This window comes from Beta vulgaris, chromosome 3, assembly GCF_026745355.1.
Source record: "Beta vulgaris subsp. vulgaris cultivar EL10 chromosome 3, EL10.2, whole genome shotgun sequence".
In the NCBI taxonomy this organism is placed as follows: domain Eukaryota; kingdom Viridiplantae; phylum Streptophyta; class Magnoliopsida; order Caryophyllales; family Amaranthaceae; genus Beta; species Beta vulgaris.
In genome coordinates this window covers 51,895,443-52,002,726 of record NC_079204.1, presented here as the reverse complement: position 1 = coordinate 52,002,726, position 107,284 = coordinate 51,895,443, and the positions used below count along the sequence as shown (strand labels likewise).

At 35.4% G+C, this 107,284-nt stretch overlaps 6 protein-coding genes, 6 non-coding genes and 1 pseudogene across 19 annotated transcripts; 7 read left to right on the top strand and 6 right to left on the bottom strand.

Moving 5' to 3' along the window:
• Positions 1–13,721: 13,721 nt before the first annotated feature.
• Positions 13,722–21,312, top strand: LOC104889428 (hypothetical protein). The gene is made up of 14 exons (XM_010674647.4): positions 13,722–13,872; positions 14,000–14,107; positions 14,205–14,246; positions 14,339–14,421; positions 15,971–16,068; positions 16,303–16,354; positions 16,811–16,903; positions 17,299–17,409; positions 17,726–18,011; positions 18,590–19,008; positions 19,270–19,379; positions 19,821–19,879; positions 20,017–20,204; positions 20,833–21,312. The coding sequence occupies exons 1-14, from the start codon at positions 13,821–13,823 to the stop codon at positions 21,019–21,021; spliced, it is 1,890 nt and encodes a 629-aa protein (XP_010672949.2). The 5' UTR covers positions 13,722–13,820; the 3' UTR covers positions 21,022–21,312.
• Positions 21,313–22,556: 1,244 nt separating this feature from the next.
• Positions 22,557–25,884, top strand: LOC130590847 (uncharacterized). Its single transcript, XM_057393426.1, has 3 exons — positions 22,557–22,601; positions 22,858–24,219; positions 25,057–25,884. Exons 1-3 carry the CDS (start codon positions 22,557–22,559, stop codon positions 25,882–25,884), a joined length of 2,235 nt encoding a protein of 744 aa, XP_057249409.1.
• A 140-nt stretch (positions 25,885–26,024) lies between these two features.
• LOC130590846 (uncharacterized mitochondrial protein AtMg00810-like) lies at positions 26,025–26,690 on the top strand. The gene has a single exon (XM_057393425.1). The coding sequence runs from the start codon at positions 26,025–26,027 to the stop codon at positions 26,688–26,690; it is 666 nt and encodes a 221-aa protein (XP_057249408.1).
• A 943-nt stretch (positions 26,691–27,633) lies between these two features.
• On the top strand, positions 27,634–34,644 carry LOC104889427 (peptide chain release factor PrfB3, chloroplastic). Of its 2 annotated transcripts, XM_010674646.4 has the most exons (6): positions 27,634–27,893; positions 29,218–29,435; positions 30,069–30,269; positions 31,549–31,758; positions 32,378–32,552; positions 34,252–34,644. In XM_010674646.4, the coding sequence occupies exons 1-6, from the start codon at positions 27,716–27,718 to the stop codon at positions 34,539–34,541; spliced, it is 1,272 nt and encodes a 423-aa protein (XP_010672948.2). In that variant the 5' UTR covers positions 27,634–27,715; the 3' UTR covers positions 34,542–34,644. The 2 variants fall into 2 exon arrangements, with proteins under 2 accessions (XP_010672948.2, XP_048497599.1); XM_048641642.2 differs by lacking the exon at positions 30,069–30,269.
• Positions 34,645–49,164: 14,520 nt separating this feature from the next.
• Positions 49,165–49,324, top strand: LOC125496132 (U1 spliceosomal RNA). Its single transcript, XR_007272834.1, has one exon. It is a non-coding gene; the product is annotated as a U1 spliceosomal RNA (small nuclear RNA).
• Positions 49,325–50,556: 1,232 nt separating this feature from the next.
• LOC125496190 (U11 spliceosomal RNA) lies at positions 50,557–50,686 on the bottom strand. Its single transcript, XR_007272890.1, has one exon. It is a non-coding gene; the product is annotated as a U11 spliceosomal RNA (small nuclear RNA).
• Positions 50,687–51,746: 1,060 nt separating this feature from the next.
• TRNAS-AGA (transfer RNA serine (anticodon AGA)) lies at positions 51,747–51,828 on the bottom strand. The gene has a single exon. It is a non-coding gene; the product is annotated as a tRNA-Ser (tRNA).
• A 277-nt stretch (positions 51,829–52,105) lies between these two features.
• On the bottom strand, positions 52,106–52,220 carry LOC125496176 (U5 spliceosomal RNA). The gene has a single exon (XR_007272876.1). It is a non-coding gene; the product is annotated as a U5 spliceosomal RNA (small nuclear RNA).
• A 440-nt stretch (positions 52,221–52,660) lies between these two features.
• LOC125496154 (U4 spliceosomal RNA) lies at positions 52,661–52,814 on the bottom strand. The gene has a single exon (XR_007272857.1). It is a non-coding gene; the product is annotated as a U4 spliceosomal RNA (small nuclear RNA).
• Positions 52,815–57,422: 4,608 nt separating this feature from the next.
• On the bottom strand, positions 57,423–57,539 carry LOC125496165 (U5 spliceosomal RNA). Its single transcript, XR_007272867.1, has one exon. It is a non-coding gene; the product is annotated as a U5 spliceosomal RNA (small nuclear RNA).
• Positions 57,540–61,386: 3,847 nt separating this feature from the next.
• On the top strand, positions 61,387–84,475 carry LOC104889423 (folylpolyglutamate synthase). Of its 7 annotated transcripts, XR_008968512.1 has the most exons (19): positions 61,387–61,542; positions 62,065–62,227; positions 63,688–63,899; positions 65,577–65,642; positions 66,489–66,598; positions 67,467–67,527; positions 69,128–69,211; positions 69,974–70,030; positions 70,667–70,727; positions 73,188–73,234; positions 73,377–73,454; positions 74,369–74,527; positions 75,045–75,362; positions 75,517–75,595; positions 76,171–76,326; positions 76,686–76,858; positions 77,894–78,048; positions 83,345–83,401; positions 84,258–84,475. XR_008968512.1 is itself a non-coding variant. In XM_010674642.4 (17 exons), the coding sequence occupies exons 2-17, from the start codon at positions 62,077–62,079 to the stop codon at positions 77,951–77,953; spliced, it is 1,872 nt and encodes a 623-aa protein (XP_010672944.2). In that variant the 5' UTR covers positions 61,387–61,542; positions 62,065–62,076; the 3' UTR covers positions 77,954–80,447. The 7 variants fall into 7 exon arrangements, 4 of the variants coding, with proteins under 4 accessions (XP_010672944.2, XP_010672946.2, XP_019104235.2 ...); XR_007272815.2 differs by lacking the exon at positions 83,345–83,401 and having other exon boundaries at positions 84,248–84,475; XR_007272814.2 differs by lacking the exon at positions 84,258–84,475 and having other exon boundaries at positions 83,345–83,417.
• A 4,676-nt stretch (positions 84,476–89,151) lies between these two features.
• Positions 89,152–93,841, top strand: LOC104889422 (glycosyltransferase-like At2g41451). The gene is made up of 11 exons (XM_010674641.4): positions 89,152–89,700; positions 91,305–91,454; positions 91,562–91,614; positions 91,755–91,863; positions 91,956–92,090; positions 92,202–92,246; positions 92,342–92,529; positions 92,641–92,782; positions 92,862–92,908; positions 93,028–93,115; positions 93,405–93,841. Exons 1-11 carry the CDS (start codon positions 89,359–89,361, stop codon positions 93,657–93,659), a joined length of 1,554 nt encoding a protein of 517 aa, XP_010672943.2. The 5' UTR covers positions 89,152–89,358; the 3' UTR covers positions 93,660–93,841.
• A 490-nt stretch (positions 93,842–94,331) lies between these two features.
• LOC130590845 (protein JINGUBANG-like) lies at positions 94,332–96,774 on the bottom strand (annotated as a pseudogene).
• Between the last annotated feature and the right edge of the window lie 10,510 nt (positions 96,775–107,284).

Here is a 107,284-nt window from a genome sequence, read left to right as displayed (position 1 = left end):
TGCATGAAGACATTACAATTCTTACCATTTACGTTGACGACATCCTCATCACTGGGAACAATCCACAAGAAATTCAACACCTCAAAACTTTCATGGCTAACGCCTTCAGCATTAAAAACCTTGGCAAGGCCCGGTTTTTTCTCGGCTTTGAACTTGTATACCTTCCCGATGGGATTTCTTTAACCCAATACAAATTCACCCATGATCTTCTCTCTACTTTTCCAACTACCAATTTCAAACGAGCCTTGACTCCCCTCCCTCTCAATTTAAAACTAAGCCGTGACGATGGGGAACTTTTACCAGATGCCACCCCCTACCGAAGTCTAATTGGCAAATTAAACTTTCTCACCCATACTCGCCCCGACATCTCATATGCCGTTCAAACCTTAAGCCAATTTATGCAGAACCCCGCACCACCCACCTCCAAGCTCTCCATCATGTCTTAGCATACATCAATCACACAAAGGGGCAGGGGATCCTCCTTCAAGCCACTCCCACTCTCACCCTTCAAGCATTCTCTGATTCTGATTGGGGAAGCTGCCCCGATACCCGCAAGTCTCTCACTGGTTATGTCCTTCTTCTTGGTTTATCTCCCATTAGTTGGAAATCAAAAAAGCAAAGTACAATTTCCAAATCTTCATCGGAGGCAGAGTATCGTGCCATGGCACAGGCAGCCGCAGAGGTCACATGGGTTGTTCGTCTGTTGGACGAAATGGGTGTTGCCTACCTCCAGCCAGTCACTCTTCACTGCGACAATCAGTCGGCAATTCACATTGGTAAAAACCCGGTCTTTCACGAACGCACAAAGCACATCGACATCGATTGCCACTTCACTCGTGAAAAAGTTCTTGAAGGATTAATCCAATTGACATACTTACCTACTCAATCTCAGTTAGCCGATATCTTCACTAAAATTTTACCATCTTCCCAATTCCAGATGTTGATGTCCAAGCTGGGGATGGTCGACTTTCCTCTCCCACCTCAGCTTGAGGGGGGGGGGGGGTAAAAGAGGTTGTGCGCTTATTATGCCCATGTGCCGTGAGTTTTATGTATATAGTTTTTTGGTTGTACATTGTATTGGGCTCCTTTCTCCAGCCCACATTATTTTATTATTAACCTAGATAGGTCCTCTCATCTTTGTATATATATAGTTATTAGGCGCAGCTTTCTTTTCCTACGTTATAAAATACAGCAATGTCATCTTCCTGTCAATATATCCAAAAGGCAAACATCTTTGCACCCATATCAATGTCTTACTTTTCACCATTGGTAAGATAAATCACCTTTTGTCACAAAACTTTCAGTTCGAAAAACAGAGGAGAGAGAGAGGTAGGAGTTGTGCGAAAACAGGGGAGTTTATGGGGTGGTTTTGGAGGCGGTTTTCCGACGAAGACAATGGAATGGTGGTGGTTTGAGGGAAGTAAACATGGCTATTTATAGCCATGGTTGTGCTCCAATTGTGCCCAGATTGAATTGATGAAATTGAATTACAAAAATGGGTTATTGGGTGATTTTGGTTGAGAAATGAATTTTTATTTGAAGTTGGATTTTTGTTGTGCAAGAAAATCCATATTGAGTTTATAATCCTTTATTGGATCTTTTGTGAGGAAGAAATCCATGGGTGGGTTTTTGTTTGTGAAAAAAAAACTGAGATGGAGCTAAGGAGAAAATAACTTACTGTTTCTGTTTTTCAATTTCTCCATTTTCTTTTTCTTTTCCTTTTTATTTTTCTTTTCTCTTTTTCTTTTCCTTTTTATGCCATCAATTTGTTTAGTAATTAATTTGTTATTTATTTGTTTTCTTACTTTAACTAATGAAATCATCTAACATAACTTATTATTAAAGAAAATTTTTTGCCACTAATTATTATTATTTAATTTAAGAAGTTTAAATTTTCGAGATATTACACATCTAGATTGGTCAATTACCGTTAAGATTTAGAATATAGGAAAACTTCTCTAATAATTTTATTAAACGGTAGATACTAGATAATATTTAGACAACCTAATATTAAGAAATCATATTGAACTAGAATTCCTAACTTTGTAGATAAAAATACTTACTGAACTAACTGAATTAAACTTTTTATTAACATAATATTTCAATACTCCTATTCGAGTTGTAGCATGAATATAACAAATGCGTAACCAGCGAAGTAGAAAAGCAAACTGAAGGCTGTCTAAGACTTTTGTCAAAATATGTACTAACTGATGGCATGTAGGAACATAGAAAGTAGACAAATTATCAAAACTTAATTCATCACGAATAAAATGGCAATCTACCTCAATAAGTCAATATGCTTCGTACGATCATGAAAAACTGGATTCTTTAAAATAAGAATAGCAGATTGACTATCTGAATACAAACGCATAGGCTTAGGATGCAAAACACCGAGAGAAGACAACAAATACTTCAATCACTTTAACTCACAAGTAGTAATAGTTATAACCCTATACTCTCAGCATGAACGAGCTACAATAGGTTGTTTCTTAGTCTTCTAGTAGACAAGAGAACAACCCAAGAACACCAAATAACTAGTAACAGAGCGTCGAGTCAAAGGAAAAGCAGCCCAATCACTATCATAAAAACCAGTAAGTTGCATATTACCTAGAGGACGCAACATAATACTCTGACCAGGACTCCTTATAGATAACGCAAAACACAAAGAGCAGCATCCCAATGACAAATCTGTGGTGCAACAAGAAATTGAGATAAAGTATGGACAACATAGCTTAACTCAAGACAAGTAATTGACAGATAGAATAGACGTCCAACTTTGCGCCTATATCCGTCAGGATGACCGATGATCATATGGCGAGCCTTCAGCGGAAGCGGGGTGATGATTCTGCTCCATAGGCGTGTCAATGGGTTTACAACCTAACATGCCTACTTCTGTTAACACATCCAACGAATATTGGCGTTGTGTCAAAAAAAAAAATACCATCCTTGCTCCTAGTAACCTCAATGCCTAAGAAATATTTCAATATACCCATATCCTTCATATGGAAACATGAACTCAAATGTTTCTTAAAGCGAACAAGAGCATCATGAGATGAGCCTGCAATAATCAAATCATCAATGTAAACAAGAACATGAAGAGCAACATGTCGCTGAATGTAATTGAACAAAGAATAATTTGAAGCAAATTGCTTAATACCATAAGATTTAATGCTTGAGATAACTTTGCAAACGACTATATATCGATCGAGGTACCTATTTCAAACCATACAATGATTTTCTTAACCTGCAAATCTTTCTTAGAGGAGCATCATGACACATAGGAGGACTTTCATATAAACTTTTTCATGCAAATCAACATGTAAGAGAGAATTATTAACATCCATCTAATGTAATTCCCAATTAAGAGATACAACAACAACTAAAAATATAGTGTCCATTTTTGCAAGTTGCAACAGGAGCAAACGTCTCATTATAATCAACACCTTCTATCGGACGATTGCCATGCACAACTAATCTACCTTTTAACTTTCAACCGCTCCAGTTGAAGTGTATTTTATACAATACACCCAACCACTACTAATAGCTTTCTTGCCTGGAGGTAGACCCTCCAAACTCCAAGTCCACTGCGCTCAAGAGCCGCAAGCTCCTCCTCCATCACCTTGCACCAACCAGGATGTTTCACGGCTTCCTGAAAACTTTGAGACTTCCTTCCTTTAGTAGCAGCTGCTTTGAAAACCTCTATGTTTGACTGGAAAAATTATTAAAATCAACATAACAAGTTATATCAAAGGGCGTACCTAAAGATACTGGATTACTGAACTCTTTATTAACATAATATTTCAATAATTACTAGTACTAATCATTATCTTTATGTTAAAATCAAAGAGGTGGATGGAATGTGTAGCAGAAATAATTTGGAAAAATGGATCAGAATACCCCCAACTTTGGCCCGTCCGCTTTTAATACCCCCAATTATGAGTTATTTTTAAATACCCCCAACTATTGAGGAGGTCCGCCAAAAATGCACCCAGATGACTTGTAACCTGTTAACAAGGTAATTTTTTTATCTCTCTTTTATTTTTAATTTCTACTCCTACCCACCACCACTTCAACCACCCTCTCCCCCCACCCCAGCCCCTCCCTCTCCCCTTCCCGGCTGCAAACCCTCATGCCAGCCCAACCATCCTCCCCACTCCCACCACCCAGAACCCCCACTCCCATCCCCTAGCAGTCCCCCCACTTCCTCCACCCCTACACCCCCTACCCACTCCCAACCACAGCATACCCCAATCCCCACCCCCACAGTAGCAGCCCCACTGCCTTAACACCCTTCGGAACCCCCCTCCCCTAACCCCCGTCGAAATCTCCCTCTCCTCCCCCTCGATTTTCGCGGCAAATGCCTCCCCCTCGATTTTCTGTTGTTTTGTGGGAGTTGTGGTGTGTGTGCGGGTCGCCGTCGAGCTGGGGGTCGACTGTGGGCCTCTCTGTTTTCTTATTATTATTTTTTTTCTCGGTTTGTTTTGTGGCGATGGATTTCGTGGGTCACAGCACAAAATTGCGAGGCTTGGCAGTAAGTTTCAATGGCGGACGAATCCGACCTCCGGTCGGTTGGTCTTTTTTTTGTCTTTTTTTTTTCGTCGCTGGTAGGGATGAAGTGCAGAAGGTAGAAGACTGCGTCTTCTTTTTCTTTTGTTTTCGTTGTTGGGCTTCGTTGAGTACAGGCCGAACTGCGATGGGTTGGCATTTGTTGGACATGAACTGCGAAGGGGTGGCAGTTTCCACTGCCTTTGTGGCTGCTTTGCTCTCTCTCCCTTTTTTTTTTAATTATGGGGGCCACTGGGGGTAGGGGGGCTGGGGCGTGGGAAGGGTGGTAGAGGGGGTGAGGGAAGGTGGCAGTGGGTGGTGGGATGGGTATAGGAGAAAGATGGCCAGAGGAGCTGAGGGTGGGGGGTAGGAGTTTAGATTTACAGGTTCATCCGGTCATAACAGGTAAATGGAGCATTTTTGGCGGACCTCCTCAATAGTTGGGGGTATTTAAAAATAACTCATAGTTGGGGGTATTAAAAGCGGACGGGCCAAAGTTGGGGGTATTCTGATCCATTTTTCCTAGTCCCCACTAATAAATCTAACCATGTGACACAGTAGTGATCTCTTGATATATATATATATATATATATATATATATATAATATATATATATATTATATATTATATATATATATATATATACAGGGCTGTTCCTGATAATTTTTGGGCCCTAGGCGGATCTAAAAATAAAGTCCCCTATATGAGTCCATCCTAATATTTTATAGGTCATATAATTAAAATCTTTGTACCTAAAACTATAATCTATATTTTGTTAATGATACCAATAAAAAATAAGCACATAATATTATTAAAAATTGCACAAAAATAGCACAAATTTCACTAAATGTTCAAAAAAGTGTATCAATTTTTATTTAATTGGTCATAGTTAATTTCTTTTTTTGGGCCCCACACGATCGTGGCCCTGGGCGGTGGCACTCCTTTCCTACCCTCAGAACCGGCCCTGTATATATATATATATAGAAGTGAGTTCATATGAGAAAGCATACTTATATGAGAAATGAGAATGAATTTTACACGCTATAACTCTTATGAATAAGTGATGTAACTCTAATGAAAAAGTGATGTAACTCCAAAAACAAAATATTTGGAAAAAAAATTCAAAAAAAACACAACAAATTTTGAATTCAAATTTTTTAGAGGGATATAACTCTAATGAATAAGTGTTGTAACTCTAAACCAATCGTGTGGTTGAGATTCATTCCCATTTCTCATGTAATGAGCATTCTCATGTGATCTTTTTTTTTTTTTTTGACGGGAAAACACCACACACCTAAGCATTCATTGAAATCATATCAGAAAGTACATAAGTCCAAACCTCGTTTGGAACCTCTTCAATCCATACTCTCAACTCCCTAAAAGTTCTACTCATCTGGGCTAGCTGATGAGCTACCCGATTTCCTTCCCTGCGTACATGATTAAAGGCTAGAGACACATTTGAGCTACGAAAAAGTAAAATATCCTTTACAATGAGACTAAAACCAGAATTCTCTAGCAACCCTTTTTTCAAATGCGTAATGAGCTTTAGACAATCACTCTCTAGCACTATGTTACGAAGCCCCGCTTCCACGGCCACCTTCACAGCATGACGTGCCGCCATTGCTTCTGCAACATCTGTATCACAGCCTCCCTCATACACGTCACAGGTAGCTAACATCACCTCCCCCATTTCATCTCGAACAATCCCTCCAAAGCCAAGAGTCCCATCTCCATAAACAGCCGCGTCCGAATTGATTTTAAAAGTACCCGACGTCGGAGCTTGCCATATTTTTTGCCCCCCACCAGCTGCAGGAGGCACTTCCTTTGGCTCGTCCCTTGCCGCTTGATATTCATTCACAAGATTTACAGCTTTCTCGATCACCGACAAGGCATCCATTTTGCGATTTTCAAAAATCCAGGCATTCCTTCTCAACCAGATGCCCCACATCAGACTCCATAGCAAGCCCCACCACATCTCATCATCGACATTCCTCGAAACATGCCTCACCCATTCCAACATAGAGCCGTTGAAATCTGCTGCTACAGACAGCCGTAGCGGAGAATGCCTCCACACCCTCTGGGTTTCCGGACACCTAAGCATCGCATGACTAATAGATTCCTCTTCTTCCCCACACATGGGGCATAGGCAATCCATCACACATCCTCGGCTTCGCAGGGCTACCCGCATTGGAAGACCGTTGTGCATCACCTTCCAACCAAAAAGTCTGATTTTTGTGGGAAGATTTGCCTTCCAGATCTTGCGCCACACTATCTGATTAGAGTCTTCAGACGAAGTAGCTCTTTCTACATTCCTGGCCTTCAATGCCACAAAGTATGCACTACGAACCGAAAACTCTCCATTTTTCGAGTGGTGCCATGTCCACTTATCTTCACTGTTATTATGTGGGATCGGTATTTTCAGTATTTCCTCAACTTCCCAGGTGGACAGCCACTTTTTCATCTCATCTTTCTTCCACTGCCCATTTTCTATTATCTCGGCCACCACTCTTGGTGCATCATTGTGAGAAGGTGCACCCAATACCCGAAAACGAGGGAGAGTGGGGACCCACGGGTCTGTCCAGAGCTCCGTACTCGCTCCATTTCCTACCACCTTTCGTATGCCCTGCCCTAGCAATTTCCGAGCTGATAGTATAGACTTCCAGGTATAACTCGCTACGGGGTTCTCTTTCGCCTCCATGAATGAAGTTTTCGGGAAATATTTGTTTTTCATTACCTTGGCCACTAATGAATTAGGGTACCTTAGTATTCTCCAGGCTTGTTTTGCAAGCATCGCATTGTTGAAAACTTCTAGGTTTCTCATACCCAGACCACCCTCTTTTTTCGAGGTACATATTTTTTCCCATGAGACCCACGCCATCTTTCGCTCTTCATGTTTTTGCCCCCAAAAAAATCCACGACATAATTTTTCGATCTCATTCAGTATACTCGTTGGGAGCCTAAAGCATTGCATGGCATAAGTGGGTATTGCCTGTGCAATGGCTTTAATAAGCACTTCCCTACCTGCTTGCGATAGGAAACCTTCCTTCCATCCTTTCAATTTTTTGTGAATCCGCTCCTGAATGCTTCTAAAAACCCACTTCTTCGACCCCCCTACAAAAGTAGGGAGACCCAAGTACTTCTCTTGATCTTCAACAGCCTTAAAAGATAACTTCATCTGAAGGGTTTCTTGCTTTTCTTGCTCTACATTTCGGCTAAAAGACACCTCGGATTTTTCCATATTCAGTTTTTGACCGGACGCATTCTCATAAACTGCAAGGATATCAAGAATTTTGTCCACCTCTTCCTCATTGGCCCGCGAAAACAATAAGCTGTCATCAGCAAAAAATAAATGTGAGATCGCATTTACTTTCTTCCCAATTTTTACCCCATGAATTTCTTTTTTCGCTTCAGCATCGCGTAGGAGGGAGGATAGGCCTTCCGCACATATAATGAACAAAAATGGAGACAAAGGATCACCCTGACGCAACCCCCGAGTTGGTTGAAATTTCCGCGAAGGTTGCCCATTCACTAAGATAGAAAAGGAGGTAGACGTAACACAGTTAAGAATTAACTTCACAAATCCCGCCGGGAAACCCAGTTTAATCATCATCTTTTCCAGAAAGCCCCATTCCACTCTATCATAAGCTTTGCTCATATCCAGTTTGAGGCCTAAAAATCCCTCCTTCCCTTTTTTCTTTTGGCGCAGAAAATGAAAACATTCATATGCTATCAAAATGTTGTCTGTAATTAATCTTCCAGGGACAAAACCACTTTGTGACTCATGAATGATAATGGGTAGCACTTTTTTGAGTCTGTTTGCTAAGACTTTTGACACAAGCTTATAAATGACATTGCATAGACTAATAGGCCTATAGTCAGCAGGGGACTCACATACCTTTTTTTTTGGAATGAGGACAATATGAGTCTGATTAAAGACCTTTACATCACCTCCATGATTTAAAATTTCCAGCACTGTTTTCTCTACATCCAACCCAACAATACTCCAAAATTTTTGGTAAAATAACGCACACATACCATCGGGGCCGGGGGCTTTTGTAGGGTGCATTTGCTTTAGGGCTTCATGAATCTCTTCTTTGACTTAAGGCTCCAGGAACATAGCTGCCATATTCGGTGGTACCGTGGCCCTCACTTTGTCGGTAACAGGTGCAATGTCAATTTCAGCATTGGCGCAAAAAAGTTCCTCAAAATGTTGGACGAAAACATCAGCAATTTCGTCCTCCTCATAGAAAGTGTTACCTGCTGCATCGTTTATTTTTCCAATTTGATTTCGCTCACGTCGTTGCTTGGTTTTTGCATGGAAAAATTTTGTATTTTGGTCCCCACTCTTCAGCCATTCTTGTCTACTCCGTTGCTTCCAATAAACTTCTTCGCGTCTCTCCAACTCATCCATCCTACTATCAACCTCTTTCATTGTGGCTATAACTTGTGGTGTCTGCTCTTCTCCCATTAAGGCTCGCATTTGATTTTGGCAAGCGCGCATTTCCTTCGCGAATTCGCCAAAATGACTTTTGCTCCAATCTCGCAGCTTTGAGGTCGTTCTATTCATACAGCTCGCCATATCATGACCCCCTGCCCATGCTTCCTTAATAACATCTTCACACCCTCCTTCATGAGTCCATATCTCCTCGAACCGAAAAATCTTCCTTCGTCGCCTTTCATCATGTGGTCTAACCCGAGTGCGTAAACTGAGTAGGATAGGGAGGTGATCCGATCGACGCTTCTCCAGGTGGGTTACAAAAGAACCACAAAATCGCTCTCGCCATTCCATATTTGCAAGGCATCGGTCTAACCGTTCCTGGATATTTTGTTCTCCTCCTTGGTTATTCGTCCATGTGAAGGGGTGCCCCACATAATGCATATCCTCCAATTTGCAGTGGTCAATAGCTTCTCTAAAAGATGCGGCATCCTCATATCGAAAATCATTACCACCTTGCTTCTCACACGACCACAACATCACATTAAAGTCGCCCCCGCATATCCACGGTCTGCTCTCATTTCTATATAGTGATTTCAGCAAAACCCCCGTTTTGTGTTTGTTCCCTTCCTCAGGCCAACCATATATGCCAGTGAATCTCCATTCCTCCATATCTACACTCTCTATGCTAACGTCTATATGATTTTTTGAGAAGGTATTAACCGTGATGTTCCAATCATCCTTCCACAGCAAAGCCAGGCCTCCCTTTCTCCCACGTCCTTCTCCCTCGCAATCCACCGCAAGCATACCTTTGAAATTTAACTTCCTTTTTATATTCTCCATTTCACCGTGTTTCATTTTTGTCTCCTGCAAAAACACCAAATGGGGGTGTTCATTTATAACCACGCGTCGAAGCGCGTTGGCTGCCGGGATACTCCCCAAACCCCGGCAATTCCATAATAGGATGTGGCTCATTGACAACCGAGGGCCCAGTTTGTGGGGCCCGCCACCTTTAGTTCAGTACTTACATCATTCACCTGCATTGTAGTTGTACCACTCTCAGTGTGTTTCAGTTTCTTCTCCCCTCCCTGAACTTCCCCCACCTCCGTGTCCCCATCTCTCTCTCTTCTCCTATTTCCCGTGTCACTGCCCTTTTTTTTCCCCACCTCGACATGTTTTTTGTTGTATCGTTTCCATGTACGTCCAGTGGGAGGTGCCTGCATGATAATATCACTTCCTTCAACTGTGACACACGTAGCCACCCCTTCATCACCTTCACCTTGAGGCCCTACACTCATCGCCTCTTTCTTGTCGGCTAAAAGAATGCGAGTAGCTGCTTGTTCGATCTGAGGGAACCCCGACTTATGTTTCGGATGCCTTGCATCATTCTCTTGCCCTTCCTCCCACCTCTTATCCGTTTCCGGGTCCTTGTTCTTTTCTCGTATTTCGCAAGAGTGTAATGTGTCAATCACCTCGTCTACTTGTTTACTTGTAACTTGAATTGCTTGGGGTTTTGGTTTTGTGATGAACAGCGATTTTGCGCACCCCTTATTTTTCCCTTTCCCATAACTGTCCTCATACATTTCACTCCGCTTCCATGGGGAAGCTTTTAGCCAGCCCCCGTACTCCATCTCCTGTTCCTCCTCATCACACCTATCATGGCAGTCTTTCACCCCATGCCCCATCCGCCCACAGTGGTAACAGAATATTGGTGGTTTCTCATATTTAACATCAAAGAATTCCTCATCTCCTCCTCTCATCTTCACCTTGACATACTTGAAAAGAGGTTTTCTTACGTCCACCTTGACTCTCAGACGGATGGACTTATCAATCCCCATCGCTCCCGAATTATCCAATTTTATGAAAGTACCCAATTTGTTTCCTATAGCTTCGACATTCGTTAGATTGAATCTGCCCTTGAAGGGGAGGTTATAGACCCGAACCCACATTGGTAGTTCATATAAGTGCATATCAGATGGTCGTTTGTTACCTTCAATGTCGCCAAAGAGTATAGCATGTTTATCAAAGTGCCATGGCTGCCCTTCTATCACCTTTTGTTTATCCCTCCAGTGGTGAAATTGAAAGACGAATGTATTGTCTCCTATATTGTTGATGTCAACTCCATGTTTTGATTGCCATACCGATTTCATTGTCGACATGAAAGCGTTTGCGTTAATGTGTCGTTCAGTCCAGATTCTTCCAACTAATCCTAAGGCCACACGAGCCTCCTCCTCATCCTCCCCATCATCAACCCATTCTACTGCGTCCTCCACTGTTCAAAAAATTGCATTAAAATTTGAATTAAAAATTGCACAAAAATAGCACAAATTTCACTAAATGTTCAAAAAAGTGTATCAATTTTTATTTAATTGGTCATAGTTAATTTCTTTTTTTGGGCCCCACACGATCGTGGGCCCTGGGCGGTGGCACTCCTTTCCTACCCTCAGAACCGGCCCTGTATATATATATATATAGAAGTGAGTTCATATGAGAAAGCATACTTATATGAGAAATGAGAATGAATTTTACACGCTATAACTCTTATGAATAAGTGATGTAACTCTAATGAAAAAGTGATGTAACTCCAAAAACAAAATATTTGGAAAAAAAAATTCAAAAAAAACACAAAAAATTTTGAATTCAAATTTTTTAGAGGGATATAACTCTAATGAATAAGTGTTGTAACTCTAAACCAATCGTGTGGTTGAGATTCATTCCCATTTCTCATGTAATGAGCATTCTCATGTGATCTTGCCTCTATATATATATATATATATATATATATATATATATATATATTATATATATATTCACCTTTTACAATTTGAAGTAACACTAATCCATCACTATGATCGTGTGATCACGTGAGATTCTAGATGAAATGAAATAAACCATTTTTACTGAGTGATCTGAACAGGTAAACACTTGTGTCTTGTTGGTAACTTTCTTTTCGGGGTTAATTGCCGACCATCTTCATGTAGAAAAAAAAAGATCACTAAAATATAGTTTATCTACGTTTGTAAATTAAGGGTAAAGATATATTTTGAATACTATGAATTTAAAAGAATGTATCTGTCACCATCATTTTTATTCATAAATGGATGGAGTAATCAACAAATCAAATCTGAATAAATAAGTTTGTCGTCTTAGATTAATTTTTTAAATGTTTAATCTGTCACTAACTTAGTTCATATTAGAACATAAAACATATTCTAAGCTACATTAATATCTATGAGTGTGTCTTTTGTGTAAGATGTTACATCATAACTTATTGTGTAACATACATAATGAAAATAAACTCCAATAAGAATGACATGGACTTTACAAACAATGACATGAATCATCATGTCATTATGTCATTTATTTCATGTCATTGGAGTTACTTTTACAAAGAAACGATGGTTTGAGCTTTGCTATACCATAATTATGGTATAACAGTTACACCCAAGAATTTAGATATATCTATAGTCTATACTAATATTTATATTATAGATCAATTGAAATGCATGATGTTGTCACATATATATCTCTCTCATGCACATGTCTTTCCTTTCACATGACCGAGCCACTTAAAAAATCGTAGTTCTCATTTGTGTCAGTTAAGATAGTATGAACATTTTACTTTTTAGGAGAAATATGTAATGATTATTAAAAAAAAAATAAGTTCATCTCAACTATATAAATCAAAACAGGTCTATGTGGTGTTTACTTAAATTTACAGTAAACCTCCCTGTATATCCATGATTAATAAATGACAAGGCCAATTATGTCAATTCAATGCCATTGCATCCTATCATGTGTGATTTTTTAAATCCATCGGATATCAATGTGCAATCAAAATTGTATTTATGGAAAATTTCTCACAAATTAAGCAATGACAAAACAACTTGAAATAAAACCTTCAAAGAAGTTTTGGCATAAAGAACAAAATTATCAATCAAACAAAAGAAAAATCTTTCATAAATTTGATTTGACAATATAACTTTACATCTAAATCCGCATTACAATTTTTAAACACAAAATACAATCTTCTTTCGTACTTTCCTATTGAAACAACTTTTTCATCAAGCAATTTTTATATTATGTGTTTATACAACATGATAATTTATTAATAAGTACCAATAATGATTATAAATTACATTCTCTAAAACTACATTTAGATGAAATTCAAGAATAATCACCAAAATAAGCCACGCACTCATCAAGTGCTTTGGAGGCTAGTTATAACTCATCCGGGACATCCTGCCATACCAAAACACTACTTTAAGAAGTTAAGGCACAATATTCCACTAACTATGCCAAAATAATCCACACACACATCACTTGTATTGAAGGCTAGTTACAACTCATCTGAGACATCCTGCCAACAATAACATAAAAAAGCTAAATAAAGCTCCTAAATCTTGTATACGTCAAACTGTATCGATTAATACTTCCTCCGTTTCTTTTTACTCGCTATATTTTCTATTATGGGAAGTTTCACATTACTTGCTACACTTCTTTTTTGGGCAATAAACTCTCTCTATCTCTCTCCTCCCACATGGGTCCCTTTTCTTTTTACTCTCTACCTCTCTCTTCTCCAAAAATTGCCTAGGAGTCCGTGAAATGAGAAGTGTAGCGAGTAAAAAGAAACGGATGAAGTATGAGGATCGAGAGAATTACATATCACCAATGAACGATGGAATTAGGGTATAGCCCACAAGTTATACCCAGACAATGTGCTCAAATGTGGAGACCTTAGGCCCAGCTCTTCAATACGACAAAATTTGGCGCTAAATTATATAAGAAGCTTTCGCTATCTCCAAAACCTTCAACATTTCCAAAAAAAGAAAACTCAAAAATGGCGCGGAAGAAACCCTCATCCTCCATCAATCTCTCTCCTATTCCAATCGGTGAAAATTTCATGCTACACTAAAAACCTAACATTTAATTTACTTCATTTGCTGCAAATTTTAGGGTTTATTACTTCATTTTAATCTTTCTATTTCAAATTTTTTTTTTACTTGGTTTATATTTTAGGGAATTGCGAAGTGTTGGTCGAAGGAACTTCTAAGAGCTTCAAATGCGAACAGAATCAAAATTATTTGCTGATTTCTGCTTCTAAAGGGATTAAAATCAAAATTTCAGGTAAAAAAACTGATAATTTTTGTTCTTTGGTGGAAAAAGTGTTATATTTTCATGATTTAATTGCTTATTTATGTTTGTTGATGAATGATAATTGCAGTGATGGAAAGTGCTAATAAAAGCCAACAATTTGGAGAAATTGGTAATTGAATGATTAACTTAGGGTTTAATTATGAATTCAAATTTTGATTTTATCGTAAGCTTATTCATTTTTGTTGAAATGCTGAGGAAAAGATGAGGGATCTACTTATGTAGATTGTCAATTCTTGGTTATCAATCCTAAAGACGCCGATACTCGTACCAAATCTTTGCTTCAGGTACAGTTTACGTTTTACTTATTCGATTGGCGCGGCTTAATGACAATGTGCTACTTATTCCCTCTCATTTAGGAAGAACGTTAATTTTTTGTGGTACCAAGTCATAATAGTTTGTATTTTTATAGTTTATAATATCAGTACGTTTCAATCCTGAATACTAAAAAAAGTGCATATATCGAAGTAAAATTTGAGAAGTCTGTTGATGGGAGATTGTTTTAGGCTCTGTTTGGTTGGGTGTAAAACATTTTCAGTGTAAAATGACTTTCATGGAAAATCATTTACAAAGGAGAATACAATTCCAAAATTAATTTTCCGTTGTTTGGTTGAATATGAGAAAAATGATGAAACAAAAGGAAATAAAAGGGAAAGTAAGGAGGTAGTGGGAGAAGTGTACAAGAGAGATAAGGAAAAGGAAGGAAAACAATTTTCCCTTCATCTTGGAGGGAAAATGGTTTTCCATCATTAGGAGAGCAATTTTACTCCTAGGGAAAATAGTATGTTTTACGCACTACCAAACGGATGCTTAGTGTAAGCATATAATCTCTATTATATAAGACAACACATGGGGGACACCAAAAAATAGAAAAAAAAAAAGAAAAAAAAATAGAGGATAACTAACTATTTCATTTGAATGAAAAAAAGGGGGGAAAAGTAAGACATTTAAACTAAACATCAGTTTTTTGAGAAAACAAAATGTAAAAACAATTTTTTTACCCAATTAATTTTATTTTCTACTTCATTTGTTATCACACGTTATCGCACGCATTGCGTGCATGTAAGACTAGTAGAAGTATAGAGCAATTTTCACTCATTTTTAGTGTTATGTGAATTGGAACATTGGACGAGTTTGAAATATTTTACTACTCAACTGATTGCAAATTGCTATGCAAGGTCAATGGACTAGCAGAGTACATGGCCTCAAACTAATGTAATACTAAAAGGTTACGTGTCTATGAGAATTGAGACAAGCTAAAGGAAGATTCCGAACACATTCCACTCATTCCAGAACCTTGGTTCGTCATCAGAGCTTGTGTAGTGAAGTATTCACATAAAATTCTTGATGGATGAGAATTAAATGGGAGCGGAGGGTTATGTAGTAATACAATGACTGTTAAAAATGTTGGAGCAAATTGAAAATGATCTTGTTTGAAATTGTTGATGAAGGACCCTGGAGTTACGGGCCACCTGTGGACCTCTGGTCATAGATTAAGTACACTGAAGAATAAAAGTGTACTGCAGGAATTATGTAATACTGTACGGTGTACATCCATTCCAATGATATGAAGGCATCGAATTGCTGATATACAGCTACATCTCTTGAATGATAGAGAGCTTTAGCAGTATCAGATGTATCACCTGTAAATCTTAAAAATATTTCCTGTCATGGCCCTTGTGACCTGTTACGTCGCTATATGCCTGTATCTACTCTTGCTCTGATAGACTGGTGGTATGCTATGCCTAGCGTAACTGGATATGTTGCCTCATGTCATGCAATGTTTATTGCAAGAGATATCCCACCTTGAATGCAAATTCACTCCTTTGTACACAGGAAACGTTAAGCTTATACATGAAAGAGCTGCCTGCCATGAACTATGCTGCTAACACTGGAAAACAATCATCATTTCTTGAAAGATGTATTTCAAGTGGGTATGTTGCTCTTACTATCTCTTATTTTGCTTCTGTTTTTTTTCATCTATCGGCATTACTCCATTGTCATTTTTTTTTTCCGTGTTATATAAATAAATCCAGTTTTTTTAGCTCTTATAACACAATGGGAACTGAATTCACTCTTGGCATGTTGACATGTCTTAGGTGGTTGGTAATAAAGGAACTTTAAGTTTCCTTCTGATGATTAATTGAATTTTACTTGGCCTTTACTAGGAAGTTCTGCACTTTGGTCGTGTGTCAGAAGTGTTCTGAAGACTCGGACCAGGTAAATTGCTCCTACTGGTTTGCCTATGCTGAATATTTCCATCAGAGACGTATGAATCTGTGGCCATAATCCTCCAAGAAGTTGTGTGGTAGTGATGTTTTTCATTTTGCCACTTATGCTTGCAAGCTCACCTAAGTCTTATAATTTCTGGAGAAGGTGTAACAAGTAATGAAGCTAAAACTTCATACCTCAAGGCTCAAGCAATTTAAAACAAGTATATTCTACTAATATTATACCGTATTATTTAGTATACATCTTTGAGTTTCTAACCTTGTGAGTTATAAGGGCTGTTTTCTGTCCTACTCTTCCGGTCATCCTTGAATATATGTTCAATTGATGCAAGGAAAATATCACACTTATCAGCTTGTACTTCTCTTCAAGGGGCTAAAACCTCATAAATGAAAAGGGTAGCGTGACAGAGTTTATTAAATGAGTCATTTTTCTCCACTTTTGCAGGTTATTGCAGCAATCACGTATCAAATTATTCCAACTGATACACAATATGCTGAAATTCCACTAGCTGCTGTTAGTTCATCATATCGGCACAAGGTTGTCACATCCTTTCTTCATTATAGGTGATCTAGAACCAGACAGTATTGTATATTGTGGCTTTTGAAGTTGATGGTTATAATTATGATCTATCATTTCTTTGGAGTTTGGTGTCACCTTCTGGTGTATTTGCTATGATTCCTGTGCATTGCTGCCTTTTGTTGCTTATTTTATTAAAAAGAGTAAGAAAAAGAAAGTACTTGTAAGCTTTGAGGCGAAGGCTATTTTTGCAAGAAACGAAGAGGAACTCAACAAGCTATTCTTTTCCTTTTCTTACAAAAAATTGCTTTATAGTAGTATTATTGCAGTGTCTTCTAGAGTTCTAGTTCAATTTAACTTATATCTATTTGGCCAATTCTACCAATTCCTTGCTTATAATTGAATGATCTCTGTAGGGAGTTGGTCGACTCTTATACATGGAATTAAGAAAGAGATTACAGGATGTGGGCATATCCACAGTTTTGTGTTGGGGAGACAAAGAATCAGAAGGATTTTGGCATAAACAGGTATTTTGTTATTTGTGAATTAATTGTGGATGGCAGAAGCTACTGACAAATCCTATTATTTGTGCTCATGTGACCTTGGTTTGTTTACTAATGGAAACATGTTTTCTATATTCTGGATATTGATTGTCCAACGACACAATTGTCAAATAATTGCAATAGGATCTGTTCTTGTTAGAGTTTTCCATTTTGGTTCTTTAAGCCCAAGTGGCAAAATCAGGAGATGTTTATTCAGCATATCATAAGTTTTTATGAAGTCATTTATCATTATGATCCCTTTTATCTGTGCACTTGTTAAACAATGTAAATATGATTGCAGGCATTTGTATCAATAGCAGAGGTGGATACTAAAGGTAGAGCTCGTAGGCTTCCTATAAGGGCAGATATCCGCCGGGCATTATGCTTTCCTGGTGGTTCAATACTCATGATTTCTCATTTAAATGAGATTCCACATGGTACTGGGGATTGTTCAATTAAGTTGTGCTTGAAATCAGCCATGAAGTCAGTCTCGTCAACTGATAAGTTTTACAGCCTAGCTAGTACCGGGGAGGCTTTTGCTCCAGATTCAGCAACTAGTATTGGCCAAGAAAACCTGAAACTAAATGGTCAGTTTTAGAGAATGTATGGTCTAGGGTCTCTTTACTTCACTTTATTTGTGCTGAACTTCTTATTTTTTCTGAACTTTTCTTTATTTTCTGAAAATAAGCAAAAATATGGTTAAGAGGACAGACCCTTAGTCTAATAATCGCCTATTTCATGAGTAAGGATTCTGGTCTCTCAAATCCAACTAGCATGTTAACGGTAAACACCCCCCTTCCCTTCTCCATGCATGGGAATTTTTTTTTTTTTTGGCTTATTCTTGATGCAGTAACTGTATACTTTATTACTTTAACCATTAGGGAAGACAGAAACCTCGCCTGATGGGTGCATGAAGGTCTTCCCTCCCTCTGATTTACCTATTTTTCCTGACATCAATTATGAACATCTTGATTGGCTTTGTATTATATGAAGTGGAGTAGGATTTAGTTGCTCATGTAAGCTAATACTGTGAAACATTAGGAATTCTTCTGTGATGCAACTCTGCAGAAATATGCAGTAGTATGTTCAGCTTTTCTCACTTCATAAATTTGCCTCCTAGTTACATTTATTCTGTTTCTTTTCTTGTTTTTCATTGGATCATCAGAGATTATGTCAACACAGAGCCACCACCAGTTGGTTGTCCATGAGAAAATGGATGCTGATGCAGTAGGTAATTCAGAATCAATTGAAGTGGTTGCCAAGCAAATATCTTCTACTTATGAGCGAAATACAAAGAGGAGGGTTTGGGAAACTTCCTCATCATCATTGCATTCCAAAAGAGTAAAGGCTGCTCATGTATCTGATCAGTCATGTTCAGATTCTGTATTGGTTCTAGACAAGGAAGACAAAGAAAATTTCCCTTCCGATGGAATACGCTTGGGATTAGAAGAAAACATTTCATCTCAGATTAGCAAGACCGTAGATGCTATATTGTCTGGTGATGAATCTGGGGCAAGAGCAAAAAACTTCAATATCATGTTGATGGATATTGCTGATGGACCTAAAAAAACGTATCTTACAAAGGTGCGCATAGTTTTATGTGAATGACATATTTGAACCTGTTCTTATGTGTCTAAACTCTAAACTAAATGTAAAATCCATCCAGCTGGTGACTTAAATATTCCGAATGCAGACAATTCTTTCCTATCAGGCTATAATACTAAATTGATTTTCATAGAAATGATCTGACTGGTTAAATTGTGGATAATGAATTCTGTATTTTCTGCTCATGGTTATGTCTCTTATGTTGTTAAGTCTAGTTGTGCATTGATGTTATGGGTACAGATAGTAGAAGATCTTGGTGGAGCTGTTGCCGCTGATGGAAGCTTGTGCACACATGTTCTTGCGGTCAATGTCAGAAAAACTTTGAACTTCTGCACTGCTTTATGCTCAGGGTTAGCATGAATAACATAGTTACTTTGGCTTATGATACTCCATCCGGAAAAAAATTACTTGCTATTTGGAAATGTTAATGTCCCTACTCAATCTTGAACATAAATTTGTGTATAATTTATCTGCCATGTTCTCTATAGTAACTTCATTTAGTTTTACTTTAAAATCTAATTTCCATGTGTCTTTTTTTTAATTATACAAGATTATTTCTGATAGATTAGTTTTATCCTCACGTTATTGCTGTTGTTATCAGTTCTTTTATATATTTTGTTATATTCAATGGGGAATGTTTACGAGATAGGTGGAATTATTATTATATCATTATATCAAGGATGTATCTTTTCTCACTTTTTTTTGTTAAGGGGAAGTATCTTTTCTCACATAGATATTAATAATATTAAGGAACCATGTGTTTGAGTTCTACCTTCTTAACTATTTGGCAGGGCTTGGATAATTTCACCTCATTGGCTAAAAGAAAGTTCCAGGAAAGGCAGATTCGTGGGTGAGTAAAATTTCTGATTACCTTGGGCATACATTTTTTATTGTTTCTTTCTACATGAAAGATTGCTTCTAAATGCATGACCATTCCCATGAGCATTTCTCGTGATTTCAAATGGTTGACATGAATTTTTTTTGCAGATGAACTGCCCTTCCTTCTCAAGGATGAGCAATACCAAAAGAAGTTTAGGGTTGATCTAAAAGACACTGTTCTTAGAGCCAGAAGAAATCCTCGAGCTTTGCTCAAAGGATATAATATCTGTCTTACAACTCACGTTCATCCCCATATTGAGATGTTTTCAGCAATCGTCAGATCTGCTGGTGGTGATGTAAGTTTTTTATTAATCAGAGGGTTCATTATTGGTTGTAATGTGTCCTCGTAAAAGTAAGAACATGACAAAGTGTACATTCTCTAGTTGCTTCATTTTCATATGTTGAGTGAAAAACTTAACACAATATTGAAAAGGACATGAACTAGCTAGTAAGGTGATAGTCTTGAAAGGGATGTGTTTGAAAGTTATGCTTAACACAATACAGTTCTCTTTCTTTAGTACAGTGGGTGGAGCAAGGTCAAAGCAGTGGCCCAGAGAGCTCATGTGCCACATTTTAGAAGCATCACCCTATTGAATCCTTGTCTGTAGTTCGTTTTTATTACTTTGCTTAATGCCTAAGTTCAAAGTTTTGGCTGTCTCAGCTACTTGAAATCTTTTCCGTCTGGCAAAGTTTGTTATTTCAGTTTAAAATTTCATCGAAGTGAATTAGAGTTTCGTATTTACTTGTTTCCACTCACTCATCCTTCTCATAGTTTTAGTATTGCACCTTGCATTCAATGAACAATATTTGTTGATTTTAAAACACCCCAATACTGTTGTAGGAAAGCTTTATCTACTTCAGAAGAGAGGAGAAAGTTATATCCTTAATATATCCTTAACAATTGTTTTCATATTCTAAATTCAGGTAAATGTTAGTTTTGGAAAAACAATCGAAAAATCAAGAACAATATTTGTTGCATGTGAAGAAGACATGGAGGAAGCATTGCTAGCTGTGAAAAATGGGGTTCGAACTTTCAGTAGTGAGTGGTTTATGAACTGTATTATGAAACAAGAACTTGATCTGGATGCCCCTCAGTTTGCGGAATCTCTTTGAGACCTCCCAAGTGTTGTTTCAGAAGCATTAGTATTTAGTGCATAGATGTAAATTTATTTATCTATAATTTTGGTATCTATAGCAATTAGAGGAGTTGTAGTTAGCTACTACATGGTGGAATCTGCTGTTCTTTGCTGACACTGCTGAAGGATTGAATTGGATACTTAACGAAAAGAATCAGCACGAGCTTTTTTGCTAGATCATCGAGTGTATGTGTAAGCTAAGTTGGTAATGAAGAACATAAGCAGTGATATGGCCATTTAGAGGATGTTCATATTTTTCGTTTGGTAACTCGTCTTCCTTCAGCTTTTCAAGTGAAGTTTCTATTACTTATGACTGCATTGATTTAGCTTGAACCTATGGCCTTTACCTGTCGCTTGTTTAGACTGTTAGACAAGGGACTTTAGTTGGGGCAAGGAAGCATTTCCATGGCGTTCTCATCTTGTAAGTTGCAAACTTGCAACTGGGGCAAAGAAAATGGCTATGAAAAGGCCCTTGTCTCAAAACTGCATTACACAATAGTAATAGTGTATGGCTTTGGATCCTCTACAGTTCTAAAAAAAACTCTATAAGATAGATAGAGTTTTCGTAAAACTCTAGAGAATCCGGACTCATAATACATCGACTTGTGCTGTTGTGTGTATCCAATTGAATTATGCTTTAAGCACTTTGATAATTCAAAATTAGATATTAGTAATTCTATTGGTATGCTAATTAGAACCTATGGTCTTATTATTTGTCACTGATGTGTCATAATTTTACTAATTGGTAGTTTGGTACTATGATTATGATCTATTGACTACCATATTTTACTAAATATTTGAAATCAAAGCATTAAAGATAAATTTTCTAAGTGGAAGTATACAAAATAAAAAATACTCCTCTATTTCGTTTTAAATGCAACAAAACAATATTTTATCTCACAAATAATATCTCTTTGTTGTATTTAAAACGAAATAGAAGAAGTAGAATATTTTTAAAATCATACTCTTTTGTCCCTTAATTTGTGTGATCATGTCTAAATTTATTAAGATCTGGTTTGGGAATTAATATAGAATACCTAGAAAAGGTGTTTTCGTTTGGTATGAACTTTCTAACGTGTTCAATTCTAATAAGAGAAATAGATAGTTTGTGGAATAAGATGAAGTGAATATAGTTTGTTGGAACTTCTTAATGTACATAATTTGCCAATCAAGTAATAATTTTGTAAATAAAAATGTTATGAGTTTATGTAATAAATAGCTGATGTCATTTACTTTCTGTTATTAGTATTCAGTTGGTTAGTTTGTTATAACTAACTATACTATAAATACATTCCTACTGTAATATTCTGGCAACTTGATAATAACAGAATAGAGGAGATCATTTTCTCTCTCTCTCTCTTCCTTCTTTCATTTCTCTCTATTACAATTCTCATGGTATCAGAGCAGGTTCGTTTCTTAACCTGCATATGAATTCAAGAATGATCTTTGATTGATCAAATTCTGAGATTAAAGAGTGTGAAAGAAGATTCTGGAGATTATTTCTTCTTAACAATGGCAGAAAGTTCTGGAGATAATCCTGTCAATAATGACAGCAATGTAAGTATCAACTATAATGATCCTTTCTACATTTCTAATTCTGATCAGACTATGAACAAGTTAGTTGCAATCAATTTAAATTCAACTAATTTTGTTAGTTGGAAAAGAAATGTAAAACGCGCATTAATTGCGAAGAATAAGCTTGGTTTTCTTGATGGATCAATTACGAAACCTGATAATAAGGATAAGGATTTCAATAGGTGGATTAGATGTGATTATCTCATTACATGTTGGATTATGAATTCTATGGAACCAGGAAATTAGTGAGAATTTTACGTTTGTGGAGAGTTCAATTCAACTATGGAGTGAAGTTTGTGAGAGGTATGGTCAATCCAATGGACCTCAGATTTATCAGTTAAAGAAGGATTTGGAGAAATTGAAGCAAGAAAACATGTCTGTTGTGGTGTATTTTGGCAAAATGAAGCGATTATGGGATGAACTACAGAACTTAAGGAATTTTCCATATTGTAGCTGTGGTGCTATGATTAAATGCAGCTGCAATTTCATGAAGAAGATTGCAAAATTTCAGGCTGAAGAGAAGTTAGTTGAGTTCTTGCTTGGTCTTAATGATGGATATGACAATGTTATTACTAACATTCTGTCAATGGATCCCTTACCTTCCATTAATAGAGCTTTTGCTTTGGCTCAACAAATTGAAAAACAAAAGCAGATTTCTGGAATCAATTATTCTACTCAAGAAGTTAGTGCTCTTGCAGTTCAAAGAAGTTCTGGTGGAAAGCGAGATTGGAAGAAAGAAAAACTGGAGAAGTTAAACTTGTATTGTGATTATTGCAAGGGTAAAGGACACATTAAAGACCAGTGTTTCAAGCTGATTGGATTTCCTGACTGGTATCACAAGAAACCTGGTGGTTTTAATCACAATTCTGGAAAAATGAGTGCTCATGTTGCTACTGAAAATACATTTGAAGAGACTCCTCTTGATTTCTCTGCTGCTGGTCCATCTGTTGCATCAGTCAATCATGTTGATAATGCCATGTTACATTCAATGTTTCAAGATTTTCTGAAAACAATGCAACACAAGCAAGGTGTTGGAGAATCTTCTAACAGCCTTGCATCTTCTGCTCACTTGGCAGGTATATCTCTTAAATCAATATGGATTATTGACTCTGGTGCAACTGACCACATGGTGTATGATGTTAAATTATTTTCTGTCAAGAGAAAACTTGCTAAAGCCATCAAAGTAGGACTACCTGATGGTAGTTATACTTTAGTTTCTGAAATTGGCAATGTAGTGATATGTGCAAATATTACATTGTATGATGTGCTACTTGTGCCTAGTTTTAAACATAACTTGATATCTGTGGGCAAGCTGGCTGATAATAGCAAGATCACAGTTCATTTTACTTGTGATGAATGTGTGTTTGTGAATGCTGATAAGAAAAGGATTCTTCAAGGTATTAAAGTAGGTGGTCTCTATTATCTCAATGTGCTTCTGTCTCCTCAGAATCAGCTTGTTTGTTCTTCTTTCCCAAATATATCTTCATCAATCTCTTCTGACAAATATATTCCACCACATAAAGTCAATTCTACATCTAAACTATCTATTGATATCCTTCATGCTAGACTAGGACATTCTTCTATGTCTAGAATGCAACATGTGAATGCTTCTATTTGCTCACATTCTCCTGATTTCTTTTGTAAATTTGTGTATTTGCCAAGCACCATAAATCACCTTTTCCTAGGAGTATTTCCAAAGCCCCTGATCCTTTTACACTCATCCACATAGACCTTTGGGGTCCTTATAGACTTAAAACACTTCATGGAGCTTCTTATTTCCTCACTATCCTTGATGACTGTAGTAGGACTACTTGGACTTTCCTATTACAAAATAAACAGCAAGTTTATAAAACCATTGCCAACTTCTTATCTCATATTGAAACACAATACAATAAAAAAGTTACAAGCATTAGGTCTGATAATGGCACTGAGATCATACAAGAACAATGTCTTGATCTGTTTTGTAACAAAGGTATTTATCATCAAAGAAGCATTCTTGGTGTCCCCCAACAAAATGGAAGAGTTGAACGAAAACACAAACATCTTCTTGAAGTGGCAAGAGCATTGAAATTTCAAGCTCATTTACCCTCTTGTTTTTGGGGAGAATGTCTCCTCACTGCCACATTTCTTATCAACAAGATCCCTACTCCCATTCTTAATTGGAAAAGTCCTTTTAAATTTTAACTAATCATAAACCAGATTATGACTTTCTTAGAGTCTTTGGATGCCTTTGCTATGCCCATACCACTGATAGAACCAGAGATAAGTTCAGTCCAAGAGCTGTCAAGTGTGTTTTCTTAGGATAGTGTATGACTTAAACACCAAGAAGTGTTTTGTATCTCGTGATGTTCTCTTTCAAGAGAATTCCTTTCCCTTTAAAAATTCATCTTCCTCTTCTAATAGCATTCATCATCTACATACTTCTTCTGGTATCCAGAATCCTATTGATCTATCTGCTCAGCAATCTGTCCCTACTCATACTGTACCTAATCCTATTCTTCATGTTATGTCTCCAGACCTTAGACCTATTCCAAATCCTCCTCCTTCAATTTCCAATACTCCTTCTATCTCTCATTCTTCTACTTCCCCTTCTTCTGAGTCTATTACTACTGCTCATGATCCCACCCTTTCTGAATCTATTACTCATCCAATTTCTACTGATATTCTTCCACATATTAATCCACCTGCTATCAGACATTCTAATAGAGTAACTAAACCTCCTCTCAAACTACAAGATTTTGTTTGTCCTACTATTCCTACTGCTTCTACTTCCAAATTTTTCTCTGCTACCTCTTCTTCTTCTTCTCTTTCTGAACCTACTTCTTATGCTCAAGCTTGTTTGATACCTGAGTGGCAGGATGCCATGGATAAGGAGATACTTGCTTTAGAAAAAAATGATACCTGGTCCTTGACTTCTTTACCAGCAGGAAAGAAAGCCATTGCTTCCAAATGGATTTTTAAAATCAAATTTAATCCTAATGGAACTGTGGAAAGATATAAAGCAAGATTGGTGGCTGTGGGGTATCAACAAGTAGCTGGCAAAGATTATACTCACACATTTTCTCCTGTTGCAAAAATAGCTACAGTCAGAGTTGTTGTCTCTCTTGCTACTGCCAAAGGATGGCCTCTTTGTCAACTTGACATAAATAATGCTTTTTTGCATGGTTTTCTGGAGGAAGAGGTGTTTATGAAACCTCCTTGTGTGGGTATACCAAAGCTAAACCTGGTGATGTCTGCAAGTTCAAAAGGTCTTTATATGGTCTAAAGCAAGCATCTAGGCAGTGGAATAAGGAGTTATGTAAGTTTTTGTCTCTACAAGGTTTTATTCAATCCACCCAAGACTATTCTCTATTCACAAGGAAGAAAGATGGTGAATTTTTTATCACTTTAGTCTATGTAGATGATATGGTCTTAACTGGTACTTGTCAACATTTGCTCAAATCATCTCTTGATAAGGCATTTACAATCAAAGACTTGGGTGCAATGAAGTACTTTATAGGGATTGAAGTTTTCAGGAATACTCATGGAACTTTTCTGAGTCAAAGAAAGTATATTTCTGATATTGTTCAAGAATTTCAGCTTTCTCATGATAAACCTGTCACTACTCCTTTGCCTAAGGGTCTAGGTTTATCCACTGATGTTGGTCAGGTTCTTGAACACCCTGAAAAGTATAGACAGCTTGTGGGTAGATTGCTATACTTGAACATTACAAGACCTGATTTGTCCTATACTACTCAGCACCTAAGTCAGTTCCTTAGCTGTCCAAGGGAACCTCATATGCAAGCAGCACTTCATGTTGTAAAGTATCTTAAAAACACAGTTGATTTAGGCCTATACTATTCTGCTAATTGTGATTTACATCTTCAAGGCTACAGTGATGCTGATTGGAGCTCTTGTGTTTTTAGCTGCAAGTCATTAAGTGCTTATTGCATGTTTTTGGGATCTCATTTGGTTTCTTGGAAAACCAAGAAACAAAAGACTGTGAGTAAATCTTCTGCTGAGGCAGAATATAGGAGCATGTCTAGTGCTGCTTCTGAAATGGTGTGGTTGAGGGTTTACTGCAAGATTTAAATCATCAAGTTCAACTGCCTATTAACTTATTTTGTGATAATACTGCTGCTGAACACATTGCGCAGAATCCAGTGTTCCATGAGGACAAAACACTTGAATAGAGACTGTCATTATGAGAGAACAAGTGGTTTCGGGTTTTCTCCAAACCTCTCATGTTTCAAGCTCTCTTCAGCTAGCAGATATACTTACAAAGCCTCTCTCAGGTCCTCAACATCAGCAACTTTCTTCCAAGCTTGGATTGGTTCATTCTTCCCATTTCCAGCTTGCAGGGGGAATATGAGTTATGTATAAATAGCTGATGTCATTTACTTTCTGTTATTAGTATTCAGTTGGTTAGTTTGTTATAACTAACTATACTATAAATACATTCCTACTGTAATATTCTGGCAACTTGATAATAACAGAATAGAGGAGATCATTTTCTCTCTCTCTTCCTTCTTTCATTTCTCTCTATTACAATTCTCAAATGTCACTATTATCTAGTGGTAAGGGAGGGTTATTGTGTAAATAATTCTAACTAAGCAAGACTTTATTTTTTTCAGCGCGATTTTAGTTTAATTATTTTCCTCTCATAATTTTACTTTGGTTCACCCCACATAGTTTTTTTTACAAAAGAGTTCACCTCTCATAGTTTTATTTCATTTCACTTTAATTTTGTTAAGTAAATATACTAGCTTCGTTTCTTTTTAATAGATATATTTGCACTTTTCACGTATGCTCATGCACTACTTTAAACCTTTATATCTCTAACTTTGTATTTGTAAAAATATAAAAAATCAATATTCTAAAATATATATCGAAATAAATTAAGATCTTATATGATTATATTTTCTCTTAAAGATAAATCAAATAAACAGTGTAAAAAATTAAGAGTGTAACTATTAAAAAGCAACGGAGTAGAGGATAGCCTTGGCTTCCCCTTACGCAGAGACAACCTAAAAAAGACAAAAGCGAAACAAAGTATAGGATTTGGATAAGGAGACGAGTAAACTATAGGTTCCCGTTTGATATGGGGGTCTTCAAAAATGGCGGCAAATGCAAAGCCTCAACCTCTGTCCTTGAGCTCCAAATGGGAATGGAATTGCCAAGCTTCAATCAACAAGATGACCCGAACCCGAACCCAAACCCAAACCCATATCTTCTGCTCCTCACTTCGAGCTTCTCACTCTATGGATGACAACAATAGAGTCTTTAAACAACTCGGTAACCTCCCTTTCTTTCTCTCTTTTATTTTGCTGCTTTATTCTCTTCTTCTTTCAAAGCAATTTCTATTTTGTTTATGTCTTCTTTCTTTAAATTTCTGCTCTTTTTCCCAAATTATCTGTCTATAGGATGAGAATCATACGATGAACATGAAGAACTAGATTATACACATAAAGACTAATACCAATGAACATTTATCAATAGAGATATACATATGTTCATTTCGTTCGTTGGCAATGTACATGTGTTTATTTGGATTGTTATTCATGTACATTTGGCTTTTGGCTTGTTATCCATATATATGTGTGCACGATACTTTACATATAAGCATGTGCACCATCTAGGCGTTGCTCTTTTTTGGTTACTGCAATTTCTAAATTCTACTGTAGTATGCATGTCATATAATTCATGGAGTCAGTTTTTGGCTGGATATACTAAAGTATGACCTTTTGTAGTATGAATTTAAATGGGTTGGCTTTATAATTACACAAAAAAAAAACACATTTATTGGGTGTTTGGTTCAAGCTTTGGAAAGGGAAAGGGAAAGGAAACAGTTACCACCAACAAATGGATTTTTTTTACTTGAGGGGGAAGGAAAAGTAGAGAACTAGGTAAATCCATTACCACTATAAGTAATGGTAATGGATCGAGGAGAGGTTGAACCAAACAAGAAAAAAGGGAATAGGTATTTGATTCCATTTCCTAGAGCCCAAAAATGTTAAACCAAACATGCTCATAGTATCACATGTCCTTAGAAAGAAAAAATTTAAGATTGTATTGTCAAACTTGACAAAAGAATGGATTTCCAAATGTACTCCTAGTTTCCTGCTTTGATGGAGTGAGCGAGAGACGACACGCAGAAGACAACTTGTATAGAAGTTATTTTTGGTCGAATCATGGTAAATCCTTAACTAAAAGAGGTTGGGACTTTTGGACAGTGTTGTAAGCAGGGTGTATAATTTTAGTTGGCCACATACCTACTGCTAATTGGTTGTTGATAGGGAACCCCATCAATGTTTCTATGTGATTGGATATGCCTTGGTGAATATGTGACATAATATGATGATACCAGACCTTGTTCCATTTTTTCTCCAAGAAAGTTCTCCATCAATTCCAGGAGAAAAATTTGGTAAAACGCTGTTAGGCTACTTGACTGTCCAGCAAAATTGCAGGGGGTCGGAGGTAGGGGAGTAGATGAACTGATTACAGTTCTGCTGACTCTTGAGTCTATGATGTCATTTTGCCGTTATGTTCCCGTGTGTTTAGTAGTGTATGCAATTTGCTACCTTTGTCAATGTAATTCAGCAATTGTGTGTTCATTTAGGGATGTTTTCACTGAGAAAGAAAATTGAAGATGCAGTTCTTCGTGGTGAGATGTTGGCACCAACAGTGCTTCATCTTGAAGAAGAGATGCATGTCTGGAGAGAGGAGGAGATGCTTGATTACAACCTATGGGATGATCCTGTAAAATCAAATGAGATGCTTGCGAAATTAGCTGATCGTGCCAAAGTAGTTGATACGCTCAAAGACCTTGCATTTAAGGTTATGATCAACTTGTTATTTTTTAATCTTAACTAAACTATTTGATTAAAGAGTTTTGCATATTGTTTACCACAGATCTCTTCTACAAGAATATTGTGATGATTGAACTCTTGTACCTTTTTTCCATGTTTGAGTTGTTACTTTGAAGTATGCTTCATGATGTGTTCTGAGCGTGACTAATTTTGCAAATGTTTGATGTTTTATACTTCCCCCGTGTGAAATTAGTTGTCACGTTATTCTAGCTCTTCATAATTAAGGATATGATTTGATTTTATACAATAGTTAGCTCTATAATTTAGTTGGGACTTTCCAGGAAATTTAATCTTAATTTAGATGATCACTGTAGTAGAAAAGGTGACAATTTTCTATGGAAATCCTATAATAACATATGTGACAATTAATGTCTAACAGAGGGAATATGATTTATTCAGCTTTTACATGGTAGACCGGTTATAAGAGTTGTAGAAAGTGGCAACGGATTCTGATTCTGATGTTCATCTCTGTCTCGCTGGGTTCACATGATCTCATTTTTTCTTACCTGTGTTTGTTTTTGGAATAATTTCAAGCCTATTGCTTAGCTTCATGCTTGGAATGTTAGACTACAAACTGTCTTATACTAGCTTATTGATTCAGATTGAAGAAGCAAAGCTCATAAAGGAGCTGGCAGAAACTGATGCTGTAAATTTTGGACTCTTTAAACAAGCATATAACGCATCAATTGATATAAGCAAGTTCTTAGATCAATATGAGATGTCCAAGCTTTTGAAAGGTCCTTATGATGTGCATGGAGCATCACTTGTTATTAGAGCTGGAGACAAAGGCATCTATTCAGAGGTTTAGCTTCTTTTATACATGTACTGAAGTATTAGCACTACAATAGCAGCAACAATAGCAGCATGTCTATTAAGTTACCGGGTATACCTAGAGCTAGATGTATCCAAGTCTCTTTTTGTTGTTCATTTGAGGGTAACTTTTGCTCATTTAAGCCATCCGAATGAGAAAAAAATAGCTTTAGGTACACCTAGCTCTAGGTATGCCCCGAAATTCCTAAGAATTTGTACTACAATATAGGATATATACTTAACTAATTTATATCTGCATGATCGCTAGAGTTCAACAGTGATTGGACTAATCAACCTACAACTATCTACTTTTTGTTGGTCGCTAGAGTCTCCTGTTTGCTGTGCAATAATAAGGCTTGATCTTATTTCCGGTAAAAAAAAATTGTGGCTGTTGTCAAGACGGGAGTCTGCATCTCATGTTCATCTTTTGGATTCCGTGCCTCATTATGACAAAAAAATCCTATTGTGCAGTTTATGTGTTGCCGTGAAACTAAAAGTTGCATAAAATATGAATCTAAATCAGGAGTCGTAGTTGACTCCACCTTATAAGATTAAGTTTCAAGAAAAATAACTTCAGACTAGTTCAAATAAGTTCAAGTCATAATTTAATACAAGTTTTGATTAGTTTTGTTAAGTGATTCTTTAGGTAAAAGAACGAAGTTCTGAGTAAGATAGTGGGAATATTTTTCTGGTTGAGATTTATTAATTTTTGCTTGTAGAATCGTATCTTTTAATTCTTAAGACAGATTATATACATTTCAAAACATATATCGACCCGTTTGGTAAGAAGCCATAAAAGGTGAGAATGGTAATGCACTATAGTGTAAATTTGTACTAGAAATCCATTGACATTATCTATGGTAATGCTACTTCATCCCAAGATATCCATTTTCTTCCTAAAATCTCATTAATATCCATTACCACTTGGGAAGGTGGTATTGGGTGCCTGGGTAGTAATGGAAATTTATAAAGGGAAACTCATGTTTTGTGATAACGTTTCATTCCCATGGTCATTAACATGAGAACTTCTTAACAAATTTACACTAAATATCATTAACATTACCACTATTTATGACTACTAACCAAACGGGCCGAATACTTGTCCCTTATTGCACAACTATATAAGACTTTGACTTCCCTTGTGGAATTTGACCGGCTATATGCTTCTTTCAAGTACAGATCAGAGTATCAGACCCTAGCTTAAATTCTCAGGTCTGCATATAATTTCCTTTCTGCTTCTCTTTTATGCATTTACGAGTTTCCAAATACAGATATGGGTTGAACGGCTTCTAAGCATGTATATAAAATGGGCTGAAAAGCAAGGTCACAAAGGGAGAGTACTGGAGAAGTGTTCTGCAAACAGTGGGGGAATCAAGTCTGCCACCATTGAGTTTGAGTTTAAGTATGCTTATGGATTTTTAATCGGAGAAAGAGGCGTTCACCGAATGAGGAGTTCACTTGATGAATCAAGTTTCCAAGAGGTATACATGTCAATCCGTTCTAAGTAAAGGATTGAAGCATTTTTAGGATGGATCTATCCATATTAAAGTAGACGTTATTCCTATTTGCATAACTTCTGGTATCTTCTGTTACTCTCTCTTAATAGTGCTTTTATCATAATGACACGGTTTAATTTCTATAAAAGATGAAATAATACATTGCTTGTTTGTAGCTATTGCTACAAAACAGTCATACTTGTTCTGCTGTAACCTGTAAGTTTAAGATATCTGTTGACTATGACAACAGTTGCGAGTTTGCAACTGTAAACAGACTTGCGACTATGATAGGTTCTGCTTGCTGAAGCCTCTACTCTACTAGACGGCAAGACATGACCACAAGTTAAGATTCTTGTAAGAGAAAAGACAGCTGATAGAAGAAAAGAGGCTACTATAAGAACGGATATGCAATTGGCAGTCATTTCAGGGGGGGGGGGGTATGAGATTACCTTAATTAAGCTTCTATAGTTAAGAGACAACAATTTTCACTTTGTCTAGTTTATAAACTATGTAACTTCATTTTTCTCTGTTATGTTACTAGTGACTTAGTGAGTGTTGACTGAGATTATCGTACATCTCACTGTTTCTTTGTCTTCCTGTGCAGGTTAGTTTAGCAGTTGTAGATGTTATTCCTCTGTTTCTTGAGCCGGTCACGGAATTGCTACTGGACGATAAAGATCTAATCATTTCCTATACATCAAGTGAAAATGATGTTGGGCCAATTGTACCTCTTGTCCACATTAATCACGCTCCTACTGGCATTTGTGTGCAATCCTCAGGTAAGTTATGAGCCTAAGCTGACTTATATATTCATCATTATGAGGGTTTAACGAGTGGCATTACTGGCATGCGTATTCTCTCCCCCTCTTCCCCTTTTCCTTCTATGTGTGCGCTCGTGTGCATCTTTTGAAGACGAAAGCTGGAGTTTAGGTTTTGGTGAGGTAGATAATAGGAAAGAATGACAAGAAGAATGGCTTTACAGCATACAAGAACATGTTTCATCTTCTCTGCAATAAATTCTGCTGACTGAAAACTCCTCCCTGCTACCAAATTAAGACGTATCTATGTAGCAAATGGCAATACATATTACTTTCTCCGTCCCATAACTAAGTTTACATAGCACATAGGACACTAGGAGAGAGAAACACTTGCTAAAAAGGTTATATTAACTTAGTAATTTGGGGACACACAAAATGGTATATGTTTACCTAGCTCGGGGATGGAAGGAGGACAAGGAGTTAACATGGTTGCTAAAGACAACCTCACTTTACTAACATAACCCAGAAAAATACTTAAAATATCCCTCATAATTCCATTCACCATCTACCAATTTCTGACTATTTTCTCCATCTACCATTTCTCTGGCTTTTTTCTAGGGTTGTATCAATTTAATTTCTAAGAATTCATCCATTTTCAAGTGATTTCTACATAACAACACAACAAATTCAGTGATTTATCTTCCTCCCTTTTCCATTTTCGTGGTTTCAAAACAGCAAACAGCAAATTGCGAGTTACAATTTGGAAGAAACTGCGAAAATTATTGAAGGTTCGAATTTACTGTTTCGTGCAATCTGCACGAAATATAATAAACTGTTTCGTTCAATCTGCACGAAAGAGAATAGACTTTTTCGTGCAATCTGCACGAAACAGAATAGACTGTTTTCGTGCAATCTGCAGATTGAACGAAACAGTCTATTATATTTCATGCAGATTGCACGAAATAAGGCAAATCGATGCGTAATAATTTTTTGACAATGCATAATGATGAAAAAAATGAACAACATACATCAGATTGAAATTCGCCTGAGTCAAAATTTTCGTCTATTGAATATCATATTAAAATTTGTGTATTAGGTCTTCTATGAAGTTTTTTCCTCTAACAGTTAGAAGGGAAGAGGAGAGAATATTTGTAGAGAGATTTTTTTAGAAAGAATATGATTATAAGAGTTTTTTGGGCTGCATTAGTAAAGTGAGGCTGCGTTTAGTAACCTCGGAGTTAAACTAAATACCAAGTATTGTGATAAAGCAAAGTGGTGAGGGTTAGAACAAGCATTTTCTGAAGGGAGTTTTGTCCCACATTTCCTTCCTTATATATCTCCACAATCCACACACAATAAGCCTTTGTCAAAAGAACAGAGGGGGCTAGTTATGGATGAGTAGCGGCGTCGTGGATGTGGCCTGCTTTTCTATTATTTTCCACCCAAATCACGCCACAATAATTCAACTTTAGATACTGTGCATGGAAACTTCAACTTTAGGGTAGTGATTTATCATGATGCCACAATATCATCTAGATAAGCTTGTTCTAGTAATTATTGCTATTAGTCATATTTCGGTATTTCCTATAGTGAGATCTGTTGGAATGGCTCAGTATATAGTTCTTGGGTAGATTCTTTTGTGTAATCAAACCTAAGCACATAACCCATGTAAGAAAGTTATAACACCTATTGTTCTTATGAGATTGAGACTCTATTGCAGGAGAGAGGAATAAATTTGCAAACAAGATGAAGGCGCTTAATCGCTTAAAGGCAAAGCTTCTTGTGGTGATGTCTGAGCAAGAAACCAATAGTTTGAGCAGCATTAACAAGGATGCAATTATAGATTTATGGAAGCAAGTTACTCGAAGATACATGTTGCAGCCATATAAGCTAGTTGAAGATGTAAAAACTGGTATTCAAACACCTGACTTAAACTCTGTATTAAATGGAAATATTAACTTGTTCATTACTGCTCATGCAAGTCTAGGACATGCTATTGAGAAAAGTTAATTAAGAGGGACTTTCCTTGATTTTATTGTTTAACTAGTTAATTAAGACGAGTGTAGCTTTAAATTATTATTTTTAGAAAGAAACATTTTCTCCCTTTTCTTAATTTTCTAGTGCGGAAATTACTTTCTTGAAAGTGGTTAAAAAATTAAAGATACAATAGCATGATTGAGAATTGTTTGATTGTCTTTTACTATTTTGAGGAACGTGTCGAGAGAGAATTGGATTTGTTGGTAAACAAGGATCGGTTTTTTTAGCAAGGTACGGAATGTATCGTCAAATATTCAATATGATTTGACGAGATCTAGTTTTGTTCAAGTAACGGATTCTGGCCAATTGAACAGCATACCCATAGAATCTGCAAGGTAGCACCATGTCTGCTATAACTACAAGTCATGCTAATGGAGGACAAAGGATGATTATGTAAAAAATTTATTTTATCTGAGTACCTGTTCTTGAACCCTTGACCACTAAATCTACATGTTATTGTAACAATCTCCATCTGTAACAATCAAGGAAATCGAGTACTATAATGTATAAACCTTCTCCCCTTTTAAAAAAGGGATCATTACAAGTCTTGATCGTATAACCTCAATTATCAAATTAAGACCCATAGATCCAATGCAATCATTTATTATTTTTTTCAAAATCAATATCATAACTCCCTTGAAAAATCAATATAATAACAGGCAATATAAATTCCAAGAATTTAAAATTAAGGACATGACGTTATTGTAGCAACTTCGATTTATAAGCTTCTTTAGTAAAGAGAAGTTCAGTAGGAAAATTAGAGGTTTCAACTCATATTAGAATTTAGAGAATTTGATTAGATAATCTTCTAATCTGAATACTAGGGAGAAAGAGGTTTGAAAATTTTTATTTGGCCCAAAAGCTCTTTTTGGAAAAGCTGGGAGGGAGTTTTTTAATTTAAAAGTTTGGAAACGAGTGGGTAAATTACATTTATGTCCTAAAGTTCTTCAAATTTTCAATTATAAACAATAGAATTACAATAATGAGTTGTGCTCATGTTCTTATTAGTCATTTTATACTACTAAAATAACAATCATCTATCAGCTACTTACCAAACACCTTACGGTCCGTTGGTTAATTTGTTTGGTGGTTATAGTAATGAATTTTAGTGTAAATTTGTTGAATATATTTCCAAGTTAATATCCATGGTAATGAAATTTGATGTGAAAACATAGGATTTCCTTTATAAATTGTCATTACCACTCAATACCACCTTCCCAAGTGGTAATGGATGGTAATGAAATTTTACAAAAAAAATAAATAAATAGGTGTTTTGGGATACAGTAGCATTACCATGGATGTTCACATGGGAATTTCTTCACACATTTACACTAGAAACCATTACCATTTAGTACCACTAATCAAACGGGTCATTGATACAATCAACTAATCAAACCAGCTAATACAATTGACGAACACATATCAGCTATCCGCTAATTGCCAAATAGAGCCATAATTTTTTCTATCACTCCATCAACAATCAGCTAACAACTATCATTTATCCGCTAATTACCAAATAGGACCATAATAAACAAGTTTCTTTTAAATGGTTACACTTTGAGTTTCGACACTATACGCAAATGTATATGAATAAGGAAAAATATAATCATGTGGGATCTCATTTGATTCGTCTCAGTAAATACTTTTAGAATATCAACTTTTCGTAATTTTTACAAATGTATATTTAGAGATATTAATGATCAAATATTTACATTGGCAAACGTAAAAGGGCAAAATGTAATTATTAAAAAGAAATGGAGGTAGTATATGAGAAGAAAAACAATAATAACCTTTCAAAAAATTAATAGCACAATCGCACATGAGTACGTTACTTTATTATTCGTCTCTAAATAATAATAATATTTTTTTTTTACTATGTTTAAGAGCAAATTAGTTTTTGGGCTTCGACGTTGCCTCCTGCTATAGTGTCATTGCATAGTACTCACTCCGTTTCTTTTTAATCTACACACTTTCTTTTTTAGTTCGTTTCTTTTTTAATTTACACACTATTGTTTTTTCTATATTTGGTAACATATCACATCTACTTTTTCCTCTTTTTTCACCTATGTCATTCACTTTTTAATATTTTAACCCACTTTTTTGTTTTTCTCTCACACTTTTTAGTTTTTCTCTCCACCTTTTTCAGTTTCTCTCTTCTACTTTTGTACTTCTTTCTTGATTTTCTCCCAAAGTGAAGTGAGTAAATTAAAATGAAACGAAGGGAGTAGTAGTTAGTAAAAGATTGTTGATGGAGTGATGGAAACAATTAATAGATAAGCTTAAATATAAAGTTTAAGCCTTGTTATATAAATAAGGAAGCTCGAACACTTTCAGGCTTCATGCTTCATGCTTCATTGCTTCAACTCTACAATGTTCGTGAAAAAGTTGTTAATGTTCATTTGTAAGTATGTTCAATGTTCGTGTATAACTCGATTGAAGCTCGTTCAACCTCGAAAAGATATATCTATCTTTTATAATAAATTAGATTTTTTGTTACACAATTATTTGGCCATAGCACTTTTTTATAGAAATATTAGAGAAACTTGAATTAATTTGTTGGGTGTATAACAACTTTTAATATTTTGTCAATGCAAGGCTTGTTTATTTTATCAAGCTCAATTTAAGCTCGTTCACCCTCAAGCTTGAGTTCAAACTGTAAATGCAAACGAGCATGTATATGAACAATAATCCTCGAACAAGCCAAAGCATGAACAAGATTTTTTAAAGCTCATTCATGCTCAAATCAGCTCAAACAATAATAAATTTTATCAAGTTTAGCTTAAACACACTAAAACTCGACTCGTTTGCAGCTATCACTGTCCATTCAAATCTGTACTTTTATGTCATTTTCTCCCGTCTTTGGCCTTTGACAATTAGTGGATAACTATTAGTTGTCGATCAGCTAATTGTATAAGCGGGTTTGATTAACTAATTGTACAAGATTTTTTGGTAAATAGATGATAGCTTATTTAGGTTAGTTTAATATTCCTTGCATCTCAAATTCTCAATATTATCAAGTACCAAAAAAAAGCTCCTATCAGTAGCTTTTTCGAAATTTGAGGTTTAGGTCCAACAAAATCTTCCAAATATGTTTCACTAAACACCAATAATCCTTTAAATTAAGTCAAAACCTCTAATATATACCCAATCTTCTCTATATTTTTATAAGTGGTAATATATACATCGTTGTTGTAACTTGTATGGCCTGTATGTACCAACCCCCTAATAAGTTTTGTCCTCACGAAAGGAACTGGACAACGGGTCGGATAAGAAGAATGTGGAATTGGCAGAATGGATGGGTCATGGTTGGCTAATTACGACTTACGAGCATTGGATCTAGTGGGTTGGATAAGAAGATAAAAAGACATGTTCATCTTGAGAAATGACAGAATTTAATGCAAAGATGTGGGAGCAATGTTTGGGTACCACATTGCAAATTGCAATGACAAAAAAAAAAAAATCATTCTTCCGAAATTTTGAACCGCAAGAAAGTCAACGTTGAAAATCGGCATTAAATAGCTCTCAACAACAAAATGGTAAAAATAAGATACTTTGGGACAACAAATGTTTTATAAGGTAGTTTCTCACAAAACTTAAAAATTAAAGGTAGTTTGGAACAAAAAATCCAAAAATAAATAATACTTATACAAATATGGCCGATAAATAATAACACCCTTATTAGTATGACAGTATCATTAAGAATGTCTTGAATTTATAATTTGGCATTTTGACAACCCAACACAAGTTTTGGACCCTATTTTTGGCAATTTTGTTTAGGTTATTAGAAGGGTACTATATAAACCTTCTAACCATTTTTTTCCTCCATATTTTATACTCTCTCTCCTCAAAGATAATAAAATCACTTTTTCTCTACCTTTAATTTGAACACAGCTAACACATTGGTTATGAACCACGTTAAATCTGTGTGTCAATTGCTCTTTTAATTATTTGTCGTTTATGTACTTTCGTTACAACAATTTGTTGTTGTTGTTGTTGTTGTTGTAACCTATCGAGTAGGGATCTTTCTTATAAGTCAGAGGAAGAATGACGTCAGGAGTTATAGACACATAATCGTGTATCCCTATTAAGTACTCAATTATGAAACATATTGGCGTCCTAACTGGTTTAGTGCAAAGGAAGAGTAATCGAACAAGCTACGTCCAAAAGCATTTCGAAAATATAAATACTATTTATTAAATCTAAGCCCAGTTTTTATAATTCATTGTATTTTTAATATTAATTATTCCCAATAATTAGTTTTTAAAGGATATTTCGAAAATCAGATTTGTATTCCTAAAGATAGCTGATTTCGAATTTCAAAGGCTAGATTTTACCAAAGGATAAAAAATAATCTTAAAATAAATAAATAAAAACAACCACAAAGCTCGTGCGTGCGACGCATTGCATGTGCGTCAAGCGTACACTGTGCACCAGGAGCACAATTTTTGTTTATCTCTTTGATTCGCTTTCGATTTTCTTTGATTATAAATAGTTCGTTTCTTGGAACGACTTAGCTTTTTCGAATGCTTTCCTATGCTTAAACACCTCGGCATCCTTAAAAAATCACACTCAAACTCACATTCAAAGACATTCATACCTTTTAATCCTTATACAAGACCCAGACGACAAAGTTATGATTCATGATGGCCAATTCCAATTAATTTCTTTTTTTTACTAACCATTAGTTGTCACAATGTAGATCTTGAAGGAATTAGCGCGCGCTATATTATATATTCTTCACTTATCTTCTATTCTCCTTATATTTTCTATATTATTCATATTCATATGCATGATTGTAATTTGTATGTTTTAATGTTTTCATCATTTAACATGCTTATTATTGTTAATCAAAGACCTAAAATAAATTTTCAATGCCTAATAAGATCATTGGACAATCTAATTAGGATCCCAGTAATTTGATTGTATAATAATATGTCTTCAAAAAATTAGTCTTTTGTTTGTTTAATGAACCGAAATATATTAATCTTAGATTGCTTTAAAATATTATGTGGTTTATTTGCAAAAATTTTGACATGAATCGATAGCAAGTAGAGACAATCAATGGGCAAATTTGATCCCTGATTTTATTCGTACCCTCATCCCCGAAATCAATCTATGGTTCAATGATCATTAATGGAGTCATGACGGGGAAATCTACATTGGATAAGTCTTTTCCAATATCCAATTAAGTTTATGAGTCTTCCTTCAAAGACTTGTTGGCGTCATCAAAATATTTTTCACTAAAACCTTTACAATGAGGTAATCAAGTATGCGTTCATCCTGCATAGGCAATAAAAACACACCTATAGGAATCCTTTGGAAAATATCGAATTATTGTAAAACAAGGTTAAACTACCCTAAGGTGAAAGCGTGGTCGCTCCTTCGATGCTTAACTCAACATATGTTCAAAGATTAGTTCTAATGAAATCAAGTAGAGAGAGAGAGAGAGATAGAGTGTGTTCATTGTAAATTGTTTGTTGCCCTCATAAATGAGGCTTTGATTCCTATTTATAGCAATCGGAGTTGAAGGCTTCATGTGCTAAAATTATTGAAGGGGCGCGAAATTTTGTGTTAGTGGGCTTGCATCTGGGGACTTGGGCTTCTTTTTGGCCCATGGGTATTTTAGTGCTTTCACTTTGACTATGGGATCAAATGATTTTGGACCCAAAAAATTATTATTATTACTTTCTCTGCTTTTTTTATTTACTATGTCGTACATTTTTATTTTGATAAATCAATAGCCACCAACTTTGACCGGTTATTATGATTTTTTTATAAGTGAAAATATAGTCATGTGTGGTCTTGTTAAATTGTCTCGATATGTAAATTCATAATATCAAATTTTTATAATTTTTTCTTAAAAAGAATAAAAGATATTAAAAGTTAAAAAGGGTCATAAAAATCATAAAAAACAATAATATAACAAATAAATAACCCGAATGGAGTATTATTGAAGAAACAAGAGTACATAACAACGCTTATAACATGTTTTTGTAACAACCCGTGGTTATTGTCAGCTGATTTCACCACAAGTTATCAACAACATGTTAAAACAACAATGCAAGTACAATAATAAAAACAATACGAGTACAAGAACATGACATACATCTTTTTTATTTATCATAATCTCATATCATGTCTTAAACCAACATCATCTCATCTGACATCTACTGTGTAGATAAGATGTTGAAGATGTTTGACATGCACATGATGATGATTCAACTACGCGCACCTACCAAAATAGTCTGAGGTGCATGTGTATGGAGCACAACAAGGAACTCCATCCATTGCAGGACCACACCTGTTATATTGTGGAATACAACGCAGGATGCCATTGTTGTCCTTAGCACCAGCAACAGCTTCAAGGATCATTTGTCCGAGCTGTTGCTGAATTCTTGCCTGTTCAGGGACAGGCTGAATGACTTGAAATTCACGTTGGCGCATAGCCAGGGCCAAAGGAACATTTTCGCGGATAGCCATGGTTGTTGCTACCATCATGAAGGCAGCCATTAACACAACACTCACTCTCACATTCTTTCCCATCTCCATATTTGTTTTCTTTTTTCCTCTCACCAATATAATGCTTACACTTCTAGTGTAGTACCCCCTTTTATAGAGGGTTGCCATGGGAAAGTTGTCTTTTTTTTTTTCATCTGGTTCATCCTTCGGGCTACATCCGAATCAAGGTCAAGTTCGGGATGGGTAGGTTTCATTCCTTTTTCAAGTGTGTCGTCCTACCAAAACCAGTCCCCATCACCACTGGGCCAACACTTAATTGGTAGAAAGTGAGAAAGTATACTCCCATATCCGGTATGGGGAAACTTTTCCCATACCATTTACTTTATATGATTATATATAGTTTAGATATGATTTAATAGCTAACTGATATGATAAGATATTGTTAAGATATAATATAAGATTTCAACTAACAAGCCCACCAAATAATATAATTTTTTACAAAAATTATTAAAAGAGACGGTTTAGTTTTAATATAAAAGTAGACCTAGTTACTAAATGGATTAAACTAGTCATCGAAAGAAATTAACCTATTCACTATTGAGCTAATTCTCTTTTTAATATTGGACTTACCATTGCCTAATTTTAGTTTAGAAGTATGCAGTCTCTTACAAGACAAACTCAATTTTTTAATATTACTTTTGTCATAAAAATTAGATAAATGTCATGGTATTGGCCCATACCGGATATGGGAATATCATTGCTTGTAGAAAGTTGTCATATTAGTAGTAGGTACACACAACAATTAATTGTACGACCTTGATTTCATTGAATGCCTTGAGGCATTTTAGTGTCAACCACACACCAATTTTTTATTGTGAAACTATTGGGTCAAACCGTCTGATCCAATATGTTTCGTCGGACGAAGTCGCGAGAACGGTGCCGCTGCTCCCTCTTCATCTTCCTCCGCCGCTGCTCCTTCTTCATCTTCTTCCTCCGCCACCTTGTTGTGTCGACGGTGGACGTTCAAGAGAGAAAGATCCAACTGGTGGCAGCCATTGTTGTAGAGGAGAGAGAAATGAGTTCCTCCATTCTTGGTTTTTAGTCTCCAAAAATTTACCAGTAGGATTTGAATCTCACAATAACAACACGACAATAGTCGAACCAATCACCCCACCAGAATCACTGAGGTGGATCGAAGAAGATGCAAAGTTGTTAAAGGTGAAGAATGTATTGCTGAATTTAAAGATGGTCCATCTGATAGTGATTCAAGCGCAATCTTGAATAATGATAACAATAGTAGCAACCCAAATGCTTTAAATTCTTCAAATGGGCCAACTTTTCTGAACCAGCAACAACAACAACTACTCATGTTCAATAATTCACCATCTCCTCCATCAATCAATTGTTTCAGCTTTTCTGATTCTAGATCAGACGGCTTAGGAAGCAACCACAATCACAACAACAACAAAGCAGAGGTTAGTGTTACATGAAAGAATAATAAAACTAAGAATCCATGATACTTGATATGGTAAGTCTACTTGAAAAAAATGAAGACTACCTGAAAAAAATAAAGACCAACTGAAACCCAAGTAAGTCTAACTGAAGCACAAGAACCAACTGAAAAAAAAAAAAAGACTAACTGAAAAAAATGAAGACTACCTGAAAAAAAATGAAGACTACCTGGAAAAAATTGAAGACTACCTGAAAAAAAATAAAGACCAACTGAAACCCAAGTAAGTCTAACTGAAGCACAAGAACCAACTGAAAAGAAAAGAAGACTAACAAAAAAAAATGAAGACTACCTGGAAAAAAATGAAGACTACCTGAAAAAAATAAAGACTACCTGAAAAAAATAAAGACCAACTGAAACTCAAGTAAGTCTAACTGAAGCACAAGTACTTATAACTGAAGTGGTCCGACGAGAATATTGTGTCGGACGAGTCCGACACAATACGAACTCTTTTTTATTTTGACGGTAGGTAAAAATACCGAAAAAAAAGCTAGAGAACTAGGGTTATATTTCGTTATCAGAGACGTTTTGATATTTACTAGCTAGATGGTTACATGTCATGAGACTGAAGGTATCGATAAGACGGTACATTTCTCATTAGAAGTCATAAGACAATACATTTTTCTCATTAAAAGCCGACCATAATGTCTTACCGTGTAAAATATAGCTATAAGAATTAAGAAATACTATCTCCGTTTCTTTTTAATTGTTACACTTTTCACATATGCCGATGCACTATTTTGAGCCTTTATATCTCTAATTTTGTATTTGTAAAAATTATAAAAACTACATATTAATAAAATACATACTAATACGAATCTAACAAGATCCCACATGACTATGTTTTTATTCACGTATAAATCACAAACGAGGGTCAAAGTGTAATTTGTGAATAGTGTAAAATGTCAAAGTGTAACAATTAAAAAGAAACGGAGGTATTATGTGGTACGTCGAAGTCACACTAATTGAAGTTTATCACTTTCTTTTTCTTCTTTCTCTCCACCATCTTGTAGATCCTAGACTTTATTTATTGGTATTACTCCCTCCGCTTTTATTTATTTGCTATATTTTGGTTTACACAAGAATTTAGGAGATGTCATTTTCATTTTTTTTTAGTGTACTTTTTGACCCCTTTAGCATTAAATAGGGTGGGGAAAGGGGAAAAAGTAGTACTTTTTGGTGGAAAAATAGGGGAAACAAATATAATATTATTACTTTTTGGTGGGCCAAGTCTCCTAATAAGGAAATGTAGCAAATAAAAAAAACAACCCTTTTTGGAAAATGTAGCAAATAAATAAAAGCAGAGGGAGTAGTTTTAATAACTTAATTAATTTGGTCTTTTTGTTGATGATAAGCCTCAATTTTATATGTTATATATTTAAATATAATATATATTTTAAATGGTGAGTTTTTCCTAGTAAAGGTTAGAGTTCAATCCTTACTCCAAATATCTCTATTATATCTCTATTATATAAGGGAAGGGGGGAGCAATGGTGTCCTCTTTTGAAACGCCTATTCTGCCCCCTTCTCTTTCTAAATTACAAAGGGAATGTCAAAATAAAAATACCGAAAATAAATTTACATCACTCACTCACAAATCACTTAAAAGAAGAAACTTTACAAATCACCCATACAATTGAGAAAATCACGTTATAAAAATCACGCAAATCACTCAAATAATCAGGAAACTTTATTAAAACTTAAAATTAATATACAAACTAAAACTAATAACCTAGAACGTCAATACATACAAAAACATTTACAAAAATTTACTTATAAATCACTATTCTGAAGAATCATTCACAATTAATGGTGGGTCATGATTAAATATATAGAGGTGTATTTGTAGTGAAATCAGAATTTAGAAATTAGACAAGGAAAAAATTAGGATACTTTTTTTATAGTGTTTCCTATATATAATGAAACTTTTACATATATTTGGACGTATTTTTTTCTATTATATAATAGTGATAAATTATCAAGGTAAAAGGTTTATATAATATCATTCAAGAATTAAAGTACAACATATCTCTATTATATAAGGGAAGGGGGAAACTATGGTGTCCCCGAATGAAGAGACTATCTTACCCCCTTTCCATTCTAAATTACAAATTCACTTACAAATTAAAGGGGGCTTCAAATAAAAATATCAAAAATATAATTATAATAATAATCACTCACAAGTCAACTAAAATCATAAAATTGCGTAATTTACGTTATGCAAATCACTAAAATGAGGAAACTTTACAAAAACTTAAAAATTCACTTAACAAACTACAACCTATGAAAAAATTGACTTGAAATCAAAGTGTCTACTTTCTTTAAAATTTATGAAGTATTGTACTTAATTCAAAAATCAACTAAAAAATTATAATATTAGAAATCATAAATAAATTCAGAAAAATTTCTATTTTATTCATAGAATTTAACTTTGAAAAGTAAAAAGAAAAAAAAACAAAAAGAATGGTGAGAGACTTAAGTGACATAAACTAAACCAATCAAATTTTGCAACTAAAAACAATTATAGTTCGTATGTCTAATGTTCAAATTTTGACTCTTATGCCGAAAAAAATTGAGTTTTTGTTCGAAAAAAAAATTCAAGCACGCATCGCGTGCAAAAAATTCTAGTTTGTTTAGGATTAAGGAAGGAAGGGATTGGGGGTTTATGACTTGTAATTAGCATCTGGAGACTAAATGAAAACAATGTACAAGAGAAGTCAAGAAGAATTTTATTACCTATTTTCTAAAAAATAAAATAAAAAAATGCTTATCTTTCCCTTCAAAAAAAAAATGCTTATCTCAACCAGATTTTTTCGTTTTTTTTTTTTGGGTGAACCGATTTTTCGTTAATATACATGTATTTTATTGAGGTCTACATTTATTTATTTGCCTTTTTCAAAAAGTCACTCTCGTTGAAAGCCTTATCAAGACGTATATAACACGTGATATATTTGATAGTTGGGAGTATTTGTTCGGTGGGAACAAATTAATCGCTTCAATTGTGAATTGTGACCGTCATCTTGATCATATTTGTACAAGGCACTACAAGATATTTTAAAAGAAAACAGTGAGTGGCTGAGAGAGTGGTGTTAGGCTGTTCACCAAAAAAAAGAGTGGTGTTTGAATTGTTAGTAACTAGTATCGTTATTCGTACGCGATGTGTGTTTGAACTTTTTTTAAATACAGAAACTCGATTTTTTTGAAATATGTAAAAGTACAAATTTGAACATTAGACATATGAAGTATAATTGTTTTTAGTTACAAAATTTAATTGGTTTAGTCTCTGTCACTTAAAACTCTCACCATTCTTTTTTTTTCTTTTCAAAGTTAAATTCTATGAACTAAATCGAAAATTTATTAAATGTACTTATGATTTCTAATATTATAATTTTTTAGTTGATTTTTGAATTAAGTGCACTACTTCATATATTGTGAAGAAAGTGGATATTTTGATTTCAGGTCAAATTTTTGTGAGTGTGTATTGACGTTGTAGTGTATTGGTTGTAGTTTGTAAGTTAAATTTTTGGTTTTTGTAAAGTTTCCTCATTTGAGTGATTTGTATAATGTAACTAATGCAATTCTATAATTTTATTCTCAGTATTTTTGTCTTAATCCCCCTTTGATTTGTATGTGAATATGTAATTTAGAAAGAAAAAGGGTAAATTTGTGTTCTTAAGACTTTCTAATTCTGTTTTTAAGAGAGACATAGTTCCCTCAAAAATAAAAATAAAGGCATACATTAGATCCATGATTTGTGTTTTTGAAATATGATATTTGTTGACCCAGACAATGCCTTGGATCATTTACCAATGTAAATTTGAAATTTTAAATTAAACACTGGACAAACATGAATAAAAAAAAGAGTTATAGACGTTGGATTATACATATGAAATGATTTTCCCGATTCCTTTTAAGTTTTATACATATAGTAAACAATAATATGAATTATTCATCAATATAACCTCGACTTTAAAATAGTTAAGTGCCACAAGACATATATGAATCGAATTGGGATTTTGATAAAATTATTTAATTTTCCATCCATCCCAATTTATATAGTGATTGGCATTTTGGGTGTCCCAAAATGTTATTCTTGTTTCTCATGTTTCTATGTTCAAAATGGTATTTTATTCCTAAAATACCTCATCAAACAATTGTATTTCTTGTTTCATGCTCATTTTTGAATGCAAAGTTGTAGCCACATCCACGTGACCTATATATTATATTTGTATTTTTCAATGCAAATACTTATCCTTCCCATACATGTATTTATAAATATTTACGGCCCGTTTGGTAGTTAGTCATAAATGGTGGTAATGGGAATGAATTTGTGTGTAAATTTGTGAAAAATATCATTGTCCATTACCATGATAATGCTAATTTATCCTAAAGTGTCCACTTTCCTTCTTGAATTTTCATTCCCATCCAATACCACCTTGTAGGGTGGTAATGAGTGGTAATGAAAATTGCTTCCCCTTGGAGACAAAAACACAAGTTTAGGGGTGAGATTGCTTGTCCATGGAGAAAAAATGCCTCCCCATGGAGATTTTAAGGGTACTTCCCTAATAAAATTACACTTAAAATTCATTCCCATTACCGCAATTTATTAACGACTACCAAACGGACCGTTAAAGCAAATGATAAATTCATATGCAAAATAAAAAAAACACGCATTATAAATTAAGAGATTAAGAATTGGTGGAGTCCAACTTAATATAATTGATTATTTTTATTATTATTTATTTAAGTAATTTATCTGATGGGTAGAGATAGTAATCTCCTAAATTAAGATGGAGGGCTATTAACACTTTGCCTAAATCAATAAGCCCTAAACCCTTTCCATCTTATCCCCTTAGGCCCTCATTCATGTGGGCCCCTCGAGCAACCATAGTGTAGAAGAGTATGACAATGGCCCTGTTTGGCAAATAGAGTTTAGAGTTTAGAGTTTGCTGTTAGAGTTTTAACTTTTTTATTCAGTGGATTTGACTGTGGATTTGACTGCTGTTTATATAAATGTGTTTGGTAACACTTAGCTGTTTGATAAAAGCTGATGAGTATTTTATGATGTAAAATGACAATTATAGACATTGGTCTTTATTATTATTATTAGTTTATCTTTTATCTTTCATTCCCCTTATAACCCACCCCACCACACACCACCTGTATAATATAACTAGAAATCCTTAATAAAAAACTCTATAGAAAATTATTATTACTATTTGTTAAAAACATGTTAGCATATACCTTCATTTCTACATATGTCCAAGGTAATACTCCCTTAAGTAATATCCATAGTGCCACTAAATCATATTTTTCTCCTTAAAAAAGTCACTACACAAACACATTTATATAACTTACACAAACAGTACATAGCATATATTTCATACGAGTTTGTAGAACTAGTACAAATAGATAGATTTATGTAACAATAAGACTACTTGTAGGCCCTTGATAGTTTTTTTTTAAAAAAAATAGGCCATTAATAGTTTTTACATATGTTTAAGAAGTACGTTGTCGTCTTCTACTTCTCAACAAACTAGTAGTAATGTCATCACGAACTTTTGCCATTTCATTAGTACTTAGACGTTGAGCTTCTTGCATAGAACTACCATCAACATCTCGAGATGCTTCGGGTGGAATGAAAGTGGGATCCTCATCTATGATCTTGAATGCCGGATCGGGAACTTTGCTTAATCGTATGTAATTGTGCAATGCAAATGCAGCACAAATTATCCTATTTTGATCTTGGTTTCGGAATTTAGCTTGGATTCAAATGGTTAATGAAGCAGAATCTTACCACAAACACTTGTAACTAACCCCAATACATCCATTCTCTCTCTTCTCTTGGTGGCGTTCATTATTGGGAGAGTCAAATCAATCCTCTTCTACATTTTTTTCTCATTCAGGAACTCAAATGTTCTTATTCCAAATGCTATTATTTTAAAAATCGCCTAATGCAACAAAGTTAAACTCACAAAAACAACTCATAATCCATCAAATTTCCTGATAATTATTCTCTTATTAAGAAAACTCATAATCGACCAAAGTGTAAATTAGACATTAATCAGATGCAAAAGTGACGATTTTGAAGATCAATTAACAGAGAAAACCCAAAAATTAATACAATAATAACTAATAATTAGCAAAAATTCACTAACCTCTTTGAAGATACCTCAAGAATTCACCAAGCTTTTTCAGATCTGATAAGAGGGAAGTAAGGAGAGATAAGGGAAAATGAGGCAGTGGTATTTTTAGGGTTAAGAGTGAGAAAAGAAATGAGGTGTTTTATGGGTAAATATGTCATATTGCAATGTAAATTTCAAACCTCTGTCCAAAACGTTGGATTTTCCAGCTTTTTAGAAATTAGAGTTTTGACCCCAATACTCTATCAAATCAGTCATTTTACCAAACACCCCAAATAGAGTTTTGACCAGTCAAAAACTCTAAAAACACCTCAAACCTCTCATTGCCAAACACAGCCAATATCAACTTAGTAAGCAGATACAAACTGCGAGTGTTAATTTGTTTTTACTATAAAAGAGCTTCACAAACCGTCCCACATCAGAAAAGTGAAACATCATATGAAAAGAAAGTTGTATAAGAATGAGCTGAGTGACTCATAACAACATACTTACCTGGACGGGGTTAATGGGCGATCAAAAAGGCTCATGGCCTAAGATGATGGCTTCCATTGCACTTAGGAAGAGCATCACCTTAAGATCTCCCCAAGTGGGAGAGTCTATGTCATAATTTGTGATAGTGGGGCCTGCGTTCGCGCGGCCCCTATCCAAATCAATTTCAATATTTTTGCAAAATCTTTAAATAGTTGTGAATTTGGAAACTTTGTTTGATTTTAATAATTATGCATAATATACGAAGTATACCAGATATTGGGAGTTTTGGGACATATCACATACATAAAGGGGAGAAGTGAAAAAACGGTGTTTTTCACTCACCTTGATTTTTATGAACCAAAAAAATAGCATAGAAGTGCAAATTAAATTCTCTTTTTTTATTTATTGCTTAGGATAGAGAACGTAGAGTTTTGATATCTATAAGTTATCGATTGATGTGCGTTGAAAGAGTTTGACAAGTGAGTTCAAGTTCAACAATTGGAGTGTATGAGTGGCAGGGGCGGATCTACTAAGTAACAAGAGGTAGCACATGCTACCCCTTAAAAAAAATAAAAAATAGGCTAGGAGAAAAAAAATTAGAACAGAATATATACGAAATCCAACAAGGTATTATTGATGTATCGCTCTTGCCGTGGTGGTAAGTGTAGTATCTTGAAGACAAGGAGTTCTTAGGTTCGAGCCTGTTTAACATTTTGTTTTCTTTTTTCCTTTTTCTTTTTTCCTTTTTTTTTATAAATACATTACACTCTCCTAATTTCGAATAAAAAGGTTCAACCTTTTATAAATCACATATTATAAAGAAAATCTTTTTTGATAAAGTACCCATGTATTTTTCCATTTCCAACGTTATATTTTGAATATTTTTTTCATTTCAAATTGTAGCTTTGATCTTTTTATTCTATATTGTACCTCTCTGTTAAATCAACTTTAAATTTTTTATTAGTTTCTTATTTTTAGTTCTTCAGACTTACATTATACGGGAGAGAAAATTCTTCGGCTTTAAAAGAGTTGTAGAAAGTAGAGTTTTTACGGGAAGAACTCTCTCATAATGTAAGTCTAAAAAATATAGTATTAACGTGAATTATACTCTACTATCATGAACCGTTATTTGGTTAGTTATATTATGCTACCCCTGATTGAAAATCCTGGCTCCACCACTGATGAGTGGGGTATTAAGTTATAATTTCAGTGTGTATATTATAGTTCTCTACCTAAATTTCATTCAGAGTTAAAGATCAATGTTTGACAAGTGAGCTAAACTGCTATAAATTTGGGAACCTGAGCAACTAACAAATAAATGGTTCTATAGATTAAATCTTTAACCTAACATATGGTTGTCATTGTTAGAAGGTTCAAACGTAATCTTCATATCACTATAAATGTGCAGGAGGATCGGCCAAGCAAGCCAATCCTATAGGATTCCACAAATTATGCCGGCCATATGTCTTGATAGCCATACAGCACCCGCCTTATCTCAAGACGAGCGTGGCATAATTAGCCAACCGACCCTTTTAAATTGTAAATAGTAGCAGTTGGTTTTACTTTATAGAAGAGCTGACCAACTTTATCGGAATTCTTTGCCGATGTGGGATGTTTGTTATAAGATGTATGTTTTACTAAATTACTAGTAATGACTTGTTGAGCTTGAAGGGTAATCTTCGTCAACTCGAAAGTGAAAAAGTGAAGGTGTTCAACAAACCATAAACTATGATTCTTTCAAATGTCATGTAATTCTAATGGACATAAGCACACACTACTTTAGTAGATGTGATTACTTGATTATAAACCACATACTTTTAGAAAATATTGAAGATCAGCCGAGCGAGTGAACTCTATAAGAATCTATCTTGTGGTCTATGTTAGTTGTGCATTGTCAAGTCAATCGAATATGATTGTAAATCATTGTGAATTTTATTCATAATGTGATTTTTTACAATGTTTGATGGAATATATAGTAGTTTCTAATTCGATTTAAAGATAAAAATAATTATGACACTCGTAAATATACCTTGTAATAATTCACGGGCAACACGAAATAATATTCCCTGAAGATAGTATAAAAGAGGCAATAGTGTATCGGTTGGAATTATAGAGCAAATGCTCGATATTGATCTGATTTTCGTGTATAATGTAATTTCATCAACAAAATAGGTATGTTTCTTCCTAATATTTCATTAAGTAACATCTATATGGTAATAATTTTGAGATATCAACCCCTGCAAATTCATATTTTAAAATTGCTAGACCTTAATGTAAGATCAGCCAACACCTATAATCCAAAAATTGCCCAATTTACTCCCCTTGTTTAATTATTATTCTAAGTAAGCCTTCTCGTAATTGATATGGAATAGGCCAATGTTGGTTGTACCTCGACTCGAGCAAATAACAGAAGCTACATGTTTCGAAGTGTTAACATTGCGTCTTGTGAGCGAGTAAAGATAGAAAACTGAACATAATAAACATTGAAGTACTGTAGATTTGAGAAAAAAGGCTCAAAGTACATAGTAGAGTAGTTGCTATTCACGTGCATCGGTGCATAGATTGGAGATATGTATAGTTTCAGGAAAAAAAAAACGTGGACGGCAGGATTCGAACCTGCGCGGGCAAAGCCCACATGATTTCTAGTCATGCCCGATAACCACTCCGGCACGTCCACAAGTCATGTTAATGTAATGGCACAGTAACAACTACTCAACTAGTACATAAAACATAAAAAAAATCCATTTTGCAATCCCACACCATCAATCTACATGAGAATTTCTTCTTTTTAAAGGCTAATAATCCAATTTAAGTTTTAATGATCCAGGCATCCAGCTTCACATTAATGTTTTAATTTACTGAATAAAGAAATGGAAAGTCACTAATCTCCAATTATAAGATCAGTACAACAATAGATTAAGGATAATTTAATTTTCTGAACTTATATTAATGGGAGTCCTTTTTGGGAACTCCCTCCAAAAATAAACGTATGCCACTCAATGCAGCGAGCACACGGTATTCTTTAGTAAAAGGCGAAAGAATAGTTCGCTTTGTGCTCACTGCGTGGCTGCGTGAAGATTGATGGTACGAGTCTCACTGCTTTTATAGTGTTTCAGTTGGTCAGTTCTTATAAGTAGTCGATGTGGGACTTATTTACCTCTTTTTTCTTGGCGTTTCTAGTAGTAATAGCATTTCAGCTTCTGGATTAACTCTGATATACTGCTTTCATTTCCACAATTCTAGGAAATTTCTGAGGACATCATATATATCAGAAATTTTAGAATTACAGAAAGATTTACTATTATCAGTTTAAGTAAAAACCATTACCAAATTAATTTCAAAGCTCATCAATAAAAGAATATCATATTTATTTACACCAAAAAATAGCTTATACGCTAATTTAAAGATTAGTTCCTTTCCTTGAACATAAAATATTATCACAGAATATGGGACGTATTATATTTTCTTATATCCCATAGACTTTAGAAATTTTAAACTTTGGATTGTAGGGCTTTACCCTTAAAAAGGGAGCCCTTCCAGAAATTCTCGACGGCCAAGGTCAAGCCCAGGCCGAAGAGGGGGTTTGGAAATAGTTTTCAACCAGCAATTGACGCGCCTCGGTTATTACCTCACTAGCTGCGTCATTGCCCCAAGCGCAAAGATGAGTTTTACATTATAATTTTTGGTTTATATGCTGTCTCATAGGATGTCTACTTCTACAACTACACGATGTGGGACTAGAACAGAACACATCAACCTACTCATTAAACCACTACAAGTCCGCAACAAAGGGATTTGAGGGAAGTGCTATCTCTAACGGCTCGTTTGGTAGTTGGTTATAAATGGTGGTAATGGAAATGAATTTGTGTGTAAATTTGTGAAAAATATCATTGTTCATTACCATGGTAATGCTAATTTATCTTAAAGTGTCCACTTTCCTTCTTGAATTTTCATTCCCATCCAATACCACCTTGTAGGGTGGTAATGAGTGGTAATGAAAATTGCTTCCCCTTGGAGACAAAAACACAAGTTTAAGGGAGAGATTGCTTGTCCATGGAGAAAAAATGCCTCCCCATGGAGATTTTAAGGGTGCTTCCCTAATAAAATTACACATAAAATTCATTCCCATTACCGCAATTTATTAACGACTACCAAACGGGCCGTAAGTGCTCTCAGTAAGAGTACTACCTAGAGTCCAAGACCATCAAAGAAATGGAATAGTGTACTGTCTTTAAGTATGCACAGTTTGAGGGAAATAGGGTATTGTGATTTCCTTGGGAGGGGAAGAATGAAGATAATGACACAGTGAACACAAAGCATAGAAAGAAATATTTTATCAAAAAAAACTTAAAGAGAAATAAATTCAAATTCACTTATTTTTCTAAATATAGATTTGTGATATAGGGAAAAAAAATTATATAATTTAATGCCCTAATTCTCTTTTCTAATTCACACTCTTTTGTACTATTCACATTATAGTAATGTATAAGTCGATTAACCATGTTTATATAAAACATGATGTTTGGCAATAAAAAAATGCTTCAAGGTATAATTATTAATTATGTCACAAATTAGAATCGAGCTTGCAAAAATCACTTTTGCTTCCACTCTAGCAACCCCCCCCCCCCCCAACCATATACTAGTAATATACTTTCTTCCTTAAGCAAAACTATTAGGGATGCAAAAATTATGAAATTGATATAGAGTACAAGAAGTGTTGTAGTAAAACAGGGGTTATATTAGGCCTGATCATTTGTTTTTCACCAAATCCTCATCAACCACTGTATCTTCTTACCAATTTGATTAGACATCATAATATGAGATCTTGTTAGATTTTGCACAAAAATATCAAAATATCATTTTAAAAAAAACATTTATTGATAATTTAAGCCATAAATTATTAATTTTTTGTATCGACAAAAGCAAAAGTTAAATCGTGTGAATTATAAAGAATGTAGAGGTTATAATATTTACATAGGTTCCTGGGGAAAAATATTTTTTTAATGACTAAAACCACTCACGTTAGTCGTCATTATTGTTTTTAGTGATAAAAGATATATATACATATACACATACATACATAACAATTGCAAAATTTTATAGGTACAACCTTATGTTGTTCGCCAGTTATGTATTATTCCCTCCTAAATTTCAATAATTTGAGAAGGTCTGACATTATGGCATATTAAGAAAATTTTCAAGTAAAACCGTAAAAGTACTATAACTTTCTATATTAATAACACAAAGGTACAATGGGAATTTTTTTTTAATCGCTTAAGTGTGGTTTAATGTGTTGCTCCCTTTTTTTTTATCTTTTAATCTACACACTATGTATTTTTATACCGTTCAGTAGCAAATATCATTTCATAAAAATATAGTGAGGAGAGAAGGGACATACATCCCATAATCAACAAATTTATTGTTTTTAGGAATCATTCAAAGTTTTAAAAAAGAACATCTCAAAAATAATGAGATGTTGTCTTATGTACTAAAACTAACCCAAAAAGTTCAATACAAACAATAGTTACATTTATGGGTCACTTAGAGATAAAACCTCTGAAACGAGAATTTATTGTTAATTGTTTTTTAAAAAGAGAATTATATTGTTATATGTTGATGAGCATAATCGAGATTGAGTTTAGGGTTTCTATGTTTGACTTGTAACAATTGCAATCAAGCTATAGCTTAATTTTCTAATTTCATCGAGCTTAAAACTCCACTTGATTTTATTAATTAATTATAACAAAACAAATTCCTTTTACTATATTTTTTCGATCTGTTTTGAGCTTATAACCGGGATTGTACATTCTTTTACTAATCGTCTCAATGTTAAGAATATACTTCGAGCATATTCACAAATTTGTCGAACGAAACTTCTAAATGTGCATGAAAATGTTGAGTCAAAAGGTTGAATTAGTATTATAAAATATGTTGGGGAAACGAATAACAGATAAAACACAATAACGGGAAGAAATATAAAGTACGAAAATATCTAAAAACAACACACAACAATTTTACGTGGAAACCCTCCTAAACTAGGGAAAAACCACGGTCCCGATCTCCAGGATACAAAACTTCACTATATTATTTTTGGGAGTACAAAGGTTACCACTACAACTACAATACTAGAAATATGTGTTTAGGACAAAGTTCTACTTAGTACCCTCCACAACAGTACTACTACTAACTAAGCCTTAAACACCCTCTAACTAATATTGTGTTTGCCTCACACCAATTACTCCCTCTCACTCGTTGTGTTTGTGTATTATTCACACTCTAATACACTCACCCTCTTCTCTTGTGCTGCTCTCTCATCTAAAACTCATGGTGTACCTCTTTAAATAGGCACCCAATAAGTACAAGCCTACTACCTCTTTAATACTTTGCTTGCCTACTCACGTCACCTTTGCCTTCATCTCTTTGCTTGTTGTGCACATAAACTCTCAAGGCAATGAGTATAATTATGCACACCACAAAGTCAAATCCTACTACCTATCCTACCATAGGATATTAATGCTTTTCTTGCCAACTAACTAACATTGGAGACCAAGGCTCTAACTCACGTCAAAGACACCTTCATTTTCCATCTTTTTTTTTCTTTTTTTTCTCAACTTAATAATAATAATTAATAATAATACTACTAATAATTAATGATTTGGGAGATTAACCCAACAAAATATACCCTTGGAAAGTTAGACCATACGAGTATTTTATAGAATAATTAGTGACATGTTAATATTTAGATCATCTCTTTTAACTATATTTAAAACTCTGGCAACATATATATGATCTTTTTTGTGAAGTCTATATATTTTTTTACATATGTCTATTATATAAATCAAGGGGGAAACAATGGTGTCCCCCCTAAATTTACATATTCACCTCTCCACAACATAAAACCATTACACACATAAACTTACCAAAAAATTCAACCAAATCTTTATTAAACGTAATCAATTCATATAATTGTCAATCACATTAACTTGTCAATAAGAAAGATTCGATCAAATTAAATTTAGATCCAATAAACAAAAAAAAAAAAGTTCGTAATCAATAATTTACCAAAAATTGATACCACATGCAATAAAAAAATATGACATTCTTATTAGAAAGACACTCATATATAAAATTAATCACAAATACAAACTCCAAAAAAAATCAGTTTCTTCATTACTTGGATATGCAATTTGATCACTTATACTTACTTTAAAATATTTTTAGATACTATTTATAATTATTTAAATAATTCTTACTTACCAAATGAAAGTGAACGTAGATACGTACTTTTATAATTTTATTTTTCATTTATTGTAATACCGAACAATAATTATGCCTAAAATATCACCACACGCACAGCGCGTAGAAAAAGCCACTATAATTATACCTCAAGATAGTGAAAACATCACATATAGTTGTAGTGTAACACATTATAATCCATATGTAAATCTTTCTAGGAGAATACTCCCTCCGTCTTTTTTTATTTGCTACAAGCACTTTTTCACAAAGACAGTAGGGACCATTGACATAAATGGAATTAACAAAAAAGCAAATATGTAAATTGTGGGACCTATGTATTATATATGAAAACATTTACAAAATCAAGAAGGGAGTGATGGCAAATTTGTAAATAAAGTGTGGGACCTATGTACTATATATGGAAATATTTGCAAATGTAGCAAATAAATTGAAACACCCCTAAATGGCAAAATGTAACAAATAAAAAAAGACGAAGGGAGTAATTTGTTTTCATAAAAAGACACAACATGTTAGCAACTCTTACTTTTAAAATAAAAACTCAACGCTTTAACTTTTGCAGAATTCACTTGTCTCATTTCGTAATGTTGCACTTTCATACTGCGAAGATTTCGTAATGTTGCACTTTCATACTGCGAAGAGGTACCGTACTACTACTACCGTATATTATGTCTAGCTCCTTCCTCACGTTCACCAGAAAATATGCGTAGATAGATTTGGGAGTTGCATTAAGTTGTTATATATTCAGCTCTCAATTTCTTGTAAATTTTTGGACAGACGCATATGTAAAGATACCTTTTTCGACATTGATAAAAATGGCTCCTGATTATGTTCAAAGTTTTAACAATTCACGAAGACTCATATAGTATACTTGACATTTGGACTTCATGTATCTTTGCTATATTAAAACTGTTGCTACATATGCATTACATTCGTCATAATATTTCACCATCTCAATAGAGCTCTAACCTACACAGATAATCTCCCAGAAACAAAAACTTTATGGTAGTTTTAATGGGAGTTCTTTTTGGGAACTCCCTCCAAAAATAAACGTATGCCACTCAATGCAGCGAGCACACGGTATTCTTTAGTAAAAGGCGAAAGAATAGTTCGCTTTGTGCTCACTGCGTGGCTGCGTGAAGATTACTGAAATGAGTCTCATATATTTATAGCAGTTTTGTTCCACGCTTCTTATAATTTGCCGGTGTGGGACTAATCTGCCTTCTTATTTCCATGCCGAGAAAGTAGCACACTGTAGCAGTACGTAGTAGTTCACTTTGTTTTTTTTACACTTTATGGTACTTGTTTTTCTTTGGAGAATGGAGAATGGAGAATAGAGAATAATACCCTAAAAGATGGGACACTATGTAGGTAAACGAGAAAGAAACCAAAAAAGGGCAACATGCTAAATGGTTCTATACCAAAAATCTCTTTTCAATGTTTCAAAATTATAAATGCCCACTATAATAGCCAACGAGATACAAACATTTAAAGCTTTATCACATTTTCTCCAAATCTTATATAGAGTTCATATATACTTTACTTATAGTAGTAGATTTTGTAGTATAAATACGACATTTGTCATAAGTTGTAATATACATCATTGAAAAAAGAAAAATATCAGTTCTTTGTTGTCCTTCAACTTACTTTATTTCATAATATGAACTACTTTTTATGGGTTATTCTATGTATATCCAATACTATTCTTATTTCTAAATATTATGTGTTAGTTGTATTTGTATGAATATCCAATACTATTCTAATTTCTAACGTTCATCCATTTTTTGTTATATATACATCCAATAACCAACATGCAAAAAGGTTTTATCAATGTATAACGTAACAATAATTATGTATTTATTCATACTCTTTGAAGTTTACCGTCAGACAGTTTTAGTATGAACACTTAAGGAAGTTTGAAAGCTGGTCTTTAATTTCCAAATATATGCAATGAATGGGATAAAGTGAAAACAAGTATGTTCCCTTTTTTGGTGTAAATTGAGAATAATATTAAGATAAGTCGCAAATCAGCCAAAATAACCAACCTAAATCTATCATTACCTCTTCTTTTTATTTTATTTCATTAACGGCTCGTTTGTTAGCGGTATGAAATGGTGGTAATGATAATAGTTTCTAGCGCAAATTTGTGAAGACATTCCCATGTCAACCTATATGGTGATGCTACTTTGTCCAAAACACCTATTTTCTTCTTAAAATTTCATTACTGCTTGAGAAGGTGGTATGAATGGTCGTGAAAATTTATGAAGGAAAACACATGTTTTGACATCAAGTTCCATTACCATATATATTAGCCTTCATATGCACGCGATGCGTGCGTTAATTTCAAAATTTGTTATTCTATTAGTACTCCATTCGTATTTTATTTATGATTAAACTTAAATGTGAAAAATTCAACAGTTAGATGAATTTAGATATATTAATTCGCTAATGTAAAAAAATAAAAAGGCTGTGAGTGATTGTTAACATTAATTTTTTGTGAATGAATATTGAACAGAAAAAACAAAAATAATGAGTTGGTTTAACTGGATTAAAGACTATCAAAGGTAGTGAATGTTCAGACTTTTCATGTGTACTTTATGTATGCCGCCATCTTTTTTTATAAGGTATAAATATTTTGTCCATTTAATTTTTGATTGAAGTATTTGATGCATATACCATTTTAAACTTGCTTTAAATGGCAAGTTGGAATGAAAATTTTTAAATGATTTGCTTTTGTAATTTTTTTCATTCCATTAATTAGATCATTAAGGGTATTTTAGTCACTTCAAAAAAGGACACCACACCTCCTCCCTTGGCTTATATAATAGAGATATATTAACATTGAAACGTCTTCACAACCTTAGACTAAAAATAATTACCGTTACCACAATTTATTACCACTAACCAAACATGTTGTAAGGGTAAGATCGATTTCCTGTCCCTCGTGAGTGTCCCCCTTACACCACCCTTCTTAGGTATAGAATTGGTATGATAAGGGGTTATTTTATTTATACCCTTACCACTCCTCTAATTGCCATCCCCTTAAAACATACAATTTTTTCTATCATTTCCCCCTTATTCCCATTCCTCATCATTTATCCCTTTAAACAAACGTCTTGTCTCACTTTTTCGTTTGGCACAACTGACATTTTTGTATGCACAATCACATTTACCTATATTCATACAAATTTCATTTATGTACATCTACAATTTTATTTGCGTTCATCCAAAATTACTTTAATGTACATTCATCATACTTATTTTGTACATTTATCATAATTACTTTGTGCATTGCATCCAAAAATTGCATAATAAGTGCCCAAAATATTGACCAAATTGGTAAAAAAAAAAAGTGACCATCAACAACAATCTGAAAAAAAAAACTTGCTCAAGCGATAAATTGGTAAAAAAAAAAAAAAAACTTTGGTGACAAGTCGGTAAAAAAAAATCGAGCTCAAACGACATTTAGGTAAGTTAAATGAGTTTTGACGACAATTTGGTAAATAAAATGGATCCTAATGATATTTAGGCCATGTTCTTTTAAAATTTCCAGCTTAATCAACATCCAATGCATGCATTTATATGCCCTTTATATAGAATTTTCGTGTTTTTCTCTAATTATCTTCTATTATCGCTACATACTAAAAACTTGTAAATTACACGTTTTGATCGAGTCGGAAAACTATAGAAAAAATTGGCCTAAACATCGTTGGAGCTCAATTATTTTTACCAATTTGTCCTAAAAGCAATTTTTTTTTTTACCAAATTATCATTGAGGGTCACTTTTTTTTTTTTAACAATTTAGTCAATTGGCCAAAAAAATGCAAATAAGTCATTTAAGTGTTTTTTTTTTTCACAAGATTTAAGTGGTTCATTCGCTATCTAATTGTTATTAGAAAAAACTTGACCCCGAACACAAAGTCAATTCACAGGAAATGAAAACTAGAAGACCTGAAGTTCTGAACAATTTATGAATGCCGTCACCATGTGATGTGGTTTTTGTTGGCTTGTTTCGAACTTTATATGTGTTTGTGGATGGTAAATGAATACCAATGGAAAAGTAACAAGACAAGGTTTAAAATATAGGTTTAAGAGGGCCTCTCGTGAGTCTCGGCTCCAATATCACACAAGTCTCGGTTTTTATATTTGAACACTCGGTTCGTGTATTTGAACACTCAGTTCTATGCAAGCATAATAAGCTTCACACTTTCAATTCTTTAAACTCACACAAAAACTGAGTTTAGTAATGCATTTAAAAGCCTTATATAGGCATGTAAAACAAAACAAACCCAAACAAACCCTAGTCATACTAGTACTAGGACACTAAAACAAGATAACTAGGAAATAAACACACTCCTAGTCTAGTTGGAGCAAGAATCATAACTTGGCGCAAACAAACTAGACTCCTAATGACTCTATAATCCTACTCCAATTAAGAATCATAATGTAGCTATAATTTGGATTTCTAACTCAATTAGAAGTACAACTCAACTAAAATATTTAAACTTCTAACAAAACTAGGAGTTTTAATCCTACTAAAATTAGGAAAACAAACCAATCCTCACTGAACTAGAAATTGTTATAGGGAAGCCATCCATTCCACATCACCATGTAGTACTTCTTCCGTTTCCTAAAGATCTTCCCTCTCTTCGTTTAAATGCGTTTTCATAAGATCTTTCCTCTTTTACTTTATTCCTTATTTGAATTTTTTGTTCTCTTTTTTACCCTCTCATGTCCCTATCATATGGTCCACCATTACCTCATTAATTCAATTTTACTCTATTTTTCTCTCTTACTTTAACCATTTTTTTATTTGTTTATTTATCTTAACCCCTCTCTCTCCTACTTTATCCACCCACACTCCATACAAATGGATCATCCTAGATATCTATAGGAATAATAATAAGGAAAATCTATGGAGAGAGTACAAGTGTACAACATACAACTTCAAAGTCCTTAAAAAGTAGTGGGCATCAAAGTAGCCGTTTTTTTTCATATTATTCACCAATCACCAATTCACCATATTCACCACAATATTCTCTTTCCATTTGCATCTTCTGTGGTGAGCTTGAAGGACAACTACTCTGCTTTAAGAGCTTCAGAAATCAGAAGAATCCGCTCTTCTTCTCGTCCGCCGGTAATCTCATTACACTTTATATTATTTTTGTTCTTGGAAAAAAGTGTAATCTTTTGCTTGTTTAATATAGTTTTTTGCTCTTTAATATATGATAGTAAATAGTAATTGGGATAATTTGAATCGGGCACTAAAGAGAATAATTTTTCCCGAGTTTTTTTTGGCTATGTATAATGATGAAAAATGCCTAAATGAGATTTTTCTGAACATATTTTGTGGTATATTCAGCATTTTTTTTATTTAACATATGACCTGATATATATATATATATGATAAAAAAAAAGTGTTTTTGGCTACAATATGCTACTTTATTGATTGAATGTACTACTTATTTGTACTAGATATATATTAGTTTTTTGGATAATCTGAACATAAATTGTAAATTGGCAAAGTTCGTATTATGAGTTTTAGTGAACACTTGAAATTAGGTTTATTTCCTAGCTTAAGATCAGGGTATGATGCCAATTGAATATTTCCCAAGAGGACAATTTTCACTATTATTATCATTGGTTGATGATGGTGCAGGATTTATAACTCATGTTGCACATTCAATCAAATAATTTCGTAAGGTATCGATTCCTTTGCATTTCTTTATTCTGGGAGAGGCGATGGCGGTTGAAAAGTGTTGCAAATCGTGGAATTTCATGTGTACCTCCTTGTTTGAACAGACATGATCCTCCTGCTCCAAGTGAGTTACTTATAACATTATTACTTGCACAACTATAATATATGGTTGCCTATGCTTACCTTTGTGCATAATGTGTGAGTTAAATTTATATAAATGGGGCCAACATGATTTTTCTTTTGTGGGGTTTGGGGGGAGGGAGTTGAATCGATTATATCATGTAATTTCAAGCATCCACGCACGCATCATAGCCATGTTTGACTATGTGATGACTGATAATAAACATGAATGTAAGTGAAAACTGCATGGACCATAGCTTTGACAAAGGACTAGCTGAAGGAAATTTGACATGACCTTAATGAATGAATTGCATATCTCTTATTGGATTCTCTCTAATTCTGTTGGAAACTGCTCGCCACCAGGTTCATTTATGCCTAATTTGATTAAAATTTTACCCAACTTCCATGCCTACGTTTCAACATTGCTTCCAACTCTAGGATCAGCCATGTTGTCGTACTGGTTGGATATGAAGCTTTATCTTCATAATGTTTCCCCTTTTCGTAACCCACTTCTCCTCATCTTTTGGATCACTGAATTAAGCATGTTAGATACTTATCAATTCTGTGCTTAGCCACTGCTGATATTGAAAATTAGAACTAATTATTGGGGATCCTGTACTGAACATTATGCATTGGTTCTGTCGGGCAAGGGTTAGAAGGAATACTTTTTCTTGCTATTGATGTGGTGTGCTAAGAATTCACTAGAAAGAGAATTCACAACAGAGAATGGAACCAATAGGGGATAATCTTATATTATCTAGATCAAGGAATACACAATGAATACAAGCCTAGCTTCATTCGAGAGGAAGCTGCTCTCCAGATTCCACTCACCAAAGATCTTTTTTGCATAACTAACAGACTCAGCCTCCACTATTATTTATATTCCCCCTGTTCTTTCTTGCTATTCACTCTAATGTGATTTAAATATTTCTCTTCCAAAATAACATAATACTGAGACAACAACATCTTTTCTAACCAACTTCAGAAAATACTCCCCTGCTTTTGGGTGTCTTCTTGCATAAGTAAGTAAAACAGGAGGCCTAGTTGGATTCCTTGCATGGTGGGAATTAACAAGTAGCGAGATGCATAGGTAATAGAATGATGTCTGAAATTGGTCTGCTGGAGCATGCAAACCTTGCTATTTTTCCTTCCGCCTCTCCCATAAAGCATAGCTGTTGGAGGTTGCAAAGACCTCTAACATTTCCGACATCATAGTCACAGCCCTTAAGGCACTTGCACCATAGTTCAACTGACATGTTTGCTGGTTTTGCTTCTTGATTTGGCTCAAGTAATGTAGTTTTTCGGTAGCCCTGAGTCCTATCATAGTATCATGACAACTCTGGTAAGAGTGTCTTTTCTTTTTGTTAGGGGAAGGTGGTGGTGTTGGTGTTGGTGTTATATCTTTATGTATTTTGCCTTTAGTTGAACTCTTGCTTCCCCAACTTATTATAGCTGATGTTTCAGGTCTTAGATCTGGGATGATATCATCTGAACTTGTAGAAAACATAACAAGCAATGAAGTTAAAGAGGAATACTCACGGGACTTGTCTCTTCCACGCTCTTATGAGGCTGCCATGGAAGCACTTTCTTCCCTCATTTCAGGTCGAAAACGGGGGAAAAAGAATGTTGTTTTGGGCAAATACAGTAAGCTGGAGCGCATGATGATGTATGTGAAGGTAATCTGAGTGAATGGTGTGTTCTTGTGCTTGATTTGAAAATCTTTCATGTCATCTTTTACGGCTTATGTGACCTATTTAGTCATGTGGCATTTTGGTTTGAGTCTCTACATTGACAAATGGAGTAGTTTAAATGTGTTATTTCGGAGAATGCAATAGAGGCGACAGACGACTAATGAGCTTGATGTTCTGGACTAATTAGATTTCTCTTATAATTCCCCTTTATTACGAGGAGACAGAATCATTAATTCATGTGAGGGGATAACTATATGTGATGTCAGAGGTTAGAGTACGAACAATTAGCTGGTATTGAGATGAGAACATACTATGTCCTATTATACTGCTGCTAAGTCCTTCCATGTGAAATTTTAAAAGGTTGGAGGGACGAAAAAACCTAAACAGATCAGGACAGTAAAAAAACACCCCATACCAGATTCTGACAAGACAACTCGCAAGTGAAACTGTGAAAGAGAAGGTTGGCTTTAAGATAAGAACTAAAGCATGTCTAGCATCATTCAATCTTTTCTTTCTTTCCCATGTCTTCATTGATGCCATATTAATACAATATTTTCTGAGGTGGTGTCCTTTTGCAAACTGCAAATCCTTTGCTTATGTCCATGGGGTTCATGTGAAATCTGAACCTTTTAAGCAGATACCTTGTTGGTAGTTAACTTAATTTTTCTGGTTATAAGTGGAAGGAGGAGCCTGGGCACTTGATTTGGCTGTAGGATTTATGTTCTAGATTATTTGTAGGTCAGAAGAGCAAACAACTCATCCTTCTTGTTATCTTTTTTTTGGGGTCATGTTTTTGTAGGAACTTTGAAATATTCATGTTAGTGGAATTGATAAAGGACAGACATGCTTATAGGAGTGCTGTTAAAGTACTCGATTTCAGAGGTATTCAGGTGTATGAGCCAAAGAAATAATTGGAGTTCCCAGGGACTATGATTGAGTTCTTGAGTTGGTGGACAGTGTAGTAACTAGAATCTGCACTACTATAGTCAGTTGTCTAGCGTATGTTTCTAAACCAAACGAGGTTTAATTTTATAATGCTAAGCTTAAAATCTACTGACAGATTTAATGTAGGTCACTGATTCAACTATACAAGGATCTTATAAGTTATAACAGTTAACATGTATGCCACTATGCCACCGCCGTTTTTGGGGTCTAGCAAATGAAGAAGCACACAACCTTACCCCAAAATGAATTGTGACCTAGTGGATTCTTTTTTAAAAGACCGGAAATGAGATTACTTCATCATATGATTGGATAGATGGGCTAACACAGTAATCAATTTTTTTGTGTGTATATCTGTCCCAGCAATTAAATGTCTGTTTCTATGTTTATTATCTTAAAGGAAAGACAACCTCTCTTTGCCTATCATCATCAGTGCCTAATATTGATTTGTCCCATTCTAGATGCCCAGAGGTTCAGGATACACCCTGATGGGATGCTTATTGAAAGGTTACAAAAATTCATCAAATGTTTTGATGCTTAAATAGTCAAATTTCATTTTCCACCTGCTGATTTGTTCTTTACAGTTTAGACTGCAGCACTCTGAGATGATTTGGACTTGAAGATATTATCTCTATGCCTCTACTTATGTACTAGATGCACGGTTTAACCAACTTATGAATGAACTATTGACTCTTTCTATTGATCTATTTTTTGATTCAGATATTAGGCTTAGAGGAAAATATAGCTGGACTTAACATTATCCATGTTGCTGGAACTAAGGGGAAGGTACGATTCTGTCTTCACTTATACTTGACTTTTCATAGAGAATACGATATTGTATCAAATGCCATCAGTAACAGTTTTGTGCATCTTATTCCATTTTTCCTGCTATAGAGGTATTGTCATACTTAAGTGTCTGTTCTCTTCAACTTATCCTGAAATTATATTTTCTTAATTTTTCTGAACTCCCGAACTTTTCTTAACTCCTCTCTACTTTTTCAGAACCTTTCCTTATTTTTCTGATATTCTCTGAACTTCCAGAACTTCTGTTGATTTTTCTGAACTTTCCTTAACTTTTCTGAAAATAAGTAAAAGTAAGTTGAAGAGACCAGTTACTTACATGGTTGAAATGCTTGAATACTATTCTTTATTTTCAAGGAATAGTTACAAGATGGCTGTCACTTCAGTTATCTAACAGTCTGTTATATAATGCATCTTGTTTAGTTCTTATTGCCTTTCGGTATCTAGTTGAAGGGTAAGGCAAAGCAACATCCTGGTACTCAGTGCTGTGGAGTGTGGACTGATTGGAATTAATTACTAGGTCAACTCATACCACTGTGATGTCAAAGAAGAATATAGATTGAACCAAGTATAGGATTTTGTGGTTTTTTTTTTTTTTTTTTTTTTTTATAAAATAAGTTTTGGGACGGGATTGGGTATGATAGTGGATGGGAAACAAGCTGTGACACCCTCCTTGAGGACTTGAAACTCACAATATGGCAGGAAGTTAAATAAGCAGTTTGGATTGTGCTGACTGCTGACCCTTGGTCAATTTGGGAAGATGATTTGTAAGAAGAGATATTCTTCTTTTCTTTCTTTGCCTCTAACTTTTTTATGATGTTCTTGGTCCAGGGGTCAACATGTGCTTTCTCTGAGGCAATCTTACGTGAGTGTGGTTTCCGAACTGGCCTTTTCACATCACCTCATTTAATTGATGTGAGAGAGAGATTTCGACTGGATGGGTTAGCATGCTTTCATATAGTTCTCTTCCTTATTGTCATTTTAGTTAAGGTCTTTTCAGTATTGTAGACTCAATGATATTGAATATTAAGGAGGCAATGGCTCTCTTTTTACACTTGCAGAAAACTTAGACTACTTGGCTGTTTTTTAAACATTTCTGCAACAGTTAATGAGTCTTAATGGTCATCACAGTGCAGTTGCCAACTTGCCATCACACTCATAGTAATGGTGATTGGTCATCAACTCATCACATTGTTAATTGATAAACTGGAAAAAGTTAGATTTTTATTTTTATTAGGTGATACTTGAAACATACCTTCCAATGCCCTATCTCGTGTTTTATGAAGAACCGAGAGGTTCTATCATTTCTTTGCTATTATGATATAATTTGAAGGTTTCTTCAAATTGAGATTATCAATGGCATCAATGGCTTAGAGAATAGATATCAACGATGGATATGGTGATGTAATGACCTATAATTAAGTTGTGGTGTGCTTTTAGGAGCTCTATTGTTGAGGGACCTACTGCATAACAACTAGTTGGAAATGCTTTACACATATAGTCTTTGTAAGAAGTAACAATCTTTAGGCTATTTAATTAGTCTTGGTTTGATTCCATGCCTTGGTTATTACCTTTTCTTTTTTAGTATCAGTCTATTACCACGCATTCTCTATTATGTAGAGGGCCAGTATATTGCAACTGTTTTTTCTATTTTTTTTTCTTTTCCAGTTCCTGTCTCTTTGCACGTGGTCTAAAAGAAACTAAGCTTTGTTTTTAAATTCACCTTAAAGCAACTTCATGTTTTTAACTTAACCAAAGTTGTTTGCTCAATAAGCTGCTCAAATGTTTACCTCGTGGGTGCATTTGTAGGACGGACATTTCTCAAGAGAAGTTTCTGCAATACTTTTGGGAGTGCTGGGACCAGTTAAGGGTATAATTTCTCTATTTTTTTAGGCTAGGTATGATTCATCTAGTCTCCTTTTATCCTCCTCTTTTCTAGTCCTAAATGGTCAACCCCTTTTGCTTTTTACACCACTTCAACGCCTGTAAAGATAGAATCTTGCCTTTTGACTGTAGGAACTGCCAGATAAGTTGTATGAGTATATGATAATTGGATCTTAAAGCATAAATTAATCTATGAACAATGGTATAATGGTTATGGAACTTCAAACTTTGCAGCAAAGGATGTACTCTCTTTGTTTTCCTTTGTTCTACTTCTACCCACCTTTTGTTTTCATCTTTGAGTTATACTCTCTCCTTCCCATATTAATTGGCACAATTTCTTTCTGGGTTGTCCCTCTTTATTTGTTGCATACCTTTTTTCGGCATTCCTTTTTTCTCTACTTTGTCTCTACATTTGGGCCCTATACCTAGCGACCGCTTTCTCTCTACTTTTTCCCTTTTGTTTGTGCCAAAATGGTTCTCATGAGAATAATCCTTATATGAGAATACGAGAACACTTTGTTATAATCCTTTTTAACCAATATATAATCCATTTGGCTAGTTTATAACCTTTTTTGCCTTACAAAGCCTATTTTCCAATATGTCAATAAAGGATTGTATATTCACTAAAATGGATTATGATTCCAGTGTTCTCATATAAGAAGTGTTCTCATGTGAATTTTATTCTCTCTCTCTCTCTCTCTCTCTCTCTCTATATATATATATATATATATATATATATATATATATATATATATATATATATATATATATTATGTTGGTTACTAAGCCGAATAAAAGAGTAGTTTGCCAACTTATTTCAAAGGCTAACAAAATTGTATATACTTATTATGCCGACCTATCTTAACACATGTAGATTGAAGATTTAACTTCACAATTTCCTAAGAGGCAAACATTAGAGGGAGAACTAAATATCTATATGCCCTTGGATGCAGGCTTTGAGTTTGACTATGGTAGTGACAATGCTCTAAGTTATTTATCTAATTGAAATACTATATGTGTATATAGTGTCGTGTGATATCACAAAATAGATTTATTGAATCTAGAAGGCTTCCTGTAAACTGTATAAAGTTCTAATTATATTCCCAATACAAGAAGTATTGATGCTCAAGTTGAATGGAATTGATAGAACTGACGGTGTTACATTGAGAAACACATACATATATAGGCATTGATGCAGCACTGGATAGTTGGCACTTGGCAGCATATACTTCTGTCTATGTTACTTTTACTTGGGTACTCATGTCTAACATAGTATGATGTCCAATTGTTGAACAGTTGAACTGAACTAGTTATGAAACATTCTATTTTTTGTTCAAGTGTTAAGTGTTCTTGCACATGTTGGAATGTTGAGGATCTGACACATCTACCGACGAGTTTGAGTAGCATAGCACATGTGTCTAGCCATATGGTTGTAGTGACTCAAGACCAGTAATGTTGTCTTGGTGCATTTGAGATGTTGTGGTTACTTGATCCCAGCTTGTAGAAGTTCTCATCCAAATTATTAGATCGCAATCCTCTTCTAATTTGAGAAACTCCTTGGAATTTGACTGAAATGTGTATTGCAGGATAAAGTAACCAATGATTTGCCTATGCCTCCCCTATTTCAGTTTCTCACACTTCTGGCATTCAAGATATTCACAGATGAGAAAGTAAGTTCCCAAAATCTATTGTCTTGTTACTTATGATGTCCCTTGGGATCTTATTTAGAGAATTTAACTCTCTCATAGTTATGCACTATGATTGAGTCTATTGGGAAAAATGTCCTTATCTTTAAAGTTTTGCTACTGTTATGTGTTTTAGTCTGGTGTGATATTGTATCTGAGAAAGTTCCTTGAATTGTTTTGCTATACCTCTATCGAAAAACATAATGCTAGTGTAGCCAAATTGGGCTGTCAACTCATGCAGAGTTTACTTAAATGACTGTCGCAGGTTTTTGAGTTTCACAGATTACTTGTACCTTGTGCAAGGAAATGGTTTTGTTTCATATGACCAGCTGTAGGTGTAGGAGACTTACAGGGCCGATGAAGAAAACCTTTGTGACTCTGAGAAAGCAACACTGCAACACTTAGCAAATTTAATACTTAGTAACATCTCCTTAGTCCTTCCTGAATAATTTAATTTGTCTGCAACCACACACATGCTTGGTGGCATACAATGGTTTTCTGCATCTGTTTTGACTACTGCTACCTGTTCATGATTGTTTCCTACATCTTATGTTCATGTGTTTCGTGACACTTCTAGCTTTCTTTTGACGTCCTTTCTCAAATCTCAATTACAAACCAGACGTGTAACTTGTCAGTTCAATCTTTGTCTATACTGCACAATTTATGCAGTATCTATGACTAATTTGTTTGCATGTTAATATGTTATCATGAGTTGAGTTTATCTATTTAATATTTTGTTGTTGATAGGTTGATGTTGGAATTTTTGAAGTTGGTCTTGGAGGGGAGAAGGATTCCACAAATGTGGTATGTATCTTTTGAACCGATCTTAGCATATTAGCTCTCTCTTAAACTACTACCACTTGTATAAACATATTCAAGAATATCTTGGAACCTACTCATATTGAAAGCATTTTAATGAAAGATCTTTATGGACAATATAAGTAAGTAATCCATGTGTATAGACATGCATATACGCACGCACTATATGCACGCACTATACGCACGCACTGTACACACTACATACACACACAGTCACACATTCACTCATATATATTATTTTAATTTTCCTTATTTCATAAGTAATAAGAGATATATTAAGGCGACACCTAGGGAGTAGGGGTGTTGTCCATGTACAGATGGATGGATGAAGATAAAAAAAAACTTATTCCCTTGAGGCTTGAACTATCATGGAGAAAATGATTTGGATATATTTCATCAAACCTTATGCCAATCTGCTGTACATAGTTTTTCTTTGTAAATTCATGAAACTTACTACAAGTTGAGGTCTCTAGAGAGAGTATTAGTTAAGATCTCTTACACCACAGGCTGTGTCAATCTATCCTTAATAGTCTCAAATCCATGTATTAATTACTAATTAGTGGAATTTTAAATGATATTGATGTATTTTATGTGTTGATCTTAGCTAACATGGTTTTGTAGATTAAAGAACCTGTTGTTTGCGGAATCTCTTCATTGGGGATGGACCACATGGACTCTTTAGGTACTACTTCAAACTGTTCAATTGAATATTTCTTCACTTCCATATATATGCAGTATAAGTCTACGTGAACTCATATATCACTGTATTTTGTTGTCCTATATACTTATATGTAAGTATGTAACTGTCATGCATTGGATGTACATTTTATGCCAATCCCTATATTCTGTTACAATGTGTTCCGCAACAAGGCTGTGCAGAGCTTCTGGGCTTTGCAGCTGTCATTGATTATGATATTGATTATTGTCTAGGAACTACCTTCCATGAACTCCTTTGTTATTGGTTTTTGTTGTGAGATTCACTCGTTTACCGATTTCATTTTTAATTGATTTTTTGAGATGGAAATAAACCAATACTGTGGAAAAGCACTAAATAACACAAAATGGAACAAAATCTGGGGCACGTCAGACTCTTTCTTCATACATCAAGAGTAATTATTCTACTCCCTCCTCCAGAAATAATAACACTTTCCACACTTGGGTGTCCCAAACTAATTGCAACACTTTTTAATATGGCGACCCACAAATATTTTATATTATTTCTCTTTCCTTTGGCGGCCTCTATCACCTCCTCTCCAATTTTCTTTTCTAATAATATACTATAAACGGCATGTCTCCCCAATTCTATCACATGTACTTGTACAACAAAATAGCAAAAGAAATGGCCCACAAGCTAGGTTTCCTAAAACTCTAAAGGCTAGTATTGCAGCTATTACGGGATGGAGGAGGAATATTTCTAGTGTGACTGTGTGAGTACTTCTCATATATGAATGATTTGACACGGATCTTATAATCTTTTTCTTAAAGGATATCCTTATCTACCCTAATCTTTTGCTTAGTTGAGCCATCCTTTACAATTGTGAATAATGTACAATTTTGAGGAGTATCATTCGACCAAAAGATGCAATCAGAGATGCCGTGACATAGAAGTTTGACAGTGAAATTACACATGACATGCAGTGAACACCTGTTTTGGAGATTATATGGTTGCTAGAGAAGAATTTGTGAGAAGTTCCTTTTTGACTTTCTAGGTGATTTGCAAATATGTGTCGGAACTACAACACTTAGCAGGATATGTGTTGATTCAAGGGATTATAGACCGGATATGACTAAATGCTGTATATTGGAATTCTACATGGTATAGGTCTTTAGTTGAGGATCTTAGCTAATTTGATTTGTCCAAGTTCATAGTCGACAATCAGAACATGTATATCCAACTTGCAGCATGATTTGCGGACAAAATCTGGTCATTTGGTAGCTAGGTCAGGTGTTTTAAGTTGTGGGCCATTGCTGATCTAGATGCTTTAGAAGTCAGCTTGTTTCATCTGACCTGTGAACTCACGTTGAGTGTCTTTGAAATGTCCTTCAGGCCTCCATTCACTCACATATTGCCATGAGAGTCACATAAGTTCCCGAACCAAGGTTCTCCTTCCAGATCTAGAATTTAAGTGGTGAAACCCTTCATGTACGAATCAAAGGTACATTCTTGAATTTTTTTGATATGGGGCATTTGTTAGGGATTAAGATGGGTATGTGAACGAATTTTTTTTCTTTATTGCTGAAAAGTTAGGGGAGTTGCTTCGATATTCTCCTTTTTCAGCAGTACTTCAGTTTTGGTGTTTGCTTGGTCGTAATACAGCCTTCTGAAGTGTTCTTCCATCTGATATCAGCTCTGACTCTCTCTCTCCTTAGTGCCTTGTCCTGCCTCATGTGGACTCTTTTTCTAACTAAAATTATTTTTTGAACTTTTTGGTCCCCTATTTATTTCCTTTGCAGGTTGAGTGGTGAATTTACTACTGAAAGATATAGATAGAATAAGTCTTTCTGATATTTTGACACTTCCCAATGCTTACTTGCTTAATGTATACAACAACACAGCCCAATAATTTCTGAAAAATGCTCTTATTCTGGAAAGGGGTTAGAAGAGGTGCAATGTATGCAGTCTGACTTCTAAGATGAAAAAGCTGTTTACACTTGACACTTTATTCAGCATGCAATCTGCTATATCACAACATATAAGAAACATTGGTAGTTTATTGAAGCATTTGTTTAGTGGTGTATAACTATCGTTTCAACATTCAAGTATGTTATTGTTTGCCATGACTTGAATAAACCATTGATGATCATGGGCAAAAGAAATATCTTGGGCACGAAAGACTTCCCCCCTCCTCCCCAAAAAGCTATCTGATGCATTATAGGTATCCTCCTCTTTTTCAATTTTAACTGAATCAAATTGTATATCACGCAGCAGTGATCTTAACTACCTCTTGCCTCTTATGCTCAGACTCTCCTCTTAATAAGTTTTTGTCTACAACAGCTGTGATTTTTGTGCCTCCTAACCTCCTTCATTTTATGTTATTTTACAGATCTAAAAATCTTATTGAATGAATACATTTAGATATTATAGTAGAGTATCTTAGACAATATACGCTAATTCTAAAAGTTTTGAATGACACTTTCACAGGAGATACTTTAGGAAAGATTGCTTCACACAAGGCCGGTATATTAAAGGTATGAAACCTTGACTTCATCTATTGTAAGGACTTTTACATAGCGATTTGATTTTTCAGATATCCTTGTGTATAATAAGGCTGACAGTTATTATTGTGCAATTGTTTGCTGAGTTGGATTTATGTCTTCCCTGCTTTGAAAGCCCAATGTACCAGCATTTACAGTTCCTCAGCTTCCTGAAGCAATGAATGTTATCAATGAAAGGGCTCGGCAATTGAGGGTATGATTGTTTTCCATTACTACATATTAGCAATATACACTAGTCATATACCAAGCTTGGTGCGATGAACTAACATCATCAGCAGACCAAAACAGTAGATTTATTGAAGAAAAGAAAGATTAGGGAAGTGAGGAAGATGATTGAGAAAAGAAACAAATGAAGATATGATTGCATAGATGAGTAAATCACCAATTACAACCTCGCCACTCTTTCGAGAGGAATGGCACTTTCCCAATTAATCTAACTGACTACTTTTACCAAATTTCCACATGCCTTCTTTTTCCCTAATTTCCCCTATCTATAGAGTTTCTTCCCTTCTAACCCTCTAACTCATTTCTCAAGCTACTATTAAAACTAACTAATTATGTAATACCAAAAGTACCCCTCTCCCCAAGTTGATTCATTATACTTGGCTTGTTCTTGTGGTTGGCTTGTCTTTTGTTGACCTCAAAATTCCACGTTTAAATGGCCAGTAGAACATGTGAAGAGTATTTTACCTCACTTTGCCTCCCCTCCTCCCTCATATGCTAGGTCCGGCTCTAACCTACTAGATAGTGTGTGGCAAGCTAGTGCAAAGTGCAGTAGGGGGGGCCATCAGCATACCTTCTTAATAGAAAGTAATTGATTTTTTTGATTCCTCCTCGAGATGCCGACTTGTCGTAGCTCAAAAATGTTTAAGGAACCAAAAGAAGAATCCCAAAACAACCTTTTGAACATATTTCTCACTCATGCCTACACCAATCATCCGATTCTCAACTGTTAAAATTTATATCTACACTGTTAAGATTATCAATCATCACATATTACATTTGCTTGGTGCCTTGAAGCATAACAGACAAATTAAAAGTCGACTCTTGTGCAATGTCGTGCTCTGTAATTATCTTATCTGTCTATTCGGCTGTCATCAAATGCAGATTCCATTGGAAGTTGTGAAACCTCTTGGCTCTCAGAATATAAATGGATTACAGCTCAGTTTGGCTGGCGATCATCAACTCGTGAATGCAAGTCTTGCTGTTTCTCTCTGTAAATCCTGGCTTCGACGTACAGGAAACTCGGGAGAGCTGCTATCTAATGTTGGTTGGCTACCTATTTTTCTTCTTTCTTGTACCACTTCTCGTGCATTAGATCTTCTGTGGCCGTGATAACCACATTCGTTTGCAATTTTGTTATCTCCCATCGTGCTTTTGCATTGTTCTTAGGACTCCTGCCATCAGTTTCTCATTCTATACGAGGTCAACAGAACGAGATTGGCTTTGGTGTTAGGTGCCACTTGAAAGTTCAAAATATGAACTCGGTGCATGTGTAATTAGTTCTTTCATGTAAAAGCAATCATCTAGGGTGATTGACCATGTGGTCATAGTCTAAATTGTTGACTTAAGTGTTACCTGTCAGAGGGAGTCTATGATGTACTGACATTTGGACTCCAAAAGTTAGTATGTGATATCCAAGATGGCCTTCTTAGTGATTAGTTTTGATCTTGTTTGATAACGTCTCTTTATTTATGCTGCAAAGTTCTTTCATATCTCTGGTTAGTAGTTCATCTTTCATCTTATCTTTTATTGCTTGCTTATATATGTAAGATGTAATCAGGAATGTCATGAAGCTGATATGCCAGACGCATTCCTAAGAGGTCTTTCATCTGCACATCTTCCAGGGAGGGCTCAGATTGTTTATGATGGCATATCCAAGTCCTCTAATACAACTACAGGAGATCTTGTATATTATTTGGATGGAGCGCACAGTCCTGAAAGCATGGATGCCTGTGCTAGATGGTTCTCCAAGACTGTGAATGGCTGCTATAAGTCAACATCACTAAAATCAGCTTCTGGGGATGGGCTTGGAGAGGCATTCAGCAAAAACAGTTTCAGCAATTGTGAAATGGGAAATAGCGACAAAGTTCCCAAGCAGGTATTGAACTGCTTCAATGTTATTTCTGACACTCATCTTGTGATTTATCTATATGACTCCCTTGAATGAGGAGAGATTCTCTCTGATTATTACAAGTTTACAGCTGGGCATTGTTTTAAGTTGTTGTTTCTACTGGCTATCTGTGGTTTTGTAGATTCTTTTGTTCAATTGCATGGAAGTGAGAAATCCACAAATCCTTCTTCCAAAGCTTGTCAGGACATGTGCTTCCTCAGGTACTATTATATCTTGCACATTTATGGGCGCATTCACCAAATATGCTGCAGAATTAAATGTTAGTTTAGTGCCTAAAGAATTTCACAAGCAGCCTCACATTCTTGGCCTCCTCGTATGTCGTGTTCATAATGCAACAAATGCGTTGCTTTTGGAATCCAGGGGCTTGTGGGTTTTCTGTTATTTTTGTCTCCAAAAGTTCTCTATTTCAGGACATTATGTATCTTTCCCCCCTTTACCTTTTGTGATTCATGTATTTTCGAAATCTGATCCAAAGGGAGATTGTGAGATAGTTATTTCCAAATTTCTGTATATAGAAAACTTGCTATACTTAGTATGTGAAACTACAGCTACTACAACCTTGCACCTTGTTCAGACTTTAGATTACATGACATAATGATCACATAGGGTCACACCAATGATGTGTGACCTCGGGGGGTAGGGTTTTTTTAGTCATGTTGCATTTTCACAGTTATGCCTGTCGAATTGCTAAGCAAATTCTATAGTTCTCTGTGTTTGATCATATATAAATGCCTTCAACAACGTAAGCTTTACTGAAGAGTCCTCCAATTATCAGGTGTTCATTTCTCTGGAGCTTTATTTGTTCCAAGCATATCAACATACAATAAAGTTGTTTCTGGTTCTTCAGTCACTAGTTTGAACATGCCTTCGCGCGACTTGTCTTGGCAATTTAATCTGCAGAGAATATGGGAGAAGACGATCAATGGGAAAGGTAGTCAGGTTCTTTTTCATGTTACCCATGCCATTTCATCTTAAGATTCTATATAATGATTCATGTATTTTTTGTTACTGGATCTGTTGCTTTTGTTCTATGAATTTCCTAAACAGTTCCAGCTTCCTGAATTTTTTAATGTTGTGTGGGGCTGGACAATTTTCTATTTGATGCTTATACAATATCAGTCCTGTCCTCGTCTCACCTCTTCTTCTGTTCTGTTCCTCTCTCTAGAGATGCCTTTCTCTTTTTTCCGTTTCGTTTTTTTTGGGGGAAGGGGATGGAGTGGGGTGTGGGTGGGTGTCTTACTTCTTTCTTCTAACTATAATTTCTTGACTATGCTTTGTATGTCAAAGCAGAATTTGATAGAAATAGCATGATGGAGTGCATGAAGAATGCAAGCAGTGATGGTGAATATTATCATAATATTTCGGGTGATTCCTTCCGTAGCAGTGTGGTTGTTCCATCATTGTCATTAGCTATAAAATGGTTGAGGGATTGTGCAAGGGAAAACCCTTCTATCAGATTTCAGGTAAGGATTCTGATAGAACTTGAAGATCTACCCTGGAAATTCAGGTGGTTTTGTTACTTTTGTATGCATGCCCTTCTTCTAGAGTGCAATTTGATTCGTGTACCATCCCTAAACAGCACTCATAATTTAGGACCACACTGAAACTAACGTAAGATGATAGCTGTCATAGTTTATTAGAATCTTTCTTGTAATTTAGACTTCTTAGAACATCACCAGAAACGCAAGTGAAATTATATGCCCTCCCTCCTCCTTTCAAAAAAAAAAAAGAACTTGCTCTCCTCCTAGTGTGCTATATTATCCAAAGTACTTCACCTGACTTGAGCCAGACTCAACGAGCCAAAGCCAGCGTGTACTGTTTTTGTAGGGTCTAGAGTCTAGACTAAACATCACTGAGAAATGAGGACCACATCGAAACTAGCATAAGATGTTTACAGATAAGAAGATTAGTGTTTCATATTATTGTCACTCATTTAACTTTCATCACCTTGAAAGAGGTGTGTACATAAAATTTTAGGATCGAAAGTATAACAGACCCATATGTGACAAAAGTTAAGAAATGTATAACATATGAACTATATAGATATTTGGTATAAGATAGGGGGAGATTATGTTATATTGTTATATATATGAATGTCGGATAAGCAAGGTTCCATTTTGGAATCTTGCTTATTCAGCTACTTGGCTTGGCTTAACTCTTGCTTTTGCTCACAAAAAGCATCTACAGAGTGTTGATGTCGATGGAGTGTCTACCGATTTTCCTAATACTTTTTCTGGACCTTTCAATACTTATCCCCGCCTTGAGTATCCCACTTCATTAGACATGTCGGTTAGTTTAGCATTTTTTAGGTCCTTAATATTAATTTCTATACTTCTAACACTCCGAGTTGCTTTCTGAATCAGAGGACCTTTTCAGTTGGAATATCTAATTGAGTGCTATTTTTTCGTGCTTTGTATAGACACGTGCTTGTGGAGTCGTGGTTGGCTCATTCTTCTTTCCAAATTCATTAAAAATCATATACCATTTTGAATTGGCAGGTTCTCGTGACAGGATCATTGCATCTAGTAGGAGATGTACTGAAGCTGCTAAGGAGATAAGTTCATGTTGTACCCTCTTAAAAGCACTGGTTTTAGCATAACAGAGTTTCTCCAGCGCTCCATGTCAAAACTACTTGCATTTTCACAGCCCAGAGGTATTCATTGTTTATCTAATAAAGCTTTTGTATTACTTGAATGTGTTTGCACTTTGCAGTGCCATACTTAGGTACCATGTCATCTACTTCGTGTTCGGCACGACATGTAAAAGGATGTGTTGGGTGTGCATACTATCATGAATTCATGACATTGTTTCTCCCTATATTTTATGTACATAGACACACACACACATACCAGCTGTGTAACATATATATGCAAGCTTTGTTAGGGAATTTTACAGCTTATTTCAGATATGTGACATTAGAAAATTTGAGGTTTATATAAAGAGATGGACTTGGCTTACCTCTGTCAAACAATTCTAGCACTGTAACTTGAAATAGGTGCCTCTTCAGCAAGGAATAGTTGTCTCATCCAAGTATAAATCTTCTCATTATTTTACATACCATAATATCTTTTGTGTACATTTTGTTCAATAAAAAAAAATGAGAGGATGAACTAGATGAAGGAAGTTTGTTGTTCCTGTTACGTTTCTTATTGGGAGTTTTACAATGTGATCTAGATAACCCATTATTCGCAACTTAAGTGTGACACTTTTACTTCTGCTTAAAATTGGCCAATCAACATGGACGAAACCAAGAAATAACCCCTCACATGCGAAATTATAGAAGATCCCTTTTAAGATGGGTTTTCTTGTCCAAAACCCCCTTAACTCTGGGCACTTTGCGAGAAACTACCTTAAATACACAGAATTGTTCAAAACTACCTGAATTGTACAAAACCGCTGTTGACCACTACCTTACCTCCGTTGACTGTGGTTTTCAGCCCCGAAAAACCACGTGCCGAGCACGTGTGGCAGTTTTCCACCAAAAAAAGCCCATCCCAGCCCTGGCCGCCACAACCACCCTACCCCCACCCCTTTTCCAACCTAACTAACCACCCCCACCCCTGTTCGACCCTCCCCCAGCCACCTCGACACCAATTCGACCACCCCTGGAGACATATATAGTGGAGGAGCTGAATGTCACTACATATGTCTATGTCTCCTCCACATTCAGCTCCTTTTTACATATGTCTTTGTCTCCACATTCAGCTCCTCCACTACATATGTCTCTGTCTCCTCCATATTGGGCCCGCTCAACTTGTTCATGTTCATGCCTTGCTTTCATTCTCTTTCTTTTTAATTTTCTACTATGACGAGCACTACAACGACTTATTTCCTGCATTCAAACAACAATATTCAATCACGTCAAACGACTATAGAGTAACAACATTCCATAAATCATATACAACAAAGATTACACTTCCTCAACATCTTCCGCTGAAGGCATGACATCCCGAGCCTCCAAAGGATGTCTTCCGCCATAAGCGACATCAATAGTCTAATTAATTTTTTTTGAATTTAAATTATAATTCTAAACGCATGGATAAGCTAATAGGCAATACAGATGCAAAATATACACACCCAAAGCTTGTCGTAATCTCCAGATGCCACCAAATCTTCCTTCTTCACCTTGTTCACATCTACCGTACTCCATGCCCATATCCTTGAAAAAGCGCCCCACTTCAATGGTGGTCGGCGCAATCAATCAAGATATAGAATATGCAATTATTGCATACAAATTACTAAACCAAAAACAATTAACTACAAAATCATAAATACTAACAAAAACTAAACATTGGCTTACCGCTAAGAACATAGTGCACCCACCACACCCCTTAGCAAATCCATCATGGTAGAACCTTTTTGCAAATCCACCAATCGCATTCATTAGACGATCCAGCAACAAACTACACCAATTATACTCATGAGCTCTCTCTGCTATAACTACATCATACAACAAATTCACACACACTCTCTGACATGTCGTAGGACATATAAGATCATTTAATGCCATCATAAAAAAAAACCTTCTTAAACTCTGCATCTGAAGATATTTCACCTTCAACAACTTGCTTAATTACACTAGCATTAATCCCCCTAACACCAGAACGACTTGTATACCCATATAAATCAAACAACCTCATGACCTCATCACCACCCTCATCAGCATCCTCACCATATAATGGTACAGTCTTCGGCCCCGCCGGAATACCCAACACCCAATAAACCTATGTCTTACTAAAAGAGAATTCTAGCCTATCAGGAGTCAGCAACACCCTATTCTTAACATCCACTCTTGTACACAGCCAATAACAAAAGGTCCTAGGCAAACTTTTACCTTCGAGAAACAAAAGATCACCAAGATCCATTTCCGTCACTAGCTTACGCTTCCTCTCATCAAATCCCTTCACAACCTTCCCAAATGTCTCTACTCTACAATTCATATTACTCTCCTACATCAAAATAAACACTATATTAGCATTTTACATTTCAAAAACCAATTATAAAACAAAACACAATCTAATCATCATATAACATTACTCTTTTATTATTCATAGCATGTTGTGTAGCAATTACTTGCCTTCATCCCTCAAGCATCCACCTTTGCTTAGATCATTCTCCTATTCAAAATTATACATGCATATGTTATTAAGTAAAAGATTGTACTTCATTATTTTTAACACATTTCACCGTATTCACAACTTCAATAAGATTACCCGATATACTTGTGCTTCAATTTCTTTACGCAGAGACGATCGTCCAGATTTCCTCCCTATTACCTATAATCCATTTCTATATATCAGGAGAATTTCAGACAAACTACAAATTCATAATTTATGCCAACAAATAGAAATGTACATCTCTTTCTGCATCTTCATGAAGATGTACTAGATTATTCATTCGCATCACTTACATGTCCATCCATTTCAAACACCTCCATTTTAAATAAATAAATAGTCAAATGAGTTGCATTCACATGATAAATTTAAAGCAATCATAACTCAGATTACAACAAAATTACCTTCTGCTTCGCCATTCTTCAATACTCCTTGATTACACTAACTTTTTTTTACTTACTAACAAACTGAATTGAATTCTATTAGGATTACTAGTTGGAATGCAAATTATACTATCTAGTAGCAGATTATACTTCTAAAATCACATTAACATGTTGTAGCATAAATATTATGGCAGACACATTCTTCTGCCTTATCTTTTTCTATTATGCTAAATATAAATTGAGGTTTAGAAAAGCAAGAAGTGTAGAAGAATTTCACATATGCACCCTACCCACAATAATTCAGATTAACATGATCATAATTCAAGCATTAAGACTCTTTAACATGATCATAACTCAGATTTTTCCTCCAGTTTAATTTTACTTTCAATGATTCATTTTACAACCAACAAAACAAAAACTTTGATTGTTTTAATAATATTTATCCTTCATAACAAAAATTTCCATCTTTCTTCAACTAACAATACTAAAATTGGAAGATTGTATAGTAACTCCAATTTTTTTCTTTATACAAAAAATTTAACAAAATTCACTTTTTTTCCCACATAAATTATATCTCCGACGCCGGTTTCTTCTCCGTCACTTCCGTTGCTCCGCCCCTTTTCTGCCCGTTTTTCTCTGTCAGTTCTCTTGAAACCTTCCTCTCTCTCTCCTCATTGAACTGATTTTTTTGGGGTGCAACTCTCAAAGCACTTCTCTCTCCCCCTCTTTATTTCAGACAAAAGTACACGCCTCCTTTATCCTTTTTTCTCAGACCCCACTTTTTAGAGAACTCCTTTGTAATTTTTTTTTTTTACACTTTATCCCTTACTTTGGTCCAAATGGCCCAAAACTGCTTTAGCTTTATCATTCCTTCCATGTGTATATATATATATATATATATATATATATATATATATATAGAATTGGGTTCATATGAGAACCACCCTTATGGTGAGAACCACCTAATCAACCATTAGATTAATGAAATGAACTAACTCACAACCGTTAGATCACCACGACTCCTAACACTAATTTCTTTCCATTTTTCTCATTCATCTTTCTCTCTCCTATGGGGCAAACGTCTGGCCTGGACGTTCGCCCTATGGAGCGAACGTCTGGTTTGGACGTTCGCTCCATAGGGCAAACGTCTGGCCTAGACGTTTGCTCCATGGAGCGAACGTCCAGGCCAGACGTTCGCTCCATAGAGCAAACGTCTGGCCTGGACGTTCGCTGTAATACTCCGTATTTTTGGAATTAATTCGTAATAATTAAGAAATACCAAGAAAATAATAAAAAGGTATTTTAATATTATTTACAGAATAATAAGAATATAATAATATTAATACGAGTCGGTTGTGTTAATTTCGGATTTATAAAGGTTAAACCGAGTTCACCCGATCTAGAGTTACCACTTTTAGAAGGCTATAAAAAGGAAAAGAAGAGGAGAAAAATTTCAGAAACCCTAAATTTCTTCCTCTCCTTCCTCAGCCGTCACCCTACCTTTTCTTCTCTCTCCTCTCTCGCTGCTCTCCTCTTCTCTCTTGCTGCCCTCCTCTTCTCACTCGCTGTCCTCCTCTGTTCTCATCTCCCTCGCTGTGCCTTCTCGGATCCTCGTCGCATTGTGCGACGAGTGGCGCGGCAACGTGTGCGAGCGAGTATCGAGCAGTGCGAGTGTGTGTGCGACGAGGTGTTGCGAGCGCGAGACGAAGGCTGTGCGAGCGAAGGTTGTGCGAGAAGCTCGAAGGCTTCGCGAGCCTTCGACAGAGTTCGAGTAGGGCTAGCGCGAGGCTTGCGGTGAGCGACGAGAGATCTGGTGCGAGGCCCGCTGCTGCTGCTGTGCGCGTTGTGCGACGAAGCTCGAAGCGTGCGCGAGGCTGATGCTGTACGAATCGAGGCTGGTTCGAGCGTAGCCGTGCGGCTGCTGTGGTAGTGCGCGAGTGTTGTGCGCCGTTGCCGGAAATCGGTCGCCGGAATTTGATTTTCGGCGAGCTTAACGGTATAAAACATTTAATATATTGAATATATTATATTAAGTTTGATTATAATTTATGTTTTCATAATTATGTTAAATTATAATTAGTTAATTAATAATTCAAGTTAATGAGTTCATTTTATTGTTCTGACTATAATTGTGAATATAACTTTTGGACATAATACTGGATCGGACCTAAGAGTTTTGGACATAAGATTTGGACATAAAACATGGTTGGACTCATAATTTAACTGGTTTGGTAAAGATAGTGGACTAATGACACTAACTAATATTAGTATGTTCACTAGCTTTGACTCCTAAAAGACGTTAAACTCTTTATAATAGAAAAGTAACGAAAGATTCACAAACAAGGGGTTTAGTTATCGTTTACGTCGAATTATTAAACCGTATAGTCTTAGTTACGTAGTAGTTGTTAATGTTATCAACGACGTAGCACTAAAGTTTTATTTAACGGTTTAGGTCCCAATTTCATAAGCGGAACGTTCGATTAAGACAGCGAAAATTCTCCGTTACAAGGTACGTACGCGTACCAGTTTAATCCCAAGTATTAGTATCATGATTAGGTTGCAATCTATGTTATTGGAACCTAGAAGCATGATAGGAACGTTTGATTGATTGAGATTGTCTGGTTAGACATTTGTAATTGAAATCGATATGTTGCATTGGAATGCGTAATTCTATCGTAGTATAAACAGGAGCATTTTTTAATCTATCCATAGTGTAACAAGGTTGTTACAAGAGATATGATTTGAGCATTGTAACTAAGAGGACAGGTAAATGATTCTATGTATCCATAGTGTAACAAGAGTGTTACAAGAGATACGATTTGAACATTGTAACTAAGAGAACAGGTAAATGACTATATATGGTTATGAAATGAATGGTTAATATTAAAATGAATTATGGCAATATCTTGTAGCTGGACTCCCTACAAGTGATGAACAATGGGGGGAGTGTGGGACTTGTCCTACGCTCCTACGCAGGCCTACTGTGACGACAGTAGTGTCCTTATATTTTTGACACTCAAGTAGGCGGAAGGTTCCGTTCGATCTTGGGGGTATGCATACTAAGGTGATGGGTGTGAGACGGAACAAAACCGTATTTGCATTTCATCTAACAGACCTAGTGTCTGTTAAGGATTCAGTAGCCCGTATGATTCTAGTAAGATGACGGTGCCCGTTCGATGCCAATTAAAGATTAAAGATTAAAGGTTAAAGGATGTAACATATGTAGCATCATGCTTAAGATTGTTCATGTGTGCATCATTTATGTTAATGTATTCAATGGTTCATTACGTACTCAGCATAGCTGATTGTGTGTTATTATGTGTTTGATGAACTGCGATGAACCATTGATGCTACATGGGGAGCAGACTAGGTGTGCTGGTGCTGCTGCATAATCTCGAGCATACGGGGACTAGGCTTGGGTATTTACATTTAAAGCATTTTGAAAAGTATTATTGGTTTTTCTAAGACTTATATAAATGGTTTGTGGTTTGAATGAAAGGGGTCATTGATGATTCCCGAGTTGTATTTATATTTTAATTCCGCTGCATTTTAGTTTTCAAGTTAATGTTTTAAGTTATCGTAACTCTTATTATGCCTTGCGTTCCATCGCGGCGGTAACGCCCCCGAGGTCGACGCGACGCAGCAGTGGTAGGCGCGTGTGGATTTTGGGGGTGTTACATTCGCTCCATAGGCGAACGTCTGACCTAGACGTTCACCCTATGGAGCGAACGTCTAGGCCATACGTTCACCCCATGGAGCGAACGTCCAGGCCAGACGTTCTCCCCATGGAGCGAACGTCTAGGCCAAACGTTCGCCCATTTTATGTTCATGCCACTTTTTATTGATCATTTTAAGTGGTTCTCACGGTTCTCACCATAAGAGGATTCTCTTTAGAACCCAACCCTATATATATATATATATATATATATATATATGCAATAAGTACAAAGAAAAAAGAACAATGGTAAGAATTAAAAAATAAGAAGGAACTATTATATTTGAAAGTTGTAACTACACTTTTTCTACACAGCATACAATAATTTATGTGGAAGGTTAAGAGATTTGGACAAATTAACAGAAAAGGTAACACAATTTTGAATCGGTTGTGCTACCCAAATGAAACTGATACAAGTAGGAAAAATTGTCACCAATTAATCTCAAAATAATTTGCAAGTTTGAGGATACCCTTCTCATACTGATTCTTACTTACTAGATCAGTGCCAACGCCGTATGCTATCCCTTGGCCAACACAATGACCACCCAACCTCCTCCTCCCCTTCCCAACAACCACCAACGAGTCAACGACCGACATCCCGACGTCTTATTAGCCATCCTCTCACCAAATATGCACCCTGATGAGACCTCCCCTTTCATTAGTCAACATTGTTGTTGCTGCCCGATTTTCACGTTTCCTTGTTTATACGACACTAAGGCTCTGTTTGGTTAGGCGTAAAACATTTTCAGTGTAAAATTGTTTTCGTGGAAAACAATTTACAATGGAAAACACAATTCCAAAAATTAGTTTTCTGATGTTTGGTTCAATGTAAGAAAAAATGATGAAATAAAAGGAAAATGAAAGAGAAAGTAAGGAGGTAGTGAGAGGAGTGTACAAAAGAGATAAGGAAAAGAAAAGAAATTTTCCGTTATTAGGAGAGTAATTTTACTCTAAGGGAAAAATGATTTTACTCTCCTTTGCAAACCAAACAATGTAAAATTGATAATAGAGGAAAATAGTATTTCAAGAAAATATTTTACGCACTACCAAACGGAGCCTAAGCATAAGCATCGAACTCATTCTAGTATCAATAAGCATAAAAAAATGGGTCTTATGTTGGAATATTGCTTCAAATTAGTGGTTGATTACTTAGATTCTGTTCTTTTGAGCTTATTTTTCAATTCAGTTCAGTTTATACACTATTTCATGTTCAGCTTTTTCCCAATTCAATTCAATTTAGTTCAAAAAAACCGCGCCTTACTATTGTTTCGGAGCATGTGCTAGTTGCTTAGGATTCTTGCATTAGTGTATTTAATGAGTCAAAATGATTCTTGCATTAGGCACTAAATATGATCAATTTGATTATGAAATTGTTTTCCCTATTTTTAAGTAAGTAGTTAGTTTGTCTAATTATATTAGCTTCTTTTATACACAACTAAGCGAAATGAATATTGTTTCCTTCCCCTTCTCTTCTCTTCTCTTCTCTTCTCTTCTCTTCTCTTATAAATTCTTCATGTTACTATCTGATAAAAGAAATTCTACTTGTTGATTCTACAGTTTTGGTGTGATTGAGCAAAAATATGTATTGAGTAAAACAATAGAGTGAATTTGGTGCAGTGCCACTGCTACATAACACATGTGTCAAATACTAGTAGACTAGTAGTTGTTAAACAGCTAAAACGTTGATTGATCACTTCTTTTTTAACCAAATAAAAAAGCTACGTGTAACGCTTATGAAAAGAAAAGATAATGTAAACTGGCACATGATTCAAAAGTAAACCATGAAATATGAATCATATAAGTATATTATTTATAGGACAGACATGGAAAGCATATTAATCTTGTCACAATCGAAGCCGATGAATCTGCATCAACATTCAGTCACTGCCACCTGGAAAACAACCTTTGTTGCTTACTTCTTACTTTTGCTCGATTTCTATGCTAAAGGTTCCATTTTTCATAGGATTAGGGCCTTCGGGGACATTAAACCATATTTTACTACTATTCTGTTACCAAGGATGTCTTGGTAGTGATGGCCACTTGTGCGAATCGGATCGTGGGCCGTAGTGGGTTGGATTGAGATTTGACGATCCGGGATCGGACCATGAAATTCATGGGTTGGGCTAGCTGGTCTGCGGGCTGAAAAATCTTGGCCCACACTGGTATGTTGCCAGTTTTCACGGTTCGAGAAGCGGTTCTTGCAGTTCGTGGGTCTAGCGGGTCGGAATGAGAAATTTTTTTCAAAATTATTTAATCATTGAAATTATTCATTATTGTTACATAAAATCTTTAAAATGAATTGAAATATATACAATTATTAATATTAATGAATAATTTCATTATTTTAAATTTGATTGAATTATAATATACGCAATTTGATTAAAATATATACAATTTGATTAAAATATACACAATTTGGTTCAATATTTACTTGGGCTGGGCTGGTCTGGTTCATGGGCCGGACCAGTTTTGTGGTCTGGGTTAGGCGGTTTTAATAGCGGGATTTAATGGGTTGGGTTGAAGAAATCCGGCCCACGACCCACCCACTAATTTCACAGTTCGAGCTGGGCTGGACCAGACTTTTTGCGGGCTCAACCCACACGACCCACGAGGTGAGCTGGACTGGATGGGTTGGATTGGCCCGCATTGTTGGCCATCTCTATCTTGGTCTAGTGGTTAAAATTGAGGTGTTGTACACAGTTTCAAATCCCTCTCCCCTTCTTTGTTATACTGCCTTCGTGGCTCATACGAATCAAAAAAAATTTAAGATTATGTTGAATCCCATGTTGTGTATTGGATGTTCATTTACAATGAAAATTATTATTGTGTATCTTATTATTAGTGTGCTCTTGTTTTGAATTTATTGGGTTGCACATACTTTCAATGATTTAATTTTATCAATTTTAGCCGTTAATTGGTTATGCAGCCTATGCCATCTATCTATAAGGAATACTTCGTGAAGCCCCAATTTTGGATGATTTGTAATTTCTAGTATATATGTATTAACATTCACAACAAATAATAAAAATGTTAATACATATACTCATTTAGATCTCTCTCATTTTACTTAATTATTCATTTAGAACCCTTCAATTATAATACCATGTGTAAGATACACTTAATTATATGATAATATTGTAATGCCATTGTATGTGCAGCAAGCTTTAAATACATATACTTCATAGCAGATGACTTTTGTGACAATGACTATATTTTTCAATGTGTATATAGTATATACAGTAAACTTTAGCAAGATACTCCGTAAGAGATAATTAATAAGATATTGTTAATTTATTATCATATAGTAAAGCACATCCTTTTAAAACTGTAGATGTGATCTAAGCTTTGGCAAAGAAAATAATACACTCGCATTTCTCGAGACTATTCAAGGTTCTGATTAAATTATGCCACATATGAAGGAAAAGAATCAACTAATGATCAAATTTAAAGACATTAATTACTCTAGACTTTGTTTGATAATTGGCTCCTAGCAAGCTTTTGATTGCCTTTATTATTATTATTATTTAGTCAAACAATAATTTTCCAATTGGCTTACAAGCTACTATCTTATTAATATGAAAAAGCTTACAAGCAACTTTTTTCTATCAGCATGGATGTCAACTAACTTAGTTAGTTAAAGCTTTGGAAGGTGAATCTCAAAACATCGAATCAAATTCCGTTTACATCATTTACCCTTATAGTTCTCTTTACACTAAAAAAAAAACTCTCGCACTGGTTTTTGACTATTTTGTCTAACCTTGTTCATTAAACTATCTATTGTCACGAGTCAAGCAAATCCGATATAACTGATAGCTAATAACGACAAATTCTATCATGACCCAGAAGTATCATGACTTCGTGAGAATAGTACATCCAAGACTATTTTTGAACTCATTTAAAATCATCCAAATAAGCAAAGTATACTTAATAGGAAAGTTCCATTTAGAAATTAGTCTATACATATTACATAATACACCCGGATATATGATGACTGAGCTCGGCGAATAACTGATTGAAAAAAGCTAAGTCCTATAATCATGAGGAAAATATATTTAATAGGAAAGTTCCAATGAGAAATTAGTCTATACATGATACACCCGGATATATGATGAATGAGCTTGGCGAATAACTGATTGAAAAAGCTAAGAGCCTACGATCATGAGCAAAATATACTTAATAGGAAAGTTTCAATGAGAAATTAGTCTATACATGATACGCCCGGATATATGATGAATGAGATCGGAGAATAACTGATTGAAAAAGCTAAGAGCCTACGATCATGAGCAAAATATACTTAATAGGAAAGTTTCAATGAAAAATTAATCTATACATAATACACCTGGATATATGATAAATGAGCTCGACGAATAACAGATTGAAAAAGCTAGGAGCCTATGATCACTTCGCCGTTAAGTTACAAAAGGAATTGGTTTAGGTGATGGTCATTTCTCTATTCATGCTAGTGCTCTTATCCAACTTTAATACAGTATATATATTAATTTTATATTTTAATATTGATAAAAAGTAAAATGAAATAAAAAAATTCCAACGACAAAACGGCTATACTCTTGAATATTTACGTTTCCCTCCTTGGAAACTTCCTTTCTCTCTCTCTCACTTAATAATCACCATTCCAATGGTGCAAGTAACACTTGATTTATCTTCTTCTATATATAAAACCCAAAATAAGAAATAATAATAATAAAAATAAGAATATCTCCTGTGAATTGTGATTTCTTGAAAGTCCAAAAATGGCGGGTAAGAATAATAATAATTGTATAATTTCTTGTTATTACTCACAACACTTTCTCTACAAACTCCTCTTCTTCCTTACTTTTCTCCCTCTCTGTATTGCTCTGTTCTCCTTCTTCCTCCAATGGCGCGGCGCCGCGATCGACCCGATTACCCGTTGGGCCTTTGATCAATCTGAGTTCCCTGGAATGCTTTATTCCCCTCTCATTAATTCATTCTCACATTCACATATTAATTGCCCCAAGGATGTCTTGGCGAAGACCACCACTTCCCCTGTTTTTCCTTATTTCAGACATTGGAATTTTAATCATAACCTTAATCACTCTAATCTCACTCCAAAGGTCAGTTCTTTTCATCATTTTTCACTTTTATTCTATTGGGTTCTTCTTTTTATTTCATTTTCAATCCAGAGTTATCAATTTTTTGGTTGATAAATCTTCTTGTTTAATTGTTTTTGAGTATGTTGATCTTGTGTTTTCATCTGGGTTATTGAATTTATTAGTGTTGATATTGGTCATTAATTGGGTTTTTTCTTTTGATTGAGTTTCTGTTAATATTATCAAGATCAATTAAACAAATACGCGTGAAATCATAATAGTAATTTACATGCTAATTGTTATTGTTTCAGTTATTATATGATCAGAATTGATTTCTTGATTGTGTTAATTGTAAAATGTCAAAATCTTGAACGATTTTTGTCATGTTATATTGTTAAATTGGACAATGTTATTCTTAGATTTTGAGTAAATGGTAAGAAATCATGATTGCAACACCAACCCACCAAAATATATAACTGGAAATGTGTAAAAAAATAACTTAAGAATTGATTTCTGGGTCTAATATTACCATTAGTGGTCTAATAATTCGTACTAGTGATTCTTTTATTAGTAATTTTTCTTTGAGGGGATTACATAAAACTTAAGCCACCCTAAAAGACACATAATTGATGATTTATTGAATAACCACATATTTTGTGGGTATAGTATTCTGTTATTCTGGTAGATCTCCTCATAATTAGGTACCCTTCTAAAAAGTGTTTTCACATGGATTCAGTTGTTGACTTGCTTTCCAACCTTGTAAAAAAGTGTTGCATATTTTAACCATTAGCATGTGTTAATCCTAGGTGTACCTCCTTTTTATACCTTCTTTATTCGAATTTGTTTTTTTTTACCCTCTTCATTGTTTGGATATACTAGTTTTTTTTAGTGTCTGAATCGCTCATAATTAAAAATATGACATGATTGTACTAAAAGACTGTTTAGAATACTCATGTTATAACTCTCCTTTACCTTATCATTAAACTTAACAATTGGCGTATTAGGAAATTATATCATAACCCATTACTATGTTTTTTTTATCCATATGAGCCATGAAGACGGTACAAAGTACAAAGAAGGGGAGGGGGGATTCGAACCTGTGACCTATCGTTCACAGCACCTCAATCTTAACCACTAGGCCAAGACATCCTTAGTATAACCCATTACTATGTTATGTTAGAAGGTTTCCATGTGGGCAATCATATATACTATACTTCCTCTTTTTTTCCGACTTAGTTGACACTTTGAAATTGCATCATTCATGAATTAACCTTTCTTATGTTTTTTATCTAATATATAATTTCTTTTAAGTATTTAAGATGTTGGATTAATCTGGACATATACTTTTAAAGTCAAAGTATTGCAACTAATACGAAATAGAGTTTATATGTAACTATTAATTCCGGATTAAGGAGTTAGCTTCTTTGTTCTTACTCTATAGTAGGGAGAGTAACCTTAGTAAGTGATAGTTGTTTTTTTGGTTTTTTGGTCTGATTTCTAACAATGATCAAATCATTTCCCAAACCATTTTCAGAATACTGTAATTCAAACCTAGCTTGGTTAAAAATGTTCTAACATACAATATACTGATGCAACAATTATAAGTTAATCTCTTTACATTGCAATAGGCATGTATTACTTCAAGTACTTCAGCAGGCCTAGAACAAATTCTACCATGGATCTTCTATCATAAAGTTATTGGCATTACAAACTTCTTCCTCTTTGTGGAAGGGAAGGCTGCAGCCCCCAATGTATCGAAAATTCTCGAGTCTATTCCCGTGAGTTTACTTGCTTATCTTACTCCCTAAGTTGCTTAATCCACTTGGTTTTTTATTGCTCTGGCTCAATTAATTGTAACCTGAGGTTTCATCTTTTGTTTTGAAAGGGTGTACATATTGTCTACAGAACAAAAGAATTAGAGGAACAACAAGCTAAGAGGTTGGTTTTGGTTGCAATTTATTAGATCACATAGTATAGTTTGATCTTTCTCTTGATATTATATAGTTTAATACTTGATAGTTTGTAACAAAATCTATAAATTCACTTGCCTAATGTTGCTCCTAATCTTGATTTTCTAGCCGAATATGGAATGAGTCATGGTTGTCAAGCTTCTTCTACAAACCGTGCAACAATGAGTTATTTGTGAAGCAGACCCTTAACATGGAAATGGGTATAGTCATGGCAAGGGTATGTATCATCGAACATGTCTTCCTTCCAACCAAACACACTCTTAAGATCTACGATGTGATCCCTATCGACTAGTTTTATCTTGTGTGTAGGATACTGGCATGGAATGGATTTTCCATCTTGACACAGATGAGCTCCTGCATCCTGCAGGAACTCGAGAGTATTCTGTCCGAGAGTTACTATCAAACGTTCCCAAAGATGTGAATATGATTGTATTTCCTAATTATGTGAGTTATTTTTATCAAATCAAATGTGATTAAGATAAGTAACTTTGAGTATCATGTTATGTTTGTTTACTTAGCTTGATCAATTGTTTCATCGTTGCTCTTAAATTTCAGGAAAGTGCTGTTGAAAGAGATGACATCCAAGAGCCTTTCAGTGAGGTACTTTTATGTTATCAAAATTGATCCGAGTTCAAGAAGTGCATGATTCTATAATCTTGGTACATATTATGAATTACATGGTTCATGTAACTTAGGTTTCAATGTTTAAGAAGAACTTTGATCACCTTCCAAAGGAAGTTTACTTCGGAAACTATAAGGAGGCTACACGGGGCAACCCAAACTATTTTCTGACTTATGGAAATGGAAAAGCAGCTGCAAGAATTCAAGATGACCTTCGCCCTAATGGTGCTCATCGATGGCATAACTACGAGAAAGCAACAGTGTATACTTATACTATTTGTTCTGTTTTAATCCGTTCTTTGGTTGAATCATACTTTTAGTATAGATATATATATACGCGTGTGAGTTCATATTTTCCAAAAATCATTGGCAGTGAGATGAAAATGGAAGAGGCTGCAGTTTTGCACTACACATATTCTAAATTCTCCGACTTGACTTCAAGACGGGATAGGTGTAAATGCACGCCTACAAAAGAAGGTGTCAAAAGATGTTTCATGTTAGAGTTTGATAGATCAGTAAGCAAACCTCTATTATCTTTGATTACATACTTACTATCTTTGATTATATCTGACAATTAGAAATCTTAAATTGCAGGCATTTATTATTGCTTCAACTGCCTCTGAAGAAGAAATGCTCCAATGGTGAGACATTTCAGTGTGATTACACCAAATACATACTTCTATTGTTGTTGCATTTTTATGTTTTGGACATTTGTTTTGATACTAATTAATCTTGTAAAAATATTATCTGCTTAAACTAGGTACAATGAACATGTAGTGTGGAATAGCGAAGCACTTAAACTTAAACTGTTGAGGTTTGGCATTTTGGCTCGCATTTATGCTCCCATGGTGAGTCACTGAGTCCTATACCCACAAAGAGTTTTCTTCTTAATATGTACTATTATGTCTATGTGTGCGTTGTATTCACCTTCTTTCTCGATGAAATTTGTCTGAAATAAACTTGTTTGAAACTTTATGAGCTTATTCGAGCTTTTTGAAGCTTATTTTTTAACTTATTATAACTTGATTGGAGTAAATAGACCTAAAACTTGCTTATTTTAAGGTGAAAAGAGCGCACCCTATCCATTTTAATGATTTATTTGATGTAATATCTTAAAAAAAAATTATGTTTTTACAGGACATAATTCAGACGTTAAGGGAATCTGGGGTTTTTGCTACTGTTATCGCATCAGCACAGGCTAATTCATCCAACAGAAACAATGATTCTTCAGATAATGTTGGTGCACGAAAACTGTTTTCGGAAAAGCTTAGGCTTGAATTTCCAGAAAGCACACGAAGGGTCTTGGATGATATTGGAGGAGGACATGATCACTTGCAAGCAGTCCCACCCTTATCTCCCCCAGGACTTCATGATGTTACTGACAAAAGCTAGTCTTAAAATTGTAGTAAAAGTTTTGGCAGGTTCACATTCTTTTCACCTTATTGATTGGTGAAATCACAGATATGTAAATGACAGGTTAGATAACACAACACTGTGCAGCAACTAGTCTCTTAGAGAACAGTTGGAATTGAACAATACATTTCTCCATACAAAAGAGTTGGTTCTTAATTAAACCTGATTATAGAAAGATCATCCCCTTGTTTGTTTTTACTGATACTAATACAACCTATGTTACTACTTACTCGAACTTTTATTTTCTATATCAAGTACCTGTGTTGGATCTTTGATACTCCGTCATGGGTATATATAGACACTTCCACACCTCAATTTGTGCCAAAATCATGATTTTTTTTATAAAATACTTGAGCCAGACACTAGGACATATGCTCGTATCAGATAAGCGGTATAGATTGTGGAGATTCTGACTACTAAATATGCTACTAGAGGCTGCCATGGGGTTTTTGGGACAAGCCCCATCACAAGCTGGTTCAACCAATAAGCCAACCTTGTTCGATTCTGGCCCTTAATAGTGGACTGACAGGCGACAAATTAAACTCGTATCTGGTTAACTGGTTTGGTCCATGCATGCTCTTGGCCCTGGTCTGAAGTTCCCTATCCAATTAAGTTAAAGAGATTAACACACCTACATAGTACATAGTACATATGCATCATATACATCATTCAATAATTATACAATTAATATGATAAAATGTAGCTGTCTCAACATATATATAGCGCTACTAACAACACCTGAAACTCATGATTAAACTAACTAATGCATATTGCGACAATGAAGCTTCCTCTTAACCCAAGAACGGGACAATACAGGGCTTGACTCAAACTCCATACACTTTTTATCTTCCATACCATCATCTCTATTACTATAATCAACCAAAGAGTTCTTCATTTCTTTTAAAAGCTTAACTTTCCACACCTTAAATGTCTTATCTAAGCTAGCAATGTACACCAAGAAGCTCATCTCAAACTCGCCTTTTTCCAACAAGGCAGCCAAGCATCTCACAGGCCTTGTATGCCCTTCTAGAACGGTGAGACACTCATGACATGAACCTCTTCCTTCTTCTCTCCTCCAAATCCTAATCGTCGAGTCTTCAGATCCACTAATCACCAAATTCTCAAGTGTTACAAGACAAAGAACCGCGAATTGATGCCCTGTATCACCCTGTTTCCCTGATTACATTGACATGAAATATCTTGCTCCCAGAAATTTATACTTCCATAAAAAGATCCAGAATATAAATAACTATTTTGATTTTGTGATGGTGACCCAATACTTAAGGCCAATGCATAAATTGGGTGTGTATGATGACTAATGACCTTAAATAAAGCATGAGATTCTACCCATCAATCCTTAACCACATTTTTACTGTCCCATCTGAAGAACAAGTAAAAAGATACCCATTTTGTTGGTTAATTACCATGTCATTGATGTTATCTGAATGAGCTATAAATGAGTCTACACACTTTCTTTCACTTAATCTCCAAGTTTTTACAGTTTTATCAAATGATCCGGTATATATTATCCCTTCAACATGTTAATATAATAAGCTATGCAAGAGATAATGTCCCTATGTTGTGAGACAAATATTGGCCTTGAAATGAAAAGTTTATTGAAATGTTTAGAATTTGGTAGTGTAGTGACTTTTTTAGGTTTAAAGTTAGTGTTACAAGTACTAGTTATTAGGTTCCATATCCTAATTTTATGATCTTTATGGGTTGTAAAGAGCAAGTTACCTTGAGCTACTACCATGGCTCGGACTTCAACCGAGTTGGCTTCAAAGTAGCTTTTGTAGGAACGAAAACTGGTAACAAAATAATTTAACTTATCTGATAACCGCGGCGTGAGAAGATCACTGCCTTAAAGTTGAGTTAGCCCCGCAACAATACACGGACGAATAGCAATCAACCTCCAGTCCTCCATGGATACACGGTTTCTGTGTTTCCAGCGTTGATGGAAAAACAGATTGAGAACGATCTTGAATATTTCCCTTAATTTCTCCCTATTTATGGCAGCCCAATTCCTAACTATTCCCCCAAGCCCGAGTCCCTTGGTCCCAATAAGTGATCATAATTGGCAGGATTTCGACCGTAAATTTGTCCATGTGAATGTGGATGCCACTTTTATAATTATGAAACAATATCAAGTATTGCAGGTTCATTACGAAATGATGCAGGGGTTTGGATTATGGGGTTTCATTGCCCTATTTATGCTACTAACGCACTTCATGCAGAATTGCTGGCCATTCGATACGGGTTACAAGTTGCTAGTGAAGCAAATCTAGCACATGTAGTCTTACATTCAGATTGTAAGCAAGCAGTGGAAAGAATCCAGTCGGAAAATACCTTTGATGATATGTACAGTGACATTGTATATGAATGCAGGGAGCTCAAGCAGTACTTCAAGAAGGTGGAGATAATGGCAATTAGGCGGCATGATAATCAAGTGGCGGATGCAATTGCGAAACATCGGGGTTTTGGAAACCGTTGTATTGAAAACACTTCCATGAATGTTGTTAGGCTTATTCCTATCATTCCTAGTTACTGTCATGAACTTTTATCTTTGGATTGTAAAAGGCTGTTTGGCCATAACTCTTTAATTTAATTGCATCCCTAGTTCACCAAAAAAAAAAAAAAGAATCTGACAAAATGTTGACGCAAAACTTTAGTTAAGTTAAGTCCCCAAAGCCCAAGCCCTGGCCCGATTCGAGTCACTTTGCTACACAACTCAAAGGGTAGAGGAAGAGTAATAGTTAAAAATCTTTATACTCCTTTTTATTTTTTCATTGTGGGACAAGAGACTCTTGACTTTCTTTTGAAGCAAACTTTTGAGTTTCTTAAAAAACTTCTTTATAAACTCCAACAGCCTTTTGCATGGCAGTCTACTTGAGCCAGTTAGTACTAGATCTCCAGAGACGATGACCATGGAGTAGATATCGCCGTCGTGACGAAGAGAGGAGATGCAAGAGTAGAGGAGGGAAGGATGAGAAGGATTACTTGATAAATTAGGAGAAATTGACCATAAAGATTTAGGGCTTTGAGGCCTCAAAGATGAGTCATCTAACGTAGAGTGTGTAGGGAGTTCACTCATGGTACACTCATGGGTATTTTTATAATAAATTAGAATTTCAGGTGCTCATTTGACACCAAATTTGCTCATATGGGCATTGTGCTCATTTACTCATTTGCTCATTTTGTAATAAAAGTGTTTGCTCATTTTCTTAAATGAGTAGAGATGTTTGCTCATTTGTTCATTTTGCTCATTTGCTCCTTCGCTCATTTCGAGAAAATAGTCTTGGGTGTACCATGAGCATGGTACACCCAGGTGTATTATAAATATTCTCGTGTGTAGGAAAGAAGTTTTGAGAGAGGTGATTGAAGAAAGGAGTAGGAGCATTAGTATTAATCCTAAGTATCATCAGTAACTTTAACAGTAATCATTAGCATGATTCTGTTGTCTGTTATCTTTTCAGACATTTATTTTCTGTTCGTTATTTTGTCTTCTAGTCCTTGTGTGCTGTCACCTTTCTAGTGGTCCTTCTAGGTATATTTGTCATCTTCTGTAAACCTAGGGATCTATATCCTTGTATATATATGTGTGGTGTATCAGCTTTGGGATCAATGAGAATGAGAATCAGTTATCAGCCGTCACTCTTATGTCCTCAAACTCAATATGGTATCAGAGCAAGGTTGCTCATAATCATCAAACTTACTGTAATCAGTAAGATTCAAGTTGATGCATTAAATCCTTTTCATTCTCTTTTCTTCCTTTAAGCTGTTCATATGAAACCTTGTGATTTCTGGTGAGTTTTGTGAGAAAGATAAAATCTGTTTTCTCTTAAAGATTTAATCTTTACAAATGGCACCAAAACAAGGCCTTTCATTAGCAGACATACAAAATCCTCTTTACCTTCATCCTTCAGATGGTCCTCTCAGTATCAATATCTCAGAGAAGCTTACTGGACCTTCAACTTACAGAGCTTGGAGACGCTCTATGGAGATAGCTCTTGCTTCAAAACGTAAGTTGGGAATGGTTACAGGAGCTCTGAAGAGAGATACTGAAAATGAAGAACTGCAGGAGCAGTGGGATACCTGTAATTTCATGGTGATAGCATGGTTAACAACCTCAATGTCACCATCTGTAAAGGAATCAGTGCTATTTGTTCAAAGTGCTAAAGAAATATGGCACCAACTTGAAACAAGGTTTTCTCAAACTAATGGAACAAGAAAATACAAACTGAGCAAAGATATTTATGATCTTAGGCAAGCAGATAAAGCCATTAGTGAGTATTATACCACAATGAAATCTCTATGGGATGAGCTTGAAGGTTTAACCAATTATCCAGCCATCACCAATGTCACTGAAGAAATTAGAGCCCTCCTTGATGCTCTCAGCAAGCAAGAAGAAGAAAAGAAACTGTTTCAGTTTCTAAATGGCCTAAGTGAGAATTACTCTACTGAGAGGAGTCAGCTGTTAATGACCACTCCTTTGCCCTCTGTTGAGACAGCTTGTGCAAGGCTTCAGCAGGAAGAGGCTCAAAGAGAGGTATTGAAGGTAAGCAAGCTGGAAATAGAAAGCTCAGGGATGTATGCTGGTCATTCTCAAACACAGGGTTCAGCTATGTTTGCAAGGGATAATGAAGGGTGCTCTGTGTGTGGCAACAAAAGGGCATGACAAAGAAAAGTGCTGGAAGGTAATAGGATACCCAAAGTGGCATGCTAAATATAAGAAGATACACAGGGAAGGAGGATCACCTAGTGGTAGTGTTAACCAAGGGTTCAGAGGCAACAGGAGTAAAGCAGAAAATCAAGGTAACAGATGGGCTGCTAATGCTCAGATGGATGAGAGTGTAGGCTTAACAGCTCAGCAACTGGAGCAATTACTCAAACTCATACCATCCAGCTCAGGAAATGGTGGAGATGATCAAGACATGGCAGAGAACTTTGCAGGTATGGTTTTGTGCAACAGTGCCTGGTATTCATCAAAAGGATGGATACTAGACTCTGGTGCCTCAGAACATATGGTTAGCTGTCTTGATATGCTTACTAAACCTAACCCTGTCAATCTTGCACCCAAAATTAATTTACCAAATGGAAAAACTGCGTGCATCACTCACACTGGTAATGTAAGTCTTAAAAACAATTTGCACTTGACTAATGTTCTGTATGTTCCTAATTTAAACATAATCTGTTATCTGTTAACAAACTTGTGAAAGGAGGTCAATTACAGGTTGTATTTTTCCTAAGTTTTGTGAGTTGACTATCCTTCACAGAAGGTTAGAGCTCTTGGTGTGGTAAAACAAGGAGTCTATTACCTAGTAGATGAAGATCTAGAGAAATTGCAGGAGTTACAAGTCAAATTGAAGCAGAAGGAAAATAGTTATGAAGATAATAGGACTACTGTAGTCTGTAGGTTTAAGCAAGATGAATTGTGTTATGGCATAATAGGCTAGGGCATGCCCCAGTAGATAAACTAAAACATATTGGTTGGTTCCTAAGACTTGGATTGATCAAGGTCTTTGTTTAACTTGTCCTATGGCAAAATTTTGCAAGTTACCTTTTAACTTGAGTATTTCTAATGCTAAGACTGAGTTTGAAATATTACATATTGATATTTGGGGCCCTATAGGGTTAAACAAGACACAAGCACAGGTACTTCTTAACTATAGTTGATGATTACACCAGGGCAACCTGGGTGTATCTCATGCAACTAAAATCAGATGCCTATGACATGTTGTGTGTTTTTATTACCTTTGTGAAAACTCAGTTTAAGAAGCAAGTAAAGGTTATAAGATCTGATAATGGACTAGAATTTGATGATTACAGATGCAAGAAATTATATGCTGAATTAGGTGTAATTCATCAAACCACCTGTGTGGATAGACCACAACAGAATGGTAGAGCTGAAAGAAAGCACAGGAACATCTTGGAAATGAGCAGAGCTTTAAGGTTGCAAGCAGGGCTTCCTTTGAGCTTCTGGGGAGACTGTGTGTTAACTGCAACCTACATCACAAATAGGTTACCTACACCCATTTTGAACAACATGTCTCCTTATGAAAAATTGTTCAAAAGGAAACCTGACTATAAATCTAAAACATTTGGATGTCTAGTCATGGCTTTCAATCCAGCCTTGCATAAGGATAAATTTTCTGAAAGAGGTGTTCCATGTACTTTCTTGGGATATCCACAAAATCAGAAAGGATATAAATTGCTTAACTTACTCACTAATCAAGTGTTTGTTTCCAGGGATGTGAAATTCTATGAAGATATATATCCTCATAATCATAGCAGCACCCAAAGACAATATAATCATCCTATTCCAGTGTCTATTCCTCAATTTGAAACAGGTACAAGTCATTCAATATGGGATGACATTGATCAGGAAGATGCAACAGCTCAGGATAATGTTCCTCACATACCTATAACAGACACTTATGAAGAGGTAGGAAATGAAGTTGATGAACATGTTCCTAATGCTGAACAACCTGATGCAGAGGCTGAGCATGACACAGAACAACATGATGCTGTGATTAATCCACCAGTCCTCAGAAGATCAACTAGAATTCACAAACAACCTTCCTGGCACTCTAGCTATGACATGAACTCAACTAGGAATAAGCCAAGTTCTGTTGCTAATGTTGTTGGTGTTACTCTAAGCCCTAGATTCAGTGCATTCATGGTGAAATTGATTGAGGATGATGATCCAGTATCTTATAAGCAAGCTGTTCAACATCAAAAGTGGGTGAATGCAATGAATGATGAGTTGAATGCTTTGGAGCTAAATGACACCTGGGAGATTACTGAGCTTCCAAGTGGAAAGAAAGCAATTGGATCAAAGTGGATCTATAAAACAAAGTTCAAACCAGATGGCAACATTGAAAGACATAAAGCAAGGCTTGTGATTCAAGGTTGCAGACAACAGTATGGAGTGGACTATGGAGAGACTTTTGCTCCTGTGGCTAAGCTAACAACTGTAAGGGCATTATTAGCTGTTGCTGCTATTGAAGGATGGATTGTCAATCAGATGGATGTTAAAAATGCTTTTCTTCATGGTGATTTACATGAAGATGTTTATATGAAGCTTCCAATGGGATATACTGGTGCTGGCTACAGAATGAGTCTTGGTCAGGGGGAGCTTAGCTCTCACAACAGAGTTTGTAAACTTAAAAAATCACTATATGGGCTAAAACAAGCCCCTAGACAGTGGTTTTTTAAACTCTCAACTGCTCTTCAACAGTTTGGGTATGTTCAATCTAAGAGTGATCACACTTTGTTCACTAAAACTCATGACAAAGAGTTTGTGGCTATTCTGGTATATGTAGATGACTTAATTCTGGCAGGCAACTCTAGTACTCTTATTGCTCAAACTAAGCAATTTCTCTCTTCATCATTTCATATGAAAGATCTAGGTAACCTTAGATATTTTCTAGGTATTGAAGTTCATAGATCTACAGCAGGAATATTTCTCTCTCAAAAGAAGTATGCCTTAGACATGATAAAAGAATTTGGTGTCAACAACACAAGAAAGCTTAGAGTGCCTATGGATCCTATGACTAAACTCACACCAACTTTAGGTGACCCTCTTTCTAATCCTGCTGTTTTCCAGAGACTTGTTGGGAAACTTTTGTATCTAACTCTCACTAGGCCTGATATAAGCTACTCTGTGCACATCCTAAGTCAGTTTATGCAATGTCCTACAACTGCTCATCTTCAAGCTGCTAAGAGAGTCCTCAGGTATCTAATGACATCACCAGGGCAAGGTATACTTCTTGCTTCAACATCTGCTGCTGTGTTAACAGCCTACTGTGATAGTGATTGGGCTGGTTGTCCAATGACTAGAAAGTTCACTACTGGTTACTGTGTTTTCCTAGGGGCTTCTCCTGTGTCTTGGAAGTCCAAGAAACAACCAGTTGTGGCTAGATCAACAGCTGAGGCAGAATATAGGGCTCTTGCTCTTACTACCTGTGAAATCTCATGGTTAACTCATTTGTTCAAAGACCTGGGCATCAAGGCTACTCATCCAGTTGTGGTGCATTGTGATAACAAGGCTGCATTATCCATTGCTGTTAATCCCACACATCATGAGAAAATGAAGCATGTGGAGATAGATTGTCATTACATTCGAGATAAAGTTTCAGATGGCTCTATTGCTCCTCAATATGTTCCCTCCAAAGAGCAAATTGCTGATATATTCACAAAACCTATCTCTATTGCTCAACAAGATCACATTTTGTCCAAGCTGGCAGCTCAACCATTCACCACCAGCTTGAGGGGGAGTGAAGAAAGGAGTAGGAGCATTAGTATTAATCCTAAGTATCATCAGTAACTTTAACAGTAATCATTAGCATGATTCTGTTGTCTGTTATCTTTTCAGACATTTATTTTCTGTTCGTTATTTTGTCTTCTAGTCCTTGTGTGCTGTCACCTTTCTAGTGGTCCTTCTAGGTATATTTGTCATCTTCTGTAAACCTAGGGATCTATATCCTTGTATATATATGTGTGGTGTATCAGCTTTGGGATCAATGAGAATGAGAATCAGTTATCAGCCGTCACTCTTATGTCCTCAAACTCAATATGGTATCAGAGCAAGGTTGCTCATAATCATCAAACTTACTGTAATCAGTAAGATTCAAGTTGATGCATTAAATCCTTTTCATTCTCTTTTCTTCCTTTAAGCTGTTCATATGAAACCTTGTGATTTCTGGTGAGTTTTGTGAGAAAGATAAAATCTGTTTTCTCTTAAAGATTTAATCTTTACAAATGGCACCAAAACAAGGCCTTTCATTAGCAGACATACAAAATCCTCTTTAACCTTCATCCTTCCAGATGGTCCTCTCAGTATCAATATCTCAGAGAAGCTTACTGGACCTTCAACTTACAGAGCTTGGAGACGCTCTATGGAGATAGCTCTTGCTTCAAAACGTAAGTTGGGAATGGTTACAGGAGCTCTGAAGAGAGATACTGAAAATGAAGAACTGCAGGAGCAGTGGGATACCTGTAATTTCATGGTGATAGCATGGTTAACAACCTCAATGTCACCATCTGTAAAGGAATCAGTGCTATTTGTTCAAAGTGCTAAAGAAATATGGCACCAACTTGAAACAAGGTTTTCTCAAACTAATGGAACAAGAAAATACAAACTGAGCAAAGATATTTATGATCTTAGGCAAGCAGATAAAGCCATTAGTGAGTATTATACCACAATGAAATCTCTATGGGATGAGCTTGAAGGTTTAACCAATTATCCAGCCATCACCAATGTCACTGAAGAAATTAGAGCCTTCCTTGATGCTCTCAGCAAGCAAGAAGAAAAAGAAACTGTTTCAGTTTCTAAATGGCCTAAGTGAGAATTACTCTACTGAGAGGAGTCAGCTGTTAATGACCACTCCTTTGCCCTCTGTTGAGACAGCTTGTGCAAGGCTTCAGCAGGAAGAGGCTCAAAGAGAGGTATTGAAGGTAAGCAAGCTGGAAATAGAAAGCTCAGGGATGTATGCTGGTCATTCTCAAACACAGGGTTCAGCTATGTTTGCAAGGGATAATGAAGGGTGCTCTGTGTGTGGCAACAAAGGGCATGACAAAGAAAAGTGCTGGAAGGTAATAGGATACCCAAAGTGGCATGCTAAATATAAGAAGATACACAGGGAAGGAGGATCACCTAGTGGTAGTGTTAACCAAGGGTTCAGAGGCAACAGGAGTAAAGCAGAAAATCAAGGTAACAGATGGGCTGCTAATGCTCAGATGGATGAGAGTGTAGGCTTAACAGCTCAGCAACTGGAGCAATTACTCAAACTCATACCATCCAGCTCAGGAAATGGTGGAGATCAAGACATGGCAGAGAACTTTGCAGGTATGGTTTTGTGCAACAGTGCCTGGTATTCATCAAAAGGATGGATACTAGACTCTGGTGCCTCAGAACATATGGTTAGCTGTCTTGATATGCTTACTAAACCTAACCCTGTCAATCTTGCACCCAAAATTAATTTACCAAATGGAAAAACTGCGTGCATCACTCACACTGGTAATGTAAGTCTTAAAAACAATTTGCACTTGACTAATGTTCTGTATGTTCCTGAATTTAAACATAATCTGTTATCTGTTAACAAACTTGTGAAAGGAGGTCAATTACAGGTTGTATTTTATCCTAAGTTTTGTGTTGTTCAGGACTATCCTTCACAGAAGGTTAGAGCTCTTGGTGTGGTAAAACAAGGAGTCTATTACCTAGTAGATGAAGATCTAGAGAAATTGCAGGAGTTACAAGTCAAATTGAAGCAGAAGGAAAATAGTTATGAAGATAATAGGACTACTGTAGTCTGTAGTGCTGTTAAGCAAGATGAATTTGTGTTATGGCATAATAGGCTAGGGCATGCCCCAGTAGATAAACTAAAACATATTGGTTGTGTTCCTAAGATTTGGATTGATCAAGGTCTTTGTTTAACTTGTCCTATGGCAAAATTTTGCAAGTTACCTTTTAACTTGAGTATTTCTAATGCTAAGAATGAGTTTGAAATATTACATATTGATATTTGGGGGCCCTATAGGGTTCAAACAAGACACAAGCACAGGTACTTCTTAACTATAGTTGATGATTACACCAGGGCAACCTGGGTGTATCTCATGCAACTAAAATCAGATGCCTATGACATGTTGTGTGTTTTTATTACCTTTGTGAAAACTCAGTTTAAGAAGCAAGTAAAGGTTATAAGATCTGATAATGGACTAGAATTTGATGATTACAGATGCAAGAAATTATATGTTGAATTAGGTGTAATTCATCAAACCACCTGTGTGGATAGACCACAACAGAATGGTAGAGCTGAAAGAAAGCACAGGAACATCTTGGAAATGAGCAGAGCTTTAAGGTTGCAAGCAGGGCTTCCTTTGAGCTTCTGGGGAGACTGTGTGTTAACTGCAACCTACATCACAAATAGGTTACCTACACCCATTTTGAACAACATGTCTCCTTATGAAAAATTGTTCAAAAGGAAACCTGACTATAAACATCTAAAAACATTTGGATGTCTAGTCATGGCTTTCAATCCAGCCTTGCATAAGGATAAATTTTCTGAAAGAGGTGTTTCATGTACTTTCTTGGGATATCCACAAAATCAGAAAGGATATAAATTGCTTAACTTACTCACTAATCTAAAAACATTTGGATGTCTAGTTATTAGGTTCCATATCCTAATTTTATGATCTTTATGGGTTGTAAAGAGCAAGTTACCTTGAGCTACTACCATGGCTCGGACTTCAACCGAGTTGGCTTCAAAGTAGCTTTTGTAGGAACGAAAACTGGTAACAAAATAATTTAACTTATCTGATAACCGTGGCGTGAGAAGATCACTGCCTTAAAGTTGAGTTAGCCCCGCAACAATACACGGACTAATAGCAATCAACCTCCAGTCCTCCAGGGATACACGGTTTCTGTGTTTCCAGTGTTGATGGAAAAACAGATTGAGAACGATCTTGAATATTTCCCTTAATTTCTCCCTATTTATGGCAGCCCAATTCCTAACTATTCCCCCAAGCCCGAGTCCCTTGGTCCCAATAAGTGATCATAATTGGCAGGATTTCGACCGTAAATTTGTCCATGTGAATGTGGATGCCACTTTTATAAATTATGAAACAATATCAAGTATTGCAGGTTCATTACGAAATGATGCAGGGGTTTGGATTATGGGGTTTCATTGCCCTATTTATGCTACTAACGCACTTCATGCAGAATTGCTGGCCATTCGATACGGGTTACAAGTTGCTAGTGAAGCAAATCTAGCACATGTAGTCTTACATTCAGATTGTAAGCAAGCAGTGGAAAGAATCCAGTCGATCGGAAAATACCTTTGATGATATGTACAGTGACATTGTATATGAATGCAGGGAGCTCAAGCAGTACTTCAAGAAGGTGGAGATAATGGCAATTAGGCGGCATGATAATCAAGTGGCGGATGCAATTGCGAAACATCGGGGTTTTGGAAACCGTTGTATTGAAAACACTTCCATGAATGTTGTTAGGCTTATTCCTATCATTCCTAGTTACTGTCATGAACTTTTATCTTTGGATTGTAAAAGGCTGTTTGGCCATAACTCTTTAATTTAATTGCATCCCTAGTTCACCAAAAAAAAAAAAAAAAAGAATTTGACAAAATGTTGATGCAAAACTTTAGTTAAGTTAAGTCCCCAAAGCCCAAGCCCTGGCCCGATTCGAGTCACTTTGCTACACAACTCAAAGGGTAGAGGAAGAGTAATAGTTATAAATCTCTATACTCCTTTTTATTTTTTCATTGTGGGACAAGAGACTCTTGACTTTCTTTTGAAGCAAACTTTTGAGTTTCTTAAAAAACTTCTTTATAAACTCCAACAGCCTTTTGCATGGCAGTCTACTTGAGCCAGTTAGTACTAGATCTCCAGAGACGATGACCATGGAGTAGATATCGCCGTCGTGACGAAGAGAGGAGATGCAAGAGTAGAGGAGGGAAGGATGAGAAGGATTACTTGATAAATTAGGAGAAATTGACCATAAAGATTTAGGGCTTTGAGGCCTCAAAGATGAGTCATCTAACGTAGAGGTGTGTAGGGAGTTCACTCATGGTACACTCACGGGTATTTTTATAATAAATTAGAATTTCAGGTGCTCATTTGACACCAAATTTGCTCATATGGGCATTGTGCTCATTTACTCATTTGCTCATTTTGTAATAAAAGTGTTTGCTCATTTTCTTAAATGAGTAGAGATGTTTGCTCATTTGTTCATTTTGCTCATTTGCTCCTTCGCTCATTTCGAGAAAATAGTCTTGGGTGTACCATGAGCATGGTACACCCAGGTGTATTATAAATATTCTCGTGTGTAGGAAAGAAGTTTTGAGAGAGGTGATGAAAACTTGGTGGTTGATAATCTTCTTTAGTTTCTTCTTCAAAGAATGTAGAAAGAGATTTTCTGCCACTCAAGTTGTGGTACATTGCAAAAGAGAGAAGCAATATAGAGAAGTAAACCTTTGGGGCCTTGGGGGAGGGGTGCTTAGTGGAGTGAATCTGTGTGATGAGGGGTTTCCAAATTTATAACTTTTGACATACTAAAGTTGCATATGGAGATTTTCTAGCTAGAAACATATGGAGTGGTTCGAAAAGTTATTATCCCTTATCATTATCAAAAGTACAGTCGTCGTAAAATTGTAATATATGTACAATATTTGCAGATATCACAATTAGTACTTTCTTGATCTTCTTATTTGAAATCTTAACACGATTAAAAATTAAGAAAATCTTATAAAGTTTAATATGTTAGAGAAAACACTAGTATTGCTTGATTTTTCTCAATGAGCATATTAAGTCATTAAGAATATCAATGAGCACATTACAACTTCAACAATTATAGTGGGTACAATTTCGTTATAACTATTAAATAATCATCCATCATATAAACTTTAAATTAGTATTTGGGCCCGGGCGTTGTCCCGAATTGATATTATGTTTCCGAGCTTGATATGTATTTTTTTTCCATTCCCACTAAAATATATTAAGGATTAGTCAACATTTAAAATGTACAAATATAATAATGTGGACACTTTAAGCATGATTAAAAGTTGGTTGAGATAATAATTGTGTCA

What these genes read in the sequence shown, in the direction of transcription:
- LOC104889428 (XM_010674647.4), top strand. Translation starts at nt 13,821, where the DNA reads ATGGCGCGGAAGAAACCCTCATCCTCCATCAATCTCTCTCCTATTCCA. An exon ending in GTTCATCATATCGGCACAAG is followed by an intron (nt 16,904 to 17,298) that starts GTTGTCACATCC and finishes TGATCTCTGTAG; the next exon opens with GGAGTTGGTCGACTCTTATA. An exon ending in AAGGATTTTGGCATAAACAG is followed by an intron (nt 17,410 to 17,725) that starts GTATTTTGTTAT and finishes ATATGATTGCAG; the next exon opens with GCATTTGTATCAATAGCAGA.
- LOC130590847 (XM_057393426.1), top strand. Translation starts at nt 22,557, where the DNA reads ATGGCAGAAAGTTCTGGAGATAATCCTGTCAATAATGACAGCAAT. An exon ending in CTGTCAATAATGACAGCAAT is followed by an intron (nt 22,602 to 22,857) that starts GTAAGTATCAAC and finishes CTATGGAACCAG; the next exon opens with GAAATTAGTGAGAATTTTAC. An exon ending in CTATGTCTAGAATGCAACAT is followed by an intron (nt 24,220 to 25,056) that starts GTGAATGCTTCT and finishes TCTGGTATCCAG; the next exon opens with AATCCTATTGATCTATCTGC.
- LOC130590846 (XM_057393425.1), top strand. Translation starts at nt 26,025, where the DNA reads ATGGTCTTAACTGGTACTTGTCAACATTTGCTCAAATCATCTCTTGAT.
- LOC104889427 (XM_010674646.4), top strand. Translation starts at nt 27,716, where the DNA reads ATGGCGGCAAATGCAAAGCCTCAACCTCTGTCCTTGAGCTCCAAATGG. An exon ending in TAGAGTCTTTAAACAACTCG is followed by an intron (nt 27,894 to 29,217) that starts GTAACCTCCCTT and finishes GTGTTCATTTAG; the next exon opens with GGATGTTTTCACTGAGAAAG. An exon ending in TCAAAGACCTTGCATTTAAG is followed by an intron (nt 29,436 to 30,068) that starts GTTATGATCAAC and finishes TTATTGATTCAG; the next exon opens with ATTGAAGAAGCAAAGCTCAT.
- LOC104889423 (XM_010674642.4), top strand. Translation starts at nt 62,077, where the DNA reads ATGTTGCACATTCAATCAAATAATTTCGTAAGGTATCGATTCCTTTGC. An exon ending in AGATATTCACAGATGAGAAA is followed by an intron (nt 69,212 to 69,973) that starts GTAAGTTCCCAA and finishes TGTTGTTGATAG; the next exon opens with GTTGATGTTGGAATTTTTGA. An exon ending in GAAGACGATCAATGGGAAAG is followed by an intron (nt 76,327 to 76,685) that starts GTAGTCAGGTTC and finishes ATGTCAAAGCAG; the next exon opens with AATTTGATAGAAATAGCATG.
- LOC104889422 (XM_010674641.4), top strand. Translation starts at nt 89,359, where the DNA reads ATGGCGGGTAAGAATAATAATAATTGTATAATTTCTTGTTATTACTCA. An exon ending in AAATTCTCGAGTCTATTCCC is followed by an intron (nt 91,455 to 91,561) that starts GTGAGTTTACTT and finishes TTGTTTTGAAAG; the next exon opens with GGTGTACATATTGTCTACAG. An exon ending in TGATTGTATTTCCTAATTAT is followed by an intron (nt 92,091 to 92,201) that starts GTGAGTTATTTT and finishes CTTAAATTTCAG; the next exon opens with GAAAGTGCTGTTGAAAGAGA.